Here is a 144,179-nt window from a genome sequence, read left to right as displayed (position 1 = left end):
CTGGCTTTTTAGCTCATACTATATTCCTCCCCATATACAGCTGACTGTCTTATTATAGGTACTCTACTTACTGCTATAACCCTACACAACTTACATGAGTCTAATACCCATTCTCCCAGATCTCACATTGTTGCTCAGTTAACATTTATTACCAATACTACTTTATACAATTTCTTTTCTTACTCATTTTCCTTTCCATGGCCCTATTATTTTCCTTCAAAGTGAACTTAGCAGGCAACAAGAAAATAGAGTAAGAAGAACAAAGTGACAAAGAGAAGACATAACACTTACACAGGAACAACAACTAATTAATCCCCAAGACTAGACAAAGAAGCTAAGAAACTGATTAAACCCATCAAGATAAAATGATGACCAGAGAGCAACATAAAACTACAAACCAAACCAACAATCAGAAAAACATGGCCGAATTCAATGAAAAAACTAAAATCCAGGAAGGGGAGCAAAACATCAGACAAGTAATTAAAGATCTCAAAACATATATTAGAGACCAACTTAATGAAGTAAAGGAAGAGATTAACAATATGAAGAACACTTTGGAGAAAAAATTGCAGACATACGCAAAAAGATAACAGATATGATGGTGATGAACACCACAGTTCAAGAAATCAAAAATACACTCTTAGCAAATAGCAGCAGATTAGAAGAGGCAGAGAAGAGAATTAGCGATGTGGAAGACAGTACATCTGAAATCAAACAGATAGTAGAACTGATAGATAAAAAGATAGAAAAAAATCCAGCTAGGACTTAGGGACCTGAATGGCAATGCAAAATGCACAAAATTACATATTATAGGCATCCAGAAGGAGAAGAGAAGGGAAAGGGGACAGAAAGGGTGTTGCAGGAAATAATGGCTGAAAACTTCCCAAATCTACTGAGAGAGATGGATGTACATGTCCAAGAAGCACAATGCACCCCAAACATCATAAATCCCAAAAGACGCACCCTGAGATGTATACTTGCCAAATTTTCCAATGCTCAAGACAAAGAGAAAATTCTAAAAGCAGCAAGAGAAAAGAAAGCCATTACATACAAGGGAGGCTCCATAAGATTAAGTGCTGATTCCTCATCTGAAACCATGGAGGCAAGAAGGGAGTGGTATGATATAGTCAAGGTACTAAAAAAAAATTTCCAACCAAGAATACTCTACCAAGCTAAACTAGCATTCAAAAATGATGGAGAGTACAAAATATTCACAGATAAACAGAAATTAAAAGAGTATGCTACAAGAACCTTGCACTTAAAGAAATACTAAAGGGAGTTCTGCAGGAAGAAAGGAAAAAACAGGAGAGGCAGAGTTGGAGGTGAGTGTAAGAATAACAAAAAAGACAAAAAGAGAAGGAAAAAAAGAAACAAAATATGACAAACACGAGTCTAAACAAAATATGGCTAACATCAATGATTCCTTGAAAGTAATAAAACTGAATGTCAATGGATTAAACTCACCTGTCAAAAGATTCAGACTGGAAGATTGGTTAAGAAAATGTGACCCATCTATATGCTGTCTACAAGAAACACATCTTAGACCAGGGATTCATGGAGGTTGAAAGTGAATGGCTTGAAAACAATCTTACAAGCAAACAATAACCAAAAAAGGCAGGAGTAGCTATATTAATATCAGACAAAATAGACTTTAAATGTGAAACAATTGTTAGAGACAAAGAAGGATGCAACATATTAGTGAAAGGGATAATCTTTCAAGAAGAATGAACAATCATAAATATTTATGCTCCTAACAAGGGCTCCTCCAAATACATGAGGCAAACACTGGAAAAACTAAGTGAAAGAATAGACACCTCTACAAATATAGTGGGGGACTTAAATACACCACTATCAACTTTGGACAGAACATCTCTAAAGAGAATCAATAAAGAAGCAAAAGCTCTGAACAGTATATTAGAGGAGCTGGACCTAATAGACATATACAGATGATTACAGCCAAATACAACAGGATATACAATTTTCTCAAGTGCACATGGATCATTCTCCAAGGTAGATCATATGCTAGGCCATAAAGAAAGGCTCAATTAATTCAGAAAGATCAAAATCATATAAAATAATATCTCTGACCACAGTAGAGTGAAGCTGGAAATCTGCAAGGGCCAGAGGCCCAAATTTCACAATAACACATGGAAATTAAACAGCACACTCTTAGAAAAAACAGTGGGTCAAGGAGGAAATCTCAAAAGAAATTAATAACTACCTTGAAATTAATGAAAATGATAACACAACATACCAAAACTTATGGGATGCAGCAAAAGCAGTACTGAGAGGGAAATTTATAGCCATAAATTCATATATCAAAAAAGAAGAAAGAGCAAAAATTGAAGAACTAACTGCACATTTGGTGAAATTAGTAAAAAAACAACAACAAAGTAACCCCCCAGGAAGAAGGAAAAAAGAAATAACAAATATAAGAGCAGAACTAAATGAAATAGAAAATAAGAAAGCACTTGAAAAATAAACAAAACCAAGAGCTGGTTCTTTGAGAAGATCAATAAAATTGAAAAACCCTTAGCAAGGTTAACAAAAAAAAAGAATATGCAAATACAAAAATAAGAAATGAGAAAGGCGATATCACCACTGACCCCACAGAAATAAAGACTATCATAAGAGGATACTTGCAAAAACTATATTCCAACAAAAATGACAATTCAGAGGAAATGGACAAATTCCTAGAAACACATAAGCAGCCTTTATTGATGAAAGAAGAAATTGATGATCTCAACAAACTAATCAGAAGTAAAGAGATAGAATCAATCATTAAAAACCTCCCAACTAAGAAGAGCCCAGGGCCAGATGGCTTCACAGGTGAATTCTACAGAACATTCCAGGAAGAACTATACCAATCCTGCTGAAACTCTTCCTAAAAATCGAAACAGAAGGGACATTACTGAACTCATTCTATGATGCCAACATTACTCTAGTACCAAAGCCAAACAAAGACACCAGAAGAAAGGAAAATTACAGAACAATTTCTCTAATGAAACTAGACGCAAAAAACCTCAACAAAATACTTGCTAATTGTGTTCAACAACACATTTAATGAATTATACACCATGACCAAGTGGGATTCATTCCAGGTATGCAAGGACGGTTCAACATAAGAAAATCAATCAATGTAATACACCATATAAACAGATTGAAGGAAAAAAATCACATGATTATATCTATAGATGCAGAAAAAGCACTTGACAAAATACAGTACCATCTTGATTAAAAAAACACTGCAAAAGATTGGAATAAAAGGAAATTTTCTGAACTTGATAAAGAATATATATGAAAAACCCACAGTCAACATCATTTACAATGAAATCCTAAAATCCTTCCCTCTAAGATGAGGAACAAAACAAAGATGCCCATTATCATCTCTTCTATTTAACATTGTCTTAGAAGTACTTGCTATAGCACTGAGGCAAGAACCAGATATAAAAGGCATTCTAATTGGAAATGAAGAAGTCAGAATTTCATTATTTGCAGATGACATGAACCTATACATAGAAAACCCTGAGAGGTCTACAGCAAAGTTTCTAGAATTCATAAATGATTTTAGTAAAGTTGCAGGTTATAAGATCAATGCCCCAAAATCAGTGGCATTTCTCTACACCAATAATGAGCATGCTCAGGAGGAAATCAAGAAACAAATACTATTTACAATAGTCAATAAAAACATCAAATACCTAGGAATAAATTTAACTAAAGATGTAAAAGACTTATACACAGAGAACTACACAACACTGTTCAAGGAAACCAAATAAGACCCTAAATAAATGGAAGAATATTCCCTGTTCATGGATAGGAAGACTAAATATTATTAAGATGTCTATCCTACCAAAACTGATCTACACATTCAATGCAATCCCAATAAAATCAACACAGCATTCTTTAAGAAACTAGAAGAGCTAGTTATGAAATTTATTTGGAAAGGAAAGAGGCCCTGAATAGCCAAAGACATATTGAAAAAGAAAAACGAAATTGGAGGAATCACACTACCTGACTTCAAAACATACTACAAAGCTACAGTAGTGAAAACAGCATGGTATTGGCACAAAGATAGACACACAGACCAATGGAACTGTATAGAGAGTTCTTATATAGATCCTCATATATATACTCATATAATATTTGATGTAGATCCTCATATATATATATTCATAATATTTGATATAGATCCTCATATATATAGGCATATAATATTTGATAAAGCCACCAAACCCTCTCAACTGGGAGAAAATGGCCTACTCAGCAACTGGTGACTGGAGAACTGGATATCCTTATGTAAAAGAATGAAAGAGGATTACCATCTCACACCTTATACAAAAAGCAACTCAAGATGGATCAAAGACCTAAATATAAGAACCAAGACCATAAAGACTTTGGAAAGCAGTGTAGGGAAGCATATACAAGACCTTGCAACAGGAAATGGCTTCATGATCTTCACAACAAAAGCATGAGCAGCAAAAGAACAAATAGAAAAATGGGACTGCCTCAAAATTAAAGCATTCTGCACCTCAAAGGAGTTCATCAAGAAAGTGAAAACAGAGCGTACACAATGGGAGAAAATATTTGGTAACCATATATCGGATAGAAGACTTATAACCTGCATACAAAAAGAACTCCTATATCTTGAAAATAAAAAGATAAACAACCCATTTAAAAAATGGGAAAAAGACTTCAACAGACACTTCTCCTAAGAAGAAATACAGATGGCTAAAAAGCACATGAAAAAATGCTCCAAATCTCTAGGTATCAGGGAAATGCAAATCAAAACTACAGTGAGTTACCATCTTACTCCCATAAGATTGGCAGCTATGAAAAAACAGAAGAATACAAATGCTGGAGAGGATGTGGAGGAATGGGAACACTCATCCACTGCTGGTGGGAATGCAGAAGGATCCAACCATTTTGGAGGACAGTTTGGCGGTTTCTCAAAAAACTAGCCATACATTTACCATATGACCCAGCAATACCACTGCTGGGTACATACCCAGCAGAACTGAAAACAAGGATACAAACCAGTATGTGAACACCAATGTTCATAGCAGCATTGTTCACTATTGCCAAAAGTTGGAATTAACCCAAATGCCCATCAACAGATGAATGGATAAATAAAATGTGGTATATACATACAATGGAATACTACTCAGCTTTAAGAATGAATACACTACAAACACATGTGATAACATGGATGAATTTTTTTTTCAAATTCTACTCAATTTATTCATTTTTTAAAAAGATATTACATTAAAAATTATGAGGTCCCCATTCACCCCCACCGCTCCCACCCCACCACTCCCCCCCCAATAACACTCTCCCCCATCATCATGTCACATCCATTGCGTCTGGTGAGTACATCTCCACGCATCGCTGCACCCCATGTCCCGTGTTCCACACCATAGCCCACACTTTCCCACGTTCCATCCAGTGGGCCCTGGGAGGACATACAATGTCTGGCAATTGTCCCTGGGGCACCACCCAGGACAACTCCAAGTCCCGAGAATGCCTCCACATCTCTTCTCTTCCTCCCCTTCCACGCACCCAGCAGCCACCATGGCCACTTTTCCACATCAATGCCACATTTTCTCGATTATTAACCACAGTAGTTCATGAATAGAATATCATTAAGTCCACTCTAATCCTTACTGTATTCCTCCTTCCTGTGGACCTTGGCTTGGTTGTGTCCATTCCACATCTATGTCAAGAGGGGGTTTAGATTCCACATGGATATTGGATGCAATCCTCCTGCTTTCAGTTGTAGGCACTCTAGGCTCCATTGTGTGGTGGTTGACATTCTTCAACTCCATGTTAGCTGAGTGGAGTAAGCCCAATAATTCAGAGTGTAGGAGCTGACGTCTGTTGAGGTCAGGGCCTGGCTATCATATTGTCAGTCCAGAGATTCAAATCCCCTAGTTATATCTTAAACCCCAGCACCAACTACAATTCCAGTAAAGTAGCATGAAAGGCTTGTGAAAAGAGATCCCATCTGAGTCCAGCTCCATCACGCAGAAACACCAGCAACATGGATGAATCTTGAGAACTTATGTTGAGTGAAGCAACCCATGCATTGAAAGACAAATACTGCATGACCTCAATGATATGAAATAAGTAAACCAAGCTGCCTCAGAGAGCTAGAGACTGGATGATAGGCTTAACGAAAATTGTGGGGCAGAGGAAGTTTTTAAGCTGACATCTACATGGGTGAAATCTATGATAAGCTGGAGGTAAGTATTTGTACAAGGAAGGGATAAAATGGGAGCATAGGGTTACTTTTGCGTGGCACTTTGTGGGATTGAGGGGGGCTAGGGATGGGAGAATGGGTAATATTGCCCAAGAAATTGGGGGGACGGTGGGGCAACATATAAACATAGGAGACTGTCAGGTATTTGGTTGAGAGTATAATGTTGAGAAAACTTTTTAAAAAATATAATAAGGGAGGTTACCTGTTTAGGATGCTTAAAGAAGATAATCTGATGCCGGACAGGCTCCTAGGGAATATGTGAATGCTCATTTTGCCATAGTGGGTTATATCATTGGAGAGAGACCCATATAATGAGAGTGAAGGTATACCCACATCCTGGGGAGAACTGATGCCCTCAAATAGAGGAAATTGTATCTCTCAAGAGGAATAGTAGCTCCCAGGGCATTAGGGCAGTCGAGCATGTCAAGCCCTCAACACTGTTGCAAGTATCTCTGAACATGGACCTTCAAACAATGAAGATTGACTGTCACTGTGGGCTCTAAGGGGAGGGAGAAAGAGGTATTGAATAGATGGAACCAATGTAACTGTGTGAGCAATAGAAGTGTTCCGCAAGAGTACGCAAGGATGGATATAGGACATGTAAAATTACACCAAAAATATATAGGGGCTGATAGGCTAAAATGTAAACCATAATGTAAAACATAAGATAACTAACAACTTAGAAATTTGAGTAGTCTAAAATATAAACCAGAATAGAAACACAAATGTTACCTTGTTTGAAAGCTAATGTCTCAATATCTGTACATCAATTTCAGTAAATATAGAATGAATATGTAAAAAGATTATTGCTGTGGAAGGGAAAAGGTTATGTTGGATATGTGGGAGTACTGGATATGGTACAAATGAATTACTGTGATCTAAAACTTTTGTGAAGATAAGCTTACTAATTAGAAAAAAGAAGAGAAATTGATAGGACTTAGACACTGAGGAAAAGATGGAAGTAGTTGCCTTGCCAATTCACATACAGGGCAACACTTATTGCAATTGCAGTGATGGAAGGCAAAACATCAGAAACAAAGCTTTTGCATATTTAAATTTTTTGATATCCCAATTTGTTTTTACCTTAATTTTTCTAAATTAATATGTATTTTATATCTAACCTTTAAACTCATCACTATATTCCATTTTACTCTTAATGGAACCTGGCAATATATTGGGCTTCACTTTTGAAGCAGTTTTGGATCACAGAGAGGTTCAACAATGGCAGGGGAGGAATACTGGTGTGGGATGTTATTGACAGGGGACACATGGTTGGCAGGGAGTTCTCCAGGGCATATATCCAGGGTACATAAAAATGTTTGGATATTTTCATAGTGGTTACAATTAAAAACAACAACTGAGGGAGTGCTGAGTTCCTAGCCAGGGGAGCTCTATCACAGTCCCTAAAGGAACAGCAACAATCCCCTGAGAGCAATGGCAAAGACCAAAAAGAATGAAAGTCCAACAATGAGCCCTTGATACTAATGACTATGCTTGTGAGCCTGTGCACCTGAAATAAGAACAAGGCCTAGAGATGCAGGGTGCCTGAAAATTACCTTCTGAGAGCCTCCTTGTTGCTCAAATGTGTCCAGTCTCGAAGCCAAACTCATCATGTAAATGCATTGCCTTCCCCTCAGCATGGTACATGACTCCTGGGAATGAGCCTCCCTGGTGCCAAAGGATTACTACCAAGTATCAACTGATGATGTAACTAGAAAATGACCTTGAATTAAAGGGTCAACTCGGACCAGCAGAATATCTCAATCTACATATAATACCAGGAGTTAAAAATGCTTTTTGACCTGAATAAAAGGGGGAAATGGAAAGGACAAATGAGTTTATATGGCTATGAGTCTCCAAAAAGAGCTGGGAGGTTCTCAGAGGGGTTGCCCTTATGCACACCTCAGCAGAGTCCCAGAGACAGACATAGTAGATACAACCCCAGGTATTGGTTCTTCTGAGGGCTACAGAGACCCTCAGGTTTTATGGTCATGGCAGATGGAGTTCAGTGCCATGTCAGTTGGCCCTACTTTGGATTTTGTGTTTCTGTGTGATGGAGGTGGACTCAGGTGTGATCTTTGTCCACAAGCCTCTCCTGTTACTTTTACTGGAACTGTAGTTGGTGCTGGGGTTTAATGTGTACCCAGGGGACCTGAATCTCTGGACTGACTATGTTATAGCCAGGCCCTGAGCCTCAGCAAACTTCAGCTTCTACACTCTTGTTTATTGGACTTACCCTACTCAGCTAACATGGAAGTAAAGAATGTCAACCTCCACACCAGGGAGCCAAGAGTGCCTACCACTGAAACCAGGATGATTGCATCCAGCATCCATGTGGAATCTAAGCCCTCTCTTGATATAGATGTGGAGTGGACACAACCATTCCAAGTCCACAGGATGGAGGAATCGAGTATGGAATAGAGTGGACTTGTTGATATTCTATTCATGAACTACTGTGATTAGTAATCAAAGAAAATGTGTCATTGGTGGAGAGAAAGTAGCCATGGCAGCTGCTAGGGGTAGGGAGTGGGAGGAAGAGATGAGATGTGGGTGCATTTTCAGGACTTGGAGTTGTCCTGGATGGTGCTGCAGGGACAGTTACCGGACATTGTATGTCCTCCCATGGCCTACTGGGTGGAATGTGGGAGAGCGTGGGCTATGATGTGGACCATTGACCATGAGGTGCAGCGGTGCTCAGAGATGTATTCACCAAAACAATGAATGTCTCATGGTGATGGAAGAGATTGTTGTTATTGGGGAAGGAGTGAGATGAGGGGGGTGAGGGGTATATGGGGACCTCATATTTTTTTAATGTAATATTAAAAAAATAAAGACAAAAAAATATTTTTAAAAAAGACGCTTCTGATGAGGCCTTAGACAGAAATGGTGCATGTGTCATTGCAAACAAGAAGAAAAGCAATCCTTGTTTTATAGTGGTAGCAAACTTTGTAAAATTGTGTTTTCATGCTGGAAAGAGGGCAGAATTTGAAAATGATGAGCTTGGGTTTTTAGCTAAGGAAATTTCCAAAATAATGTAGAAAGTGAAGCCTTCCTAATTTTTCTGGCTTATTGTAAAATGGGAGCGGAAATGTATGAGCTGAGAAATAAATTGTTGGGCACAAAGAAACTTAAAGTTGATGGTTTGGAAAGTTCTGTAGCTTCTGTAAAGTGAATCCACAGAAAATAGTGCCCCATGTATGGATTTAGCTGAATTTGAAAACAGCCACCCATTTCCTTGCTCGTCAGGATTGGAAATGCAGTTATCCAGGAAGGGTCTGTGAAAGTCCTGCTATCTTATAATTGAGATCCCTATTTGCTGAATGTAAAACCAAGAAGTTTTTTTTGTGTGTGTCTGGTCTATATGAATGGAAGCACTGTCAGCCTGGACTAAAAGGGACAGAAAATAACAGATTGAAGGAAAAATGACTTCAAAGACCATTCCATAGAAGCTGAGGTCTAGACTGAAGAGGTTTTCTCAGCCCAGAGAGTAAACCCACCTATGAGTGTGCAAAGGTTGAGTATGTCCCAGCTCTTGAAGAGGGCAGGTCTTCCACCTCAATGTTCAGGGAGAGTGTTGTCATCCCAGGCTCTAGAGAAGGTGTGGCACAATCCCCAGAGTTTGAGGAGAGTTTAGACACCATCTCACTCTTCTGAGGGTGCTGAGACTATGTACTAGCAATTAGGGAGAGTCTGCCCATCACCCTAGTGTTCTTAGAGGGTGGGGCATCGTGTGTGGCCAGCACCCCAATGTTTTAAGGGGATTGTGTATTGAAGATTGGAAAGAGTGTGGCTGATCTCAGAGGGTAGAGTCTAGAGTTTCTTGCCACCCAGATGCTTGATGGGAGTGGAACCAAGAGCATGCCTGTTGGGCAAACATTTGGAAAGGGTGGGTTGCTGCTCCCTCAGGTCCGAAGGAGAAAACATCCTTCCATAGATGACTCTCAGAACTTGAAATCTAATGGAGTATGTCCTGAAGTTTTCAGAACTGTTTTGGACCCATGATCCCAGTTTTCCTTCCAGTTTCTCCCTATGGCAATGGGAACAGTTACTCTGTGACTGCCCTGTCTTGTGTATTAGAAGCAGAGAATCTGCTCTAAGTTTTAAAGGTCCACTGTCTGAGGAGAATTGTGCCAAAGGACAGATTACACACCTACAACTAATTTGATGAGACTTGGTTCTTAATATTTTTACTGAACTGTGACTTAGTGAATGTAATTTCCATATGGAAAGAATATGTAATTTTGGGGTCTAGGGAGTGGAATGTGGTAGTCTGGGTCTTTTGTGTGCCCCAGAAAATTAGGTTCTTAATTAAATCTATTCTTCTGTGTGTGTGAACCTATTTAGGTGGTGCCCTATGATTAAATTAGATTCAATTAATGACCATTTGACTAGATTACTTCAGTGAGGCATAGTCCAGGGTGGGTATTTTTATTTTTAAAGATTTATTTATTTATTTCTCTCCCCTCCCCCACCCTCACCCCAATTGTCTGTTCTCCGTGTCTATTTCCTGCGTCTTGTTCCTTTGTCCGCTTCTGTTGTCAGTAGCACGGGAATCTGTGTCTCTTTTTGTTCCATCGTCTTGTTGTGTCAGCTCTCTGTGTGGGTGGCCCAATTCTTAGGCAGGCTGCCCATTTTTTTGCGCTGGGCGGCTCTCCTTATGGGGCGTACTCCTTGCGTGTGGGGCTCCCCTTCGCGGGGCCACCCCTGTGTGCCACGGGATTCCTTTCGTGCATCAGCACTGCACACGGGCCAGCTCCACACGGGTCAAGGAGGCCAGGAGTTTGAACCATGGACCTCCCATGTGGTAGATGGACGCCCTAACCACTGGGCCAAGTCCTTTTACCCCAGGGTGGGTCTTAATCTTCTCACTGGAGTCCTTTATAAATGGGATGAATATACAAAGGAAGAGGGCCACAGAAATAAAGAGAAAACCCCAGAGAATTATGAGAGGGTACTAAAGGCTGGAGTTTGGAAAAGGCAGTGTGCAGAGGCATGGAGAGATGAACTCATAGAAGCTGAAAGAAAAGCCAATGGCAGAGTTACCAGCAGCTGAAAGCAATGGAGCCCAGAGGAGAAGACAAAGACCAGTGTAAGAGTTTGGCATTGTTTATGAATTCCAAAAGTAGATACTGAATTATGTTTGTAAACTGTTCTGTTCTTCTGGGCATATTAGATTGTATTAAATTCAGAGGTTACACTTTACTTGATTAAATTATGATCAGTGTCATATGATAGTTTAATCATGGGTGGGGACTCAGAGAAAATGGCAGGGAGAAGTAGAACACAGGGGAAGAGACAGCTCATTAGATAGGATCCTGCTGCTCTGGGATGAGAGATGAGCCTGATAGCCTACAGCTAATCTTGTAAAGAGATCAGAACAGCTGAGCCCAGAAAGAGATGAGCCTGGGGAAGAGAGACAATACTTACGCTAGCCTACAGCTGAGAAGAGAAGGAGCTGGTACCATGGAGCCTTAGGAGGTAGAGGAAGGCTGAATCCTCACAGAGACTGGCAGTCATTTTGCTCCAACACATAGCAACAGACTTTGGTGAGGGGAGTAACTTACACTTCATGGCCTTGGGACTGTAAGCTTCTAACCCAAATAAATACCCTTTATAAATGCCAACAGATTTCTAGTACTTTGCATCAGCATCCCTTTGGCTGACTAATATAACTGGCAAACACTGCCTTTGCACCATGACCCATGAAAGGAGCCCAGGGTCACCAGCAACCAATTTTAGGGATAGAGTTTTGCCTCATGCATTGATTTGGACATTTTTCTCAGCCTAAGAATTGTAAGATTAGAAGTTAATAAATACCCATTGTAAAAGACAACCCATTTCTGATATATAGCCTTTGCAGCTTTTACCAGCCTAAGACACCAAGAGAAACTGACTGGCTGCAGTAGAAATGGAAATTTTCTCTTCTGACTACAGAAATCATCATTTTTCCTTTCAAATCCTTCAACTGGCTTTAGATGAGTCTTCTTTGATTGTTGAATGAGGTGAGGCAAGCTGAAGTCTGGCTGGCAAGCATAGCCACGCCCAGTGGGGGATATGCGCAGTCCACCACTCAGGTGTAGGGCGGCTGGAACGGGTGAACTGCCCTCAGCCATGGAACGGGCGCACTGCCCTTGGCCCCGCCCAGGCAACCGACACTGGCTTGCTGATAGCCAGCAGGAGCTGCCTACGCTCACATCCCCCCTCACATCCCCCCTCCCGCACTGTCAAGCCGCAGCACAAGCCGCACCATAAAAGGCAAGGAACTAGTCCCTACCAATCACTCCCAGCCCTGTTCCCCTCTCCCGCCGGTGCCACCCCTTTACCAACCTAGAATCTGCCTCTTCCCCCCACCAACTGCTCGCCACCGCCAATCCAATCCCCCTTTGACCACAGCCAATCAGTCCCCTGCTCACTCCCCCATAGCCTTATATAAGCACCTGTACTTCCCTTAATAAATTAGACCTGCCTGTGCTCACCTCATCTCCGTGGTGGTTTCTCCGCCGCGCGCCCTCCACGCCTGTGAGTCCCCGCAGGAGCCTAGGCCTCTCCTGCCCCGTTGTCCACTGGACAGGACGTGCCGACCACAGTTGAAGGCAGCCACCTCAATTGAATGTAGATGTAATTACCGATAGATGCAATCAAGTTACTGATGATTTAAGTCAACAAAATGTCCTCACAGTAACAATCAGGCCACTGCATCCTTTACCAAAGAACTGATCACCAAAATCTGGCCAAGGTGATACGTGAACTTAACCATCACAGGGAATGTCATGTAGCTACAATCCATTTTAGGTTTTCATACACATACCAATCCTACCCATCCTTAAACCACATTTGAGCATTTTTCTCTCTCCTTAAGTTTGTTGAGTCATACTGCCATATGCTCACAGATGCAAGCTGCATGGTGGACACTGATGAAACAATGATGAGTAGCATGAATGTCTCAAGTACCTGCCCATACAACTTTCCTATGCCTTCTACTCTTGTATGGTCTTGCACTGGATATATATTTTTTATCTTAACTGGATTGCTGACAGCCTATCTGATTTCGTGACTTGGCATGTCCAAGCAGAACCCAGCTCATACCAGGAAATTCAGGGCACGTACTTATTTGGAGACCCATTGTCAATAATTCTATTTCACACAGGGCACATTAACACATTATGAGCACATAGGCATATGGCATGGCCTTGCTTAAAAACCTGCTCAGTATTTCTCCTTCTAGGGCTTGCCAAGATTCCACAGTGCATTTTTTCCTGCAAGTAACACCTCCACAGGGATTAAAAACCTAGGGTGTTCCAGACATTATGGCAGGAATGGTGTCTTATGCTTGCATCACAGGCTGAACCTGTAGCAAGAGCATTCCTTGGCTTAGGGCCCTACTGAAAGCTGGCCACCTTCAATATCACCTAGGATATGGGCAAGAGTGATATCTTTAAGTGTGAAATGTTTACAGCAAAAGCCAAAGAGGAAATCTGTGGAAGATGGCAGAGTAGGGAGTTCCAGGACTCAGTACTTCCACCAAAACAGCTCTTAAACAGACAGGAACTGTCTGACATATTACTTTGAAACTCCAGTGCCAGAATGCTGAGTGTTGCTATTCCAAGTTAGCAACCCCTGCTGTGGGCTGCTACTCTAAGTTAGCAACCTACGAGGACCGGGCGGGCTTCCACGGCTCGGCGGTGAGCCCCTAGGCCAACGCGTAGGCCTAGGTTCTCCAGGCGTGGGGGACGCGCGGTAAAAACCACGGAGACAGCCTGTGAGAATGAGCTAGTCTAATTTATTGCGGAAATACACTTGATTATATAAGGTCGGGTCAAGGGAGGGGTAGGAATTGGGGCGGGTAAACTACGGGGCGGTAGTGGATAGGCGGAACTGTGCAGGCAGCTATGAAGTAGGCGGTGATTAAGAAAGGGGGCAGATTATGAGTTGGCTAAGTGGACGGGACTGGCGGGAAGGATAGCAATGGCTGGAAAAGGGAGATAACAAAGGCTAGGAGGAGGGGTGAAGGGAGGCAGCAACAATTGCTCCTTTTGTTTTATAAAAAAAAAGGTGTGAGAGAGTAGAGGGATGGGCTGTGGAGGGTGAGAGAAAAAGAGGGCAGGATTGACTGGTGATGGGCAAATGACATATCATTTGGCCAGAATGTATGCATAGCCCTTAGGGTTGGTGCGTGCCGGTGCTAGACGAAATATCTAACATGATGTTGCGCACGCTTTTTTGGGGTGGATAGCGCTGTGGCTGGCTTAACCGCGAAGAATTCTCAGACGTATAGCAATAAAGGGGGGCGGAGGGTGCACCCAAGCCCTTTACGCCGAGGGAAGCGAACCCGTACCGACGGCTAAAGTCAGAGAGCTTCACAGCAAGCAGCTTCACAGGCGGGATGTACAGTGGGAAGGGGGGTGAGGACGTGGTCGAGATTGAGGAATGGAATCAGAGGTAGCAAGACGTTGGTAATGGATTTGAACAAATGAGGAAAATACACTGTCAGCATGATCTTTGGCAAGGCGGATGATTCGTCGAATGGCCCAAGGACCAATGGTGAGACCTAGGATGATGAGCAGAACTGGGGTTAGTAACGGGAGGAGATAGGGGAGGAGGGGCTGCAGAAAGCCCCAGGAACCAGCAGTTTGGGCTCGTTCAAGTCGGCGTTGGTTGAGACCTTTTTCAAATTCTTTTAAGCTGGAGTCTACTAAACCGGTATGGTTGGCATAGACACAGCATTCTTCTCCCAGAGCTGCACATAGGCCACCTTCTTTGAGGAGGAGGAGGTCAAGGCCTCGGCGGTTTTGCAGGACAACTTCTGAAAGGGAATTGAGGGAGTCTTTAAGATATTTGACTGCATCTTGGAGGTAGATGATATCAGAGTCTACTGCTTGTCTGAGGTTTTGGAGGGTGGAGGCTTGTGTGGCTAGGGCTGCAACACCAGTGGCAGCTCCAGCTGTAGCTAGGAGGGAAGTGACAGTGAATACAACAGTAATAGGTTCGCGTTTGTGGAGGTAAATAGCTTCTTGAGTGTGGTCAAAGGCTTCAAAGAAATGTAGAGGAGTGTGATAGATGACTCGAGGTGTGAGGAGGATGAGAGCACACGTTTCTTTGGTCTTGTTAAGTGTGGCAACAGATAAGCATGGGGTAAGTCCGGTGGAAGAGCAGAGCCATTGGGTGGTGTTTAGGGGAACTAAGTATTTGGCAGAGATGTTTGGGGAGGTATAGTTGGTACAGGCAGTAAGGCTAGGAGTGTGGGAAGAACGGGGGTGAATGCATAAACCTTTGGAAGAGATGTGCGTAAAAGTGAGTGGGACATGAGTAGATTGATTCCAATTGCAGGAAGAGGGGGAATCGTCGGTGGAGGAAGTAAAGAGTGGTGAAGGGATAGCAAGTGGATCATAGAGGGGGAGGCTGGGGGAAAGACACAACCAGCAAGAGCGAGTGAGGTTGGGGTGGGAGGCGTTGAGAGAGGAATAGGAGGCATTTAGGAGTTTGAAGTAGGGACTAGAGGGGATGAGAGGATGTGGTTGTATACCTGAAGCGGGGAGGGAAGTGGGGCTTGTAGAAGGGACGACGGTGGCCGAGGTGGAAGAGATTTTGAGGGGAGTAGATGAGGACGGAAGAAGGTGAACAGTGGGTGAGGGAGGAGGGTTAAGGATGTGGTTGGGACCAATAGCAGAGGGTGGGGTGGAGACAACACGCTTTTGGATTTCAAACAAAGCGCCACGATCATAGTTGCTCATATACAACCGGAGTCCATAGGGGCGAGCGGCCAGCCATGTATCGTCGTTTGGGTTTTTTACTGTCAGCGAAATGAAGTCCCAAAGGGAATTGTTGGCTACTTGGAGAGAGAGATACGGGTCTCTGTTGGGGGCGCCGGACCATCCATGGGCCATGGTCACACATCCCCAAGAGGGACAGTAGAAGTGTGATGGGTCATGACAACCTCGAGCACTAGCAGGACAGATGTAAAAACCAGACACAGGGTTAAATTGAGGGCCAAGGAGACGATTGTTTCGAGAAAGCAGGCATGCTGTATTCCCGCCTCGACAGGATGAGGAATGGTGGAAGCCTACTTTTGCTTTTTTGATGTTACTCACTTGGCATTCGGGACAGAAGGAAATTCCAGCAAGAGGGCAGATGTGCGTGAAAAAGGAGGGAGCGACACTAGTAACATTATAAGCGAGAACACGTTTTTCTGGAAATGTCTGCAGGGTCCAGTTGAATGGCTGATGGGAGGAGGAGCTTTGGGCAGAGGAGGCTAGAGACAACATGAGAATGAGGAGATGGATGAGGTAGGGGAGGGTAGGGGAACAGGAGGCGGGGGTATGAACAGAGCGGGCTCGTCGGAGGAGTTGGAGAACTTGGCGTTCGATGGGGTCATCATCTTCAAGGGAAAGACGGCTTAGGCGGAGGGCAAAGAAACGTTGTCAACGTCGTTCGCGGCGAGAAAGAGCTGGTGTGGTTCCCATGGACGACGGTGTCGGAGAGGTAGACTCGGGTGAATTTACCTGGGGGCGTATAGTGGTCATGGGAGAAGGACGACGAGAGAGGTGAAAGTGCCAATTAAAAGTAGAAAGGCGACAGCGAGGAGGAGGCGTTGACGGAGGTTCCAATCTGTTGGGGCTATAGCTGCGAGGCAAACAGCTGAGAAGATTGTTAAGAAAATGAAAATTACAAGAAAGAAGCAGAGTAAGAGTGGGTGCGAGGGGAGCTTGAGGAGCATCTGCACTGAGAGTTCTTTTCTGATGAACTATAAAGCACGTTTTGGTGAAGGTCAGGCACTTTTCAACGGCGGGTTGCGGAGGTAGCAAAGGCTTTTCTTGTGGAGTATGCAGAGTTGGGTCCTTTGAGAGATCTGTAATGACAAAAGAAGGAGAAGAGAGCCCTCATAGAGGAGGGGCAATCAGCAGAAAGAAACTCAGAGAGAGCACTTATTTAAATATAAGCATTTCAGGGAGGGGCTGGTTGGTGCTGAATTTGAGCGAATGGGGCGACATCTGGGCCTCCGCTGTCAATGTTGTCTCTCACAGAGGGCATAGGGTACTTATCATTAAGGGGAACCTTGGGGTCAGTGGCAGGCCTGATATAGCGCCCAGGAACCCAGAGTGGTTGTGGCTCAGAGTCTGGGAAGATACAAGCAAAACCTCTCCCCTGTGCTAGCAAGGGAGCCGGGTCCTGCCAAAGATTCGTGGCAGGGTCTTTCCAGTGAACAAGAGGGACTTGCGAGGGTTGCCACATGGGTCCCCAATGTTTGTGGGTTGGGGAAAGTCCCTTGTCATCGAAGGTCAGGAGATTGTGATGAATAAGGCAGGCAGTGATGACGTCAGCAGGGGCTTTATGGGGGGAGGAAGCTCTTTCTTTTTGAATGAGTAGCTTGAGCTGTTGGTGAGTGCGCTCAACAATTCCTTGCCCTTGTGGATTGTAGGGGATGCCAAAATGGTGTGTGATGTGGTACATTTGTACGAAGCTGGCAAAGGTGGCACTGCGATAGGCTGGTCCATTGTCGGTTTTGAGATCCCAGGGAATTCCCATGAATAGAATGGCTTGTCGGAGTGCTTTGATGCAATGTTTAGCGCTCTCTCCTGTGAGGGGCACGGCGTAGCACAGGTGCGAGAAAGTATCAACTGCAACATGAAGATACTTAAGGCGTCCAAAGGCGCTAACGTGTGTGACGTCAAGTTGCCAGCGGGAGTTAGGCCGTAGGCCGCGGGGATTAGCTCCGCGAGGCTGCAAGGGTCCAAGAGGCAGCAAAGGTGCACATGTTTGGCAGGAGCGCACAAGATGTTTGCATGTTTCAATGGGGAGGTCTGGGAAGAGCTTTTGAATGGATCGCGCTGAGAAGTGGAATTGAGAGTGTAGGAGCTTAGCTTGGTTGACAAAGTCTCCCAGTCTTGTTTTGTCAGTGAGGTTTTCTTGAATGGCAACTGGGCATACATGGCGGCCGGATGCTAAAGCGTCGGCGAGGGCATTTCCTTGAGCTAGCGGTCCTGGCAGGCCAGAGTGACTTCTGATATGAGCAATGAACCAGGGTTGTTGCCTTTCTTCAAGCAGTCGCTGTACAAAAGCGAGTGCTTGGTCAATAGTTAAGTCACTGGGTAGGAAAGTAGCAAGCGGGAGGCTGCGACACACTTGTAAAGTGTATAAGCTGTCTGTGAAGATGTTAAGAGGCTGGTCCGGGTAGAGATTGAGGACTGCGGCAACAGCTAAAAGTTCACCTGTTTGGACAGAAAAGTCATTAGCAAACACCAATTGTCGTGGCTTAGGTTCTCTTGGCGTATATATGACAGCAGCGAATGCCTTTTTTGAAGCATCGGTGAAAGCAGTGATGGCAAAAGGAATTGGCTTTCTTGCGGGCAGCGGATGGAACGGGTTGGAAAAGGCTAATTGAGATACCCCTTGTAGTAGTGGATGATGCGGATAGTGATTGTCAAAAGAGCCATGAAAGAATTCTATTAGGCCTTGCATTTGGGCATTATTCATGATGAGAGAGGTAACTTCTTTTGCATCAAAGGGCCAAACGATGGTGTGTGGCGGGACGCCGTACATTTGTATGGAGAGAAGTACTAAGTCAGTGGCTAATGTGATCCAAGCCCTTGTAAATGGGCAGATTTTTGGGAGTTTACTTTTTGACGTGTGTAGAAAAAGAAGAGGACCATCTTGCCATAGGAGACCCGTTGGGGTGACTGGTGTTGGCAAAACTAAGGCAAGGATTGGGAGATCGGGAGAGAATCGCTCTAGGCGGCATTGCTGGAGTGCAGCATTTACTTGTTGGATGGCTTCTTTGGCAGCTGGGGTGATGGTGATGGGGCGAACGACTGCAGCGGATGGACTGCACTTAGTCTGCAGGAGCTCGAAAAGGGGTTGCATTTGCGCTGTTGTGATGGGGAGTGCTGATCGAAGCCAATTGATTTGTCCGCAAAGCCGTTGGAGCTCAGTCAGCGTCATGTGATCAGAAACATGGATTTGCGGGCTGGTGGGCCGAATATATTGATGAAAATGAAAGCCTAAGAACTGGAAAGGTGGCTGGGGGTTGACTTTGTCAGGTTGCACTATTAATCCAAGACTTGAGAGGTTTGTCATAACTGCAGAGAGTAGATCATTGAGAAGTGTTTTAGAACTTGCTGCTAAAAGAAGGTCATCCATATAGTGGATGATGTATGTGTGCTCTGGATGGAACTTAGAGCGTAGCGGCTCAATGGCATGATTGACATAGAGCTGACATATAGTTGGACTGTTCCGCATGCCTTGTGGTAGTACTCGCCATTGGAATCGAAGTGCTGCGCCCTGATTGTTGGTGCGTGGGACTGTAAACGCAAATCGTGGACAGTCTTGCGGGTGAAGAGGGATAGAGAAAAAGCAGTCTTTGATATCGATGGTGGCTGCATGAAAATGCTGAGGGACTGCGGTGGGATGCGGGCAACCAGGCTGAGGTGATCCCATTGGCTTAATATGTTTGTTAATTTCTCGAAGGTCATGAAGGAGGCGGAACTTGCTCGTGTTCTTTTTATTGATGACGAAGACTGGCGAATTGTAGGGACTGGTAGACGGCTCAATATGCCCTGCTTGTAGCTGTTCTTCGACGAGGGCAGAGAGAGCTTGCAGTTTATGAGTTGGCAAGGGCCACTGCTCGACCCAGATGGGCTCCTCTGTGTCCCATTCCAGAGGGATAGGGTCAGGTCTTGAGATGGGAGCAGTGGCCCCTATAAGGGGGGGGCGGCGCAGCTATGAAGGCTTCTGTGGTGATTCGAGCTTTTAGCTGGCTGAGTACATCTCTTCCCCACAGGATGGTTTGGACTGAAGAAAGGACGAGTGGACGAATCTGGCCTTCGTGACCTTCTCGGTCGCTCCAATGCAGAGACTGGGAGGTTTTCCAGGAGGTAGCAGCTCCCGTGGCGCCAATGACTTGAGGGCCGGTTTCGAGGGGCCAATGATTGAAGGCGGTGATTTCAAAGGGAATACAAGAGATTTCAGCACCAGAGTCTAAGAGCCCTTTAAGCCATTGTCTGTTTATTTTAAGCTCTAAGGAAGGTTTTTGGTGACGTTTGATAGGCATTGTCCACATTAAGGTTTTGGAGCTCTCTGGAGGGCCTCTTGGGGGAGGGGCTGAGGCCTGCCCCGCTGGAAGTTTAAAGGCTGGGAGATACGTTGCGATGAGCGGCAATCGCGGGCCCAGTGATACCCCTTGCCACAGCGCGGGCATGGTGTGGGGGGGCCTCTTGGTCTGTGCAGTGCTACGGCAGGGCGGGGAGCTGCCTGTTGAGGGCACTCGCAGACAAAATGACCGGGCTGACCGCATCGAAAGCAGGCAGAAGTGGAGGCAGATGACACAGCCATGGCGGAAGCGAAGGCAGCAGTAAGTGCTTTAGTCTGTGGGTCAATATCTCGACAAGCCAATACCCATTCATGTATTGGCTTATCACGGATAGGAAGAATAACGGCCCGGAAGGGTGCAAGGCACCCATCGAGAATGAGTTCTTTTGCTAACACAAACTAAGCATCTTCGTTAGTAATTTTCCGCTGGCATGCTTCTAAAACGCGTGCGACAAATGCTGGAAAGGTTTCTTGCGAGTCTTGAAGCATTTGCGTAAATTTGGTGGACTGCTTGGTAGAAACTAAAGAGAACGATCGCTGGACAAGAGCTTTTACTCGGTGCCAAAACCCTGGATCTATGTTTATATAAGAACGAGGGTCAGCATAGTTGTTAATTCCTGTGTAGGCGTCAGCTGGATCTTGGATACCCGCCTGGACATTTTCTACCACTTGCTTATCAACAGCTACTTGATAGTAAGCATGCCATTCAAGGAACTGGCCTGGCGGAAGGATGGAACGGGCTAGAGAAATCCAGTCATAAGGAAGAGCAAGTTGAACCCCTAACTCTTCTATTAATTGTTGGACATATGGGCTACCTATGCCGTCTTCTTTAACAGCTTTGCGAAGAGTTTTAACTTCTTCGGCTGTGAAGGGAAGCCAAGTCTGAGGGCGTTCCTGCGTGGGCAGCGGGTTGAGCGGGTATAGCTGGGGGGCGGGAGAATGTGCTTCGCTAGAAGCAGGTGGGGAGCTGCTGCCATACGGTGGTGGCGAGGGATGAACGGTAGCGGGAAACAGATGAGAGAATGATGGCTTAGCAGCGTCAAGGCGGCAACAAACTGGCGGCGGGATTTTTTGGGCACTGGACAAGATGGCGGAGCGGCGACGTCACTTTTAGGTGCCTGCCAAGATGGCGATGTAGTTACGTCATTTTTGGGCGCCGGCCAAGATGGCGGCGAAGTCACGTCATTTCCGGGGGCCGGCCAAGATGGCGGCGAAGTCACGTCATTTCCGGGGGCCGGCCAAGATGGCGGCGAAGTCACGTCATTTCCGGGGGCCGGCCAAGATGGCGGCGAAGTCACATCATTTCCGGGGGCCGGCCAAGACGGCGGCGAAGTCACGTCATTTCCGGGGGCCGGCCAAGATGGCGGCGACATTATGTCCGGGGCAGGGCCGGAAGATGACGAGACAGGGAGGGGCGGGTAAAGGTGAGAGGAGGCACCTTTGTTCCCGCCGGCGGGCTCGGACATAGGTGAAGAAGAAGCCGGAAGTGCGCCATTTTGGGCAGAGGTGGAAGAAAAAGGAGAAAGTCCGCTATTTTGAGGAGCTACTGAAGCGGCTTCTGCGGGCCGTGGGGAGTGCGGGCGGGGAGGTTCGCGCTCGAGAGCGGCGGCGAGCTGGTCAGACAGAGAATTTGGGTCGCCAGGATCATCGGGCTCATAGTCATTGGGTTGCTTAACTGATTTGTCTCGGATGGCTTCTGACGGTGCACCAAGGAGACAGGCGCGTATGGCTACTAGAGCAGGCAGCAGGCCGTGCGGAAAAGACCGCTTTTCATGCTCTATGGCGGAGGTGACTCGATCTATGAGTCGAGAGTATGTGTCTGGGCTCCAGAGCTGGCAGGTGGCGAGCCACGGATTAAGAGGGAGTAGCAGGTCCCAATATTTTTGGAGCTGTTTTAGGGAAACACGGACTCCATTGGTATCAAGCAGGGCGGCTAAAAGCCGAACCTGAGGGGTATGGTGTGAGGAGAGAGAGGCGCCCATAGTGGGAGAAGAAAAGACGGCGATGGGGTCCCTACCTGGAGAGCTGAAATGGTCGCCAGTAGACAGCAGCAGCAGCAGCAGAGAGGGGCCGGAGGGCGGTGGAAGGAAAGGATCCCGGGCGAGCCCCCTGCTGAGTGTTGCTATTCCAAGTTAGCAACCCCTGCTGTGGGCTGCTACTCTAAGTTAGCAACCTACGAGGACCGGGCGGGCTTCCACGGCTCGGCGGTGAGCCCCTAGGCCAACGTGTAGGCCTAGGTTCTCCAGGCGTGGGGGACGCGCGGTAAAAACCACGGAGACAGCCTGTGAGAATGAGCTAGTCTAATTTATTGCGGAAATACACTTGATTATATAAGGTCGGGTCAAGGGAGGGGTAGGAATTGGGGCGGGTAAACTACGGGGCGGTAGTGGATAGGCGGAACTGTGCAGGCAGCTATGAAGTAGGCGGTGATTAAGAAAGGGGGCAGATTATGAGTTGGCTAAGTGGACGGGACTGGCAGGAAGGATAGCAACGGCTGGAAAAGGGAGATAACAAAGGCTAGGAGGAGGGGTGAAGGGAGGCAGCAACACCAGAAGAACTCTGTATAACATCCAAGGAGGAACAGGAGGAAGAGGCTGATAAATTATGGTAAAAGATTGTAAATTGCACTCTCCGAATGGTGGCTATGAATGCCCATCCCCCATGTTCACTGCCAGCTGCTGTGGGGTCAATTTCTTTTCTACCTGCTGGTGGCAGAAGGGGAAGTAGCAATCTTCTTACCTGCGAACAAAGGTTGGCATGGCCAATCACTGGTCACAGCTTTTATTAGAGAATTCCAATAGCTGGGTCTCAGCTTTGAGGGCAGCTATTATTCTAAGACGACCCAGACAAATGCAGCAGCAGCCATATATTTAAAATTCCCCTGACAGGAAAGAAGTGGTGGAGTGCTTCTTAGGGTCTCCAGGAGAAAGTTAACTGAAGCACTACACTTCCCGAGCAGGCCAGAAAAGCTCAGCTTTGGAAAGTCATTGGAGAAGCTTTTGGTGACCTTCCAAGTCCCTTCCTCACAGTGTTTTGGAACCAATTTGTGCCCCCTTCAAAAGACCCTTGTCTTGTCTGGATTGGGAAGGACCAACTTGGGAATGAATCTCCTCTGATAATTTGCCCCCCAGGCAAAGGCAGCATGAGAAAATGAAAGGAATGTAAAAAACCATGGAGGTGAACAGGCTGGGAAAAAAGACTTGCCAGCTTCAAATGCCTGGGAGAGGGTGGTCTGTCTCCTGGGAAACAAAGGGGACAATAAAAGTCCTATAAAGAAGGGACCTAAAAAAAAACAAAAACAAAACTAGCAAGCAAAAGCCCAGGAAAAGACAGAGGCCCAGAAAGTCAAGGCAAACCCTGAAAACTGTATTTCCCTTGGCACACCTTCCTAATATGAGGGCTGAAGCTCAAAAATCTCTGTTTCATCCCCAACTGTTTACAAAACCAAGAAACAGACAAGCCATGGAGTAAATCCCAGTATTAACATCTTAGAACATTAAAATGTACACTGTACAAGAAAGAGCACAAGACAAACAAATAAACTGGTATTGATGGCCCATCCATAGGAAGAGGATAAAACTCCAGAAAGCACAAGCAAGGGAGATGAGAATGTGGATATGACAAATAAAGTCTTTTTAAAATGATCTTAAAAATGCTTGATGGGGAAACGGACTCGGCCCAGTGGTTAGGGCATCCGTCTACCACATGGGAGGTCCATGGTTCAAACCCTGGGCCTCCTTGACCCATGTGGAGCTGGCCCATGCGCAGTGCTGATGCCCGCAGGGAGTGCCGTGCCACACATGCGTGTCTCCTGCGTAGGGGAGCCCCACGCGCAAGGAGTGCGCCCAGTAAGGAGAGCCGCCCAGTGGGAAAGAAAGTGCAGCCTGCCCAGGAATGGCGCCGCCCACACTTCCCTTGCTGCTGACAACAACAGAAGCCAACAAAAGAAACAAGATGCAGCAAATAGACACAGAGAACAGACAACCGTGGGAGGGAGGGGGGGGAATTAAAATAAATCTTTTAAAAAATGCTTGATGAGGTGAATAAAGTATAGAGAAAAAAGGAAAGGACATCTAGAAAACAATGAATAAGATGAGAATCAAAATAAAGAGAATTTCTAGAAAAGGAGACAAACAGGACTATTGGAGTTGAAAATCACAATAATTTGAAATGAAAAATCCACAGAAGGCTTTCAAGAGCAGATTGGAGATGAGAGAAGGAAGAATCAGTTAACTTGAAGACAAGACACTTGAATAGAGTAAGGCTTAGGAGCAGAAGACAAAGAAATATAAAAAGCCAAAATAGCCTAAGACAGCTATGGGACACCATCAAGAGCACCAATACATGCATTATGCAAATCCCAGAAGAAGAAGAAGAGAGAAAGTGTCAGAAGGAAAGAATAACAGAGAACTTTTCCAAATTAGTGAAAGACATGAATACACACATCCAAGAAGTTGAAAGAACACAAACAAGATACACATGAAGAAAAATACACATTGCCCATTACTAATTACAGTATAAAATGCAAAATACAAAGGAATGTTCTGAAAGCTGCAAGAGATAATCAATGTGTTACATACAAAGGAGTCTCAAATAGATTGAATGTTGATTTCTCATCAGAAAGAATGGAGGCAAGAAGGCAGTGGATTAAAATAAAAGGCTGAAGAAAAACAAATGTCAGCCCAAAAGTTTACACCTAGTGATAGAATCTTTCAAAAATGATGGAGAGATTAGAACATACCAGATTAAAAAGTGGCTGAGAGAGTTGATAAAAAACTAGACCTGCCCTACAAGCAATGCTAACTGAAATTCTTCAATCTTAGGAAAGGACCCTAGACTGATTCAAAGCAGCATAAAGAAATAAAGACTTACATAAAGGCAGCCACTTGGGTAATTATAAATGCCAGTATTATTGTATTGCATTCTTTGGTATATGACTCCACTTCTTACAAATGATGGATGCTAAACTGAAAATGCATAACGAGTAATGATAAAAACATGTTTTTGGACATACGATTATACAAAATTATAAGTGGTAACAAGTCCAAAAAATGTAGGAGGACAGAGGGGCATAGAAAAAACATATGAGCATGCTATTGAAGTTAAGTTGTTTTTAAACAAAATATGACTGATATATATTTAGGAGATTAAAATTTAACTCCATAGTGACCACAAGGAAAACAAATGAGAAATATATCCAGATAGAAATGAGAAAGCACTCATTAAGGTACAATGGGGGAAAAAAGGAAATATTGATTAGGCTTTAACAGAAGTGAGTGACAAAAAAGGCATAAGACTTACAAAGGAGAATTCTGGGAAGATGGCATCAGAATAGATAGGCAGCATTCAACTCTCTCATAAAAACAATGCAGGAACTTTAAAAAGCTGACTGAGGGACCTGCTTTATGGCTTTGCAGACCAGGAGAGTGCTGTGTACATCTCCAGGGAGGATCAGGGAAAGAGAGAAGCAGCAGAAATGAAAATGGGGAGCTGCTAACCCTTTGAAACTAGGAATGGCACACCCTCCCCCCACCCTCAAGGCAAACAGCCTGGATAAAATCCATGGCTCACTGCAGCCAACTGAAAGGGGAACAGATATCTTCCTAGGAAGAGGGATGGTGTGGTGGAGGGTGGATAGTGGTTTCTCTTCAGTGAATTTGGCTAACAGAGCATGCTTTGAATCTCAGCTCTAGCCAGACCAGAAACACTGGCAAGTGGAGATGAAAGAGTAACCTCTATGGAAAGATTCGCTGACATTTTCCATCAGCTGGCTGGCTGGAAAACTGCAGGAAAAAACTGCTATTAGGCTTCTCTTTTCCCAGAATCTTGGTCACAGATCTGTGCCCCATTAGTGAATCCCATTTTGATAACTTAAGCTGGATAAATTTAAAGACACAGAATAAATTGAATGAAAATTTAAAAAAAAGAGCCATGAAACAAAACCACTAGGCAGAGAGAGAAACTGACCCTCACAGTAAATTCACCAACAAGTTCTGATGCCTAGATATTGATAAAAACTTACTAGAAAGAGAAAGAAATGATCCAGGCTATGGAAGAAAATGAAAATACTGATGAGACACAGGGTTTAAGACAACCAATCAATGGTAATCACATATATCACCTAAATCAATTCTAGGAGTAAAAGGAAAATATGATTAAAAAGATAAATGATATTAAAATGACACTGGGTGAACAAAAGAGATAATTGAAAGCCTGGAAATAAAAGTAATAGAGCTCATGAGAATGAAAGACACAGTGGATAGGATTAAAAATACATTAGATGCATAAAAATTAATTTGAATTGAAGAAGGACAGAATTAGCAAAATGGAGGGCAGAACATCTGAACTGGAAAAGACAGAAGAACAGAAAGAGAAAAGAATGGAAAACATGAAACAGGTCTCAGGGAAGTGAATGACAACATGAAATGCACAAGCACATGCATTATCGGTGTCTCAGAAGGGAAGAAAACTGAAATGGGGCAGAAACAATATTTGAGGAAATAACAACCAAAAGCTTCCCAGCCCTTATGAAAGGCATAAATATCAATATCCATGACAATGCATGCCAAACAGCATAAATCCAAATAGATCTTCTCTGAGACAAGTACTATTCAGAATGACAAATTCCAGAGATAAAGGGAAGATTCTGAAAGCAGTGAGAGGAAAGCAATGCATCATATATAAGAACCTCAATAAGACTAAGTGCTGATCTCTCATCAGAAACCATGGAGGTGAGAAGAAATTGATATGATGTATTTAAGTTCCTGAAAGCAAAACAGCCAGACAAAAATTCTTTATCTGGCAAAGTTGTCCTTCAGAAATGAGGAGGAATTTAAATTCTTCACAGACAAACAAAAACTAAGAGTGTATATTACCAAAAGACCAGATTTACAAGAGATACCAAAGGGAGTGGTACAGCCTGAATGGAAAAAAATGGTGGGAGACTAGGAGAAGACTGTAGAAAGAAAGAACACTAGGAAAGTTAACTCAAAGGGTAACAAAACAGACAATAGTAAGATATGACAACAGAAAGCCAAGGATAAAATGGATGAAGTAAATGATGCCTTTACAGTAATAAAATTGAACATTATAGATTGAATTCCGCAATCAAAAGACATAGATGGATCAAATTGATTAAAAAAATATTTGAGCCATCTCTACACTGTCTATAAGAGACTCACCTCAGATGTAAGGACATAACCAGACTGAAAGGAAAAGATTGGAAAACGATATTCTATGCAAACAATAATTATAAAAATCTGGAGTAGTGAAACTAGTATCAGAATAGATTTTAAATGCAAAATTATTATAAGAGATGAAGAATGTCATTATATATTAATGAAAGGGGAAATTCACCAAAAAGAAATAAATGCAATAAGTATTTATGCATCTACCCTGGGTGTCCCAAGATACATAAGACAAACACTTGCAAAACTGCAGGGAGAAATAGGCATCTCTACAATGAGAGTTGGAGGCTTCCATAGACCACTCTCAGTATTGGCTAGAAGATCTGGACAGAGGATAAATAAAGAAACAGAGAGCTTGAGTAACATATAAATGAACTAGAACTAACAGGCATTTATTGAGCATTACACAAAAACACAGCAGGATATACATTCTTTTCAATTGCTCATGGATCCTTCTCCAAGATAGATTATCTATTGGGTCCAATACAGGTCTCAATAAATTTAAAAAGGAGACTGCAACATATAAAAATCTATGGGAGGAGTCAATGTGGCTCAAGTAGATAGGCACCTGGCTGCCACATGGGAGGTCCTGGGTTCAGTTCCTGGTGCATATCCAGTGAGCAGACAATGAGCTGACACAATGAGCTGATGCAACACGGAAACAGAATGAGCAGGGAATGGATGTGGCTCGAGAGTTTGGGCACCTGCCTCCCACATGCAGGTACCAGGTTTGGTTCCTGGTGCCTCCTAAAGACTAGCAGACACAGTGAGCACACAATGACCAGACACAGCAAGCAGATACATGAGCACACAATGAGCCGAAACAGAGAGCAGACAGTGAGAACAAACAATGAGCAAACAGATGAGGGAGCTATCTTGTGGGGGTGTGATAAATAAATAAATTTAAAAATCTATGGGATCCAGCAGTGACATTGGTGAAAGGGAACTTCATAGTCCTCAATGCTAACATTAAAAAAATAAGAGTTAAAATCAATGATCTATCTGCAAACTTGGAGGAAACAGAAAAACAGCAAACTAATCCCAAACCAAGCCAAAGGAAAGAAAGAATAAAGATCAGAGCAGAAATAAATGAAATTGAGAATAATAAATCAATAGAGAGATTGTATAAATCCAAAATTTGGTTCTTCAGGAATATCAACACAATCAACAAACACTTTGATAAATTGACAAGGGAGAAAAAGAGAGAAGATACAAATGAATAAAATAAGAATGGAGAGGGAGGATATTATCACTGACCCCATAAAAGTAAGTGAGCTCATGAGAGGATACTATGAAAAACTGCACCAAAAAATAAGACAAATTCCAAACACAACAAATACCTACACTGACCTTAGAAAAAATATAGAAGACCTCAACAATCCAATCACCCACAAAGAGATTGAATCACTCATTAAAAACCTCCCAAACATGAAAACCCCAGGACCAGATGGCTTCACAGGTGAATACTACCAATCATTCAAAGATGAACTAATACCAATTTGTTCAATCTCTTCCAAAAGAATAGAAATGGAAGGAATGCCACCAAACTCATTATATGAAGCCAGCATCACACCCTAATACTGAAATCAGATAGATACTACAAAAAAGGAAAATTACAGACCAACATCTTTAAAGAGTTAAGATGCAAAAGTCTTCAACAAAATACTTACAAAACTAATCCAAAGGCACATTGAAAGTAGAAAACACTGTCAAAAATTTGAGGATCTATTTCTGGGCACTCAATTATATTCCATTGGCCAACCTGTATATCTTTATGCTACTGCCATGCTGGTTTTACTTTTTTGTTTGTTTTTTTACCACTGTACATAAGTGATATGTTTTAATTTTTTAATTTTATATTTTTATTGTCCTTTTTTAAAGATACATAGATCACACAAGAAGTTACATTAAAAGTATGAGGTTCCCACATACCCCACTCCCCATGACACCCCGATGCCTCCCACATCAACAACCTCTTCAACACTGTGACAGATTCATTGCATTTGATGAATACATTTCGGAGCACTACTACATAGCATAGATTATAGTTTACATTGTAATTTACACTTTCTCCCAGGCCACTGAGTGTGTTGTGGCAGGATACATAAAGTTCTGCATCTGTCCAAGCAATATCATTCAGGACAACTACCATTCCCCAAAATGCCCCCATATCACACCTCTTCTTCCCTCTCCCTGCCCTTAGAAACTCCTGTTTCTTCCATTGCTAGAGTCACAATAATTCTATAGTAGAATACCAGTAAGTCCACTCTAATCTGTATTTTATTCCTCCATTCTGAGGCCTTTAGGATGTACACTCCAACTCTAAATTGAGAGGGGGCTTAGAGCCCACATGGTTGACAGATGGGATGGGATTCTTCTGCTTGCATTAGTAGACTATCTCAGTTCGCTGGTGTGGTGGTTAACCATCCTTACCTCCCTGTTAGCTGACCCGGGTAAGTCCAGCTAACTTGAGAGAGTAGGTATTGCAATTCTGCTGAGGCTCAGGGTCCAGCTGGCACATGGACAGTCCAGAGATTCAAGTCTCCTGAGCATAAAGCAACCCCAACACCAACCACATGTTCAGTAAAAGTGACAGAAGAGGCATGTGTAGAGAAGTCACATCTGAGTCCAACACCATGAAATGCAGGAACATAAATTCCAAAGTAGGATCCACTGGCAAGACACTGGACTCCAGAGCCATCTGCCATGACCATAGGACCTGGGTGTCTTTATAGCCCTCAGGAGCACCTCTAACTGAGGTTGTACCTATTTTGGCTATCTCTGGGATTCTGCTGAGACATGCATAAGGGCAGCCCCTCTGATGAAGTCTCGACTCCTTTTGAAGTCTCTTAGCCATATAAACTCATTTGTCTTTACCATTTCACCCTTTTATTCAAGGTCTTTTTCTAGTTGCTTCAGCAGCAGGTGCTTGTTAGTAATCCCTTGGTGCCAGGGAGGCTCATCTCTGGGAGTCATGTCCCACATTGGGGGGAAAGTAATGCATTGATGTGTTGAGTTCGACTTAGGGAAAGGCCACTTTTGAGCAATAAGTAGGCTGTTCAATCTGTCTATCTTTAATCCAATGAGGGCAAGCATGCAAAAGTTTGGCTCTCAGAACTGGCCGCCTCCGAGGTCTCAGGCACGAAATACGCCTCCCTTGGTTGGCCCCTCGGGACGAGGTATGCACCTACACCTCCCCGCAGGGGAAACTCATGCAAGCCCCCTCACACCACCTCCGTCTGGGCCAATCTCAGGGCCTCCTACCTCGTAAAGACATGCCTGCTCTCTTCCACCTATCAGCGAGCTATCCAGCTCAGCCCTCTCAAATTTAAGCTCTCCCTAGTAACTACTGACCAGCCTAGTAGACAAGTTCTGCTTCTATGCCCTTATAAGGTAACAACAGCTAATCTAGCCTATCAGAACCCAATCACCCTCCACCAATCCCCTCTCTTCATACTCTATAAAACTGCTTGTACTTCCTCAATAAAGTAGACCTGCGCTATCCACCTCATCTCCGCAGTTGTCCTTCAAGTCACTGTGCGTCCTCTCACGCCTGTGCCTCCCCACCCCGAGCCCCCTGTCTAGAGAAGCGGGGGCTCCTCACCTCATTTGGCGCCCAATGTGGGGCTCCCCGTGGGGCCTGGCTTCAACCGCTCGCCGTCGTCCAGGAGCAAGTAAGGACCCCTCCGGGTGCACCTCCCCTAGCTAGCATGGAGAGCTCACTCTCCTGGCAGCAAAGCCCGCAGGTTCGGGCCCTTGCCGCCCTCTTAGACTGCCACAGATGTAAAGTCTCAGCCCGTCAGCTTCAGACCTTCTGGGACCTCCTTCTTCCCTTTAACCCCTGGCTTACCACCGCCAACCTCTGGGACCCAGACACTTATCGTGTGCTCATAGATCGGGTCACCTCTGCCATGGAGCACGAAAATAAGCGTTTCCCTCCTGGCCTCATTCCTACCCTCATCACCATTCGCTCCTGCCTCCAAGGAGCCACTCCTCCCGCCGCGGCTTACAGCTGCGAGGAGGCCAACCCCACTGACGACAGGGACAACGACTCCGTCTCCCTCGTGTCCCAGCTTAACAATCTCTTAGTGCCCGCGCAGCCACAGGCGCTCTCTCCTAAAGTGAAAAATCTCGAGCCATCGGCACCTCCGCTTAAGCATCAAGATGGCGCATTTCCGCCTTCTTCCCCGTCCAAGCCCAAACATGGCGCACTTCTGCTTTCTTCCCCGCTCGCTGCACCCAAGGACCCAAGCGGCCACCCCCCATCTCCTCTCCCGGGGAAGGCGCCACCTCCCTCCACAGCGGCTACGTCACTCTACCCTGAACTTCCTGCTGCCGCAGCACAGGAAGTCCCCAACTTCCCCCACCCTCCCTGTCCGCAGGGCAGGGCCGCCGCAACTACCCTGTTCGCCCAGGTGGCTAGCACCTGCCTAGGACTAACCAACCCATACCCGCATGCCGGCTCCTCCATGTCTGCCCCTTGGCCGTTCCCCACCAGTCTCGAGTCGCAGCCAAATAATAATTCCCCATCATTTCCCGCTGCGCACTTCCAAATGATGTGTCAGGAGCCTTCACCTCTGCCCGCCCCTAGCGGCTCCGCTCAGCCTTCAGCCGGCTTCCCCCAGCTCTTCCCCCTCAACATCCAACAGACTCCACAGCGCCCCCTCCCTTGGTACCCCCACGAATGCGCAGAGGTCAAACGCCTCAGGGAGGCAGTGAAAGAGGATGGTCTCGGCAGCCCATACGCCAGACAGCTCCTCGATGACATCTCTCTTCACTTAAATCTCCCTTACGATTGGCTCTCTGTTGCCCGCGCCATCCTAACTCCCGGTCAATTTGTCAACTGGTGCGTGCATTTCCAGAACCAAGCCGAACTCCAGGCAGCCACCAACCTGCAGAACGGCATCCCCTTCCCAGCCAAGGCCTTCTTAGGCACCGGGCCTTTTGCCAACCCTGGGGTATACGCCCGGGCGCCTGCCACCTTTTGGGATCAATGCCGTTCGGTTGCCTTGTGAGCCTTTCAAAGCTGCTCGGCTATTAAGACTGATGGTCTCACTAAACTTACCCAAATGAAGGACGAGGACTTCTCAGCCTTCATTTCGCGAGTCCAAGAGGCCTGTGAACGAAAAGTAGAAAATGATCAGGCCTGGCGAGCCCTCGCTAGGGAACTTATCCTAGAAGGGGCAAACTTGGCCTGCAAGCAGGCCATCTTGCCTGTGCGTGATAAAGACATACATGAATGGATATTGGCGTGCAAAGACGTGGATCAAACCACCCAAGTCCTAGCCACCACCCTAGCCACCTCCATAAACCATTCCACCCAGAACCTCGCCGACACCTTGGCCTCATCCCTGGCCGAGGCCCTCTCCCTTACCGAAGGCTGCTTTAAATGTGGGGAAATGGGCCATTTCACCCGCGACTGCCCCCAAGGACCCCGCCCTTCTAACCATCAGCCTCCAGGGCCTCCCACTCCTTGCCCAAGGTGCGGGCATGGCTATCACTGGGCCAGAGACTGCCGGTCACGCACAAATAAGAGCGGCAAGCCTTTAAACTTCCAAGGGGGCGGGCCCCAGCCCCACAACCAAGGTGTCCCCCCCCCCGCATGCAAACCACCAAAGCCATAATGTGGTCCATCCCCATCCACCAAAATAAACCTCTTCTAGCCATAAAAGTTGGAGGAAAAGGTGGAGGGCAATGGTTTCATGGTACCCTTGACTCCGGAGCTGAAGTCTCCTGTTTCCCCATTTGTTATGAACACCTATGGGAAACCATACCGGGTCCTCCCATACAAGGTGCCACTGGGGAAGCACCCTCCCGAAAGACTAGGAAATTAATTCCATGGGAGGACGAAGATGGACACAAGGGCTATTTCAGCCTCTCATTGTGCCAGAACTCCCTACTATTCTATGGGGCCATGATATCCTCGAACAAAGCGGTGCTATCATCTCCACCGAGCACCCTGGGTCTACGGAGCACCCCCAATTCTAAGCGCCATTGCTCGTAATTTACTGCCTCAACCCGTTCCTCTTCAATGGGACACAGAGGAACCTATCTGGGTTGAGCAATGGCCTCTCCCGTCTCATAAATTGGAAGCTTTAAAGTTATTAGTACAAGAGCAGCTACACCTGAAACACATAGAACCCTCTGTTAGCCCATGGAATTCCCCAGTCTTTGTCATACACAAAAAAGACAAACAGGCATACCGATTCCTCCATGACCTACGCGAGATAAATAAGCATATAAAACCAATGGGTTCCCTGCAACCAGGGCTACCTCACCCGTCAGCTATTCCCAAAAAAATACCACATACTTATTATTGACATCAAAGACTGTTTCTTCTCCATACCACTGCATCCTAATGACCGCGAAAAGTTCGCCTTCACGGTTCCACTGCCCAATCATCAAGGGACTAATGCTAGATATCAATGGACCGTGTTACCGCAAGGTATGAGAAACAGTCCAGCAATGTGCCAAAATTATGTCAATCAGGCCATTGAACCTCTTAGATCCTCATATTACGTCATCCACTATATGGATGACATCCTCATTGCTCACAGTGAAGAAGAAATGCTAATCGAAGGGCTAAACCAATTAAAATTAAACCTCCAACAAATAAACTTAACCATCAAAGAAGAAAAGGTACAAAAGGTAGCCCCATTCACATTTCTTGGATACCGAATAACCTCCCATATAAACCCCATATCACCCCAACTCGAGACTCCGGAAGCTCTCACTCTTACCGAGCTGCAACAGCTTTGCGGACATATCAATTGGATTAGAACCTCCATCCCTATCACTACACAAGACCTTGACCCCCTTTTCCAGCTGCTTAAAACACCTGAACACCCTTCCAATATAATTCATAAAAAGATTAAAATCACCCCGGCTGCCAAACAAGCCATAGAAAAGGTGTCCCAGGCTTTGTCGAAAGCAGTTATCAATAGATATAACCCTGAGGAACCAATCTTAGCTCTAGTCCTCAAAACCCTAGGCACCCCAACGGGAGTGTTATGGCAAAATGGGCCTCTTCTTTGGGTGCATTTGTCTAAATCTCGCATTCCAAAGCTCCTGCCACTAATACAGGCCTTTATATCCTTGGCATCAGACGTGTCACTTTGTGTAGGCAAAGGTACAATGTAGAACCTGCATGAATTATATGGCCATTAAATAAAGAACAAACTACCACCCTCTTGCAGGAGAACTATAGCATGCAAGTGCTCAAGGAACAGTATACTGGGGACTTTGACACACATTACCCTTCAAGCAAGTTGTTGCAAGGCCTTACAGGCATAAAGTTAATGGAACAAAACCATGCGTTCCCTTCTGGAGTGCCTATTCCTCATGCCACAGTAGTATTCACTGATGCATCCAAACGTGGATTTGGCTTTGTAGCATATACAACCAACATATGCAAACCCTCATATCAGGCCTATAAGTTAACTAATTCAGTCCAGAGGGGCGAGCTACATGCAATCATAGCAACCCTTCAAACATTTAGTCAGGAACCACTTAACATATTTTCAGACAGCCAGTATGCCTGCCAGGTTTGTAAAACCATAGCGTACTGCACCTTCTTCCCCACAGACTCACTTCTAGATGCAGCCCTGGTTGACCTAAAAAAGGCCCTGGAGCATAGACATCACCCCTGGTATATCAGCCATGTTAGAAGTCATACTTCACTTCCAGGAGCTATAGCAGAAGGAAACCATTTGGTTGACTCTTTAGTCTCGGCACTCCTAATGCAACAATTGACTGTTGATCCCATCAGCCAGGCAAAAAATCTGCACGCGCGCTTTCATTTTTCAGCTGCGTCCTTAAAGCACTTACTCCCTGACGTACCTTTAGACACATGCAAACACCTAGTGCACCTTTGCAAAACCTGCGCACCATTCTTACCATTGGGACCCCTACAACCTCAAGGGGTTAACCCCCGAGGCCTGAAGCCCAACGCACGCTGGCAAATGGATGTCACCCACATCCCAACATTTGCTAGGCTAAAATATGTACATGTCATCATATATACTTATTCTCATTTAACTTATGCGGCAGCCTTGGCCAGTGAAAAGGCTAGGCACTGCATAAAGGCACTGCGACAAGCCATCCTGTTCATGGGAGTGCCTTGGGACCTAAAAGCAGACAATGGCCCTGCCTATACTAGCAGAGAGTTCCAAAATTTTATCAGAACGTACAACATCACACACCATTTTGACATCCCATACAATCCACAAGGTCAAGCCATAGTAGAAAATACGCACCATCGCTTAAAGGTTCTCATTGAAAAAGAGAGGGGTATACAGCCCCAAGCTACACCAGATGAACTATTAACTTCATGCCTAATACACTTAAATTTGATGACATTTGATCTACTCCTCTTCCCCTCGTATATTGGAAGAACCCAGAATCCAACAACTGGCAGGGACCCAGCCCCCTTCTAACCCAAGGACGAGGGTTTTTCTTGTATTTTTCCAGATAACGTCCCACAGCCCATCTGGATCCCTGGAAGGAATGTCTGCCCAGCAAGTGGAGAGACCAAACCGACCCAGTCAGGGTCCATGGAAGCCGTCCCGGAGGGACTGCTGGCGGATGCGAGCTCTCCAACACCAGATACAACACCTCAACATGTTGGATGAAGCTCCAGACATCACCGCCCTGATCCGCCTGTATAGGAGAGCCAGAGCCACCGGCCCAATGAAGCCCCCTAACCTCGTTGCCCTGCTGCTTGCTATGCTCTCGCTTGCCTCTACAGGCCAGGCCATGGAGGTCTGGGCGGCAGTCCGTCATCCTCCTGGATTCCTTTTCCTTTCCCCGCAGAGCCTTGTTTTCCCCCAACTCATCCTAAGCAACTGCTCTCTACAGCTACCATGCAACCCCACCTTCGTACCCACATTGATAACTCTCACTGTTTCTCTTACTCCCCCCCCCCCAGACGCTCTCTTACTTATAGCCTTTGGCAGTGTTGCCAATCCTATAACCAATCCTTTTGGAATTATACCCTCTCTCTGCAGCATGACATAGAAACCTTTAATGACCTCGTTGTCCCTGAATTTACTATTAGCCTCCTCAGTCAGCTACTCAATAAGTTCACCCAATTTTTCAACCCTGTCAATCTCATTTTCTATGGTATCCTTTTCCTAATAGCTGTTATTCTTCTCCTAGTGTTCAGACGTGTCTTTACCTCCCTAACCACGTTAAAGCAGAACCAGTGAGTTCTGGCTATCTCCACCCTAGCCTTAAAAGAAAACAAAGGGGGAATTGAGGGCAAGCATGCAAAAGTTTGGCTCTCAGAACTGGCCGCCTCCGAGGTCTGAGGCACGAAATACGCCTCCCTTGGTTGGCCCCTCGGGACAAGGTATGCACCTACGCCTCCCCGCAGGGGAAACTCATGCAAGCCCCCTCACACCACCTCCGTCTGGGCCACTCTCAGGGCCTCCTACCTCGTAAAGACATGCCTGCTCTCTTCCACCTATCAGCGAGCTATCCAGCTCAGCCCTCTCAAATTTAAGCTCTCCCTAGTAACTACTGACCAGCCTAGTAGATGAGTTCTGCTTCTATGCCCTTATAAGGTAACAACAGCTAATCTAGCCTATCAGAACCCAATCACCCTCCACCAATCCCCTCTCTTCATACTCTATAAAACTGCTTGTACTTCCTCAATAAAGTAGACCTGTGCCATCCGCCTCGTCTCCGCAGTTGTCCTTCGAGTCACTGTGCGTCCTCTCACGCCTGCGCCTCCCCACCCCGAGTCCCCTGTCTAGAGAAGCGGGGGCTCCTCACCTCAATCCAGTAACATGCTATTTTTACCACTGTAGTTCAGTAATATTTTAAAGTTAGAAATTGAGTATCCTCCAACTTTGTTCTTCTTTTTAAAGACATTTTTGGCTATTCAGGGCCCTTACCCTTTCAAACAAATCTGATAGTTTTTCCATTTCTGCCAAAAAGGCTTTTGGGATTGTGGGAAGATGGCATTGGATTAGGCAAACAAGGCTCTGCTCTGTCACAAAAGCAATGGAGAAAAAGCAAAAAGCTGGCCAAGGGACTTGCTTTGGGGGTCAGCAGACCAAGTCAGTGCTTCACAACTCCCAGAAGGGCGAGGGACAGAGAGACAAAGAATCTGAAACAACGAACTGTTTTACTAAACCTCCTGGCTCCAGGGAAGGGCTCCTTTCCCCTCCCCCCAAGATATTAAACAGGGGTAAAACCCCTGGCTCATTGCAGCTGAATGAGAGGGTAGCAGACATCTTCCTCCCTGTTAGCTGTTACAAGGGAAAAGGGAGGGGGATTTGGGGCTTTTTTTTTTTTTCAGTGAATTTGGCCAGGAGAGCCCAGTCTCTGCTCTGGCCAGATTTAAAAAAAAGGAAACAGAGAGATACACCTCCTTAGAAAGATGCATGAATGAGTGCTATTTGTTGGCTGGTCTGGAAATTCCATGGACAAAACCTGTGCTTGGGTCTCTCTGTTCCCAACTTCTAGGGAGTGTTAATTGCCTCTGTGCTTCCTGTCATAGCTCACCAAAAATGGTAACAAAATGCTTTGGTTTCTCAGTTTTAGTTTCCTGTCTATGTTGCATAATGGAATTTAAGAACAGGCTACAGGGTAGGCAAGGGAGAAAAGGGATTATTAAGAAGCAAGTGAAAAAAAAAAAAGATTTCATACTCCAGATACATGTGCAAGCATACTATAGGGTGAGACTCTGAGCTAGGGTTTTCAGAGGCAAAGGAGAGGGGTAAGGGAGAAGAAAAAGAAGTGATGCCAGGGGTCTTGTGAGAAGAGTACTTGAAATTTCTCAGTCCTGTGTTGTCTGAAGCAATCAGATTTGTCCTTGGTTTCAGTGGTAAGAAACTGCAGTTTAGGTATTGTTGTGCAAGTGCAAATGCAAGGCCCACATGGTTTTTATCTCAGCCAACTGTTCAGGATATCAAACCTTTTGTCTCTGAGAAAAGTTACAGATTTCTCCATTCTGCCTGGTTTTTCTTTGAGACATTATCATATTCCTATAAATAAAACTGAGAAGGTTTGGTTAATAGCCTTCAGGGAACTAAGTGCAAAGAATATCCTTCTAAAATTATATTAATAGAAAACCAGTTTAATTAGAATTAGAATTTTCAGGGTTAAGGGAAGAAAATTTTTGTAAGCACATTTTCCAGCTATCAGGGCCACTTCAGCTATATGCCTTGAATCCCATCACCTGGTTTAACCCTCCTCATGATGTACAGAAACAATTTAAATGATGGGTGTAAGAACCTGTTAGAGAAACTATGAGGGAAGGGCAGGATAAAGGAAAATGGAAGAGATGTAGGTTTGATTTAGAGTTCTTTCTACTGAGTCTGAGGATTGGAGATGATAAGCACAAAGGAAAGGCTTCAAGTTGGGCCATGTGGATCCTTCAGTTACTGTGGCATTCCCAAGAAATCCCCCAATTTAGATTTACTTCTTTGGACAATGAAATTGCTAGATGCTATACTTTATTCAAGGGTTTTGGTTATAATTAATACTCTTGGTCTTTCTTAGGTAATAGGGAAGAAAGCACTGACAGGTACAGCTGCAAAAATGCAGTGACAAATTCTAGTCCAATTCCTGTTTCTATAATAAATTTTGAACCAAACAATTCTAATTAAGGAAAAAAAAATTGGAAAAATACTGGCCTATTGATAAACCAGTCATCCCTGCTTGCCTCCAAAAAACTCTTTTGTAAATTACTCACAATATATCTCACTGGATCACTAATAAAATAGTAAATAGAGGAAATAAATATTTCTGTAAACAATCTCCTAAAATAGTTGTCTTCTGAGCTATCAGTATTAAGTACAATATAAAGTACAATCTTATCCTACTTAGACTTATGCTCCCTAAATTTACACACATTTGCTGATAAAACAAGCTAGAATTATATCTGTTAGATATATAAGAAGATGAAAAATGTAAATTTGTATTTAAGAAATTGAGTCATTATTTTTACAAACTTTATTTTGAGAATAATTTTGTTTTGTATGCTGCTTGAAGACAGTTTGAAAACCCTTTTGGTAACTTAATTTGCACAGGTATGCAAAGTAAACAGGATATGTTTTGATAAGGAAAAGGGGTGTAGTTTTGTCCTAAAGTAAAAAAATGAGTTTTCACAGAATGAAAAGCAGAAATATGTAGGACAAAACTTAAAATGAATATAAGAAATTATATAAAGCTCATTAAAATGAATTTTATTTGCTATGGTCAATGCTAAGATATGATAAGTCTATTTATACTATTTTAAGTGTTTTCATATCAAACACTGTATTCATGCAAAACTAGAATTCAACTGTCTTTGGGATTTTTCAGGGGGCCCCTGAGAATCACAAATGATTTGTACACCTTATAAAAAGAAGTGCTAAAAAAGGTTCATTTGATATGTTACCAGAAGCATGAGAAGTGTTCTCAAATTTGAAGGATTTTCTAACCTTCTGTTGGTTGAATTTGTATGGGTAAAGTTGTTATTCATATAGATCTTCAGAGATTATATAGAATTCCTACAGATTTAACAGTGTTTTCATTGCCCATGATATGTAGTGATACTGACCTGCAATTTAGACAACAGTACAGTGATATTGGTCATGATTTTAATTATTATTAGAAAAATATTACATGTCACAAAAATGACCAAAATTCCTTATTAGTTGCAGTGTTTTACTCTGACGATTCTCTGAAAGTGCAAGTGGTCAGCTGCAAGTCTGAGCTTCATTTTCAGCAAAAAGGGACTTTGAATGAAAAGCAAGGTGAATATAGAAATTATGTCTTACCTGTTAATTAATATAATCATGATAAAAATGTAAACATGGGACAGAGTCGGGTGTCTTGACTGATACCTTTTGGACCTCTGCAAATAGACTTTATACAGCTACATACTGCCATAGGATATGAATGTATCCTTGTTTACATGTGTCTGTTTTCTGGATGGACAGAGGTTATCCTTATTACAAGGCTACTGCCCTCAAAGTAGCTAAAAATAACTTAAACTACCCTCTAGAGAATTCCTGTTATTCTTGCAAGCAGTACAGGCTCCCAGTTTACTGAAACTGTTCAGAAAACACTGTGGGATCTCATCCATCAAGCAGGGGCTTCCCAGTCCCTACTGTACTCAATAGTCAGGAAAGAGAATTTAAATGAGTGGTACAATTAGAACTCAGTTAGGTGGGAAGACGGTATCCAACTTACAGGCATGGCTCAATACTCTCACCAAAATAACAGAGAAAGAGCCAATAGCTGACCAAGGGGCCTGCTTTGTGGACCAGCAGACCAGGACAGTGCACCAGAACTCCCTGGAGGGTGAAGGACAGAAAGAAGAACCAGAAACAAAAAATGTGAGTTACCAAGCCCCCACAGCAGCCAGGAAGGGCTCCCCTCCTTCACCCCCAAGATCTTAAGCTGGGGTAAAACCCCTGGCTCACTACCGCTGACTGAAATGGGACCAGACATCTTCCTCCTTGTCAGCTGTTTCAAGGGAGAAAGAAAGGGGAGTCTGGGGGCTTTTCTTCAGTGAATTCGGCCAGCAGAAACCATTTTGAATCTCTACTCTGGAGATTCAACACAGGAACAGAGGAAAGGTGAGACTGAAACACCTGTGGAAAGGTGCCCTAACGAGCACCATCTGCTGGTCAATCTGGAAATTACATGGACAAAACTTTAAGGCTATCTGTTTCCTAATCCCAGGGAGAAAATTTGCACCCCATTAGTGAGTCCCTGGCTTGGTTTGCATAACTTAATCTGGGCAATTTTAAAGACTTAGAATAAATTGAACCAAATATCAAAGAAGAACTGTGGGAAAAAAATAGTCAAGGGTGAGAAACTGACCATCAGAATAAATTCACCAACATATTCACGGGCCTAGACATTTGCAAAAAATTACATTCATACTAAGAAAAAGGAAGAGATGGGCCAGACAAAGGAGCAAACCAAATATCCTGAAGAGATACAGGATTTAAGACAATAAATGATAATCATACAATTCTCCTATATCAATTCAAAAAATTTTAAAGAAAATGAATAAAGAAATAAAGGATATTAAGAAGACACTGGGTGGGAATAGAGAAAAATTTGAAGACCTGCAAAGAAAAGTAACAGACCTTATGGGAATGAAAAACACAATGATTGAGATTAAAAATACATTAGAGACACAAAAAAGCAGATTTGAACTGTTCAAAGACAGAATTAGTGATTTTGAAGACAGAACACCAGACCCGAAAAAGACAGAAAAAGGGAAAATTCATAAATACATGGAGATTAAATAACACACTCTTAAATAATTAGTGGGTCAAAGAAATTGCAAGAGAAATCAGTAAATATCTTGAGATGAATAAAAATGAGAATGCAACATATCAAAACCTATGGACACTGCAAAGGCAGCACTGAGAGGGAAATTTATAGCCCTCAATGCTTACATTAAAGAAGAAGAAAGAAATCAGAGTGTAGGAGCTGAATTCTATTCATGAACTATTGTGGTTAATAATCGAGAAAATGTGGCTTTGGTGTGGAAAAAGTGGCCATGGTGGCTGCTGGGTGTGGGGAATGGGAGGAAGAGATGAGATGTGGAGGCATTTTCGAGACTTGGAGCTGTCCTGAGTGGTGCTGCAGGGACAATTGCCGAACATTGTATGTCCTCCCATGGCCCACTGGATGGAATGTGGGAGAGTGTGGGCTATGGTGTGGACCACAGGCCATGGGGTGCAGCGATGCCCAGAGATGTACTCACCAGATGCAATGGATGTGTCATGATGATGGGGGAGAGTGTTACTGTGGGGGGAGTGGTGGGGTGGGGGCGGTGGGGGTGAATGGGGATCTCATATTTTTTGAATGTAATATTTTTTAAAAAATGAATAAATAAAATAAAATCAATATGTAAAAAAAAAAAAAAAGAAGAAAGAGCTAAAATTGAAGATCTAACTGCACACCTGCAGGAACTAGAAAAAGAACTGCAAACTAATCCCAAACCAAGACAACAGAAAGAAATAGTAAAGATCAGAGCAGACATAAATGAAATAGAGAACAACAGTAACAACAACAACAACAACAAAAAATAGAGAGAATCAGCAAAGCCAAAAGTTGTTTCTTAGAGAAGATCAATAAAATTAACAGCCCTTAGTTAGATTGACAAAGAAAAAAAAGAGAAGACACAATAAATAAAATCAGAAATGAGAGTGGAGACATTACTACTGATGTCACAGAAATAGGAGAGATCATAAGAGGATACTATAAACAACTGTATGCCAAAAATCTGGACAAGGTAGAGGAGATGGGCAAATTCCTAGAAACACATGAACCACCTATACTGACCCTAGGAGAAATAGGACACCTCAAAAAATCAATCAAAAGTGAAGAGATTGAAACAGTCATGAAAACCTCCCAAAGATGAAAAACCCAGGACCAGATGGCTTCACCAATTTTACCAATCACTCAAGGATCATCTCATACCAATCATGCTCGAGCTCTTCCCAAAAATCCAACAGAAAAGAACATTACCAAACTCATTCTATGAAGCCAACAGTACTCTAATATCAAAACCAGGTAAAGATACTATGAAAAAAAAATTACAGACCACTAGTGAATATAGGTAGGAAAATTCTCAACAAAATACTTGCAAACAGAATCCAAAAGCACATTTAAATAATTGTACAGCATGATCAAATGGGTTTTATGCCAGGTATGCAAGGATGGATCAACACAAGAAAATCGATTAGTGTAATAAATCAGATTGATAAATTGAAGAAGAAAAATTATGTGATCCTCTCAATTGATGCAGAAAAAGTATTTGACAAAATAGAGTGCCCTTTCTTGACAAATAAACCTCCAAAAGATAGGAATAGAAGGTAGCTTTCTCAATGTGGGAAGGGCATATACGAAATCCTACAGCTAGCATTGTATTCAATGGTGAAAGATTGAAAGCTTTCCCACCAAGATCAGGAACAAGACAAGGATGCCCACTGTCACCATTGTTATTCAATATTGTGCTAGAGGTTCTAGTGAGAGCACTTAGTTTAGTTAAAGAAATAAAAGGCACCTAAATAGGAAATAAACAAATAAACCTTTCACTGTACACTGATGATATGATCCTATATCTAGAATCGCCTGAAAAATCCACAACAAGGCTACTCGAACTAATAGCAGCAAAGTGGGGGGATACAAAAATCAATAGCATTTCTATGTACTAATAAGTGCAATGTGAGGAAGAAATCAGAAAAAAATTCCATTTATAATAGCAACTAAAACAATAAAAAAATTAGGAATAAACTTAACTAAATACAAAAAGGACCTGTATCAGAAAACTACAAAACATTGCTAAAAGAAACTGAAGAATATTTAAATAAATGGAAGGATATTTCATGTGCATGGACTGGAAGACTAAATATCATAAGATGTCAATTCTACCCAAAATGAGTTATAGACTCAATGCAATTCTTATAAAAATCCCGGCAACCTTTTTTTTTTTAAATAGAAAAACTGATTGCGAAAATTACTAGGAATGGTAAGGGGCCCAAAACAGCCAAAAAGATCTTCGAAAAGAAGAATGAATTGGAGGACTCTCACTTCTGGACTTTAAAGCATATTATTAGCTACAGAGGTAAAAACAGCATGGTACTGGCATAAAGACAGACACATTGACCAATAAAATGGAGTTAATAACTCAGAAGTAGACCCCTGCATCTACTGTCAAGTGACTGTTGACAAGGCTGTCAACATCTCCCAGCTGGGCCAGAACAGTCTATTCAACAAAAGATGCTGGGAGAACTGGATATCCATATCCAAATGAAAGGAAGGGGTCCCCTCTCTCACACCTTATACAAAAAATAACTCAAAATGGATCAAGGACCTAAATATAAAAGTGACAATCATAAAACTCCTAGAAGAAAATGTAGGAAAACATCTTCAAGATCTTGTGATAGGTGGTAATTTCTTAAACCTTACACCCAAAGCACAAGCAACAAAAGAAAAATTAGATAAATAGGACCTACTCAAAATTAAACACCTTTGCACTTCAAAGGACTTTGTCAAAGGGCAGAAAGGCAGCCAACCCAATGGCAGAAAATATTTGGAAATCACATATCCCATAAGGGTTTAATATCAATGATATACAAAGAGATTATACAACTAAACAATAAAAAGACCAACTACCCAATCAAAACATTGGCAAAAGACTTGAAATGACAATTGTCCAAAGAAGAAATACAAATGGCAAAGAAACACATGAAAAGTATTCAATATCCCTAGTGAATGGGGAGATGGAAATCGAAACTACAATGAGATATCATTCCACACCTGTTAGAATGGCTACTGTTAAAAAGTCAGAAAACTGTAAACTTTAAGAGAGTGTGGTGAGATAGGAACACTTATTCACTGTCAGTGGGAATGTAGAATGGTACAGCCACTGTTGAGGACCGTTTGACAGTTCCTAAGGAAGTTGAATATAGACTTGTCATGTGACATGGCAATATCATTACCAGGTATATTCCCAGAAGAACTGAGAGCAGAAACACAGATAGCTGCACACTGATGTTCATATCTGCATTATTTACAATTGCTAAAAGTTGGAAACAACCCAGGTGTTCATTAGCAGATGAATGAATAAACAAATTGTGGTTTATACACGTAATGGAATATTATGTAAAGGAAGAAGAAATGAAGTCATAAAGCATATGACAACATGGATTAAGCAGGAGGACATTCTGTTGTTTGGAGAAAGGCAGGCATGAAAAGACAAATACTGTATGCTATGGCTATTATAAACTAAATATACTGTGGCAACTCATGGAGTTAATAATTGGAATATAGCTGAAAGGTAATCTGTATTGAATAGGTAAAAGGGTTGATTGTAAATCTGTGGAAATGAATAGAAATGCTGCAAGCATATCATAGTGTTTGTGACTAGCAGAGCTATTATGTGGGTATGACAGTGGTTGAAAGGGAAATGCTAAAGTCATGTATATTACTAGAAGGAAGCTAAAAACTATAACATGGGACTGTATAAGATGGTAAAACCTCATGTAAAACACAAATATAGGTGATATTGCATATATAAAACTATTTTTACAAAATATAGATACAAATATACGAGCGAAAAGGAAAATGAATAGCAGGTACGTAGAGCAGGGGAAGCATAGAGAGATTGAAAGGTGATGTGTTTTGTTTGTTGGTTTGTTTCTTGTCTATTATTATTATTACTACTGGAATAATGAAAGTGTTCTAAGAATAACTGAAGTGATGAATGCACAAATATGTGATTACACTGAATACCATTTGTAGTAGTTTGGCATTGTTTATGAATTCCAAAATTGTTACTGGATTATGTTTGTAAACTGGTCTGTTAGAGGTATCACTTTTAATTGATTAAATTATGATTAGGGCTTGATTGGGCCAAGTCAGTAGGATGTTGAGTCCCCACCCACCACAATAAAATTACATAACAGAGCAGAGATATTAGTTGGAGTTGCAATGTTAGAGTTTTGAGCTGTAGCCCAGGAAGTAAGCACACAGAGGAGGAGAGCATCAGAGAGAATCAAGCCCTGGAGAGAGAGACAGAGCTGGTCACCTGATAGTCTACAGCTGGCCTTGTGGAGAGGGGCAAAGCCTAGAGAGCCCCATAGTCTACAGCTGATGAGGAGAAAAGACAAAAGCTGAGCCTGGAGAGGAATGAATCCCAGGGAGAGAGGAACTCAGGAAGCCTGAACCCTGGCAGACTTTGGCAGTCATCTTGCTCCAGTATGTGGCAAAAAATTTTGGTGAGGAAAGTAACTTACACTTTATGACCTGGTAACTGTAAGCTTCTACCCTAAATAAATACCCTTTATAAAAACCAACTGATTTCTGGTATTTTGTATCAGCATCCCTTTGGCAGACTAATATACCACTGATTGTACATTTTGGATTGATTAATGCTTTATTACTATGTAATAATAAAATTGATTTGTTAAGAAAAAATTCAATTAATTTAAAAATCATTCAATATATTAATACCAAGGTCAAAAGCCTTAACTGTAGTCTTATTAAATCTAAAATCCACTGCTTTTGAAAAACATTTGAACTTATAATGGGGAAACCTGTGGGAAAAAACTCATGAACCTTGTCTCATTAAGGAACTAAGCTTTTGAGTCTAGCTCTCTATTTTAAAGCTTGCACAAATAAAATATTTCTGTAATGCTGAAGCAAAGCCAAATTACGATTGATGCCCGGGTGTCATACCCAAATATGTCTTCTCTGAGAGTCAAACTCTGCAAATAAACTCAGTACCTTCCCCCTACATGGAACATGACTCCTAGGGTGAGCCTCCCTGACACTGAGGGATTAATATCCAATATTAATCCACTATGCTTCCAGATAAAGAACTTGATCAAAAGGGGGATATATTAAAAGAAATAAAACAAAATGAGTTTTATGGCTAAAAGATTTTAACTGGAGTTGCAAGGATATTCTCAAGATTACTCTTACACAAGTGTATGCCACTTATTACAAACTACCACAGTGTGCAAAACCTTAAGCACAATGCTCCTTGAAAAACCTAGGCATATCTGGATACCATATGTAGCTACATGGCTACATAGAATCAACACCTCCTCAGTACGTTTTATCTGGGAATCTAAGAAAAGCTATTTCACCAAGGTGACATCGTTATATTCACTTTAAGTCCCCGAATCATCATCCATCTCCTTCTTTGATTTAATCCTATAATTTTCAATTTACTTATTGAGTTTGTTTCTCAGAGACTTTGAGCCTCCTGGTTGTTCCTATGCCAGGTGGACCCTGACCCTGGGGTACCAGTCCCTCCAAGAATGATGACCAGGAAATTGTGACTATTTTCAATTACAAGCAAAACAATGCCATTTTCTGCCCCATCATATCTATATCCTTCCAAAGCCTGAAGCAGCCAGACTAGCCATTGCTCCTAATCCCTTAGAATTGAGGAATAACAAAAATAATAGGAAATTGTAACTACTGAAAACAGTGGTTATAATTGTAATTGTAAGTATTTTAGCTTTTCTTTTACTTCTTATTGTAGGTGTTATCTTATGTTAACTGAATGACTTACAACGCCGCTGTAGTAAGTTCTCCTTGTCCCTCATCTAAAGCCCTCTCCATTTTTTTAGATTTGTGTCAGGCTAGAAGTTAAGTGTGACAGCATGGAAAATCAAGACCATGATGCATGAGAAAAGATGTGTTACTCATAGGTGCCATGAGAGTACAAGAGGAAGCTTGGTAGGCTTCAGTGGCTCAACTAAGCACATGAGCAGAGTCAGAAAGACCCATGGGCTGGTAAATTTATTGTTGTCCAGTGGTGAAGGTCACTAGACTTCATGCAGGTATCCAAGATTAGTTAGTTCAAAGCAAGACACAATCAAAATGGAAAGGGACTGGATTCCCAGAGCAGTGGGGAATGTTAACTTATCATCTTGAGCCACCTGTGTGTTTTGGGTTGGGCTGTGTATGTTGTCTGTCATGTGGGTAGTGGGTTTGAGCTCTGGGGAACCTGGGCCTTGGAATTGGAAAACTCTTTAAAATTAAAGGTCAGTGTAGAGGCAAGTGGATTAGCCAAAGTAAGATGGATTCTGAGGCAGCACAAAATAATTTTGATTATATGATGATCACCCTACTTATTTGCTTCATACCGTCAAAGGGTCCTTGTTGCCATATGGATAGTGAATGAACCAATGCCAAAATACTGTTCTTAGACTATCTCTTAGCATCACTTCTGATATCAACCCTCTTAGGTCAGCTTCCTTCTGATGCAAACCTAGAGAAAAAGGTTTGATTTCAAGCAGTTCATTTAAAAGGTGCTTCCAGGAAGCTCTGGTAAAGAAATGGAGAAATAAAAAGTAAACGGAAACAAAGCAACACAATGTTTATTAATGAGAATGTAATTGCTCTGAGTACCTGGAGCTCATTCATGCTGAAGATCTCTGAGAAACGGTGTGGAACATGCATTAGAATTGTCCAATATGAGGAGAGAGGAACCAGAATACTTATTCATGAATAGCTAGCTATCTTTCAGTTGTTGAAGGTTACTCCTGGTGGCATTAAAATCCTAGAACTTGCCAGCCTGCCTCTCAAGCACAATGAGGACTCTTATGTAGCTATAATGAAGACCTCATACCAAGAGCTAGAGTAAGATGCTCATGTTCTGGAAACGTGAGGGAGAAGAGTCTAGGAATGGGGCAAGGGTTTACTGATTTGGATATCACCATTACAATATATAAAATTTCCTTATGTACTTGAATCACTTTCTAATTTCCTACACTATTCCATTCATTGTCTCTCTGACTAATCATATTCTACAATGTTTAAATCACAAATGCTTTACTTAGACTATACCTTTTTTTTTGTAAATGAAAATTTTTATTGTCTTTTTTAAAAAAGATACATAGATCACACAAAATGTTACATTAAAAAATATAAGAGGTCCCCATATACCTCACTCACCAACCCCCTACTCCTCCCACATCAACAACTTCTTTCATCAGTGTGGCACATTTATTGCATTTGATGTATGCATTTTGGAGCACTGCTACCCTGCATGGATTATAGTTTACATTGTAGTTTACACTGTCCGCCAGTCCATTCAATGGGTTATGGCAGGATATATAATGTCCTGCATCTGTCCCTGCAGTATCATTCAGGACAACTCCAAGTCCCCCAATGCACCCATATTGTACCTCTTCTTTCCTCTCCCTACCCTCAGCAACTCCTGTGGCCCCTGTCTCCACATCAATGATATAATTTCTTCCATTGCTAGAGTCACAATAGTTCTATAGTAAAATATCAGTAAGTCCACTCTAATCCATATTTTATCCCTCCATCCTGATGACCCTGGGATGGCAATGTCCACTCCACTCTAAATCTAGAGGGGGCTTAGATCCCACATGGCTGATGGATGGGATTGTCCTGCTTGCAGTTGTAGACTCGCTCAGTTCCCTAATGTGGTGATTGACCATCCTCACCTCACTGTTACCTGACCTGGGTAATTCCAGTGAACTTGAGAGAGTAGGTGTTGCAACTCTGCTGAGGCTCAGGGTTCAGCTGGCACATGGACAGTCCAGAGATTCAAGTCTCCTGAGCATACAGCAACCCCAATGCTAACCACATGTTCAGTAAAAGTGACAGAAGAGGCATGTGTAGAGAAGTCACATCTGAGTCCAACTCCATCACACTCAGGAGCACAAATTCCAAAGTAGAGCCTACTGGCAAGACACTGGACTTTAGAGCCATCTGCCATGACCGTAGGACCTGGGTGTCTTGGTGATCCTCAGGAGCATCACTGCCTGGGGTTGTAGCTACTCTGGCTGTCTCTGAGATCCTGCTGAGACATGCATAAGTGCAACCCCTTTTATGACCTCCCAACTAATTTTGAAGTCTCTTAGCCATATAAACTCATTTGTCTTTACCATTTCCCTCTTTTATTCAAAGTCTTTATCTAAGTTGCATCACCAGCTGGTGCTTGGTAGTAATCCCTCAGTGCCAGGGAGCCTCATCCCTGGGAATCATGTCCCACACTGCGGGAATGTAATGCATTTATATGCTGAGCTTGGCTTAGAGAGTGGCCACATTTGAGTAACATGGAGGCTCCCAGGAGGTAACTCTTAGTCACCCCGCAGCTCTTGGCCTAGTTGAAATTTGAAGCACACAGGCTCATAAGCATAGTAATTTCATAGTATGAAAGGCCCATCATTGGACCATCCTTCTTCACTGGCCTTTGCCCTTGCACTTGGGGGATTGTTGCTGTTCCATTAGGGAATGTGACCGAGCTCCTTCAGATGGGAACTCAGCACTCCCTCAGTTGTCATGTATAACTCTACCTATTATGACAATATCCAAGGAATATCCAAACATATTTATATACCCTGTATACATTCCCTGGAGAACTCCCTCCCACCCATGCATCCCCCATCAACGACACCCCACACCAGTGTCTCTCCCCTGCCATAGTTGAACCCCTCTGTGATCCAAAACTTCTTCAAAAATGAAGCCTAATATATTGCCAAATTCAATTAGTAGGAAAATTATATAGTAATGATAGGTTTAAAGATTAGAAATAGACTACATACTAATTTAGAAAAACTAAAATAAAGTAAAAGTGAATTGAGGTTTTAAAAATGAAAAATATCATAAAACTTTGTTTTTGACATTTTGCCTGTTATCACTGTAATAGGTGCTGTCTGTAGGTACAGTGGCAAGGCAATTTCTTCCATTCCTTTCTCAGTGTCCACATCTTTTAAAAAAATTTTTTTTACTATGTCTTCAAAAAAGTTTTAGATCACAGTAAAGTCACATATACAATATAGGGGACTCCCATGTACCCAACATCAAACCCTTTTCCACCTTCCCTAGCAATGGTCTTTTTACATGTGGAGTTTTATTTGCTACAGCTGATGTATAGATATTGAAACATAGCTACTAACCATGGTTCCTTTATGGTTTACATTATGGTTTATATTTTGACTGGACAATTTTCTAAATTTTTGGTTACATTATGGTTTACATTTTAGACTATACACTTTTATAGGATTTGGGTGAAATTTAACATGGCCTGTATCCATCATTGCACAATCTTGTGGAACACTTCCATTGACTCCCAGTTAACCCCTCTTCCATCTATTCTATTCCTCTCTCCCCTTCCCCTTTGCACCCACAATGACAACCAAGCTTCACTACTTGAAGGACAAGAGAGCCCTGTCTGATATTAAGATATGGTCTACAGGGCCCTCCTCACCCTTTTACTCATCTTTTTCAGGATATTTGTAGCTGTTTTATGTTAATTTTCTATATACACTTTACAATGAAATTGTCTATCACTAAAAAAAACCATGATTTTTCTATTGGGATTGTGTTAAATTAATATATTATCTTTCAAAAAACTGGCTCATTTATGAATTTAAATCAAGCTGTCCTTAAATGATAGATATTTGTCTGTTTGAACATCAAGTTCTGTTTTCACAAGAGTGTTTAAATTTCAATACATATACATTAGAAAAATTCCTATTAAAATATTCTTAATAGTTTGTATTTGGTGTTGCTGTTATTAATGGAATTTTCTTTCCCATTAAATTTCCTAAATAGTAATGGTTCATATTTATGGAAACCATATTTTAGGTTAATTTCCTCATGCTAAAAATAACTGAATTATAAAATATTTATGGTCCTTTTTAATCTTTGATGTACTTGAGGTTCCACGTATACTATGAAATTGCCAATAAAGAAATTTTCATTTCTAATTTCCTAGTTCTCATGCTTCTGTTTTAACTTTTTTGATTACTTTTGAAAGTAAACTGCTACATTATGTTGGAAATAATGAGCATCCAAATCCTTTTCCTTTCTTTATGTGATGACTTCTATTGCTTCCATATTTATTAAGACACTAGCTGTAGGGATGAGAAAATATTTTACTTATCTAATTAAGGAAGCATTAAACAATTGCAATTATACCAAGGAATTTCAGTTTTAAATCAGGAGTGGATAGTGAATCTTGTCGAACATATTCCCAGTGAATCATATATTTTTTTCTTAGATATTTTAATATATATTGTCATATTATTAAGCAACATAATATCTCACTGTCTTTGCATACTCAGACTAATACTATTTGTTCATTCTGCATTATATTTAAGCAATTCATTTCACATTATTCACACTTTATATGGGATTTTGCACTGGTTTTCATCAATTGGATAAGGTGTCATATTAAGAAAATATCATCTGTATAAGTAAAATAATATACTTAATGTTTGTCTTATAAAATTAATTTGGGTATAAACTACAAAAAATAAAACACACAGATGTAAATGTATATTTCTGTTGTTTTTTACATATTAATACTTGTATTAGTCCACCAAAGGAGTGGTGATGCAAAGTACTGGAAACTGGTTGGCTTTTATAAAGGGTATTTACTTAGGGTAGAAGTTTACAGGCACAAGGCCCTAAAGAGTCCACATCAAGTTTACTTCCTTAGAAATTATGTTTCCATGTATTGAAGCAAGATGGTGGGTGATGTCTGCGAGGGTTCAGCTTTCTTTCTTCCTCTTAAGGCTCCATGGTCCCAGGTTCTTCTGATCTCAGCTGTAGACTGGCATAAGGCTTATCTCTCTCCCTGGGGCTCATTTCTTTCTGAGCTCAGTTGCTCTGTACTCCTCATAAAGTCACCTGTAGACTTTCAGGCTCATTTCTCTCCCCTGGGCCTCAGGATCCTCTGTGCATCTTCTATGTGTATCTACTTCTGTGTGAGAGCCCCAGGAGCTGGGACTCCAATGATGTATTTGAAGGAAAGCCGTAATCTTAACTTGATCAGGCATTTCAGCTGAGTGGCATGGCACTCCTTGCGCGCAGAGGGTCACTTGGCTATGTCACCTGTATCCAATCTATGGGCAGGAGATTGGGCCTCTCTTCCTCCCTACCACCTCTCTCCCTCCTGTACCAACACCTCCATTTTCAGTCAGTGTCTTCCAGCAACAACACCATTTACACTGTTGTCTCAGACACACCATCTTACCTCTCTTGCTGAGCTGTTAGCCTTAGCATGATTGCAGTGATACTTGCTCAAACACTGTGCATCCATTCCCACCTGTCCATTCAGGTTGACACTAGTGAACCATTTGGTACCTGGTTTTAACTGGCACCCTGTTTCCATGATGGAGTCATATCTCACTGACTTTTCTTTACTTGAGGACACATTTTTCCCCCAGGGGGAAATAAATTCTTTGGACTGCTTCAGTCTCTGCCATCCTCTATGACTGCTTCCATGCATCCTCAGGAGCATCCTCAGGAGACAGGAAAGAAGATGGGAGCAGTTTTTTCTTTTTTTTAAATTTAATTTAATTATTATTTTTTAAAGTTAATAGATCACACAAAACATTACCTTAAGAAACATAAGAGGTTCCGATATACCCCACTCTCCATCCCCCATCCTTTTTAATTGTATTTTTTGAAGATACATAGATCACAGAAATGTTACATTAAAAAATATGAGGTTTCCATATACCCCACCCACCCCCACCCATTCCTCCCACATCAGCAAACTCTTTCATCATTGTGGCACATTCATTGCATTTGGTGAATACATTTTGGAGCCTGCTGTACCACATGAATAAGAGTTTACATTGTAGTTTACACTCTCCCCCAGTACATTCAGTGGGTTATGGCAGGATATATAATGTTCAGCATCTGTCCCTGCAATATCATTAGGACAACTTCAAATCCCAAAAATACCCCCACATCACATTTCTTCTTCCCTCTCCCTGCCCTCAGCAACTACCGTGGCGACTTTCTCCACATCAATGCTACAATTTCTTCCATTACTAGTCACAATAGTTCTATACTAAAATACCAGTAAGTCCAGTCTAATCCATATTTTATTCGTCCATCCTGTGGACCCTGCAATGGTGATGTCCACTCCACTCTATATTGAAAGGGAACTTAGATCCCACATGGATGATGGATGCAATTCTCCTGCTTGAAGTTGTAGGGAATCTCACTTCCCTGGTGTGTGGTTGACCATATTCACCTCCCTGTTAGCTGACCTGGGTAAGTCCAATGAACCAGAGAGAAGGAGTTGCATGACTCTTCTGTCTCTTTTACTGAACTTGTGGTGGTGCTAGGGTTGGAGTATACTCAGGAGACTTGAATTTCTGGAAGCAGTTTTGTTCACAGGTCTACGATTCTGTTTTTCTCCAAGTACATTATGACCCTTTCATCCCTTTTTTGAACTGGTAAGGAGAAGAAATGACAGGCATGTCCTCTACCATCACCACCCCATTCCCTGACCCCACTGTGAACATCATGAGCTTTAATTATTAGTCTTAGAAGGAGGGGCCCTGGGTATAGTCTGGTGCGGAAGCAAAGGAGAGGATGTGATCCCTTCAATTGTGTCTTCCTATCTGTCCCTTTTCTAGGGAGATGGAATTGTTGGAAAAAGAGTTTTCAGCAAATTAGGGCTGGGCAGCTAGTTGAGTACATATGGGTACTTTGTTTCCATCAGTACTTAATTTTTTCTTGTCCATATTGTCACTTGTATCCCCACATTGTTTCAGTCCCTTGGACTCAGAACCACTGCACAGGCTCCTCCCTGCTCTCCCTCAAAGACCTTCCACCTTCCTCTTGTGGCCCCCTTGGTTTCGTTCCCCACAGCCCAACAAGGTTTCTCACTCCAAATAACTAGTTTTCTTCTGACTTGTGGGATTCTCCTGCCATGGACAGCAGAACCATTGCCCAGAACCCAGCCCAATCCCATCCCGGCTTCATCTCAGCTCAAGCAAAGAAAATGGCTTTGCTTTTCCCCTTTGTAGGAGGGAGCTCAGGGGTCACCTCCTCTGATTCAGAAACACACTTCTACCTCTTTAATGTCAACTCCTACAAATGCAGCAAGGAGATTCTAGACAAATTTCTCAACAGGCGACTCATGCAGGCTTCTCCACTAGGGTTTCAGTAAAAACTGCCAGGGAACTCCCAGTTTTGCCACCTCCCTTCCTTTAACAAATCACTTTGACTTATGTCAGGAAATGAGAAGGTCCAAAACTCAGGCTTCTTCTCCAGGCTGGGCTAGCATTCCTTGTTAGACGTTAAAGCCTAAAAATTTAGTTCTTCTGGCCCCTTATTGGAAGGAATAGAACGAATAAGCATGTTTTGATTTAGGCAAGTAGCTTGGTGTATCTTTTAAAAAAGATGTACACATGTCTAGCAAGTTTAGGGTCAGACAAGGTGATTTGCTTCTAAAAATTAACTTCAATGAGTCTCGGGGGCTACTACATTTATTTTTATTTTTAAAAATAATCTACCTTGGATGCAGCCACCTCCTGAATGCTGTGCATGTTATTGGGACTCGTATTATAGGAAATAGTATGAGAATCCAAACAAGGATTCCTTGCTGCCATTTTCCTTATTGTGGCTTATTCTTCACTAGACCCAGCCACCCTTCTCCCACTCCCTGCACCCTCTTTGTACCCTTTGTTCACAGTCAAATGGGCCTCTGACCACAGACTATATAAGGTCCCAGGCTGCTGTTAGAATAGTCCGTATTTCTGGATCTCCAAGAAGCCTCCCTCTTCCCCAAAGAGAAGGAGGTTCTGATGCTTCTCAGTGTGGCTCCTGATTCAGATTTTTTAAAAAGTAAAAATAGTTAGAATAGCTCTTTGCTATTCCATCCTTGAATTCTCTGCTCCCAATACTAATGTTGATAAAGTCAAAAGACAAACAAAGCAAATATTTAAAGCTTTGTAACTGAGGCATTTGTTTCATCCCTTCTACCTCTGTCTGGCTTTTCTCCTTCCCTTCCTTTCTCCTAACTACCCCCCTTCTATCATGCCTCTCCCTTCATTTTCCCTTAATGTCCTCACTATCCACTAGCAATGGTCCTCCCACTGTGAACTTAGTTAATTCAGAGGAATATCAGCCTTCACCTTCATCTGGACCATGGCTAAACCCAGCCATTTCTTAAACCTCCCTTCCAAACTTAAACTAAGAAAAGCAAAAACAAAAACAAAAACAAAAACTAAAACTCTTTTTGGCCTTGGTTTTCAAAGGATAAGAATAGCTTTACCTTATGCTCAGTACCCAATCCTACTTTCAAACCCTTACTAAGGCCATGAGAGCATAAAGGCAGCTCCCCAGGACAGAAGCAATGGAACATGGTGAATACCAAACAAGGATCAGATAAAAGGGGTGACAACCCCTTTCTCCCAACATCCCCAGCCTCTGTCAGTCATAAGCTGCCCTAAAGGGGCAGGCATGCCTCCCACCATGCACAGTAACTGGTCAAGGGCAGGTACAGTCCTTTGAGATCAGGCTCAGAGATTCTCTGCACCATCTTCAAGGGGTGAGAGGCAGCGAAAGGAACACCAATAAATTTTTTCTCTTCAACCTTCTACAAATGTCATTTTGTTAACGGATATCCAGGAAACAGTGTGATAACTTTTTGGCAAAGTTGAAATTCTTCAGCTTCTCAGAACTTTCTCTAGTAGCCCTTTAAATCACACCCTCCTTTACAATAACTGCTTTCTTCACCCCTTCTCCTCCTTGTGGGAACTGTCTGTAAGTGAGAATTTTTTTACACTTTATTTTAGAGAACTTATTTTTCTAAAAAATTTTTATTTTAAAAGAAACTTTAGATCGTATAAATGCTACATAAAAAATATAGGGTATTCTCATCTACCTCACTCCCTCCCTTTACCATATTTTCCCACATTAACATCTTTCATTGCTGTGGTACATTTGTTACAATTGATGAACACATATTGAAGCATTGTACTAGCCAAAGACTATAGTTTACATTATAATTTACACCTTGCCTTATATAATTTTACAGATTTTGACAAAATGTAAAATAGACTACCAGTCATTGCAATGTCATGCAGGACAATTCCAATGTTACCCAAATGCCCCCATATTGCACCTGTTCTTCTCTCTCCTTCCCCTCAGAACTTGTGGTGACCACTGCCTTTATATCAGTATGCAGGTTCTTCCATTTCTAGAATAATCATAAATCTACTTTAGCCCATGGTTGCTTTCCACCTTTATTGTTGTTCATTCCTCAGTCTTGAGGATTTGGGGATCATGATACCACCCTGTCTCCAAATGATAGAGGGTTTAGATCCTATGTGGCAAATGGATGGAACTGTATTGTTTGCAGTTGCAGGCACTCTTTGCTTCTTTGGATGAATATTGTCCATCATCACCATTTTGCTAGTCCTCCTGGGTGAGTCCAATGGACTGGCTGAGATTCAGGGCTCAATGAACATATGAACAGACCCAAGAGTTTAGTTTCTGAGACATATATTTAACAAATATCATGCTAATTGTAGGTTCAAATAAAAGGGACAGAAGAGCCATGTGTAGGGAAATTGTAAATGAGTCTCACTCTTTTACATTGGGGATCATATATTTGAAAGTAAGGCTCACTGACAGTAAGGTGCTAAATGATTGTATGCCCTGCCTATAGTGGCTAGATGTCTCTATAGCCCTAAGGAGCTCTGTTATTTGAGGCAATGTTTACTATGGCAGTCAATGAGATTCTGCTATGACATGCATAAGCATAATCTCTGAAATTACCTCCCGACTCACCCTGAAGATCTCTTAGCCATAAAACTCATTTTTATTTAATATTTTCCCTTTTTGGTCAAGATCTTTTTCCAGATTCATCACTAGTTGATGCTGGGTAATAATCCCTCAGTGTCAAGGGAGGCTAATCCCTGGGAGTCATGTCCCACACCTGAGACAAGGTTTATATGCTGAGTTTGACTTAGAGAGGGGCCACATTTGAGCAAAAGGAGGCTTTCAAGAAGTAACTCTTAGACAATATATAATACTAGGCTAAGTTTCAATTTCTTTAGAAAAGGTTCATAAGTACAACTGTTAATATCAAGGGTCTGGTGTAACGGTCAGCCCTCCTTTGTTAGGCATTGCCCATGTATTCAGGAGATTCTTGCTTGCCCATTTGGATAGTTTGTCTTTTTATTGTTGAGTTGTATAATCTCTACAAATGCCATTTTTTACATGGAAATCCAGTAAGCAGGTGTGATTACCTTTTAGCTCATAGATATTGTCTGAAGTTGAAATTCTCCAGCTGCCTCGAACTTTCTCTAGCAGCCTTTTAAATCCACTCCCTCTCTTTTGGTAGCTGTTTTCTTTAACCCTTCTCTACCTCACCTCTTTCTAGAAGCTGTTTTTAAGCATGATTTTTAAAAAAAGTTTATTGTACAGGATCAATAATTTACTTTTTAATAATATATTCATGTAATAAATGTTGCCTTAAGCATGTGTTGGCTAGAAAAATCCATATTCCTCTGAGACCTCACCTTTAGCCTCTCCTGGAGCTCTGAACCTGCAGTGGAAGGTATTGGCTGTGACCTTTACCACTGGAGCATAAGGAGGATCTCTGGCATGGAAATGGGTGCTCAGGTCCCATCAAAAGCAGGATCCATTCAATGTGATCATCTAGTGTCTCTATGGAAGGGGTGGGAAAAGCACTCCTGACCCCACCTCTTCAGGTGTCAGCTGACTTCCTTAGCTGATTTTCTCTGTACACACATCTCCACCTCTTAGTATCTGGCACTGAAACTCCGGAAACACCACTCCTCCTTAAGCCTCTTATGCACCCACTCTTTCAAAATGCCAGATTATTTAAAGAGAGAAAAATATGAAGCAAAAACCCAGCACTTTGTAAACACAGTGAATAACCTCTTGGAGTATATTTCTCTTTACATAAAACAAGGTTTATAAGTGTAAAATGCTAGTGTCACTAGAAAATACATAGAGCATATCTTGTTAAAGTAGATTTTTCAATGTTTTATGGAATCACATTTCAGGAAAAGGTTTTATAATGAAGCTTTTATTAAAAATTTCTGAATGATGCCAAAAAAATTTCCTGGTGCCACTTTGTAACCACCTCCTCCATGCCCTCATTCAGGAAACTGCTGACCTACTGTTGGCCACAATACATTAGCTTTGCCTTTTCTAGAATTTCACATGAATGGATTATACAGAATTTTACCATTTTATGTCTGAACTATTTCACTTGGCATAAAATTTTTGAGGTTCATCCGTGTTGTTGCACACATCCAGAGCTTATTCACATTTTCACAGTTTTCTGAAAATCTTTATTGTCTTCTTGAGATCTCAATAAGGGGAAGGGACATCTTCCATTAGTCATCTTTAGTAAGCTCAGAAACAGACAAGAAATTATTCAGATTCTGACAAGATTACCAAATAAGGCAGTGAGGTGATCAAATAAGCCCAGTCCCCCCTCATACCTGTTTTGTACCTAGAGGTCCATATTATTGGTCAATCATAAAACCTAGAGGATACCCATTCTTGTTGTTTCCTGTTTTTTTCTTGAGCGATTGATTATCTTTGAGGTAAAGGCTTAGAATAGAGAACATTCGTCCTCAATATTTCCATACTTTCCCTTGGTCTCTCTCCTTCCTTACATTATACCTTGCCTTATATAACTTTTTATGTGTTTGACTTGACAGGTATTTGTGTATTTATATATTGTTTGTTTATTTAATATTTATGAGGTATGTTGTTCTACAAAATTTAATCACATGTAAAGATTTGTTTAACCATTGCCACAATGCTATGTAACTGTTACATGACCACACACAAAAAATATGTTTTCTCACAACCTCCTTCAACATAATGCCTGGTAAACTCTGTTCTGTTCTCCACTATAATTTCATCACCCAGAGAATGTTAAATAAAGGGAATTGCACACTATGTAAACTTTTGTGTTAGGTCTTTTTTCATTCACTATGTCCATGAAATCCAACCAATCAAGCAATAGTTTGTTGCTCTGTGCAGCTGAGTATTATCGATATACTAGTCTTTGTTTATTTACTTACCCATTGAAAGACATTTGAATCGTTTCTAGTTTTGAGCTAATGCAAACTAACCTGAAATGAACATTTGCATATAGGTTTTTGTGTGAGTGTACCAAAGGTATTTTAAATGTTAGAAGGTCCAATTTATCAACTTTTTCTTGTAAAAACCATGCCTTTGTGCCATGTCTCAGAACTCTAAATCTAACTCTGTCACACAAAGATTTCTCTTCTATATTTACGTCTAAATGTTTTATAATTTTACGTTAACATTTAGATCTATGAAACATTTTGAGTTAATTTTTTTACCATGTATGAAGTTTGCACTGAGTTTCTTTCCTTGAGCCTATGAATGTACTGTTATGCCAACATCATGTGCTGAAAAGTCTATGTCTCCCCTTCCTTCATAGGTTTGTGTTTCCAATTTTGTAAAATTCAGTCATATCTTCTTGTGTGGATTCATTTCACTAATATCACAGAGTCCTAATTACTGAAGCTTAACAGCAAGTCTTAAAGTAAGGTAGTGTGATTTATTCAACTTATTCTTCTTCAAAAATTTTTTGACTATTCTAGTTACTTTGACCTTCTGCATCAATTTAGGATGAGATTGTCTATATCTTCCAAGAAGCATCCTGGGGTTTGATAGAAATCGCATTAAACCTCTAGATCAATTTGAGGAGAATTATCATTTTTACCATATTAGGTATTCCAATTCAGGAACACAGTATATCTGGCTGCTCAAAGCAATATCATGCAATGGTTTCAGCCTAAACAATGGGAATTTATTTGCTTGGAGTTTTCAGACTGGGAAAACGCCCAAGTCAAGGCATCATCGAGGCAATACCTTCTTTCTGTAGACTGGCGACCACCAATCCTTGCCTCTTTTGCCATATAGCCAGGGATCTAGAGACATCTACTATTCTCTCCCTTCTTTTCTGGGATTCATTGCTTTCAGTTCCATGCTTCCATAGCTTCTTCTCTCTGTGTATTCATTCCATTTATAAAGGACTCCAGTAAGAGGATTGTGTCCCTTCCTGAATGAGGGCGGTCACACCTAAACTGAAGTAAACTCATCAAAGATCCTACTTACAATGGGTCCAACCCACAGGAATAGATTAACTTTAAGAACATGTCTTTCAGGGGTACATAAACCTCCAAACCATCATGGATAAAATATTATTTGTTTTATAGAGTGTTCGTGTCAGTGCTGCTGTTCTTGAAAGTTATACAAAGAACCATACAAGAATAATTACCAAACTAATCATAATTTTTGTTCATGGTAAAGGTATTGAAATGGAAAGCTCCTATTCTTTATAATGCAATTGATTCAATACGTTCATTACAGTACAATTCATTACAATACAATTGATTTGTTATTTAATTGTAAAATATTATTAACATTTTCATTATGGTGAAAAATTCAAATTTCTGGGTATGCATCCCAGGCTTAAGCATTTTTTTTTTAAAGATTTATTTATTTTTTTAATTCCCCCCCCAACCCGGTTGTCTGTTCTCTGTGTCTATTTGCTGCATCTTGTTTCTTTGTCTGCTTCTGTTGTCGTCAGCGGCAGGGGAAGTGTGGGCAGCGCCATTCCTCGGCAGGCTGCTCCCTCCTTCGCGCTGGGCGGCTCTCCTTACAGGCGCACTCCTTGCGCATGGGGCTCCCCTATGCGCGGACACCCCTGTGTGGCAGGGCACTCCTTGCGCGCACCAGCACTGCGCATGGGCCAGCCCCACACGGGCCAAGGAGGCCCGGGGTTTGAACCGCGGACCTCCATGTGGTAGACGGACGCCCTAACCACTGGGCCAAGTCCATTTCCCTAGGCTTAAGCAGTTTTTAAAAGCGTCCTAGGTGATTCTAATGCCCTAAAAGGGTTGAAAGTCACTCCCTGACCCAGTCAATAAATTTATTCATTAAGAGTGACAGTTATTTAAAAGTGTTATTCTGATATTTGAATTGGTTCAGAAACTCAGTTTGATATTCATTCCTCAGGATCTCTGAAACTCCTTAAGGATTTGTTGGTTGCCTTGTTCATGCTTGCCATACCACCATTTCTCTCACTTCTTATACCTCCTCTTTTCTACATGTCATTATTGATCATGCAAGCACAGAAAGCAGCTTCTCACTCCCCACTGTGAGTCCTCATCAAAATTGGAAAAGATTGAATGACCAACTGACTGCCTAGATAAATTCGTAAGGAAATCCACTATACTTAGATGTTACATTATCCAGATCTTAAATAGCATCTTTTTCCTCCAATGGTACAAGATAGGGAAAATTGTATTCCCTCCCTGTTTTCACTGATGGTTCCAAGCATTAGTAAGGAAAAAAGATCACTTTTAGTATATGTAAGGATTATTCAGCTAACATGGGTATTTTGATTAAAATCTTTTAATTTTGTATATTTTAGGAAAGCATGTAAAGAATACTCAGACATAACTTATATGAACCATAATCTTCTGATTAAGAAGTTTTCTGTGTTTTGTTTTGTTTTGTTTTGCAGTAGGGGGCAGAGATGGTGTTCAAGGGGAAGGGGCATTGGAATAAGAGAAGAGGTCTAAGTTCCTAACTTCTGACTTTAAATGAACTCTATTTTCTTGCCATAGCATTTAACCTGCAGATTTCCTTCCTTTACCCATTCCTTGCCAAAACATAGGTCTTATGCCTCTCTCCCCTCCTCCATGTTGAACTAAATTGTTCTCTTGTTTTTATCTATCACAAGATTCCCATAAAAAGGTATTCTTCCTTACATAGTTGACATTATTTCCTTCTCATTTTGGAAATATGGCTTAGATCCAATGCTGTTCATTAAACTTTCGAAATTTAATAACACATCTATTTGATCATCTTCCATTTATAGCTTTAGTGGATGGACAGATATTTCGCCTCCCTAGTGGCCTTTCTCCACCCAAAGATACACTGGGTCTTATAAGAGCTATGGGTCATTTACAAGAAGTTCCACATGAGGGCCCAGTGTGTGATTTGTGATGGTCAGATGCAGATGATTATGATGGGTGAGGTATTTATCCATGTGGGGCTGACTCCACATTAAGACAAGACATTTCTGAAATGTTAATCCATCTCAATGGACTCACACAAGTTTCTCATGCTCACCAACTTGTAGTAGAGGAACACAATTAGTGTCATGATCAGACTGTGATTCCTATAATGAGATCACCCAATTATTGTTAACGTTGTAGGAACTAGGCTGCTATCATGGAATTAGATGACACCATAAAATATTCCCTCCTTCAGTTTGACCCAAGTGCCATATCATGGAGAGCTTCATGTTACTTGGTGCACCCCAAACTAAATTGTTCCTAAGAAAACCTGTCTTTATATGTAGAAGCATACCTGTTTTTATATGTAAAAGTACACCTGACTTTTAAATAGACATACAAACAAAAAGTAGTCATCTATGAGTTTCTGTAAAACTTTGGGACCTAACTTGGCCTTAAGCCATGCCATGGACCAGAATGTGCCATACAAACATTCGGCATTTAGCACAGTTTGATTCTGAAATTTAGTACTACACTCTGTTCTAGATCAGTCAGTCCTGACTGTATTTGTAGTAACATTTTTCACTAGATTATTAACAAAAATGTTAACTAAGGCCTTTCTTTCCTTTTGCACTTATTTGAAAATTTTAGTAAGAGTGTTTAGCTGGCATAGGTTAATAGAGTTAGAATTTTATTTTTAAAGAAAATTCACACAAACTAACTTTCACTTAATCCATTACCACCTTTTATTTTACTGAAATGTGTAAGTAATTAAAGAAAGATTCTTCTTGAGAATATGTCATCAAAACATTTAAAGAGATTCCCTTCAATTAAAATAAATTACTGTTGAAAGATGGTATAGGCATTGGTAGGCAGAGGTCAACTCTCTCACAAAAAAAATGGAGTTAGAGTAAAAAGCTGCCTGAGGGAGCTTATCTGGGAGCCACAGACCAAAAGCGTGCTGCATATCCTCCAGGAGGGTGAGTGATAGACTAAGAAGCCAAAAGGAAAACCATGGGGTTACTAGCACCTGCAGCTTGGAACAGCACTCATCACTCACCCTCAAGACAAACAGCCTAGATAAAATCTGTGGCTCACTACAGTCAACTGAAAAGGGAATAGACCTCTTCCTCCCAGGGAAGAGGGAGGGTATGGAAGAGGACAGAGAGTTTTTTTTCTTTAGTGAGCTTGGCCAGGAAAGTCTGCTTTGAATCTTGGCTCTGGTCAGACCTTTGAACCACAGGCAAATGGAGGTTGAAAGAGACACCTCCATGGAAAGATTTGCCTATGGGTGCCATCTGTAGATTGGCTGGGAAATTACAAGTAAACAACCACTTTTTGGATTCTCTCATCCCAGAACCCTTGGATAGGATCTGCACCCCATTAGTGAGTGTCTGGCCTTATTTTGATAACTTAAGTGGGGAAATTTTAAAGACTTAGAATAAGTTGAACCAACACTCAAAGAAGTATGCCTCAGGTACACCCTTTCCCACAAATCCTCCCCATGTGGGACATGTTTCTATGGAATATGAATGCATTCATTTTGTCACAAGGTGTTATCTCAGTGAGTGGAGACCCGCACTATAAACAAGAAAATATTGAACTAACACCCTGGGAAGTCCTGCTACATTCTCAAATAGAGGAACAAGAATCTCTCAAGTACATAGGCAGTGCCTAATTAGAAAACAGACCAATATGTTAAGCCGTCAATATTAATGCATGTAACTATGAACCTTATTCTTGTAAAATCGAAACTTAGTCTAACAATAACTATGGCCTAAGAAAACCTCCTTGTTGCTCAAATTTGGCCTCTCTCTCTCTGTCAAACTCAACAAATAAGTGTACTACCTTTCCTCCAACATGGAACATGACTCCTAGAGATGAACCTCCCATGCACCATGGTATTAACAGCAAGCACCAACGAGCAATGCATTTGAAAAAAGACTTTGACCAAAAGGAGAAACATCAAATATGAAAAAGTTTTTAAGGCTAAGAGATTTCAAAATGAGTAGGGAGGTCATTCCAGAAGTTAAATTTATGTATGTCCCAGGAAGATCTCACTAACTGCCACTGGAACAAAGCTTCAAATTAAGGGTGCCCTGAGGGCTCTAGAGACATCTGGACACTGTAGGCAAGGCACAAAAACCCTTGAAATACATGATACTGGTGGGTTTTACCTTGGAATATATAATAATCTACATAGCAGTTTGGCATTACTCATAACTTTCAAAAATAGGTATTGATTATGTTTATGAACTAGTCTTTTTCCTACGGGCATATTAGATTATATTGGATTCAGAAGTTTTACTTGACTAAATAGTGATTAAGGACTTGGGCCATGTTGGTAGCACGCTGAGTCCCCACCACCTCAGTGGGCAGGCACTAGCACTGCACAGAAGGGAGTTTTGAGTTTTGAGCTGGAACCTGGTAAGTAAGTATACAGAGGAGCTGAAAAACTGAACCCAGAGAGAATCGAGCCCTGGGGAGAGAGACAGAGCTGGTCACCTGATAGTGTACAGCTGGCCTTGTAGAGAGAGCTGGGCAGCTGAACCCAGAGAAAAACAAACGCAGGGAAGAGAGGAACCCAGGAAGCCTAAAACCTTGTAGACTTCAGCAGCCATCTTGCTCCAACACATGGCAACAGACATTGATGAGGGAAGTAACTTATATTCTATGGCCTGGTAAATGTAAGCTCCTACCCCACATAAACATAAAAACCAACAGATTTCTGGTATTTTGCACCAGCACTCTCTGGTACAGAATTTGGTGCCAGAGAGTGGGGTAGTGCTTTTGCAATTACAAAATGCTGGAATGGTTTTATAAATGGATAAGGGGTACTTTTTTGGAGGAATTGTGAAATGCTTGAAGGAAAAGGCCTAGATTGCTGTTGAAAGCAGTAAGAATGTTAAAGAGACTTTTTTATGATGGCTTACAAGTAAATGATTAACCTATTATTGGAAACTGAAGGAAAGGCCATATGTGTTTTAAAGTTGCAGAGAACTTTGCAAGATTAACTCCCAGTTTTTTATGGAAGGCAGAATTTGGATCCTTGCTTCTTGCCTGTTAAACCAACAAGCTTTTTGAGAGAGCTATATAACAGCTTGGACTGAAAACAAAACAAAACAAAACAAAACAAAACAAAACAAAACAAAAACATTAATGGGAGAGGTGGAAGGAGAAATAGCTTTAAGAGGAAAACCATGATGAGACCTGGAATTAAGACATCCGTTTGGGCCAAGAGAGGAACCCCATGCATGTGTACAGTGAGGGTAAGTTTGCCCCAACAATTGAAGAGGTAGTTCTTCTCAGCCAAAATTTAGGGAGAGTTTTGTCATCCCAGGGTACAGAGAAGGTGCAACACATTCCTCTAGGATTAGTTAAGGTTACCACCCCATAGGTCTGAGAGGGATGGGTCTGTTCCCCATGGATTAGGGCAGGCCAGAGGGTGAACTCATTGCTCTGAGCCTATTTGCCACTGTACTAGTGGGGGTTAAGACTCTAACCCAAAGATTGGGTAAATGTGGCAATCACCCCAACACTCTTGGAGGGTGAGATCTGGAGCTTGGTCACTACTCACATACTTGATGAGGGTGGAACCAAGAAAATGGCTATTAGGCAAGCCTGTGGAAAGAATGGATTCCTATAAGGCCCCAGGAAGAAGAAATCATTATCTTAAGAGTGACAGACTTTGACATCTGATGAAGTATATCCTGCAGGTTTATTGAACTGTAGAGGACCCATGCCTCCTGTTTCCCTCACAGTTTCTCCTTATGATAATGAAAATGTTTATCCTTTGTCCATTTGTGTATTAGAAACAGATAAGTGGTTTTGTAAGTTTCAGAGGTCTACAGCAGACAGGACTTTGATCCAGGACAAACTGCATTTCTTTAAACTAATTATGATATGATTTTGTACTCAGTATTGTTACTAATTTAAGGATTTTGAATATTTTTTTTCAACTTTTACTCAATTTATTCATTTTTTAAAAAGATATTACATTAAAAATATATATGAGGTCCCCATTCGCCCCCACCACCCCCACCCCACCACTCCCCTCACAGTAACACTCTCCCCCATCATCATGTCACATCCATTGCATCTGGTGAGTACATCTCCGGGCATCCCTGCACCCCATATCCCGTGTTCCACACCATAGCCCACACTTTCTCACGTTCCATCCAGTGGGCCATGGGAGGACATACAACATCTGGCAATTGTCCCTGGGGCACCACCCAGGACAACTCCAAGTCCGGAGAATGCCTCTACATCTCTTCTCTTCCTCCCCTTCCCCGCACCCAGCAGCCACCATGGCCACTTTTTCCACATCAATGCTACATTTTCTCGATTATTAACCACAATAGTTCATGAATAGAATATCATTAAGTCCACTCTGATCCTTACTGTATTCCTCCTTCCTGTGGACCTTGGCTTGGTTGTGTCCATTCCACATCTATGTCAAGAGGGGGTTTAGATTCCACATGGATATTGGATGCAATCCTCCTGCTTTCAGTTGTAGGCACTCTAGGCTCCATGGTGTGGTGGTTGACATTCTTCAACTCCATGTTAGCTTAGTGGGGTAAGTCCAGTAAATCAGAGTGTAGGAGCTGTAGTCTGTTGAGGTCAGGGCCTGGCTATCATATTGTCAGTCCAATGATTCAAATCCCCAAGATATAACTTAAGCCCCAGCACCAACTACAATTCCAGTAAAGTAGCATGAAAGGCTTGTGAAAAGAGATCCCATGTGAGTCCAGCTCCATCACGCAGAAACACCAGCTCCAAAGAAGGGCCAACTGACATGGCCGTGAACTCCATCTGCCATGACCATAGAACCTGTGGGTCTCTTTAGCCCTCAAAAGGACCAATACCTGGGGTTGTATCTACTTTATCTGTCTCTGAGACACTGCTCAGGTGTGCATAAGGGCAATCCTTCTGTCAAACTCCAGACTCTTTTAGAGACTCATAGCCATATAAACTCATTTGTCCTTTCCATTTCTCCCTTAATTTAGGTCAAACAGCATTTCTAACTCCTGTTATTATATGTAGACAGGGATATTCTGCTGGTCCATGTTGAACCTTTAATTCAAGGTCATTTTCTAGTTGCATCATCAGCTGGTACTTGGTAGTGATCCCTCGGTGCCAGGGAGGCTCATCCCCGGGTGTCATGTCCCACGCTGGGGGGAAGGCATTGCATTTACATGCTGAGTTTGGCTTCAAGACTGGCCACATTTGAGTAACACGGAGGCTGTCAGGAGGGAACTCCTAGGCACAGTGCTGCTCTAGGCCTTGTTCTTATATCAAACGTATAGGCTCACAAGCATAGTCATTAATATCAGGCGCTCACTGTTGGACCCTCATTCCTTCCTGATCCTTACCGTTGCACCTGGGGGACTGCCGCTGCTTCCCTAGGGACCACGACAGAGCCCCCCCTGGCCAGTAACCCAGTACCCCCCCAGCTGTTGTTTTTAATTGTTTCCACTATGAGTATATCCAAACATTTACATGCCCCCTGGACATATGCCCTGTATAACTCCCTGTCAACCATATATCGCCTGTCCATAATATCCCATACCTGTATTCCTCTGCTGCCATTGTTGAACCACTCTGTGGTCCAAAACTTCCTGAAAAGTGAAGCCCAATATAATGTCAGGTTCCCTTAATAGTAAAATGGAATATAGCGATGAGTTTAAAGGTTAGATATAGAATATATATTGATTTGGAAAAATTCTACATCCTATCTTTTTCTTTTCTTTTTTCCTAATTATTGAGCTTCTCTTCACAGGAGCCCTAGATCACAGTAATTCATATATACAATGTACAGTACTCCCACACATCCACCATAAAACCTTTTCCCTTCCACAGCGATAATCTTTTAACTTATTCATATCATATATACTGAAACTTATGCACAGACTCCGAGACAATAGCTTTCAAACAAGGTGACATCTGTGCTTACATTGTAGTCCATACTTTAGGATATAGAGTTTTCTAAATTTTTTAGTTATCCTATGTTTTACATTATGGTTTACATTATTAGTCTGTCATCCCCTATATGTTGTTGGTGTAATATTACATGTTTTATATTCATCCTTGTGTGCTCTCGTGAAACTCCTCTCTTGCCCCCACATTTACCTTGGTTCCATTCAACATCCATTTTCCCCTCCCCTTGGGGCCCACAGCGACAGCCAATCTCCATTTCCCAAGGAGCCACATCCAGAGATACTTGCAACAGTGTTCAGGGCCTGACTTGCTCAACTGCCCTAATGCCCTGGGAGCCACCCTTTCTCTCAAGAGATACAGTTCCCTCTATTTGATGGCATTAGTCCTCCCCAGGATGTGGGTCCACCCCCACTCTCACTACTTCGGTCTCTACCCTGGCAAAATGAGCATTCAGACATTCCCCAGGAGTCCGTCCCACATCAGACCATCCCCTCCAAGCATTCTAAACAAGTAACCCTCCTAATTATATTTTGACATGGTTTCCTCAGCATTTTACTCTCAATGAACACCTGACACTCTCCTATGTTCGTATGTTGCCCCTCCCTCCCCCCAATTTTTTGGGCAATATTACCCCTCTGCCCATCCCCAGGCCCCTCAAACCTGCAAAGCCCCACCCAAAGGCAACCCCTTGCCCCCATTTTATCTCTTCCTTGTGCTCATACTTACCGCCAGCTCATCATAGATTCCACCCCTGCAGATGTCAGCTCACATCCTTCCTCCACCCCCCGATTTCCTGTAAGCCTATCTTCCAGTTACTACCTCTCTGAGGCAGCTTGCTTATTTCATATCATTGAGGTCATGTAGTGTTTGTCCTTCAATGCTTGGGTTGCTTCACTCAACATAAGGTTCTCAAGATTCATCCATGTTATCACATGTGTTTGTAGTGTATTTGTTCTTACAGCCGAGTAGTATTCCATTGTATGTATATACCACATTTTATTGATTCACTCATCTGTTGATGGGCATTTGGGTTGATTCCAACTTTTGGCGATAGTGAACAATGCTGCTATGAACATTGGTGTACATATATCAGTTTGTGTCCTTGTTTTCAGTTCTGCGGGGTATATACCCAGCAGAGGTATTGCTGGGTCATATGGCAAATCTATGGTTAGTTTTTTGAGAAACCACCAAACTGTCCTCCAGAATGGTTGGATCCATCTGCATTTACATCAGCAGTGGATGAGTGTTCCCATTTCTTCACATCCTCTCCAGCATTTGTAGTATTCTGTTTTTTTCATAGCTGCCAATCTTATGGGAGTAAGATGGTATCTCATTGTAGTTTTGATTTGCATTTCCCTGAGAGCTAGAGATTTGGAGCATTTTTTCATGTGCTTTTTAGCCATTTGTATTTCTTCTTTGGAGAAGTGTCTGTTTAAATCTTTTTCTCTTTTTTTAATGGGTTGTTTATCTTTTTATTTTCAAGATATAGGAATTCTTTATATATGCAAGTTATAAGTCTCTTATCAGATATATGGTTGCCAAATATTTTCTCCCATTGTGTGGGTTCCCTTTTTACTTTCTTGACAAACTCCTTTGAGGTGCAGAAGGCTTTAATTTTGAGGAAGTCCCATTTATCTATTTGTTCTTTTGTTGCTTGTGCTTTTGGTGTGTATTTCATGAAGCCATTTGCTATTACAAGGTCTTGTATATGCTTCCCTACACTTCTTTCCAAGGTCTTTATGGTCTTGGCTCTTATATTTAGGTCTTTGATCCATCTTGAGTTGATCGTTGTGTAAGGTGTGAGATGGTAATCCTCTTTCATTCTTCTACATATGGCTATCCAGTTCTCCAGGCACCATTTGTTGAATAGGCCATTCTCTCCCAGTTGAGAGGGTTTGGTGGCTTTATCGAATATTATATGGCTATATATATCAAGTTCTATATCAGAACTTTCAATTCGATTCCATTGGTCTGTGTGTCTCTCCTTATGCCAATACCATGCTGTTTTCATTACTGTAGCTTTGTAGTATGTTTTGAAGTCTGGTAGTGTGATTCCTCCAATTTTGTTTTTCTTTTTCAATATGTCTTTGGCTGTTCAGGGCCTCTTTCCTTTCCAAATACATTTCATAGTTAGTTTTTCTAGTTCCTTAAAGAAGGCTGTGTTGATTTGTATTGGGATTGCATTGAATGTGTAGATCAGTTTTGGTAGGATAGACATCTTAATAATATTTAGTCTTCCTATCCATGAACAGGCAATATTCTTCCCTTTATTTAGGTCTTCTTTGATTTCCTTGAACAGCCTTGTATAGTTCTCAGTATATAAGTTTTTTACATCTTTAGTTAAATTTATTCCTAAATATTTGATTTTTTTATTTACTATTGTGAATGGTATTTGTTTCTTGATTTCCTCCTGATCTTGCTCATTATTGGTGTACAGAAATGCTACTGATTTTTGCGCATTGATCTTATAACCTGCGACTTTACTGAACTCATTTCTCAATTCTAGATGTTTTGTTGTAGAACTCTCGGGGTTTTCTATGTATAGGATGATGTCATCTACAAATAATGAAATTCTGACTACTTGCTTTCCAATTTGAATGCCTTTTATATCTGGTTCTTGCCTCAGTGCTCGAGCAAGTACTTCTAAGACAATGTTAAATAGAAGGGGAGACAGTGGGCATCCTTGTCTTGTTCCTGATTTTAGAGGGAAGGATTTTAGGATTTCTCCATTGTAAACAATGTTGGCTGTAGGTTTTTCATTTATACTTTTTTATCATGTTCAAAAAATTTCCTTGTATTCTGATTTTTTGGAGAGTTTTTCTCAAGAAATGGTGCTGTATTTTATCAAATGCTTTTTCTGCATCTATAGATATAATCATGTGATTTTTTTCCTTCAATCTGTTTATATGGTGTATTACATTGATTGATTTTCTTATGTTGAATTATCCTTGCATACCTAGAATGAATCCCACTTGATCGTGATGTATAATTCATTTAATGTGTTGTTGAATATGATTAGCAAGTATTTTGTTAAGTATTTTTGCGTCTAGGTTCATTAGAGAAATTGGTCTGTAATTTTCCTTTCTTGTGGTGTCTTTGTTTGGCTTTGATGCTAGGGTAATGTTGGCATCGTAGAAAGAGTTAGGCAATGTTCCTTCCATTTCGATTTTTTGGAATAGTTTCAGCAGGATTGGTGTTAGTTCTTTCCAGAATGTTTTGCAGAATTCACCTGTGAAGCTGTCTGGCCCTTGGCTCTTCTTAGTTGGGAGGTTTTTAATGACTGATTCTATCTCTTTACGCGTGATTGGTTTGTTGAGATCATCAATTTCTTCTTTCGTCAATATGGGCTGCTTACGTGTTTCTAGGAATTTCTCCATTTCCTCTGAATTGTCATTTTTGTTGGAATATAGTTTTTCAAAGTATCCTCTTATGATAGTCTTTATTTCTGTGGTGTCAGTGGTGATATCTCCTTTCTCATTTCTTATTTTGTGTATTTGCATCTTCTCTCTTTTTTTCTTTGTTAGTCTCGCTAAAGGTTTGTCAATTTTATTGATCTTCTCAAAAAACCAGCTCTTGGTCTTGTTTATCTTTTCAAGTGCTTTCTTCTTTTCTATTTCATTTAGTTCTGTTCTTATCTTTGTTATTTCCTTCCTTCTTCTTCCTGTTGGATTACTTTGTTGTTTTTTTTTTCTAATTCCTCCAAATGTGCAGTTATTTCTTCAATTTTTTCTCTTTCTTCTTTTTTGATGTATGAATTTATGGCTATAAATTTCCCTCTCATTACTGCTTTGCTGCATCCCATAAATTTTGGTATGTTGTGTTATCATTATCATTTGTTTCAAGGTAGTCATTGATTTCTTTTGAGATTTTCTCTTTGACACCCTGGTTTTTGAAGAGTGTGCTGTTTAATTTCCATATCTTGGTGTGAAATCTGGGCCTCTGGCCCTTGCAGATTTCCAGCTTCACTCCACTGTGGTCAGAGATATTATTTTGTATGATTTCAATCTTTCTGAATTCATTAAGCCTTTCTTTGTGGCCTAGCATATGGTCTATCTTGGAGAATGATCCATATGCCCTTGAGAAAAATGTATATCCTGCTGTGTTTGGGTGTAATGATCTGTGTATGTCTATTAGATCCAGCTCCTCTAATATACTGTTCAAATATTTTGTTTCTTTAGTGATTCTCTTTTGAGATGTTCTGTCCAGAGTTGATAGTGGTGTATTAAAATCCCCCACTATAATTGAAGATTCATCTATTCTTTCACTTAATTTTTCCAGCATTTGCCTCACATATTTAGAGGCGCCCTTGTTAGGAGCATAAATATTTATGATTGTTCGATCTTCTTGACAGAATGTCCCTTTCACTAATATGTAGTATCCTTCTTTGTCTCTCACAATTGTTTCACATTTAAAGTCTATTTTGTCTGATATTAATATAGCTACTCCCGCCTTTTTTTGGTTATTGTTTGCTTGTATGATGGTTTTCCAACCATTCCCTTTCAGCCTCCTTGAGTCTCTGGGTCTAAGATGTGTCTCTTGTAGACAGCATATAGATGGGTCATATTTCCTTATCCAATGTCCCAGTCTGAATCTTTTGATAGGTGAGTTTAATCTGTTGACATTCAGTGTTATTACTTTCAAGGAATTATTTATGTTAGCCATATTTTGATTGGACTTTTGTTTGTCATATTTTGTTTGTTTGTTTTTTCTTCTCTTTTTGTCTTTTTTGTTGCTCTTACACTCTCCTCCAACTCTGTCTGTCCTGTTTTTTACTTTCTTCCTGCAGAACTCCCTTTAGAATTTCTTGAAGGGGATGTTTCTTGCTGACATACACTTTCAATTTCTGTTTATCTGTGAATATTTTGAAGTGTCCATCATTTTTGAACGCTAGTTAAGCTGGATAGAGTATTCTTGGTTGGAAATTTTTTTCTTTTAGTCCCTTGACTATATCATTCCACTGTCTTCTTGCCTCCATGGTTTGAGATGAGGAATCAGCAGTTAATCTTATGGAGCTTCCCTTGTATGTGATAGTTTTCTTTTCTCTTGCTGCTTTTAGAATTTTCTCTTTGTCTTGAGCACTGGATAATTTGACAAGTATATGTCTTGGGGTGGGCCTGTTGGGGTTTATGATGATTGGGGTGCACTGTGCTTCTTGGATATGTACATCTGTCTCTTTCAGTAGATTTGGGAATTTTTCAGCCATTATTTCCTGCAACACTCCTTCTGATCCTTTTCCCTTCTCTTCTCCTTGTGGGATGCCTATAATATGTATGTTTGAGCGTTTTGCATTGTCCTTCAGGTCCCTACATCCTAGCTGGATTTTTTTCTATCTTTTAATCGACCAATTCAACTATCTGTTTGATTTCTGATGTACTGTCTTCCACATCACTAATTCTCTGCTTTGCCTCTTCTAGTCTGTTGATATTTGCTGCAAGTGTATTTTTGATTTCTTGAACTGTGGTGTTCATTCCCATCATATCTGTTATCTTTTTGTGTATGTCTGCAATTTCCCCTCCAAGTGTTGTCTTCATGTTTTTAACCTCTTCCTTTACTTCATTGAATTTGTTGGTGATAAATGTTCTGAAATCTTTAATTACTTGTGCTAAGTTCTGCTCCCCTTCCTGATTTTTAGTTTGTTCATTGGATTCAGCCATGTTTTCCTGATTACTGGTTTGGTTTGTAGATTTTTGTTGCTGTCTGGTCATCTTTTTATCTTGACGGGTTTAATCAGTTCCTGAGCTTCTTTGTCTAGTCTTGGGGATTAATTAGCTGTTGTTTTTGCATAAGTGTTATATCTTCTCTTTGTCACTTTGTTCTTCTTATTCTAATTTCTTATTGCTGGTTGAGTTCACTTTAAAGGAAAGTATTAGGGCCATTGAAAGTGAATTGTGTAAGCAAGGAAAAAGTGTAAAGTAGTATTGGTGATAAATGTTAACAGAGCAACAATATGAGATCCGGGAGGATGGATATTAGATTCTTGTAAGCTGTGTAGAGTTATAGCAGTAGGTAGAGCACCTATATGAGGTAGTCGACTGAATATGGGAGGAATATGGTACGAATTAAAAAGCTATTGTTTTCGTGTGAGAGGGAAAGGGAAAAGAGAGGCAATAGTTTCAAGAGTGGATAAAAGACAGAAAACAAAACAAAGGTTTTAGAAATTAAGAGTTAGACAATTTGGGGATCAAAGAAAGTGAGGTGGGATATAGGAAAGATAGTAGATAATGGGGGATATCAAGATGTGGGGGAAAGGGGATAGTGTAGGTAGCCAAAATCAATTCACACAGAAATGAGGCAATGGAGGATGAGGAAACCCAGCAAATGTGAGGTGTTCCCTGCAGCACCTATTGTATAATTAAGATAAAATAAAATAAGAAGAAAATGAGGGACAAGAGAGAGAAGAAAGAAAAAAAAGAGAATAAAGGAAGGAAGAAAAAGGGGGTGGGTAAAGGGAGGGGAACTAGTAGGGAAAGAAAGAAACATATAGAACAACCACAACAGCAACAACAACAACAACAAAAAAAAACCCTAAATAACTGAAAAAAACACACACACAAAAAAAACAAGAAAACAAAAACAAAACAAAATACTTTGGGGGATACGTTGGGAGAAAAGACTAGGAGATAATGCAATGTTAGCAATCAGGACATTAAAAAAATAAAAAATAAAATGAAATAAAAATAAAAACAAAACAAAAGGAAAAAGAAAAAACACAAACGTTGAGGGCTAGGACATTCAAGGACCTCAGATGGACCTCAGGGCGTGATGGAGCCAGGGATGGAAAGTCTGATATATTGAAGACTCAAGAGGTGTGAGTCTCCGGGATGTGGGCCACCAGGGTTTAGGAGACTCAGACCTGGCAACCTCAAACCTGGTTAAAGGGAGCCTGGGAGCACCACAGTGCAACACAGCCTTCAGGGATCCCCACAGCTGGGTGCCAGCCCTATGGGTGAGGTCACATCAGCAAACTCTATCTTATGTGTCTGAACCCCACAATTCACTCACTCACTGTGGTCTATTCTGTGGATGTATCATGAATTCGGCTTCAGGACACCTCCCACCCTGTAAGCCCCTGGAACGGCCACCTGGGGGCGCCTCTACACAGCAGCCAATTTAGTGACGCAGATCAGTAGCTAGGCCCGGGGGTGGGGCCCCAGCCGGAAACACCAATAACAGAGTCCAAAACCGAAATTCCCACGCTTCACAAAATATTCCCCTAATCAGCTTCCAGGCGTCTCCCACCCTGCCAGACCCTGTAACAGCCTCCTGATGATGTCTCTTTATTGCTAGCAATTTAAGTCCCCTGCAGATTGGCAGCCGGGCTTGGGGGGGCGGAGCTCTAGGCGGAAGCGCTATTATTTGTGACCGCAATCAAAAATTCCCCACTTCACAATAAAACTCCCGTTTGTCTCCCCAAATTGGTCTGCAAAGGCCTCCTGTCCTGTTAACCCCCCAATAGCCCGCTCAGGGCTTATGAATTCCCCAGTACTGCAGAGCCTCCAGAAATCGCCACCGCAACGCTGGTCCCGCGGCTCCACCCACCCCAGGAGGGAGCATCGGGTACGCAGCTCCCACCTCCATGTAATAGAGTCTCAATTATATCTTATAGATGAATTTTCTCTGTTACCTTCCCAACCAATTCGATGTCCAGACACCTCCTGCCCTGCAAAAATTCCAAAACAGCCTGGTCCCAAAGAACCTCCAATGGTGCCCAGCCACTTCTTTGCAGGAGAGATTATCAGGTAAGCTCACTCAGCCACCATCTTGCCCCACCCCCCTTTTGAATATTGTAATGTCTTTTTGGAATTCAGAGGGTGGAGTGTACCAGTTTGGCATTATTTGTAAATTCAAAAAATATATATTGGATTATGTTTGTGAACTGGTCTTTTCCTTCGGGCACACTAGATTATATTGGATTGAGAAATTTTACTTCTACTTCATTAAATAATAATTAAGGCAACTTCAGTAGGATGTTGAGTTCCCATCCCCTTGGTTGGGAATTTGGAGTTTTGTGCTGGAAACTGGGAAGTAAGCACACAGAGGACAGAGCAGCTGAGCCCAGAGAAAATGGAGCCCTGGGGAAAAATATAGAGCCAGTCACCTGATAGTGTACAGTTGGCCTTGTGGAGAGAGTAGGGCAGTTGACCCAAAAAGAAATAAACCCAGGGAAGAGAGGAACCCAGGTAGCTTGAACTCTTGGCAGATGTTGATAGCTATCTTTCTTCAACACATGACAACAGATTTTGGTGAGAGAAGTAACTAATTCTTTATGGCTTGGGAACTGTAAGCTTCTACTCCAAATAAATACCCTTTATAAAAGCCAACAGATTTCTGTAATTTTGTATCAGCACCCCTTTGGTTGACTAATACAATCTATGTTCCCAATGTAATCAAGTTGAACTCCTCTATAATTTCCCTATACATGATTCTTCTACCCTTTTACTTGAGCCTATAATTAGCAGTAAACACATTAAATATATCTCAGAAACATAAATCTTCAGTCTGTTCATATGTTGGTTGCACCCCAAATCTCAGATGAGTTGTGACCAATACCTACTGTCCAGTTCATCAGACTTACCTAGGAAAGCTAACAAAATGATGACAATGGACAATGCCCATCCCAAATTACAGAGCAAGCAAAACATTCCTTCTATATGCCCCATAAGATATCTAAACCTTTCCTAATCTGAGGCAGAGCAGGCATCACCTTCCCAAAATCCTCAAGGTTGAGGAATGAAGAAACATACATGTGTGTGTGGGATGCAACCATGGAAAAGTAGACTTATTAATATTGTAGTAATGGAAGAACATGTAACATTGATATAAAGACAAGTCATTACCAGAGGTTCTGAGGGGAGTGGGAGGGAATAATATATGTAACATAGGGCATTGGAATTAAATGTAAAATAAAATGGAAACTATAGAACTTGGTTAGTAACAATGCTTCAATATTTATTCATCAATTGTAACAAATATATCATAAAATAGTGAGGTGTTATTAACATGGGAAGAAGTAGGAGGGAGAGAAGTGGGGGTGTATGGTAATCCATTATACTTTTGATACAACTTTTTAATAATCTAAATCCTCTTTGAAAAGAAAATTTCTTATATTAAAAAATTCAAAAAACAGTTGTGAAACAAAACCACTGGGCAAGAGAGAAATTGACTATTGGAATAAATTCACCAACATATTCAGATGTCTAGTCATAAGTAAAATTTCCAAGCCATACTAAGAAACAGGAAAAGACCACCCAACCAAAGGAACAAACCAAAAATCCTGATGAGGCACAGGATTTAAGACAACTAATCAATGATAATCACACAAATCTCCTAAATCAGTTCAAAGACTTGAAAGAAAATATGATTAAAGAGATAAAGAAAATTAAGAAGACATTGGGTGAGCATGAGTAAAGAACTTATGGGAATGAAAGATACAATGGATGAGATTAAAAATATATTAAAGGCACATAACAGCAGATTTAAATTGTTGGAGCACAGAATTAGTGATATGGAGGACAGATAACAGAATGAGAAAAAAATGGAAAACATGGAGCAAAGTCTCAGGGAAATGAATGAGAATGCAAAAAACACAAACATATATGTTATTTGTGTTCCAGAAGGAGAAGGGAATGAAAAGGAGCAGAGAATATTTGAGGAAATAATGACCTAAAAGTTGCCAACTTTTATGAAAGACATAAATATCAACATCCAAGAAGGAAACCACACCCTAAATAGAATAAATCCAAATAGACCTGCCCCAAGACAAGATAGGTTTCTGCCTACAAAATGCGGCCAAAAGAAACCAAAGAACACCTAAATAAATGGAAGGACATTTCATATTCATGGATTGGAAGATTAATTATCATTAAAATTTCAATTCAACCCAAACTTATTTACTGATTAATGCAATATCAAAAAAAAAAAAAATCCCAACAACCTTTTTGAAGAAATAGAAAAGCCAAATATCAAATTTATTTGGAAAGGTACGGGGTCCCAAATACCCAAAAATGTCTTAAAAATCAAGAACAAAATTGGAGGACTTTCCATTTCTGACTTTAAAGCATGTTATGTAGCTACCGTGGTAAAAACAGCATGGCACTGGCGTAAAGATATACAGACTGACCAATGGAACTGAATTGAGAATTCAGAAATACCCTTCACATCTATGGTCAAGTGATTTTTGACAAGGCTGTTAAGATTACCCAGCTGGACTAGAACAGTCTATTGAACAAATAGTGTCTGGAGAACTGGATATTCATATCCAAAAGAAAGAAAGGGGACTCCTATCTCACACCTTATATGAAAATGAACTGAAAATAGATGAAGGACCTAAATATGAAAGCTCCAACCATAAGGTTTCTAGAAGAAAACATAGAGCAACATCTTCAAGATCTTGAGTTAGGCAGTGGTTTCTTAGACCTTACACTCAAAGCATGAGCAATGAAAGAAGAAATAGATAAATGAGACCTCTTCAAAATGAAACACTTTTATTCAAAAGACATTGTCATGAAAGTATGTACAATGGGAGAAAATATTTGAAAACATATCCAATAATGGTTTGGTATCTGTGTTATATAAAGAGATCATACAACTCAACTGTAGAAAGACAAGCAACCCCATTAAAAAATGGCCAAAAGACTTGAACAGACATTTTCCCAAAGGTAAAATACAAATGGCCAAAAATAATGTGAAAAAAATGTGCAACATCACTATTAGTGAAGTGCAAATCAAATCTACAATGCGATATCATTTCACACCTTATAGAATGACCTTTATTAAAAAAACAACAGAAAACTACAAGAGTTGGAGAGAATATGGAGAAAAAGGCACACTCCTTCACTATTGGTGGGAATGTAGAATGGTGCAACCTTTGTGGAAGACAGTTCAGCAGTACCTCTAGAAGCTGAATATAGAACTGCTGTATAATCCAGCATTCCTGTTAGTAGAAATATATTCAGAACTAAATCAAGGATGTGAACTTAACATTTGCATACCGATGTTTGTACCACATTATTCACAATTGCTAAAATGTAGAAAGAGCCCAAGCATCCATCAATAGAAGAATGGATAAACAAAGTATGGTGTTCAGCTCTAAGAAGAAAGGAAATCGAGATGCAAATGACAATATGGATGGATCTTGAGGACATTGTGTTCAGTGAAATAAGCCAGACACAATAGGACAAATATTGTATGGTTCACTAATGCGAATAAAATACAGTGTGTATATTTATGGAGGTAAACTCTAGAGTATACCAAAGAATTTAAGTGTCTAGAGCATAGGTTACTAGGAGATAGAATATGGGTTGAGAATGGGAGCTGATGCTTAACGTATGTAGAATTTTTGATAAGATTTCTTTTAAAAGTGTGGAAATGAATAGAGTTGATGGTAACACATTATAGTGAATTTAACACTGCTCACATATTATTGTGATTTTGGCTGAAAGGAGTAGTCTGTAGACATCAATATCAATTGAAAGGAAGCTAGGTAATAATCTAGGGACTGCATAACAATCATCTCAGTGGGGGATGATGACTGTGGTTAATAATGTAGACATAAGAATATTCTTCTTTTACAAAATGTTAACGATATGGTGATACAGGGAAATATACAGCTAATACAACTTATGGATGATAGTTAACAGTAATATTGTGATGTATTTGCCACAATCACAAAGAAGATTTATCAGTTCTAAGGGACAACAATGGGGACTGGTAAAAGGAGTATGGGATTTTCCTTTTGGAGTAATGAAAACATTCTAAAATAGACTGAGGTGATTACAGCACAACTCTGTGATGAAAATGAGAGCCACTGAGTACATACTTTGAATGGATTGTATAAAGCATAGGACTGGGAAGCCTGTGGTAGAAGACGGACTATAGTTAGTAGAACAAATATGAGAATGGTCTTTCGTTAATGATAACAAATATTTAATACTAATATAGGGTATTAATAATTGGGTGGGTTGTGGAAAAAATATACTTATAATTAATAATATTTTGATGATGCTCTTTCATAGTTTGCAACAAATATTTCACAACAATGCAAGGTGTTGTTGGTGGGATTTTCTGTGGGAGAACTATATGATGATATTCAAATTTGTTTTGTAAGTTTACAACTTTTACTATACAATTATTGTGTATGTATGTTCATATATGTATGATATACTTAAAATTTTTAATGAAAAAATAAATTACTCTTTTATATTGATCTGCATTATTCTGCATATTTGTCAGGAGAGTGCTTGCATCCTATTTGGTGCACTGAGGAAATAAATTTTTCATTTTAAACAAACAAAAAACTTTCTACAATGCCACAGTAATAAAAAATAATAGTGTGGTACTGGCATAAAGCTAGACATATAAATCAATGGAATTGAATTGAGAAGTCAGAAAAAAACAAACATACATAGCCAACTGATTTTTTAAATTAAAGGATAGGCTTATTTAGGCAGTATTAGAAGAAATTTCATAAATCAAGAGAACCTCTCAAGAATTTTAATAAGGCCAAAACAAATTTGGCAATCTAAATGTTTGTTAGTGATGTGACTTTTCTATGTAATGTTAGTGAAAAATGACATTTATTTTAAAATGAAGTTTGTTTTTCCTTAGGAACATGGGCAGCTTTCTCTAGCCTGAAGAGTTTTTAAAAAATGTATCTTTTATTTATTTTAAAAGACACATAGATCACACAAAATGTTACATTAAAAAATATAGGAGATTCCCATATGCCCCATTCCCCACACTTGCCACTTTTCCCACATCAACAACTTCTTTCATTAGTGTGGTGCATTCATTGCATTTGATGAAAACATTTTGGAGCACTGCTACACAGCATGGATTATAGTTTACACTGTCTCCCAGTTCATTCAGTGAGTTATGGTGGGATATATAATGTCCTGCATCTGTCCCTGCAATATCATTCAGGACCACTCCAAGTCCCCAAAAATGCTCCCATATCACACCTCTTCTTCCCTCTCCCTGACTTCAGCAACTCCTGTGGCCACTGTCTTCACATCAATGATAAAAAAATTATTGACATCAATGACACAAGTTACTAAATAAACACAAGGTAATAACTACAATAACAATAAATCTGCTTTGGTCAGTGGTTATATTCCCCCCTCCCCATTTTTGTTCATTCCACAATTTTGAGGAGTTTGGTTTGGGATGATGTATGTTCTGACTGCTTCAGGCTGAGATGGGATGTAGGTATGGGGCAGAGGAATGGAATTGTTCTGCTTGCAGTTGAAGATACTCCTTGTTTTTGGAATGGAACTGGTTCATCCGTATCATTTTGTTAGTTGCCCAGAGTGGGTCTGAGGAACTGGAGAGTAGAAGCTGACCACATATCTGCTGAGTTTTAGGGCTCAACCAGCATATGACTTTCTGAGACCTATACTTAACAGGTAAATTGAAAATTATAGGTTGAGATCAAAGGAGTAGAAGAATTATGATTAGGGAATTTAAAAATGAGTATAACTATGTTATATTGGGGAAATGGATTACCTATATTCTCAGATAGGGTCCTTGAGGGTGTTGATTTCATGATACTGTGTGTTTTTCCTATGGTGACTGGACTTACTCAGGGAGTATTTTTATTTGAGGCTTTGTACACTGTGTCAGTTTGTGAAGTCTGGCTGAGTGTTGCATAAGCATAATCTCTGGGATGACCTCCTGACTCATTCTAATATCTCTTAGCCATAAAAACTCTATTTTATGTTGTATTTTCCCCTTTTGATCAAGGTCTTTCTCCAAATGCTTTGGTGATTAATGCATGGTAATAATTTCTTGGTGCCAGGGAGACGGATCCCTGGGAATCATGTCCTGCATTGAGGGGAAGGTAGTAAGTTTATTTGCAGAGTTTGGCTTAGAGAGGGGCCACATTTAAGTAAATGAGGGTTTTCAGAAGGCAACTCCTAGGCATTAATTATACCTAGTCTTACTTTCATTATTGCAGGAATAAGATTTGTAAGTTCAATCGTTAAGATCAAGGGCTTGGCTTACTGGCCTGTTTTCTTTCCTTAGACAAGGGTTATATAATGCAGAGCTTTTTGCCATAATATTTGAGAAAGTAGCTAGACTTCCCCAGGAGGAAAATTTAAATTTTGTTAGCTACTGTGCAGGGGATCTGTACAGAAAACATACCTGTGGCAACCAAGATACCTTTATATCCCATAAATATATCTAGCTATAGAACTTTCAAAATATTTTAAAAAACTCTGTCAGGACACCCAAACATATTTTGAATATCCAGAGGCCAGTAAAACACTGCACAGCTTCCAGGATAGAGCAGGAGGAAAAGACTTTTAAATTTCAGTAAAGAACAGTAAACTGTTCTCTCTGCATGATGGTTACCAGTGCCCATCCCTCATTCTTGCAGCAGGCTGTCATAGGGTAAAGCCCTTGGCTACCTTGATGGTAACAGAAAGAGTCATAAATATCCTCTTACCCAAGAAAATGTGGGCACAGCTCATAAATGATACAGCTTTTATAAACAACTTAGGATCACTGGGGGCCCAGCACAAGGACAGTTATTATTTTAACCTACCCCTACAGAGGCTGCAGGAGAGGAGACTTAAGATGCTATGCATCTTCAGTTATGTGGGGAACAGTTGGAGGGTTGATTTTCTGGGTAGTGAAGACAGAATAGTTTTGGGGAGCTATGATTTAAGCTCTTGATGCCCTTCCTGATGCCCAAGACTGGACGCTTTGAAGCTGATCTGTGCCCCCTTTGTAGTTCCCTGGCTCTGTTTTGGTTGAAAAGACAGACTTGGAATAGTCCTATCCAGTGTGCCTTTGCTGCCATAATTTGCCATCCAAGCAAAAGCACCTCAAAACAACAAAAGGAGTGTAAGAAACTACAGAAGCAGATAATCTGTGGCAAAGGTTTGCTGGCTTCAAACACACAGAAAAGGGATATCTGTCCTCTGGGAAACAGAGGGGACAACAAAACTCTTGTGAACAGTGGAACTCCAAGCCACTAACAAACAAATGCCCAGAACAAGGCACAGGCTCAGAAAGACAGGGAAAACCATGAGCATCTGTTTACAAAATCAAGAAACAAATATTTCAGGAAATAATTCCCAGAGTTAACATCTTAAAATATTAATATGTACAGTGTGCAAAAATGATTGTCCATCCAAAGGAAGATGATAAAAATTGAGAAACACCAATGAAGAAGACCAGAATGTGGATGTTCTGAACAAAGCCTTTTTAAAAATGATCTTAATAATGCTCAAGAAGATCAGGGAAAGAAGAAAAGGATATCAGGAAAAAAATGATTGAGTAATATAAGAATCTCAGTAAAGAGATATTTTTAAAAAGGAAGTAACCAGAACTACTGGAGTTGAATACCACAAAAACTAAAATGAAAAAATCTCAGAAGGGTTTCAATAGCAGAATGGAGCTGGCAGAAGAAAGAATCAATGAACTTGAAGACAATCCAATTAAAAAGTCTGGCTGAGAGGCAGAAAGGAAAAAGAATTATAAAAAAGCAAAAATAGCCTGCTGGGACACAATCAAGTGTACTAATATACACATTATGGGAATCCCAAGTGAAGAAGGAGAGAGAATGTGTAAGTAATATTCACAGAAATAGTGAAAAACAACTTCCCAGACTTAGCAAAAGATGTTAATATGCACATTAAGAAGCCCAGAGACCATTAAACAAGATAAACATAAACACACCCCAACATATACCGATGACACTATTGAACAAGAAGGACAAGGAGAGACTTCTGAAAGCTACAAGAGAAAGACAACATTTTATGTATACAAGGGAGTCTCAGTTAGATTAGGTGATGAATTCTCACCAGAAACCATGGAGGCAACAAAGTAATGGGTTGAAATACTTAAAGTGGTGAAAAAACAACAACTGCCAACCAAAAATTTTATATCTACCAAGACATTTTTTTCAAAAATGAGAGAGAGATTAAGATACTTACAGATAAACAAAAGCTGAGGGAGATCATCACCACAAGGCCTGCCCTACAAGAAATGCTAAAGTGAGTTCCTCAGACTGGAAGGAAAGCATACTAGACAATCAGACAGGGTTGAATAAAGAAATAAAAACCTGTGGTAAAGATAACCATTTTGGTAATTATAAATGCCGATATATTTATTCTTTGGTATGTAACTCCACTTCTTACTTCCTACACATGCTAAAATGCAAATGCATAAAAGTAATGATAAGTCTGTGGTTTTAGACATATGATATACAATAATATAAGTAACAACAAGTACAAAAAGTTGGGAGACAGAGAAGTATCAGAAAGTACGTTTGTATGTTATTGATGTTAAATTGGTATCAAACCAAATATGATTTTAAAAAATATTTAGGATGTTAAATTTTAACCCAATGGTAACCACAATGAAAACAGATGAAAGATATATCCAGATAGAAAAGAGAAGGCATTAAAATGGTACAACACAAAAATCAAACAGGTATAAAAGCAGGGATTAAATGAAGAATTGAGGAGGGGAAAAGGTATAAAACTTACAAAGGCTAGTTAGCAAAATGGGAAAAGAAAGTCCAGTACTATCAGTACTGACTTTAAATGTAATGGATTTAATGCTCCAGTCAAAAACAGAGATTAGCAGAATGGATAAAAAAGCATGACCCAGTTATATGCTGTCTGTGAGAGACACAACTTAAATTTAAGGATACAAAGTAGGTTGAAATGAAAGAATGGTAAAAATACATCATGTAAGTCATATCCAAAGGAGAGCAGAGGTCCCTATACTAATATTAAATAAATTAGATTTTAAGTTACAAGGGGCAAGGATGGTCATTATATACTGATAAAGGGGACAATTCAAAAAGAAGATGTAGCAATTTTAAATAAACATACACCATACAGCATAGCCCCCAAATATATGAAGCAAATACTGACAGATTTAGAGGGAGAAATGGATGGTTCCACAATAATAGTAGGGGACTTGAATTCACCACTTTCAATAATATATAGAACATCTGGTCAGAATACCAACAAAAAAATACAAGACTTGAACAATACTCTAAACCAACAAGACCTAACAGACATAAATAGGCCGCTTTATCCAAAAATATAGAATACACATTGTTTTTAGTGAGATAGATCATTTTCCAACTAGATCATATGTTAGGTTACAAAACAAGTCTCAATAAATACTGAAATCATACAATGTATATTCTTCAACCACAATGGAATGAAGCTAGAAATCAATAATGGGGGAGAAAAGGAAAATTCACAAATAAGTGGAAATTACTATGAAACAACCAATGGGTTAAACAGGAAATCATAAACAATGTTAGGAAATTTCTTCAGGCAAAAGAAAATGATAGTACAACATAAAAAACTTATGAATGCAGTGAAGGCAATGCTGAGAGGGAAATTTATAGTTCTAGATATTTCCATTAAAAAGAAGAAAGATTTCAAATCAGAAATATAACCTCAATTCTTGGAGAACTAGGAAAAGAAGAGCAAACTAAACCCAAAGTGAGCAGAGGAAGGGCGTAATAAAGATTAGAGCAGAGATAAATGAAATAGAAAAGCAATGGAAAGACTCCTCAAAACCAAAAGCTTATTCCTCATAAAGGTTAATAAAATTGACAAATCTTTAGCTAGACTGACAAAGAAAAAAAGAGAGGATAAAATAATGAAAACCAGAAGTGATAAAGGGGACATTATTACCAACCCTGATGAAATACAAAGGACTACAACAGGATACTATGAACAACTGTATGTCAATTAATTCAATAACCTAGAGAAATGCACAAATTCTTAGAAGCACACAAACTACCTACTTTGACTCAAGGAGAATTAGAAGATTTTAACAAACCAGTTAAAAGAGAAACAGGCTGGCTGGTGAAGTGGTGGGTGGCCATACCAGATCCACAAGGCCTCGATAGAGAAGCCATGGTTATTCAGTCGGACAGGAGATGACTTAAGGGGAGGAGAAGTTGGGCTGCCACATGAGAGTGGGCAGACACCAGTTTCAGAAAATAAACACTTTCCAACAAGCTGAACCCCACACCAGCTCTAGGGGAGCCTTTGTTATGGGAGATTGTTTAACCATCCCTTGCTCCAGCACTTTCTATAACTCCCCAGTGCCTTCCAGAAAGAGCTCAGTCCAGCATCAAGGCTCTGCTCAATAGCCCTGCCCATGTCCTTTCTGCTTCCCTCCTAATTTTGCTACTTATGGCCTTCACATATGCCTTTCCTGTTATCCGGAATGCCTATCCTGCCACCCACCTTGTAAACTCCTTTATATTCTTCAAGGATCCAGTAACTATGTCCTTTTTTGGGGAAAACCTTGCCCTTTCCCCAAAGTGTTCCCATTTATTCTGTGAGCCTGAGAAACTCAATTCATCTATGAACAGTATATTTTGGGGCTCTAAAAGAGTTAATTTACATTAACTGCCAGGGGAGGAAAAAGCCCAGAGGTAAGTAACATCTACTGAAGTGGGAAAGAATGAAAGCTTTTTCTGTAAGATTATGAACAGGACAAGGATGCCCACTGTCACCACTATTATTCAACATTGTGTTAGACTTTGTTGCCAGAGCAATTAGGCAAGAAATAGAAATAAAAGGTACCCAAAGAAGAAGGGAAGGATAAAACTTTCCTTATTTGTACATATGGGACATGTATATAGGTCATGATCCCATATACAGGAAGTCCAATAATATCCACAAAAAAGCTCTTAGATCTAATAAGTCCCTTGTAATTAAAAATCTAATAAATGAATTCATCAAAGTTGCAGAGTATAAGATAAAACCCCCAAATCAGTTGTGTTTATATATACAAGCAATGAACAATCGGAAGAGGAAATGAAGAAAAACTTTCGTTCACTACAGCAACAAAAAGAATCAAATATGTAGGAATAAACCTAACCAAGGATGTAAAGGACATATACTTAGAAAATGAAAAAAACATTGCCTAAAAATCAAAGAAGACATAAATAAAAGGAAGGATATTCCATGTTCATGGCTTGGAAAACTAAATGTCATTAAGATCTCAAATCTACCCAAGTCATTTTATAGATTCAAAGCACTTCCAATCAAAATTGCCACATACAGAATACAGGGAACTCCTGTATACCCAACAACCTTCTCTTTTCCCTCTTCCCATATTAATACTTTTTTATGTGTGGATGGTACCTTTGTTACAACTGATATACAAATAGTGAAACATAGCTACTAACCATAATCAATGGTTTACATTATGGTTGGCATTTTAGACCATACACTTTTATAAATTCTGATGATATTTAACATGGCCTGTGTCCATCATTGCAAGATTATGTAGAACACTTCCATTGCCTACTAAATACCCCCTGTTCCATCTATTCTATTCCTCCCTCCACCTCCCCTTGGGGCCCATGGCAACTCTCAGGCTTCACTCCTTGGATGACAAGATTCATAGTTACAACAACTCTGAGGTCTTGACACACTGATTTGTCCTCCCCTATTAGGAACTGCCCAATGCTTTCAAGAGACTCCTGTCCCTCTGTTTGTGGACATATTGGTCCTCCCCAGGATGGGAATCCAACTCCTTCCCACTCATTATGTGGGTTTCCAGCCACTGGTACAACACATTATGACAAAATGATCACTTGCACACTTCCTAGAAGCTTGCTCCAGGTATGCCCTGTCCTGAATGCAACATCCCCCCATCCAACACCTAAACCAGTAACCCTTCCTTGACATTGCCATAAGAGCATTCCCAACTTGTTCCTTTCAACCACATACCCATCAATCCCCAGTGTTCACCTGGTCCCTCTCCCAAACCTCACCCCAGTTCCATGGACCTTCCAACCCAATCTCGCCAATCAACCCATCTGTTCAGACTTATTGTGATTCTAGCAATGGAAGAAATTACAACAATGATGTGGGGCAGTGTCCACTGGAGGTTCTGAGGTTAGGGAGAGGAAAAAACAGGGGAAATATGGGGGCTATTTCAGGTCTTGGGAATCATCCTGGATGACATTGCAATGACAGATAAAGGCCATTTTATATCTTCCCATAACATGCAGAATTGTGTGGGAGTGTAAACTACAATGTGAACTATGGTCCATGTTCAGTGGCAATGCCCCAGGATGCATTTATCAATTGCAATGACTGTGCCACACTAATGAAGGATGTTGTTTATGTGGGAAGGAGTGGGAGATGTGGGGAGTGGGGCATATGGGAATCCCTATATTTTTTGTGTAACACTTATGTAATCTAAGTATCTTTTTAAAAATAAAAAATTACTATAAAAAATTCCCACAAATTTCTTTGCAGAAATGTAAAAGCCAATCCTCACATTTGTATGGAAAGGTAAGGGGCCCTGAACAGTTAATGCTATCTTGAGTAAAAAGAATGAAGTTGGGAGACTCACACTTTCTGACCTCAAAACTTATTACAAACCAACAGTAGTCAAAACAGTAATCAAAACATTGTCTTGGGACAATGACAGACATATAGACCAATGGAAAATAATTGAGAGCTCAGAAGCCAACCTTCGTGTTTATTTTTAATGATTTTCGACAAGGTGGCAAAGATCACTCAATTGGGAAAGAATAGACTCTTCCCAATTGGTGGGAAAACTGGATTTCCTTTCACAAAAAAAAGAGGACCTCTACCTCATGCCATATACAAAAATCAGCTCAAAATGGATCAAAGACCATAACATAAGAGCTAGAACTATAAAACTCCTCAAATAAAACATAAGGAAGCATCTTCAGGACTTTGTGTCAGGAAATGGTTTCTCAGACCTTACACGGAAAACAAGCAACAAAAGAAAAAATAGATAAGTTTTGACATCATAAAAATTTTACACTTCTGTGCATCAAAGGACTTTATCATGAACATAAAGTGATAACATACACAATGGAAGAAAATATTTGGAAACTATATACCTGATAAAAGGTTAATATCTGGAATATATAAAGAAATCCGTAAACTGAACAAGAGAAAGACAAACAACCCGATTTAAAAATGGGCAGAAGACTTGAACAGACATCTCTCCAAAGAAGATAACCAAATGACCAGAAAGGACATGAGAAAATAATCCCTATCATTAGCCATTAGGGAAATGAAAATCAAAACCATGAGATAATATTGCATACCTATTAGAATGACTGCTATTTAAAAAATGAAAAATAACAAGTGTTGGAGAAGATGTTGAGAAATAAGAAAACTCATTAATTGCTGGTGGAAATGAATAATGGTGCAGCTGCTGTGGAAGACTTTTTAATTCAGAAAAGAAGTGTAGAAATACCATATGACTTTCAATCCCATTTTCTAGGTGTATGACAAAAAGAATTGAAAGTAGGGACTCAAACAGAACATTGTATACCAATGGTCAAAGCAGCATTACTCACAATTGCCAAAAGATGGAAGTAACTCAATATCCATCAACTGATGAATGGATAAATAAAATGTGATGTATACATATAATGGAATATTATTCAGCCAAAAAAATAATGAAGTCCTGATACATGTGGCAATGTGAATGAACCTTGAAGACATCATGTTGAGTGAAATAAGCCAGATACAAAGGGACAAATATTGTATGATTTCACTGACTTGAAATAATTGGAGAAAGCAAACTCATAGAGTCAGAATCTAGAATATAGGTTACCAAGGGAAATAGTGGGGATAGGTAATGGGAAGTTGTTGAACTGTACAGCATCCTATTTGGAATATTGGAAATGTTTTGGCAATGGATGGTGATGACGGTAGCACAGCATTGTCAATGCAATTAGCAGCATTGATATATCTATCTGAATATGACTAAAAAGGGAAATGTGAGAATGTACATATGGTAACAGAATATAAAATAGCAAAAAAATCCATAAAAGTACACTACACAAATGGTGAATCCTAAGTTAAACCCTGGACTTTAATAGTACAATTAGGCGAGTTTGGGGAGTGGGTGTGCGACAGAGGGCACACGCTGAGGCTGCTCTGGCTGCTGCCTCTGCTGGTCTCAAAAACAGTTTTTTGAGCATTAGAAATTCTTCAGGACCCAGGCTGTTTCGGGATTTTGCAGGTCAGGAGGTGTCTGGACATCATTTTCGTGGGAAGGTAATAGAGAAAATTCATGTTAAAGATAAAATTGAGGCTCGCTTACACGGAGGTGGGGGCTGTGCGGGGGAAGCTCCCTCCTGGGGTGGGCAGAGCTGTGGCACTGGCACCATGGCAGTGATTCCTGGAGGCTTTGCCGTACTGGGGAATTCATAAGCCCTGAGCAGGCTATTGGGGGGCTAACAGGGCAGCAGGCCTTCGCAGACCGATTTGGGGAGATAGACGGGAGTTTTATTGCGAGGCGGGGAATTTTTGATTGCGGACACAAACAATAGTGCTTCTGGCTACAGCCCTGCCCCCAAGGCTGGATGCCGATCTGCAGCAGCCTTAAATCGCTGGCAGCAAAGAGACCTCACCCGGAGGCTATTTCGGGGGACGGCAGGGTGGGAGGCGGCTGGAAGCCGATTAGGGGAATTTTTTGCGAGGCAAGGGATTTTTTATTTCAGACACTGATACAACGCTTCCAGCTAGAGCCCCGCCCCCTAAGCCTAACTGTGGATCTACAGCATCCTTAAATTGGCTGCAATATAGAGGAGCCACCAACTGGCTGTTTCAGGGGCCTGCAGGGCGGGAGGTGTCCTGAAGTCGAATTGGTGATACAGCCACACAAGAGAACCTAGTGAAAGGGGGAATTGCGGGTTTCGGAAACATAGATCAGAGTTTGTGGACGTGACCGCTCCCATAGGGCTGGCACCCAGCTGCGGGGATCCCTGAAGGCTGTGTTGCACTGTGGAGCTCCCAGGCTCCCTGTTAACCGGATTTGAGGTTGCCAGGTCTGTGTCCCTTAAACCCTGGTGGCCCACACCCCAGAAACTCACACCTTTTGAGTCTGCAATATCACAGACTTTCCATCCCTGAATCCACCACGACCTGAGGCCCATCTGAGGTCCTTGATTGTTTTAGCCCTCAATGTTTGCATTTCTTTTTTTTATTTTTATTTTTTATTTTTTATTATCCTGGTTGCTAATATTGCATTATTTCCTAGTCTTTTCTCCCATTGTATCCCCCAAGGTCTTTTTCTTTTTTCATTTATTTAGGGTTTTTTTTGTTGTTGCTGCTGTTGGTGTTCTATACCACCTTTTCTTTTCCTTACTTGTTCCCCTCCCGTTTCCTTACCTACCCCCCCTTTTTCTTTCTTTCTTCTCTCCCTTTTTTTCTTTTTTTCTCTCTTTTCTCTTCTCCCTCATTTTCTTCTTATGTTATTTTATCTTAATTATACAATAGGTGCTGCAGGGAACACCTCACATTTGCTGGGATTCCTCATCCTCCATTGCCTCATTTCTGTGTGAATTGATTTTGGCTACCTACACTATCCCCTTTCCCCCACATCTTGATATCCTCCATCATCTACTGTCTCTCCTATATTCCACCTCCCTTTCTTTGATCCCCAAATCGTCTAACTCTTAATTTCTAATACCTTTGTTTTGTTTTATTTTATCCACTCTTGAAACTATTGCCTCTTTTCTCTTTCCCTCTCTCACAAAAACACTAGCCTATTAATTCATACCATATGCCTCCCATATTCAGTCGACTACCTCATTATAGGTACTCTACTTGCTGCTATAGCCCTTCAAAACTTACATGAATCTAATATCCATCCTCCCAGATCTCATATTGTTGCTCTGTTAACATTTATCACCAATACTACTTTACACATTTTCCTTTCTTACACAATTGCCTTTCTCTGGCCGTAATACTTTCCTTCAAAGTGAACTCAGCCAGCAATAAGAAATTAGAATAAGAAGAACAAAGTGACAAAGAGAAGATATAATACTTACACAAAAACAACAGCTAATTAATCCCCAAGACTAGACAAAGAAGCTAAGGAACTGATTAAACCCATCAAGATAAAATGATGACCAGATAGCAGCAAAAATCTACAAACCAAACCAGTAATCAGGAAAACATGGCTGAATCCAATGAACAAACTAAAAACCAGGAAGGGGAGCAGAAATTCGCACAAGTAATTAAAGATCTCAGAACATATATCACAGACAAATTTAATGAAGTAAAGGAAGAGGTTAACAATATGAAGACAACACTTGGGGGGGAAGTTGCAGACATACGCAAAAAGATAACAGATATGATGAGAATGAACACCACAGTTCAAGAAATCAAAAACACACTCACAGCAAATAACAGCAGATTAGAAGAGGTAGAGCAGAGAATTAATGATGTGGAAGACAGTACATTGGAAATCAAATAGATAGTAGAATTGATCGATAAAAAGATAAAAAAAATCGAGCTAGGACTTAGGGGCCTGAATGACAATGCAAAATGCACAAACATACGTATTATAGGCATCCCAGAAGGAGAAGAGAAGGGAAAGGGATCAGAAGAAGTGTTGCAGGAAATAATGGCTGAAAACTTCCCAAATCTACTGAAAGAGACAGATGTACATATCTAAGAAGTGCAACATACCACAAATATCATAAACCCCAACAGGCCCACCCCAAGACATATACTTGTCAAATTATCCAATGCTCAAGACAAAGAGAAAATTCTGAAAGCAGCAAGAGAAAAGAAAACCATCACATATAAGGGAAGCTCCATAAGATTAAGTGCTGATTTCTCACCTGAAACCATGGAGGCAAGAAGGCAGTGGTATGATATAGTCAAGGTACTAAAAGAAAAAAATTTCCAACCAAGAATACTCTATCCAGCTTAACTAGCGTTCAAAAATGATAGAGAGTTCAAAATATTTACAGATAAACAGAAATTGAAAGAGTATGCCAACAAGAAACCTCCCCTTCAAGAAATTCTAAAGGGAGTTCTGCAGGAATAAAGGAAAAAACAGGACAGACAGAGTTGGAGGAGAGTGTAAGAGCAACAAAAAAGACAAAAAGAGAAGAAAAAACAAACAAACAAACAAAATATGACAAACACAAGTCCAATCAAAATATGGCTAACATAAATAATTCCTTGAAAGTAATAACACTGAATGTTAAGGGATTAAACTCACCTATCAAAAGATTCAGACTGGGAGATTGGATAAGGAGATATGACCCATCTATCTGCTGTCTACAAGAGACACATCTTAGACCCAGAGATTCATGGAGGTTGAAATGGTTGGAAAATAATCTTACAAGCAAACAATAACGAAAAAAAGGCAGGAGTAGCTATATTAATATCAGACAAAATAGACTTTAAATGCGAAACAATTATGAGAGACAAAGAAGGATACTACATATTAGTGAAAGGGACAATCTTTCAAGAAGAACGAACAATCATAAATATTTATGCTCCTAACAAGGGCACCTCTAAATACGTGAGGCAAACACTGGAAAAACTAAGTGAAAGAATAGATGCATCTACAATTATAGTGGGGGATTTTATTTTATTTATTTATTTATTTTTATTATTCATATTTTAAAAATATTACATTAAAAAAAATGAGGTCTCATTCAACCCCACCACCCCCACCCCACCACTCCCCCACAGCAACACTCTCTCCCATCATCATGACAAATCCATTGCATTTGGTAAGTCCATCTCTGGGCATCGCTGCACCTCATGGTCAACAGTCCACATCATAGCCCATACTCTCCCACGTTCCATCCAGTGGGCCCTGGGGGGATCTACAATGTCCCATAATTGTCCCTGAAGCACCACCCAGGACAACTCCAAGTCCCAAAAATGCCTCCACATCTCATCTCTTCCTCCCATTCCCTGCACCCAGCAGCCACCATGGCCAATTTTCCCACACCAATGCCACATTTTCTCTGGGAACCTAGGATTGGTTGTGTCCATTGCACATCTATGTCAAGAGGGGGCTTAGATTCCACATGGATACTGGATGCAATCCTCCTACTTTCAGTTTTAAGCACTCTAGGCTCCATGGTGTGGTGGTTGACATTCTTCAACTCCATGTTAGCTGAGTGGGGTAAGTCCAATAAATTATAGTGGGGGATTTTAATACACCACTATCAACTCTGGACAGAACATCTCAAAAGAGAATCACTAAAGAAACAAAATATTTGAACAGTATATTAGAGGAGCTGGATCTAATAGACATACACAGATCATTACACCCAAACACAGCAGGATATACATTTTTCTCAAGGGCATATGGATCATTCTCCAAGATAGACCATATGCTAGGCCACAAAGAAAGGCTTAATGAATTCAGAAAGATTGAAATCATACAAAATAATATCTCTGACCACAGTGGAGTGAAGCTGGAAATCTGCAAGGGCCAGAGGCCCAGATTTCACACCAAGATATGGAAATTAAACAGCACACTCTTCAAAAACCAGGGTGTCAAAGAGAAAATCTCAAAAGAAATCAATGACTACCTTGAAACAAATGATAATGATAACACAACATACCAAAATTTATGGGATGCAGCAAAGCAGTAATGAGAGGGAAATTTATAGCCATAAATTCATACATCAAAAAAGAAGAAAGAGAAAAAATTGAAGAAATAACTGCACATTTGGAGGAATTAGAAAAGAAAAACAACAAAGTAATCCAACAGGAAGAAGAAGGAAGGAAATAACAAAGATAAGAACAGAACTAAATGAAATAGAAAAGAAGAAAGCACTTGAAAAGATAAACAAGACCAAGAGCTGGTTTTTTGAGAAGATCAATAAAATTGACAAACCTTTAGCGAGACTAACAAAGAAAAAAAGAGAGAAGATGCAAATACACAAAATAAGAAATGAGAAAGGAGATATCACCACTGACACCACAGAAATAAAGACTATCATAAGAGGATACTTTGAAAAACTATATTCCAACAACAATGACAATTCAGGAGAAATGGACGAATTCCTAGAAACACATAAACAGCCTATATTGATGAAAGAAGAAATTGATGATCTCAACAAACCAATCACGCGTAAAGAGATAGAATCAGTCATTAAAAACCTCCCAACTTGGGAAACGGACTTTGGCCCAGTGGTTAGGGCGTCCATCTACCATATGGGAGGTCCGCGGTTCAAACCCCGGGCCTCCTTGACCTGTGTGGAGCTGGCCATGCGCAGCGCTGACGCGCGCAAGGAGTGCCGTGCCACGCAACGGCGTCCCCCGCGTAGGGGAGCCCCACGCGCAAGGAGTGCGCCCATGAGGAGAGCCGCCCAGCATGAAAAGAAAGAGCAGCCTGCCCAGGAATGGCACCGCCCACACTTCCCATGCCACTGACGACAACAGAAGCGGACAAAGAAACAAGACGCAGCAAATAGACACCAAGAACAGACAACCAGGGGAGGGGGGAATTAAATAAATAAATAAATCTTTAAAAAAAAAAACAAAAACAAAAAACTCCCAACTAAGAAGAGCCCAGGGCCAGACAGCTTCACAGGTGAATTCTACAAAACATTCCAGAGAGAACTAACACCAATCCTGCTGAAACTCTTCCAAAAAATTGAAACAGAAGAAACATTGCCTAAATCATTCTATGATGCCAATATTACCCTAGTACCAAAACCAAACAAAGACCCCACAAGAAAGGAAAATTACAGACCAATTTCTCTAATGAACCTAGATGCAAAATTACTGAACAAAATACTTGCTAATCGTATTCAACAACACATTAAACGAATTATACACCACGACCAAGTGGGATTCATTCCAGGTATGCAAGGATGGTTCAACATAAGAAAATCAATCAATGTAATAAACCATATAAACAGATTAAAGGGGAAAAAATCACGTGATTATATCTATAGATGCAGAAAAAGCATTTGACAAAATACAGCACCCTTTCTTGATAAAAACACTCCAAAAGATCGGAATACAAGGAAATTTTTTGAACATGATAAAGAGTATATATGAAAAATCCACAGCCAACATTGTTTACAATGGAGAAATCCTAAAATCCTTCCCCCTAAAGTCAGGAACAAGACAAGGATGCCCACTCTCTCCCCTTCTATTTAATATTGTCTTAGAAGTACTTGCTCGAGCACTGAGGCAAGAACCAGATATAAAAGGCATTCAAATTGGAAAGGAAGAAGTCAAAATTTCATTATTTGCAGATGACATGATCCTATACATAAAAACCCTGAGAGGTCTATAACAAAGGTTCTAGTACTCATAAATGAGTTTAGTAAAGTCGTAGGTTATAAGATCAATGCGCAAAAATCAGTAGCATTTCTGTACACCAAGAATGAGCAAGATTAGGAGGAAATCAAGAAACAAATACCATTCACAATAGTAAATTAAAAAATCAAATATTTAGGAATAAATTTAACTAAAGATGTAAAAAACTTATACACCAAGAACTATACAAGACTGTTCAAGGAAATCAAAGAAGACCTAAATAAATGGAAGAATATTCCCTGTTCATGGATGGGAACACTAAATATTATTAAGATGTCTATCCTACCAAAACTGATCTACACATTCAATGCAATCCCAATACAAATCAACACAGCCTTCTTTAAGGAACTAGAAAAGCTAACTATGAAATTTATTTGGAAAGGAAAAAAGCCCCGAATAGCCAAAGACATATTGAAAAAGAAAAACAAAATTGGAGGAATCAATATACCTGACTTCAAAACATTCTACAAAGCTACAGTAGTGAAACAGCATGGTATTGGCATAAGGAGAGGCACACAGACCAATGGAATCGAATTGAAAGTTCTGATATAGAACCTCATATATATAGCCATATAACATTCGATAAAGCCATCAAACCCTCTCAACTGGGAGAGAATGGCCTATTCAACAAATGGTGCCTGGAGAACTGGATAGCCATATGTAGAAGAATGAAAGAGGATTACCATCTCACACCTTATACAAAGATCAACTCAAGATGGATCAAAGACCTAAATATAAGAGCCAAGACCATAAAGACCTTGGAAAGAAGTGTAGGGAAGCATCTACAAGACCTTGTAATAGGAAATGGCTTCATGAACATCATACCAAAAGCACGAGCAGCAAAAGAACAAAAAGATAAATGGGACTTCCTCAAAATTAAAGCCTCTGCACCTCAGAGGAGTTTGTCAAGAAAGTAAAAAGGGAACCCACACAATGGGAGAAAATATTTGGCAACCATATATCTGATAAGAGATTTATAACTTGCATATATAAAGAACTCCTATATCTTGAAAATAAAAAGTGAAACAACCCATTTAAAAAATGGGAAAAAGATTTAAACAGACACTTCTCCAAAGAAGAAATACAAATGGCTAAAAAGCACATGAAAAAATGCTCCAAATCATTAGCTATCAGGGAAATGCAAATCAAAACAACAATGAGATACCATCTTACTCCCATAAGATTGGCAACTATGAAAAAAAACAGGAGAATACAAATGCTGGAGAGGATGTGAAAAAATGGGAACACTCATCCACTGCTGGTGGAAATGCAGAAGGATCCAACCATTCTAGAGGACAGTTTGGCGATTTCTCAAAAAACTAAACATAGATTTGTCATATGACCCAGCAATTCCACTACTGGGTATATACCCCGCAGAACTGAAAACAAGGACACAAACCAGTATATGCACACCAATGTTCATAGCTGCATTGTTCACTATTGGCAAAAGTTGGAATCCACCCAAATGCCCATCAACAGATGAGTGGATCAATAAAATGTGGTATATACATACAATGGAATGCTACTCGGCTTTAAGAAGAAATACACTACAAACACATGTGATAACATGGATGAATCTTGAGAACCTTATGTTGAGTGATGCAACCCAGGCATTGAAGGACAAATACTACATGACCTCAATGATATGAAATAAGCAAGGTGCCTCAGAGAACTAGAGACTGGAAGATAGGCTTACAGGAAATCAGGGGGTAAAGGAAGAATATAAGCTGACATCTACATGGGTGAAATCTATGACAAGCTGGAGGTAGGTATGTGTACAAGGAAGGGATAAAATGGGGCATAGGGTTATCTTTTGGTGGGCTTCGGGGGTTTGAGGAGGGCTAGGAATGGGCGGATGGGTAATATTTGCCCACAAAATTGGGGGGAGGGTTGGGCAACACACGAACATAGGAAATTGTCAAGTGTTGGTTGAGAGTATAATGCTGAGAAAACCTTTTCAAAATATAATTAGGAAAGTTACCTATTTAACATACTCAAAGGGGATAACCTGATGCAGGACAGACTCCTAGGGAATATGTGAATGCTCATTTTGTCAGAGTGGGTTATACCATTGGGTGGAGACCCATGTAATGAGAATGAAGGTAGACCCACAACCTGGGGAGGACTAATGCCATCAAATAGAGGAAACTGTATCTCTCAAGAGAAATGGTGGCTCCCAGGGCATTAGGGCAGTTGAGCAGGTCAGGCCCTCAGCACTGTTGTAAGCATTGCTGAATGTGGCTCCTCAGGAAATGAAGATAGACTGTCACTGTGGGCCCCAAGGGGAGGGGGAAATACATATTGAATAGATGGAACCAAAGTAAATGCGAGGGCAAAAGAAGTGTTTCACAAGAGTACACAAGGATGGATATAAAACATGTAATATTACACCAAAAACTTATAGGGGACAACAAACTAATAATGTAATCCATAATGTAAAACATAGGATAACTAAAAAATTTAGAAAACTGTATAGCCTAGTGTATAAACCACAATGTAAACACAAATGTTACCTTGTTTGAAAGCTATTGTCTCAATAGCTGTACATCAGTTTCAGTAAATATGATATGAATAAGTTAAAAGATTATCTCTGTGGAAGGGAAAAGGTTTTATAATGGATATGTGGGACTACTGTATATTGTATATATGAATTACTGTGATCTAAGGCTCTTGTGAAGAGAAGCTCAATAATTAGGGAAAAAAGAAAAGAAAAAGATAGGATGAAGAATTTTTCCAAATCAATATATATTTTATATCTAACCTTTAAACTCATCGCTATATTCCATTTTACTATTAAGGGCACCTGACATTATATTGGGCTTCACTGTTCAGGAAGTTTAGGATCACAGAGGGGTTCAACAATGGCAGCAAAGGAATACTGGTATGGGATGTTATTGGCAGGGGACATATGGTTGACAGGAAGTTATACAGGGCACGTGTCTAGGGTGCAAGGAAATGTTTGGATTTACTCATAGTGGAAACAATTAAAAACAACAGCTGGGGGGGTACTGGGTTCCTGGCCAGGGGTGGGCTCTCTGTTGCGGTCCCTGGGAGAACAGCAGCAGTCCCCCAAGTGCGGCGGCAAGGACCAGGAAGGAGTGAGGGTCCAGCAGTGACCCCCTGCTGCTAGTCACTATGCTTGTGAGCCTATACACCTGAAATGAGAACAAGGCCTAGAGCAGCACTGTGCCTAGGAGTTCCCTCCTGACAGCTTCTGTGTTAATCAAATGTGGCCAGTCTCAAAGCCAAACTCAGCATGTAAATGCACTGCCTTCCCCCCAGCGTGGAACATGACACCCAGGGATGAGCCTCCCTGGTGCCGAGGGATCACTACGAAGTACCAGCTGATGACGTAACTAGAAGATGACCTTGAATTAAAGGTTCAACGTGGACCAGCAGAATATCCCTGTCTACATAAAACAACAGGAGTTAAAAATGCTGTTTGACCTAAATTAAGAGAGAAATGGAAAGTACAAATGAGTTTATATGGCTATGAGTCTCTAAAAAAGAGTCTGGAGGTTGTCAGAATGATTGCCCTTGTGCACACCTGAGCAGAGTCCCTGAGACAGATAAAGTAGATACAACCCCAGATATTGGTTCACTTGAGGGCTAAAGAGGCCCACCACAGATTCTACGGTCATGGCAGATGGAGTTCACTGCCAAGTCGGTTGGCCCTTCTTTGGAGCTGGTGTTTCTGCGTGATGGAACTGGACTCAGATATGATCTCTTTTCACAAGCCTTTCATGCTACTTTACTGGAATTGTATTTGGTGCTGGGGTTTAAGATATATCTAGGGGATTTGAATCTCTGGCCTGACAATGGGATAGCCAGGCCCTGAGCCTCAACAGACTTCAGCTCCTACACTCTGATTTATTGGACTTACCCCACTCAGCTAACATGGAGTTGAAGAATGTCAACCACCACACCATGGAGCCTAGAGTGCTTACAACTGAAAGCAGGAGAATTGCATCCAGTATCCATGTGGAATCTAAGCCCCCTTTTGACACAGATGTAGAATGGACACAACCAAGCCAAGGTCCACAGGAAGGAGGACTACAGTAAGGATTAGAGTGGACTTAATTATATTCTATTAATGAACTATTGTGGTTAATAATCGAGAAAATGTGGCATTGGTGTGGAAAAAGTGGCCATGGTGGCTGCTGGGTGTGGGGAATGAGAGGAAGAGATGAGATGTGGAGGCATTTTCGGGACTTGGAGTTGTCCTGAGTGGTGCTGCAGGGACAATTGCTGGACATTGTATGTCCTCCCATGGCCCACTGGATGGAACGTGGGAGAGTGTGGGCTGTGGTGTGGACCATAGGCCATGGGGTGCAGTGATGCCCAGAGAAGTAGTCACCAGATGCAATGGATGTGGCATGATGATGGGGGAGAGTGTTACTGTGGGGGGAGTGGTGGGGGGGGAGTGGTGGGGGTGAATGGGGACCTCATATTTTTTTAATGTAATATTTTTTAAAAAAATGAATAAATTGAGTAGAATTTGAAAATAAAATAATATTACAATTATAAAAATGTGCTATCATCAATTGTAACAAATGTCCTACACCAATGCAAGTTGTTGTTGGTGGGCTGGTGTTTGAGAATCCTGTATTTTATGAGTGATTGTTCTGTAAATCCACAACTTCTCTAATAAAGAAAAAAAAAACAAAAAATTACTAAACAGTAATAAAAATGAAAAAACATGATACATTCAACAATATGAATTTATAACACATATTTTTCTGATCAAAGAAATACAGGCACTATACAAAAATTATATACAGTATGGTTCCATGCATATGAATACCTAAAACAGAAACAGATGGAAGGAAGGAAGGAAGGGAGAGAGGGAGGAAGAAAGGGAGGAAGGGAGGAGACAGGTGGATGGAAGTGGATGGAGTAGTGCAAGGAAGGATGGAGGAAGGAGATGGAGAAAGAGAAAGAAAAAGAGGGAAAGAGAGAAAGAAAGAAAAAATCAGTGTAGTGATTAAGTAGAGTTAGAGATGGGTTGGGAATTTAATGATTGGGAACACAATGCTACCTTTTGGGATCAGGGAAATGTTCTACAGCAAAACTGTCCAATAGAGCTTTCTGGTATGATGGAAATGTTTTGACTATGCTGTCTAATCCAAGACATAGAACTGGACTATCCAGTGCAATAGATATAGACACGTGATGCTTGAATCTTTGAAATGTGGCTAATCTGATTGAGGAACTGAATTTTAAATTTATTTAAATTTTATTTTATTTTATTTACTTACTTTTTTAAAAAGATTTATTTTATTTATTTCTCTCCCCTTCCCTCCCCCCCAGTTGTCTGTTCTCTGTGTCTGTTTGCTGCGTGTTCTTCTTTGTCTGCTTCTGTTGTTGTCAGCGGCACGGAAATCTGTGTTTCTTTTTGTTGTATCATCTTGTTGTGTCAGCTCTTCGTGTGTGGGGAACCATTCCTGGGCAGGCTGAACTTTTTTTCACACTGGGCGGTTCTCCCTATGGGCCGCACTCCCTGCGCCTGGGGCTCTCTTACGCGTGGGACACCCCTGCATGGCAGGGTATTCCCTGAGCGCATCAGCACTGCACATGGGCCAGCTCTACACGGGTCAAAGAGGCCCAGGGTTTGAACTGCGGACCTCCCATGTGGTAGACGGGTGCCCCATCTATTGGGCCAAGTCTGCTTCCCTAATTAAATTTTAAAAGCTGTATGTAGTTGTGGCTACTTCATTGGACCGCATAGATGTATATCTCTACTGTGGTGTTTATTACACAGAGATATACATTTTTTTACAACTCATCGAAGTGTATACTTGTATGTATTTTAAAACTTAATAAACAAGAATAATAAAACATTAAAACATTTAGCTAAATGTAATATGTGCACCCTATTTGCACAGATTCAAACAAGCCAGTTCTTTAAAACAAATATGAGAAAATAATTGTATTTGAACACTAGTTAGTAGATGTTAACAATTTATTGTCAATTTTATTCAAGTCTGATACTAATATTATTATGCTTTTAAAAAGTTTCCTTATCTTTTGAAAATTCACACTTGAATATTTGCAGATGGAACATGGAAGTTATGCCCAGGGGCTTGCTTGAAAATTACGTGGTGTGGAATGATGGTTGAAGACATAGATAAATAGCATTGACCATGTATTGATAATTGAGGAGCATAAAATGCAGGTTTTATGTTCTGCTTCATTTGTATATGAATGAGACTTTTCATAGTAAAATTAAATCTAAACTAGAATGTTTGTTCCACTTAGAAGTCCCTAAAAAGAAGTTTTCTGATTTTATAATGGAGAAGATCTTCTAGATTGCACGTACCTCAATCACACACTATATTTTCAGACCAAGACTTATACACACTACCAATAAAATACACTAAGTACCATGAAAATAGTGAGCCTCTTCTGATGAACAAACAGATAAAATACTGCTATCAAAACAATCTTACTGAAAACTTCTAGTTAACATCACTACCTAATGAGTCTGCACCCTACCCCCCATATGTGAATACTATTTTGGGGGGCAGGAATGAAATTGGAGCTATTATAAGACCTCTAGGACAGATACATTGTGTATTTTATTCTAACCTAAACTGGCCCGTAACATTACACCACACCTGTAATTGAGCAAAACATAGGTGGGAAAATAGCAAAAAACTGCAATAAGACAGATGGTGGTGGGCAGCCCGCTAAGAAAGCAACCAATGATCCCTATCTCCTAATATTCACACACCCTTATAATCATTTCCCCTTGTGTGGGTCAGACATAGTGACCTGTTTCTAACTAATAGAATATAGCAAAAGTGGTGGGCTGTCACTTCCTGAGATTCGATTATAAAAGACTGACTTTCATCTTCTTCACAACTCTCTGGCTCCTGACAGGTACTTGTTTTGATGAAGTAAGTTAATGAGGCTCATGTAGCAAGGAACTGAGTATAGGCTCTGGCCAACCACTTATAAGGAACTGAGGCCCCCAGTCCAACAGCCTTGAGGAAGTGAAGCTGGATCTTTGAGATGACCATATCTGCCCCACTGCCCTGCTCCAGCTTCAACCTTGTGTGAAGCCTTGTGAGAGACCCTGACAGCAAAGAACCCAGGTAAACTGTATCCAGGTTCCGAACACACAAAAACCAGAAGAGAATAAACATGTGTGGTTTTATACAAATAATTTTGGAGTAATTCATTATCCAGCAAAGAAAACTGGCAAATCTGAATTCTTCACATAGCATAGCCTGGAAAGTTGCTAAACAAATTCTGTATAACATTAAATAAGTGAAAACTTCAAGTAAAATTACTTTTATATGTGAATAATTTTTTTCTTATTTGCTACATATCTCCAAATCAAAACCCAAATTATTGTTTTTAATAAATTATAAAACTTCAGTTTGCATCTATTTCTGTTATCTGGACTGTTATAAACAATACCTCCTTCCAAACTTTAATCTCTTCCTTTCTACAGATGTTTTAGTCTATTAAAAATATATCACTTCTTCACTGTGTTTCTGGTCCTTAATTAAAATAGACTACCACTATTTCAAAATGATTATTCCTAATTAAAGCTCTATCCCTTTTCCAGGGTTAGTTTTACCCTTATTCATAAGAAAATTAGGTGACTTACTCTATTCCCTCCCTTTCCATTCAACCAGGTGGATTCACTGATTTTCCATCTCCCTCATTAAGGCTTTTTAAAGGTGAATAAATGTTCTATCAAACTACCTCTCAATCATCTATCTACCTATCATGTAACGATTTATTACCTATTATCTAAAATTTAACATGTATATAGCTACCATGTATCTATCTATCTATCTATCTATCTATCTATCTATCTATCTATCTATCTATCTATCTTGCTCCAATTTGATTCTGACCAGGATGCATAAATTCTGGAACCAAATATATAGCTGTCATTTATTGTCATGAAGTCCACTCAAAGATATTATGACCTCTATGTCCAGAAAGCTATTACTTTCTTTCAAGGGTGATTTTATTTATATTAGTCACTATAATTAACACAAACTTCTACAATTAACATCATTAAATCTAACCTCAGTGTCTTCATAAATTACAAGTTTATTGATTTTAAAATCCAGTATAGATGATCCTGAATTTGCAGATTCACTGGATGGCTCTCATTAAAGCAGAAATTCAGGGAAACCTGGATTTTTTGAATAGTGTGACTATCATTTTGTAGGTCCTCAGGAATATATGTTTTCAGTGCATAGAGTGTAATAAAGAAATTATGGATTACATAGGAACTTTAAAGTCTAGACCAAGACATCATGTACATCATTTACACCCATATTCTGTGGGTTAGAACATATTGATATCATACTATCTAGATCAGGGGTTCTTAACCTTTTCTTCCATGGACACTTTGCTGGACAGGTGAAAACCATGAACCCCTTCTCAGAATGTATCGGCAGATAGTTTTATGACACTCAACATTGGCATGTCTTTAAATTAAATTTTAGGATTATTCAAAATTAATTCAAGCTCACATACCCCCTGAAATCTTTTCATGGACCCCTGGTTAATAACCCTTGATCCAGGTACAAGGGGTGGTAGAATGATAAATGAAACTCAGCTGGGATGCCAGAGTAGAGAAAATCAAATCACTGGATCCTGGTAAAAGTTTAATTCTCTACACATAAAGTTTTTTTTCTTTTTTCTTTTTCTTTTTTTTTGAGTTACCAGGGTAGGGGATTGAAAGCAGGACCTTGTATGTGGGAAGCCAGTGCTCAACCACTGAGCTACATTGGGACCCCTAAGTTGGTTTTTCATTTTTTAAATTTTTACACATCTTTAAAAATTAAAGTTAATTGACCACAAAAAATGTTATATTAAAAAAAACGTAAGAGGTCCCCATATAACCCACTCCTCACCTCCCCACCCCCATCATTTTTGTAAATTGTATTTTTTTGAAGATACATAAATCACAATAAATGTTACATTATAAAACATAAGAGGTTCCTGTATACCGCTCCCCCGCCCCCCACACACACACCAACAACCTCCCACATCATCGTGGCACACTCAGTGCACTCGGCAAACACATTTTGGAGCACTGCTGCATCACATGGATAATAGTTTACCCTGTATTTTACACTCTCTCCCAGTACATTCAGTGGGTTGTGGCAGGATATATAGAGTCCAGCATCTGACCCTGCAATATCATTTAGGACAACTCCAAGTCCCAAAAATGCCCCCACATCACATCTCTTCTACCCTCTCCCTGCCCTCAGCAGCTACTGTGGCTACGTTCTTCACACCAATGCTACAATTTCTTCTATTACTAGTCACAATAGTTTTATAGTAGACTATCAGTACGTCCGCTCTAATCCACACTTTATTCCTCCATTCTGTGGACCCTGGTATGGTGATGTCCACTCCACCTCTAGATCAAGAGGGGTCTTAGATTCCACATGGATGATGGATGCAATTCTTCTGCTTATAATGGTAGGCACTCTTGGTTCCACAGTGTGGTGGTTGACAATCTTCACCTCCTTGTTAGCTGACCTGGGTAAGTCCATTGAACCAGAGAGTAGGAGTTACATCTCTGCTGAGGCTCAGGGCCCAGCTATCACATGGGCAGTCCAGAGATTCAAGTCCCCTGAGTATGGACCATCCCTAGCACCAACCACAGGTTCAGTAAAAGTGACAGAAGAGGCATGTGTAGGAAGGTCACATCTGAGTCCAGCTCCATTACTCTCAAGAGCACAAATTCCAAAGTAGGGCCCTCTGACATGGCACAGAACTCCAAATCCATCTAAAATGACCATATACCCTGTGGGTCTCCATAGCCTTCAGGAGAACCAGTACCTAGGGTTGGATCTACTTTGACTTTTTCTGGGGTTCTGCTGAGGTGTGCATAAGTGTGACCCCTCTGATGACCTCCTGACTCTTTTTGAAAGACTCTTAGTCATACAAACTCAAGATAAGCCATATAAACTTGTCTTCACCATTTTCCTCTTTTATTCAAGGTCGAAAAGCATGTAAGTGCTGCATATTTCCTCAAGATATTCTGCAGTATATTCAAATAATCTCATCAATTGTAGTTGCAATATGTTGTGTTTCTATGTCTATTCTCAGGGCATAAATAGGAGAGATAATTGTGGAAAATATTTAAAGTATTCCTGACCTTCAAAGGTAATGTTAAATTAATCAGATAGGAATTATTTAGGTTGTTTCAGTCTTATTTTACATAAAGGTACAGAAAACTAGATTAATGAGGGAGAAGTCAATTCAAAACTTTTTCATTCCATGATCTCACAAAATAACACACATAAGTTATGAAAAGCCTCGATTTGTTCCAAAACTACTGTTTAGCCAGACATAGTTCTGTTTCATTACTGGTCATGGGAGATGATGAGAACTACAGCTATTGTCAAATTCTAATACATCTTCTCTCTATTTTTTATATAGCCAAACTTCAAGTTGTATGATCTCTTTATAAAAACCAATTTTGTTTGACGTGTTTTATAGCTTGCTCCTTCTGTCACAGTAGTAGAATATCTTTCTACTCTGAACATGATATTGCTTATAGACTAATTACCCATTTCTGGGTTATGATAGTCTTCAGAATATTACTGAGTTTTTTGTTTTTGTTTTTTGTTTTAAAGGTACCAGGGATTGAACCCTGATCTAGGTGGTACAATATCAATACGTTCTAACCCACAGAATATGGGTGTAAATGAACATGATGTCTTGGCCTAGCCTTTAAAGTCCAGGCTCTCAACCACTTGAGCTGCATCTGTGCTCCATTCCTGAGTTTTTAAAACCATGATTAGTTTAATAAACTTTATATAGTTGCTCCATTAGCAACTACCTTGAATCAGTGTCCAGCTGTCTCCACATTCCACTCCCATAGCAAGGAATTTAACTCTTACCAACACCATTTCTCCTTCTAAAGTACCTTCATTATGGTCACTTAAGCAGGAGATAATGTAATACAGGAAACCGTTGTTGACCGGTGAGTCACAAAAGGAAAATCAGATAAAAGGAGATTTGTGAAAGGGAAGTATGAACACAATATTACCTGAAACTAACTCATTTCTAGGTTCTCTTTGTGCCCAGGGACAGTCATCTTCAGAACATTCAGATTCCTATGAATTTATGCAACTTTTTACCCAGTGGTTTTCCTGGCTATATTATTTATAAACAGAGCCTGAAATGCTCCAAGCAGCCTAATTTTCTTCCAATCATTATCTTTCATGTGCCATTTCACTCTCAAAGATTTCAATAAGCACTTTGTCACATACAATATTAGCTGATTCAGACTATACTTTCCACTCATCTGTTTATATTTGCTATTCATTCTTTCTTTGTTACAATTTTTTATTATAGATGTAGGGTCACAGAAAAATCATGCAGAAAATGCAGTTTTCTTATTATCTCCCTATTATTAACATTATCTATTAAAGTGTTTTGTTGGTTACAATTTATGAAAGAATATTATTATAATCATACTATTAACTATAGTCCATGGTTTACATTAGGGATTTCTGTTTGTGATGTACAGGATAAGACTTTCTTAAAAATGTTTATTTGGGTAACATGTATACAACCTAAAATTTCCCATTTTAACCACATTCAAAAATATAATTCAGTGGCATTAATTACATTCATAATGTTGTGCTACCATCCTCACTGTATTAGTCACTAAAGGGATGATAATGCAAAGTACCAGAAATCTGTTGGCTTTTGTAAAGGGTATTTATTTGGGGTATAAGCCCACAGTTACTAGGCCATAAAGCATAAGTTATTTCCCTCACCAAAATCTGTTGCCATGTGTTAAAGTAAGATGACTGCCAACATCTGCAAGGGTTCAGGTTTCCTGGGTTCCTCTCTCCCTAGGGCTTATTTTTCTCTGGGTTCAGCTACTCTGCTTTCTCCACAAGGCCAAATCTAGTCTCTCAGGTGAATGACTCGTCTCTATTCCCTGGGCCTCTGTTGTGTCTAATGGAGCCCTCTCTCCTTCCTCACATATCTTCTTCTCTGGGTGTTTTCTTCCCAGGGCTTCAGCTCAAAACTCCCACTAACTCTTGTGCCTTGTCAGTTTCACTGTGAGTCCCGACCCACCAAGGGGGTGGGGACACAATGTCCCACTGATATGACACAATCAAAGCCCTAATCATAATTTAATCAAGTAAAAGTGAAACTGCCAACCAGTTTACAAATATTATCCAATATCTATTTTTGGAATTCATAAATAAGACCAAACTGCTATACTCTACCCTCTGAATTCCAAAAAGACATTACAATATATTTTTTAAAAAACCTTTAATCAGTATAATACTAAATACAGAATCATATCGCAATCCGTTTAAAGGACTACAGTTTGTCTTGAGGCAAAATCCTGCCTGGCCGTAGACTTCTGAAACTTACAAAATCATTTATCTGCTTCCAATACCCAAATGGACAGACAAAGGATAAACATTTGCATTACCATAAAGAAATATTGAGTGGGAAACATGAGTTATGGGCTCCCTGCAATTCTGTAAACATGCAGGGCATACTTCATTCCATGTCAAAGTCTGAGAATCATTCTTAAGACGATGGGTTCTTCTTCCTGAGGTCTTATGGGAACCCACCCTTTCCATAGGCTTGCCGTAATCCTTGGGGAATGTGCTCCACCCTCTCTGTACCCTGGGCTGGCAAAACTTTCCCTGAACATCGGGTGGGAACATCCACCCTCTTCAAGTGCTGGGGCAAATTCACCCTCTCTGTACATATGGGTGGGGTTCTTCTCTTGGCCTGAGGAGATATTTTAATTTCAGTCTCAGTTTTCATAGTCTTTCTCTTAAAGCTGTTTCTTCTTCAATCTCTCCCTTCCATGTCCTTTTTATTCCAAGCTGACAATAATTTTGTTCATACAGCTCTCTCAAAAAGTTTGTTGGTTTAGCATGCAAGAAGCAGGGTCCAAGCCATCAGAGAGTAAGGCTTTCCACAAGTCTTTCTGAGATCATTGCATTTTTGGTCCTGGTTTAAGTTCTGACTTTAGTTACGTTCTCAAATGGGACACTATCATCTGGGAGCTTGCTTTCTAGAGGCTTGGAATTTCCAGAATCTGTTTCTGTTTTCTTTGTGGCCAACAATTCCGTCCTCAGTTTATCTCTCTCATCTAGCATTTTGCTATAAGATGCAAGGAGAAGCCAAGCCATATTTTCTGAATTTACTTTGGAAAGTTTATCAGCTAAATGCCCAAGCTCACTATTTTCAAATTCTGCCATAAAACACCAGGAGTTTTATGCTCCTTAGTGTGACAGCATTGGACTCATTTGTGGTTTCCGTACACATGACTCTTCTGACCTTCTATTTGAACCTATACTTACGATTAGAGTTAATAGGTGTACATCCAAGACATTTACATCTTTGGGCAGTCCATGTACCATGTACCAGCTGGGCCCTGGATCTCACTGGAATTGCAACACTTGCTCTCCAGTTCGTTGTACTCACTCAGGTCAACTAATAAGGAGTATGATGGTGGACAACAACCATCCCAAGAAACTGAGAGAGTCTATAATTGCAAGCAAGAGCAAGATCCATCTGCCCAATGGGACAAAAGCTCCCTTTCAATTAGAGGTGGAGTGGGCATCACCATCCCAGAATCCTCAGAATTGGGAAATGAACTGTGGAGTAAAGTAAACTTACTGGTATTCTACTATAGACTCATTGTGATCCTAGCAATGGAAGAACTTATATCATTGATGAGAAGGCAGGGGCCACTGGAGGTTCTGGGGCAGGGAAATGGAAAAACAGGTGTAATACGGGGCCATTTTTGGGACTTGGAACTTGTCCTGAATGACACTGCAATGACAGACACAGACCATTATATATTTTGCCATAACCTACAAAATTGTGCAGGAGAGAGTATAAACTACAAAGTAAACTATAATCCATGCTTAGTGGCAATGCTCCCAAATGTGTTCATCAACTGTAACAAATGTACCATACTAATGAAGGATGTTGTTAATGTGGGAAAATGTGGGAGGTGTAGGGAGTGGGGTATATGGGAATCCCCTATATTTTTTATGTAACATTTATGCCATCTAAATGTCTTTAAAAAAATAAAAAAATATATTAAAAAACAAAACAAAACAAAACACTAGGAGTTATTTTTACCAAGTTCTCTGCAACTTTAAAACACAATTGCCTGTCCTCCAGTTTCCAATAATAGCTTCATCACTTACTTCTAAGGCCTTATAGCAAGTTTCTTTAGCACACTCTAGGCCTTTTCTTTTTTTTTTTTTTTTAAAGATTTATTTTTATTTATTTAATTCCCCTCCCCTCCCCCGGTTGTCTGTTTTCTGTATCTTTTTGCTGCGTCTTGTTTCTTTGTCCGCTTCTGTAGTCGTCAGCGGCACGGGAAGTGTGGGCAGCGCGATTCCTTGGCAGGCTGCTCCCTCCTTCGCACTGGGCGGCTCTCCTTATGGGTGCACTCCTGGCGCGTGGGGCTCCCCTACGCGGGGGACACCCCTGCGTGGCAGGGCACTCCTTGCACGCATCAGCACTGCGCATGGGCCAGCTCCACACGGGTCAAGGAAGCCCGGGGTTTGAACCGCGGACCTCCCATGTGGTAGACGGACGCCCTAACCACTGGGCCAAGTCCGTTTCCCTCTAGGTCTTTTCTATCAAACATCTCACAATTATTTCCTTCTAAGGCCTTATCAAAAATAACTTCAGGCTCCATATTACTACCAACAGTCTCTAGGCCTTTTCCATCAAGCATCTCACAATTCCTCAAAAACACACCCCTTACCCATTTATAAACCCGTTCCCGTATTTTGTTAATAACAAAAGCACCACCCTATTCTTCGGTACCAAATTCTGTATTAGTCAGCCAAAGGGGTGCTAATGCAAAATATCAGAAATCTGTTGACTTTTTAAAAGGGTATTTATTTGGTGTAGAAGCCCAGTGTTACCAGGCCATAAGGCCTAAGTTACTTCCCTCACCAAGTCTGTTGCCATGTTTTGGAGCAAAAGTTCAGATTTCCTGGGTTCCTCTCTTCCCAGGGCTCATTTCTTTCCAGACTCAACTGCTCTGCTCTCTCCACAAGGCCAGTTGTAGACTGTCAGGCAAACAGCTTGTCTCTCTTCCTGGGGCCTCTGCTATGTTTACTGGAGCTTTCTCTCCTTCCTCACGTATCTGTTTCCCTGTGTGTTTTCTTCCTGGGGCTTCAGCTCAAAACTCCCACTAACTCTTGTGCCTTGTCATTTTCTCTGTGAGTACCTGCCCACCAAGAGGGTGGGGACTCAGTGTCCTACTGATGTGGCCCAATCAAAGCCCTATTCATAATTTAATCAAGGAAAAGAAACCTCTGACAGACCAGTTTACAAGCATAATGAAATTTTTATTTTTGACATTCATAAACAATATAAAACTGCTGCTCTCACCATCCATTACCAAAGATTTCTTGCTACCCTAAATAGAAACTCTGTACAATTTAAGTATTTACTTCTCATTCCCTACTCCAGCCTGGCCGCTGGTACACTACATTACAGTTTTTCACTCCATGAATTTGCTTATAGTTGTCATTTCATAGCAATAAGGTCATACAACATTTGTCCATTTGTTTCTGCCTTATTTCATGCAACATGGTGCCTTTAAGTTAAATCCGTCTTTTTGTATGTGTCAGAATTTTTATTATTTAACACACACCTAATATTTAAAGTAGGTAATTCTGTAATTATTATCATTATAATGACTTTTATTCCTTTTTCTGTCTTTTCTAAATTGTTGTTTTAAGATACTAATTTTCCTTTATGGACAATTTCATTTCAGGCTGATGTCAAGTCATCCTTACGACTTTTTCAAATATTCCTGCCTATAATGAAGTTTTAAAAATTCTCCAGTATTGACACAATACAATTCAGCACAAAAATACATTTTACTCATTTCAAAATATTAATGAATGTGTTTCTCTTACCAACTGGAAGATAAGAATGGAAAGGAGGTAAAACAAGTGAGATAAGTTGCACTCAGTTAACTTCATTTTATGGAGTTAAGTCGACTGATGTGCAGTAATTATGTTAAAATTATTTTTGATAATGTAAGGTATATGGTTTCTGAAATAAATTAGTAATTGCTACTTGTATATTGGGTCAAAAAGAAGCTGAAATCACATCCTTTTTTAAAGATTACCTGTTTGGATATCGAATTAGTATGTAATAAAATACACAGATTTTAAGAGTGAAACTCTTTTAACCACCACCCAATCAAGATACGGATGTTTTCCATCACCTCAGAAGTTTCTCCTAGCCTCCCTATCCCATGTTCAGTAACTAGTGATTTCTACACATTAGTTTTTATTTTTCTAGAACTTCATATGCATTAAATCATGTCTCACTTTTTGTCTGACTTCTTTCTATCAAAATAATATCTATAAAATTCATCCATGTTCTTGCATGCTTCAAAATTTCATTCATCTTATTTGTGGAAATAAATGAAGAACACACAAAAGAGACAAACAGAGGGTATTTATCAGAGTTTGATATAGCAAAGGAGTCAGCCACTATCATTTGTTTTTGGCAAAAACTTCAAAACCATGCAGAAAAGTGGGGAAGTTTTATAGTGGAAAAAAAAAAGGAAAGCTTCTGGTATGCCCTAATTGGAGGCTGATGGAAAGGGGAAGCAGGAAGCAGGCTAACTGGAAACACAGGGCAGCCTAAGTGATTGGTTAGGGAATCATATTTGATCTTCTCCAATTTGTCCCAAGTTGAAAGCAGGGGATAGATTCTCCAGGGTGCCATTTGTACACAGAATGTTTGAACAAATAGCAAAAACTGGCAGAACCATATTCCTTAAAGCTCTGGAAAATCATTAAAGTGTTGTACTAACTGGATGAGTGCTGAATCAAGAAAGTACAGCTTTTAAAACAATGAGAAGCTTGAGAAGCCTTTGCGGACCCCTCTCCAAGCCCTTCCCCAGTGTAGTGTGGAGCCGCCTATGTGCCCATTGTTGGTCCCTGCCCCTGTTCCAGAGGTAGCAGAGCAACCCCTATGTGCATACTAGGGTTCCTGTATGTTGGTGCGAGTCCATCTGATTGAGCCTGACAGACTGACCAGGAAACAATTCTAAGGCTCACCCTCCCAGATCTTGCCCTGTAAGCAGAAGCAGCCTGCAGACAGCTAGAGCACTGTAAGAATTAACTCCAATGGGCTTGGAGCAAAAGATTACCTGCTTCGAGTCACATAATAGAGCAACCAAGATGGGAAAAGATGCCATTTCACAGGGAGGAGAGGGAGTATTTAAATTCCTTCAAATGGGGGAATTCCTATGGACATGAGTGAGCACAGGCCCAAGACAAGATGCAGCTCAGAAGAGATGGAGAGGATACTGTATTTCACATTAAGCTCAGGGTGATCTTCTTGAAACAGGGCTAAACTGTAAAGGAGAACACCAGCCAACACAGAGCCAGTTTGCAATGACTGTCAAAGGCATTTAATGCATTGGTTCTTTGTTTTGTTAGCTACTGAAACTCAAAGAAATCCCTGTCATATCACTAGCTGGAAACAAATTAAGGAACAGACAGCTCAGGGATGAAATCCTGGAGCGGACACCTTAAATTATTAAAGTGTATGGTGTGCTGTAAAAGATTGCAAGACAAACAAAGAAACAGGAAATTTTGGCCTATGAAAAGGAACAATATAAAAATCCAGAAAACATCAACAAAGAAGACTGGAGTTGGATATACCAGACAAAGCCCTGAACGGTTTTTTTTTTTAAAGTGAGGCTCAATAGGCAGACCAGCTCCAAAGGGCCTGCAAGCTTCTTGGAAATCTCCCCAAAGCTGAGCTTTCTCCATCTGCAAATGCAGTCCTTCAGTTAACTAACCCCCACAGCTCTGAAGAAGCACTGCATGTTTAAATGTCCACTACTTTTGCCCATGTCAGGGGAGGGTTGATATTCTGCCTATTGAATCAAAAACCCTGACCCACGGATCTGAATTTGCTAAACAAAAGCATTGACCAGTGATTGGCTGTTCTTGGGAAAGAGGATTTTTAAGTCCCTTTCTGTTACCAGCAGCTAGCCAGGATCTGGACCCCAAGGCAACCTGCAGCTGGAGTGAGATATGGGAGCTGGTAGCTGCCCAACACAGAGAGAGCAATTTGCAGGTCTTTACCGTAGTTTACCAGCCTCTCTCTTTCTGCTCTTCCCTAGAATCTGTACAGTGTTCTTTTGGCCTCTGGAGTTTCAATGTGGCTCGTTCAGAAAGTTCCTGTCTGTTTTAATAGTTGTTTTGGTTTAAGAACTGAGTCCTGGGAGTACCTACTCCACCATCTTCCACAAAATTTCTCTTGTTTTTTTTTTCTTTAAGATTTATTTATTTATTCCCCCCACTCCCCACCCCTTCCCATTGTTTGCACTTGCTATCTGCTCTCTTTGTCTGTTCATTTTGAGATCTCTGTGTCTGCTTATCTTTTTTAGGAGGCACTGGGAACCAAACCCAGACTCTCCCATGTGGAAGGGAGGCACCAAATTTCTGAAACCACATCCACTCCCTCTCTTGGCTTTTGATGTAAGTATGGCACACCTACAGATACTGCTCTTGCCCTAAACTGGGTGATATATTAACATGACCAGATTTCATTGGGGCCCAAGCCAAGAAATGATAGTGCTATAGGTTCAGCCTGTGGTGCAAGCCTAAGCCACCATACACGCCATAAAGACAGGCACACTCTAGGTTTTTATCCTTGTGGAGGTATCGCTTACAGGAAAAAGAAGCACTGCAGAATCTGTGGCAATCTCTAGAAGGAGAAATACTGAGGAGGCATTTTGGGGTTTTGAAGGAAGGCTATGCCACCAGCTTATGTGCTCCTGATGTGTTACAGGACCCTGGGTGAAATGGAATTATTGACAGTGGGAATCAAAATAAGTATGTGCCCTGAATTTCCTGGTATGACCTGGGTTCTGATAGACATGCTAATTCACAAAAATCAGATGGGCTGGCAACAATTCACAGTAAGATAAAAAAGACATATCCACTGTAAAACCATACAAGAGTAAAAAGTATGTGAAAGTTGTATGAGTGGGTACTTGAGACTATTATGCCACTCAGCACGGTTTCACCAGTGCCTGCCACCCAGCTTGTGTCTGTGGTCACATGGGGGTATTGTTCAACCAGGTGAAGGAAGGATACAATACTCAAATTTACATGAAAATGGATGGTGGCTACATGACAGTTAAGTTCCCTGTGACAGTTAAGTTCATGTGTCATCTTGATCAAGTTTTGGGATCCAGTTGTTTGGTCATAAAATCACTACCCTGGTTGTAGTGAATAAGGGGTCATTTTCTGGACTTAAATCATCATTAGGTTGGTTACATGTAGGCTGATTATATCTACAATAATTGTGGAGATTGTCTTTAACAAGAGAAAAGCTCATCTAATCAGCTGAATGCTTTTAAAGGAGAAGTGATGATTTCAGGAGTCAGAAGAGAGAATTTTCATCTCTACTTCAGCCAGCCAGCTTTTCCTGGGAAATTCAAAGACAATCCCATCAGAGTTCCCATGTTCTGGCCTGCTCTATGGAATTTGCATTTCCCTAACAGGCAAATGAGATAATTCTAGTAAAAATATAATAATATTTACAAATATCTCCTGCTGTAACTGAAAACCCTGAATAATATAGACCCACACATGCAAGACTTATAAAAAAATTGTAGAAAGGGAAAAATCTTCTTAGTGGGCAGAACTGTCACCAGTGCACTGGTAATCTACTCTGTATGACAACCCCCAGATATTGGTTCCTTTGAGGGCTAAAGAGACCCATGGGAGTTATGGTCATGGCCGATGGGGTTAACTACCAGGGCAGATGGCCCCTCTTTGGAAATGGTGTTTATGTGTGATGAATCTGGACTCAGATGGGATCTCCCTTCATAAGACTTTCATGCTAATGTGCTGGAGGTGCAGTTAATGTTGGGGTTTAAGATATATTTAGGGGATTTGAATCTCTGGACTGACAATGTGATAGCCAGATCCTGAGCCTCAACAGACTCCAGCACCTACAATCTGATTTATTGGACTTACCACACTCAGCTAAGATGGAGGTGAAGAAGGACAACCACCACACCATGGAGCCTAGAGTGATTACAACTGAAAATGGGAGGATTGCATCCAGCATCCAGGTGGAATCTGACCCTCCTCTTGACATAGAGGTGCAATGGACACAACCAATCCAATGTCCACATAGAAGAAGTGGCATTGGATTGGGAAAAGTGGACATAATGGACAAAGGGTATGGGGAAAGGCAGGAAGAGATGAGAGGTGGAGGCGTCTTCGGGACATGGAGCTGCCCTGGATGGTGCTTCAGAGGTAATCACCGGACATTGTAAATCCTCACAGGGCCCACTTGATGGAATAGAGGAGAGTATGGGCCATGATGTGAACCAATGTATATGAGGTGCAGAGGTGCCCAAAGATGTACTTACCAAATCCAATGGATGTGTCATGATGATGGGAACGAGTGTTGCTGGGGGGGGGGGGGGGGAGAGGTGGGGTGGGGGGGTGGGGTTGAATGGGACCTCACATATATATTTTTAATGTAATATTATTACAAAGTCAATAAAAAATAAAAAAATTAAAAAAAAAATCTACTCTGTATGAAAGGTTTATTGATCTAAGGTGCACTTCCAATGAAATATCCAATGAAATAACCACTTCACAAGGCCAATGATTTCACCAGCTGCTTAAGGGCCTCAAAGAAAACAAGGCTGAAATCTTAGGGAAAATATGGTCTATAGTCGGGGGTTTGTGACCACATATTAATGCCGTCAGTAAGTATGAAAATTTTTATTTCACTGGTTCATGTCCATAAAGATGCATCCAACCTGGAGGAGGATTCATACAACCAGGATGACAAAATGACATGGTCAGCCAATGCTAGCCAGTCTTCATCACTGACAACTCTGGAACTGGTAAAATGGACATATAAACAGAATGGTTATAATGCCGAGGTAAAGGCTGCACATTTGCTTGATAGCATGGACTCCAACTTTCTAAGGCTACTCTGCAAACTGCTGCCTTTAAATGTCCCACCTCTCGGCCAGAAGGGTCAATGCTGACCCATGAATAAGACAATATTTCTAAAGGACACAAACCAGCTACTTGTTGGACAATTCAATACATTGGGCCTTTTACATCCTGGAAGGGCCAGAAGATCATCCTCTCAAGAATAGATGCCTATTCTGGATATGAGTTTGCCTTTCCTGCCTCAGCTTGCAGAGTTTCAACCAGCACCACTACTGGGGGCTTATGAAATACCTGATCTTCAAACATGTAATCCCCTCAAGTTAACATCTGACTGGAGAACTTACTTCTCAGTTAATGAGGTACAGGAATGGACCTGTGAGCATGTAACCCATTGTTTTTCCTCACATATCACAACTTCCAAAAGCAGCTGTCTGCACAAAGGTGCTGGAATGGCCTAATGAAGGCACAACCAAATTCCAGCTTGAAGGCAAAACTATCAAAAAATGGCGTGCCATCCATTAGGATGTAGTATATGTGCTAGACAGAGAATCCTCTATGGTGCTGTATACCTACCAGGAAGATGAGTAGAGACAGGGGTGGCTCCAATTGTCATCACTGTCATTACAGCAACTGTTGATTTTTTGCTTTCCTTGCCTGCAATTCTGTGCTCTCTGGAATGGTGGATTTTGAGTTTCATAAGAAATATAAGCTATGGCTCTCATCAGGGAAACTTGGGTTTCTTTTACCCAAGGACTAGCCATTGATGCTGATAATTGATGCTAAACAACAATGTGAACTACAGCTGCTGCACCTCATTAGAGGCAGGGAGGATGATATGTGGAATCTAAATGAAGCAGCTTGTAACTCTTGTGCAAGAGACATATACAGCTATCCTGACCTCAGAAGGTTTCAAACCCCTCAGGAAGGAAGGTAATACTGCTGTTAAAAAACGTGATAAAGGATCCCCTAGTTTCCCTTTCCATCCTTTCTCTTTATTTTTTACTATTAATATATACTTCCCCTGCCCCATGACTATCCAACAAAACAGAAAGCCTGCAAAAAAAATTTGGAAATTGTATTCAATTAGTTATTGGAATTCCAAACAAGGAGAAAGGTAATGGGAATAAATTCCACACATGAGTTTTATTTAAAATTGAAAACCTCAGTCTAAACTAAAATTGCAAGGACACAGATACTTTCTCTCTTATAAAAACCCTGACCCTGCTTCAGTTGTGATGTCACCTGGTCTTCAGTTGCTACATGATATGAATCAAATGAATCAAATCTTTAAAATATCTTTGAGTTACTTAAATCATTTTTTGGTACACTTTAGTGCTTGACTTCAACAGGTTTGGACAAATGTACAAAACTGGTGGGTTTCTGGTCAAGCATAGAATATATCAAAAACCCTTGTTTCCTTGGTTTGCACCACCTCCTGTGCTTTGATTTTTGTAGTAACATGTAGGTTGCAGGCTTTGATTATTTTTTCCTTAAACTATTCTCTTGAAATAATTTCATATTTATAGAACAGCTAGAAAAAGAATGCAATAGTCTTTCAGAGAACATCAGTATAAGCCCTTCAGGACACCCAGATCAACCAATTGCAACATTTTGCTGTGTTTGATAAGTTATTCTATCTATCCATCTATCTTTATAGCCAGCCAGCCATCAATCCATCTTTTACCTCTATGTTTGCCTGGCTGCCTGCTTGTCTGTCTATTTGCCATCCACTTATTTATGTATTTTATAAACATTTGAGAAGAGGGTATATGCATCATGCTCCATTTCCTAAGAACAAGGGTGTTCACTTATGTGACAAGTACAGTTATCATGTTCAAGAACTTTTACATTGTTATGAAACTTATAGTCTCTATTCCAATTTTGTCACACCCCAACAATGTCATTTTGAACCAATGCTCCTTGGTTTTATTCTTTTTTTAGGTTGAGCTTTGGTCAGACTGAAATCAATATTTTGTTTTTGTTGTTCACAGTTCTTAGGATGAATGCAGAGATTTAGGTGATTTTCCTAAGGCAGTGTAAGACCCTACTCTTTTCTTCTATATCAGTCTTGTGTAACTATGGGAAACTCCTAATATACTCAAGACCTTGTCCAAATCTGCTTTAGAAATTTCATCTGGAAAAAGGGTGTGACTATTATTTTGTCTCTATGTAGCATGGTTTCAAGAAATATAATCTTGTATTAGAGTTGCCCTTTGGGGCTCTGGGGGCATGGCAAACTTGTGCATTTATGAAGCACCTGAAAAGAAAAGGAAAATAAATTAGCTAATAAAATGAATACCTTATTTCAAAGATACAAAGAATTTAAGAAGAAATAAAACAATTGCAACCGACTCAAACCTTTTGAAGCCTCTTTCAAACAACTTCAACTTTCTTCCTCTTCCAAAGCCCTTTTTCCTTCTGTCTACCTGTGTTTCTGCCTCTTATAACCACACTTCTTTCTCCCCTCCCTCCTTTCCTGGTCTCTACCTATTTTCTTTTTTGCTCCCTTGCATCTCCTCCTCCCCTATCCGGGTCCTGCTTACCATACAACCTGGAACTTCACCCCTCTGGATTTTTCACAAACCTAGAAATAGGAAAAAGACTTTTAAGTGTTTACAATGAAGATTCCTTTTTGACTAGGAATAATCCATCCCTGCTGACAAGGGTGTGATGAATCTGTCTCAAACATTTGGCACTGATTAGAAACTACTTTTAAGGATGTTCAGAGTTAGGCCTTAAACCGATACCTCCACTGTTTTTGTGCATGGTCTAAAATCTGAAATATCAGATGTCATTCAGAAGCAAAGAATAGGTGGAAGAGCACAGCCATCCCCAAAGATACAACACTTAGTTCCACATTTTGACAAAAGATGATAAACAAAACCACATGCATTCACACTTATGATTCTACAGGTTAAACAGCTCAGGGAAAGCAGAAGTTCCTTCACAAATATAAAACAGATCAATAAGAATACAAGCAGAAGATGGCATCTGAGTGAGTGCACCTCATAATCTCTCCTGCAAAGAAGCGGCTGAATAGGGTTGGAGTCCTGCTGGACTGGGCTGTTTTGGATGCTTGCAGGGCAGGAGGTGTCTGAATGTCGATTTAGTGGGATGGTGACAGAGGAGATTCTTGCAAGAGGTAGAATTTTGGGTCTCTTTCACGGATATCAGGGTTGTGAGTGGGAGACATCCCCCTGGGGCTGGCGGCCTGGTGGCAGCGATTACTGAAGGCTTTGCTGTGCTGGGGAGTTCCCAAGCCCTGAGCGGGCTGTTTCAGGGGCTTGCTGGGCAGGAAGTGTCTGGATGTCGATTTGGTGAGACAGTGACAGAAGAGATTCTTGCAAGAGGTGGAAATTTCGGTTTCTGACACGGAGGTCAGAAGTTCTAGGTGGAACCCCTCCCCCTAGTGCTGGCTGCCCATCCGTGATGGTCCCTGAAATCTTTGTAGTACAGCAGAGCCCCCAGCAGGCTGTTTCGGGAGCTTGCAGGGCAGGAGGTATCTGGATGTCAATTTGATAAGAGAGTGACAGAAAAGTCTCTTTTGAGAGGTTGAATTTTGGTTTTCTGACATGGAGGTCAGAGGGTGCAGGCAGGACCCCTCTGCCTAGGGCTGGTGCCCAGCTGCGGGGATCCCTGAAGGCTGTGTTGTGCTGCAGTGCTCCCAGGCCCCCTGATAACTGAATGCGTGGTTCCTTGGTCTGAGTCCCCTAAACCCTGGTGGCTCATGCTCCAGAGACTCACACACCTTGAGTATGCAGTGTCATAGATTTCCCATCCCTGAATCTACTGTGACCTGAGGTCCATCTGAGGTCCATGATTACCCTAGCCCTCAGCATTTGTGTTTTTTTTTCTTTTTTCTTTTTTTTTCTTATCTTGTTTGCTAATATTGCTTTGTCTCCTGGGCTTTTCTCCCATTTTATGCCCCAAGGTCCTTCTTCATTTTTTAGTTTTTTTTCTCCTTTTTTTTTCTGCTTGTTTCCTCCCCTTTTCTTTGCCGACCCCCTTTTTCTCTTCTCTATTTTTTTGTTTTCTCTCTTTTTCTTCTTATTTTATTTTATTTATATAATAGGTGCTGCAGGGAGCACTTCACACTTGCTGTGTTTCCTCATCCTCCATTTCCTCGTTTCTGTGTGAATAGGTTTGGGCAACCTACACTATCCCCTTTCCCCCACATGTTGCCATCATCCATTATGTACTGTTTCTCTTACATTCCACCTCACTTTCTTTGACCCCCAAATTGTCTGACTTTAAATTTCTAATACCTTTGTTTTGTTTTCTATCTTTTATCCACTCTTGATATTATTGTCTTTCTTTTCTCTTTCCCTCTGTCATGAAAACACTAGCTTTTTAATTCATACTATATTCCTCCCCATATTCAGTTGACTGTCTCATTATAGGTACTCTACTTACTGCTATAACCCTACACAACTTACATGAGTCTAATACCCATTCTCTCAGATCTCACATTGTTGCTCTGTTAATATTTATTACCAATAATACTTTATACATTTTATTTTCTTACACATTTTCCTTTCCCTGGCCCTAATATTTTCCTTAAAAGTGAGCTTCGCAGACAACAGAAAATAGAGTAAGAAGAACAAAGTGACAAAGAGAAGACATAACACTTACACAGGAACAACAACTAATTAATCCCCAAGACTAGACAAAGAAGCTAAGGAACTGATTAAATATGTCAAGATAAAATGATGACCAGACAGCAACAAAAAACTACAAACCAATCCAATAATCAGGAAAACATGGCTGAATCCAATGAACAAACTAAAAATCAGGAAGGGGAACAGGATATCGGACAAGTAATTAAAGATCTCAAAATATATATTAGAGACCAACTTAATGAAGTAAAGAAGAGATTAACAATATGAAGAAAACACTTGGAGAGGAAATTGTAGACATATGCAAAAAGATAACAGATATAATGGTGATGAACACCACAGTTTAAGAAATCAAAAATACAGTCTCAGCAAATAGCAGCAGATTAGAAGAGGCAGAGGAGAGAATTAGTGATGTGGAAGACAGTACATCTGAAATCAAACAGATAGTAGAACTGATCGATAAAAAGAAAAAATCCAACTAGGACTTAGGGACCTGAATGACAATGCAAAATGCACAAACATATGTATTATAGGCATCCCAGAAGGAGAAGAGAAGGGAAAGGAGACAGAAGGAGTGTTGAAGGAAATAATGGCTGAAAACTTCCCAAATCTAATGAGGGAGATGGATGTACATGTCCAGGAAGCACAATGCACCATAAACACCATAAATCCCAACAGGCCCACCCCAAGACATATACTTGTCAAATTATCCAATGCTCAAGACAAAGAGAAAATTCTAAAAGCAACAAGAGAAAAGAAAACCATCACATACAAGGGAGGCTCCATAAGATTAAGTGCTGATTTCTCATCTGAAACCATGGAGGCAAGAAGGCAGTGTTATGATATAGTCAAGGTACTAAAAGAAAAAAATTCCAACCAAGAATACTCTACCCAGCTAAACTAGCATTCAAAAATTATGGAGAGTTCAAAATATTCACAGATAAACAGAAATTAAAAGAGTATGCCACAAGAACCTTGCACTTAAAGAAATACTAAAGGGAGTTCTGCAGGAAGAAAGGAAAAAACAGGAGAGGCAGAGCTGGAGGAGAGTGTAAGAGCAACAAAAAGGACAAAAAGAGAAGGAAACAAACAAAATATGACAAACACAAGTCAAAAAAAATATGGCTAACAGAAATAATTGCTTGAAAGTAATAACACTGAATGTCAACAGATTAAACTCACCTGTCAAAAGATTCAGACTGGGAGATTGGATAAGGAAATATGACCCATCTATATGCTGTCTACAAGAATCACATCTTAGACCCAGGGATTCTTGGAGGTTGAAAGTTAATGGCTGGAAAACAATCTTACAAGCAAACAATAGCCAAAAAAAAGGCAGGAGTAGCTATATTAATATCAGACAAAATAGACTTTAAATGTGAAACAATTGTGAGAGACAAAGAAGGATACTACATATAAGTGAAAGGGACAATCTTTCAAGAAGAATGAACAATCATAAATATTTAAGGTCCTAACAAAGGCTCTCCCAATATGTGAGGCAAACACTGGAAAAACTAAGTGAAAGAATAGATGCCTCTACAATTATAGTGGGAGACTTTAATACACCACTATCAACTTTGGAAGGAACTTCTCAAAAGAGAATCAATAAAGAAACAAAAACTTTGAACAGTATATTAGAGGAACTGGATCTAATAGACATATACAGATCATTACACCAGAATAAAGCAGGATATACATTTTTCTCAAGTGCACATGGATCATTCTCCAAGATAGACCATATGTTAGGTCACAAAGAAAGGCTCAATGAATTCAGAAAGATAGAAATCATACAAAATAATATCACTGACCACAGTGGAGTGAAGCTGGAAATCTGCAAGGACCAGAGGCCTAGATTTCATGCCAAGATATGGAAATTAAACAGCACACTCTTAGAAAAACAGTGGGTCAAAGAGGAAATCTCAAAAGAAATTAATAACCCCCTTGAAACTAATGAAAATGATAACACAACATATCAAAACTTATGGGATGCAGTAAAAGCAGTACTGAGAGGGAAATTTATAGCCATAAATTCATACATCAAAAAAGAAGAAAGAGCAAAATTGAAGAACTAACTGCACATTTGGAGGAATTAGTGAAAAAACAACCAAGTAACCCCACAGGAAGAAGGAAGAAAAAAAGAACAAAGATAAGAGCAGAACTAAATGAAATAGAAAATAAGAAGGCATTTGAAAAGATAAACAAGATCAAGAGCTGGTTCTTTGAGAAGATCAATAAATTTGACAAGCCTTTAGCTGGACTAACAAAAAAATAAATAAAAGAGAGAGAAGATGCAAATAAACAAAATAAGAAAAGAGAAAGGAGATATCACAACTGACCCCGCAGAAATAAAGAATATCCTAAGAGGATACTTTGAAAAACTATATTCCAACAAAAATGACTATTCATAGGAAGTGGACAAATTCCTAGAAACACAAAGCAACCTTTATTGATGAAGGAAGAAATTGATGATCTCAACAAACCAATCACAAATAAAGAGATAGAATCAGTCATTAAAAACCTCCCAACTAAGAAGAGCCCAGGGCCAGATGGTTTCACAGGTGAATTCTACAAAACATTCCAGAAAGAACTAAAACCAATCCTGCTTAAACTCTTCCTAAAAATTGAAACAGAAGGGACATTACTTAACTTATTCGGTGATGCCAACATTTCTGTAGTACCAAATCCAAATAAAAACACTGCAAAAAAGGAAAATTACAGACCAATTTCTCTAATGAACCTAGACACAAAAATCCTTAACAAAATACTTTCTAACCATATTCAACAATACGTTAAATGAATTATACACCATGACCAAGTGGGATTCATTCCAGGTATGCAAGGATGGTTCAATATAAGAAAATCAATCACTGTAATATATTATATAAACAGATTGAAGGAAAAAAATCACATGATTATATCTATAGATGCCGAAAAAGTATTTGACAAAATACAGCACCCTTTCTTGATAAAAACACTGCAAAAGATTGGATTACAAGGAAATTTTTTGGACATGATAAAGAGTATATATGAAAAACCCACAGCCAACATCATTCACAATGGTGAAATCCTAAAATCCTTCCCTCTAAGATCAGGATCAAGACAAGGGTGCCCACACTCACCTCTTCTATTTAACATTGTCTTAGAAGCAATGAGCACTGCTCAGCACTGAGGCAAGAACCAGATAAAAAGGCATTCAAATTGGAAAGGAAGAAGTCAAAATTTCATTATTTGCAGATTTCATGATCCTATACATAGAAAACCCTGAGAAGTCTACAACAAAGCTTCTAAAATTCATAAATAAGTTTAGCAAAGTCACAGGTTATAAGATCAATGAGCAAAAATCAGAAGCATTTTTGTACACCAATAATGAGCAAGCTCAGGGTGAAATCAAGAAACAAATACCATTTACGATAGTCAGTAAAAACTCAAATACCTAAGAATAAATTTAACTAAAGATGTAAAAAACTTATACACAGAGAACTACACAACAATGTTCAAGGAAACCCAAGAAGACTTAAATAAATGGAAGAATATTCCCTGTTCATGGATAGGAAGACTAAATATTATTCAGATGTCTATCCTTCCAAAACTGATCTACACATTCAATGCAATCCCAATGAAAATCAACACAGTATTCTTTAAGGAAATAGAAAAACTAGATATGACATTTCTTTGGAAAGGAAAGAGGCCCCAAATAGGCAATGTCATATTGAAAAAGAAAAACGAAATTGGAAGAATCACACTACCTGACTTCAAAGCATACTACAAAGCTACAGTAGTGACAAGAGCATGGTATTGGCACAAGGAGAAACACACAGACAAATGGAACCGAATTGAGAGTTCTGATATAAATCCTCATATATATAGTCATATAATAGTCAATAAAGCCACCAAAACCCCTCAACTGGGAGAGAATGGCCTCTTCAACAAAAGGTGCCTAGAGAACTGGATATCCATATGTAAAAGAATGAAAGAGGATTACCATCTCATATCTTATACAAAAATCATCTCAAGATGGATCAAAGACCTAAATATAAGAGCCAAGGGGGGGTAGAGGAAGGATGTAAGTTGACACCTACATCGGTGAAATCTATGATAAGCTGGAGGTAAGTATTTGTACAAGGAAGGGATAAAATGGGAGCATAGTGTTACCTTTGGATGGGGCTTTGTGGGCTTGAGGGGGGCTAGGGATGGGAGAATGGGTAATATTGCCTAAGAAGTTGGGGGGAATGTGGGGCAACATACGGACATAGTAGATTGTCAGGTGTTTGGTTGAGAGTATAATGAAGAGAAAACTTTTTCAAAAATATAATAAGGAAGGTTACCTGTTTAAGATGCTTAAAGGGGATAATCTGATGCAGGACAGGCTCTAGGGAATATGTGAATGCTCATTTTGCCAAAATGCGTTATATCATTGAATAGAGACTCACGTAATGAGAGTGAAGGTATACCCACATCCTAGGAAGGACTGATGCCCTCAAATAGAGGGAATTGTATTTCTCAAGAGAAATGGTGGCTCCCAGTGCATTAGGGCAGTTGAGCATGTCAAGCCCTCAACACTGTTGCGAATATCTCTGAACATGGTCCTTCAAGCATTGAAGATTGACTGTCACTGTGGGCCCTAAGGGGAGGGGGAAAGAGGTATTGAATAGATGGAACCAATGTAACTGTGTGGGCAATAGAAGTGTTCCGCAAGAGTACACAAGGATGGATATAATACAGGTAAAATTACACCAAAAATATATAGGGGCTGATAGGCTAAAATGTAAACCATAATGTAAAACATAAGATAACAAAAATTTAGAAAAACTTATAGTCTATAATATAAACCACAATGTAAACACAAATGTTACCTTGTTTGAATGCTATTGTCTCAATATCTGTACAACAGTTTCAGTAAATATATATGAATATGTAAAAAGATTATTGCTGTGGAAGGGAAAATGTTTTATGTTGGATATGTGGGAGTACTGTATACTGTATATATGAACTACTGTGATCTAAAACTCTTGTGAAGATAAGCTTAATAATTAGAAAAAAGAAAGAAAAAGATAGGACGTAGAAACTGTGGAAAAGATGGAAGTAGTTGCCTTACCAATTTGCATACAGGGCAACACTTATTGCAGTGATGGAAGGCAAAACATCAAAAACAAAGCTTTTGCATTTTTCAATTTTTTGATACCCCAATTTATTTTTAACTTAATTTTTCCAAATTAATATGTATTCTATATCTATCCTTTAAACTCATTGCTATATTCCATTTTACCTTTAATGGAACCTGGCAATATATTGGGCTTCACTTTTCAGGAAGTTTTGGATCACAGACAGGTTCAACAATGACAGCAGAGGAATACTGGTGTGGGATGTTATTGACAGGGGTTGGCAGGGTGTTCTCCAGGGCATATATCCAGGGTACATAATAATGTTTGGATATTTTCATAGTGGATACAATTAAAAACAACAACTGAGGGAGTGCTGAGTTCCTAGCCAGGGGAGCTCTATCACAGTCCCTAAAGGAACAGCAACAATCCCCCAAGTGCAACGGCAAAGACCAAAAAAGAAGGAAGCCCCAATAATCAGCCCTTGATACTCATAACTGTGCTTTGAGCCTCTGCACCTGAAATAAGAACAAGGCCTAGAGTTTTAGAGTGCCTAAGAGTTCCCTCCTGAGAGCCTCCATGTTGCTCAAATGTGGCCAGTCTCAAAGCCAAACTCAGCATGTAAATGCATTGCCTTCCCCCCAGCATGGTACATGACTCCTGGGGATGAGCCTCCCTGGCACCAAGGGATTACTACCATGTACCAGCTGATGATGTAACTAGAAAATGACCTTGAATTAAAGGGTCAACTCAGACCAGCAGAATGTCTCAATCTACATATAATACCAGAAGTTAAAAATGCTTTTTGATGTGAATCAAAGGGGAAATGGAAAGGACAAATGAGTTTATATGGCTATGAGTCTCCAAAAAGAGCCTGGAGGTTATCAGAGGGGTGGCCCTTATGCACACCTCAACAGAGTCCCAGAGACAGATAAAGTACATATAAACCCGGGTACTGGTTCTTCTGAGGGCTACAGAAACCCACAGGTTCTATGATCGTGGCAGATGGAGTTCAGTGCCATGTCAGTTGGCCCTACTTTGGAGTTTGTGTTTCTGTGTGATGGAGCTGGACTCAGATGTGATCTTTGTTCACAAGTGTCTCCTGTTACTTTTACTGGAACTGTAGTTGGTGCTGGGGTTTAATATATACCCAGGGGACCTGAATCTCTGGACTGACTATGTGATAGCCAGGCCCTGAGCTTCAACAGACTTCAGCTCCTACACTCTGGTTTATTGGACTTACCCCACTCAGCTACCATGGAGTTGAAGAAGGTCAACCACCACACCATGGAGCCAAGAGTGCCTACAACTGAAAGCAGGAGTATTGCATCCAGCATCCATGTGGAATCTAAGTCACCTCTTGTTACAGACGTGGAGTGGACACAAACATTCCAAGGACCACAGGGTGGAGGAATAGAGTATGGTTTAGAGTGGACTTACTGATAATCTATTCATGAACTTTTGTGATTAGTAATTGAGGAAAATGTGGCATTGGTGTGGAGAAAGTGGCCATGTTGGCTGCTGGGGGTAGGGAATTGGAGGAAGAGATGAGATGTGGGGGCATTTTTGGGACTTGCAGTTGTGCTGGGTGATGCTTTAGGGACAATTACCGGACATTGTATGTCCTCCCATGACCCACTGGGTGGAACGTTGTAGAGTGTGGACTATAATGTGGACCATTGACCATGAGGTGCAGTGGTGCTCTGAGATGTATTCACTAAAGCAATGAATGTCTCATGATGATGGAGGAGATTGTTGTTATGGGGGGCGGAGTGGGGTGAGTGGGGTGGGGGTTATATGGGGACCTCATATTTTTTTAATGTAATATTAAAAAAGTAAAGAAAGACAAAAAAAAAAGAATACATGCAGATATTAAATTTAAAAATAAGAAAGAAAGAAAAGGCTGTATGGTCCACCATTATTGTTCTCTGACCAAAAGGATTCCCAAAACCAAAAAAAATGATTCCCTCCCCAAGGAATGTATACTCCAGTTTCCACAATACCTTTGGATAACCAAGAAGTAATAACCATGCTAGTAAATATTCATCTAATCCCATTTTAGTAGAAATGGGGCCAAGTGCAAACGCAGCAACCATGGTTCAACAAAGAAACAGTAACAATAAACAATGCTCAGAATCATCCTGGATGAAGATCTGGGTTACTGCATTGGAAAAGCCAGTTAGACCAGAACTGCTGGCCAAGAGAGCTATATGTAAGATGGACAAATTACAATGCTGCCAAATGGCAATGCTATTGATTCTTCTTCTACCCTTGGTTGGTACTCCCAGTCTAACTGCACTTTCCTGAAAGACATTTCATGTGAGGCCTGAAGCTTTTAAACAGCATGTATCTAACTCTTAGGGGCAGGTCAGACCATGTGCTAGTCCACTATTTCTGATGTGATCATTTCCTATTTCTTTTACTTGATTTTTTGTCTCTGTAGATCTCTCAAACAGCCAGCTGAACTCTTTAATTATTGAGAAGCCTGTGCACAAAGAATTCCCAAGATTTTTAGTGTGAGAGGCTATGACTCAAACAGAGGCATTAAAAAGTGGTATATCAGTGATCAATGGATCCTTATGTGATGATAGTTCAGTAAAGGTAAAAGGTCAAAGAATTATACTTGGAATACCCAAGCTTTAGTACAACCCAAGAATAATAATGTCAATAATGGAAATGAGAGCATCTAGCATGTGCTAAATATCTAAAGTAGTCCTGGCCTTCTTTAGGTGCTTTCTTTTGATCATCATTTACCCTGAAAAAGTGTATTTCTTTTCTAAATATAAAACATGGACCTTGCTGAAGATCACATAGTTAGCAGGTGGGAGAATCTCTGTTGTTTTCACATTCATATTAACAAAAGCTGTTGATCTTCCTACTGTATCACCACCGACTGTTATTTTCATGTGCATTTGTTAGACAGTAAATTAAACAACTATCAAAAATACTAGTACATAATCAGTTGAGCTGAAAAAAAGTCCATAAAACTCTTGAAATAACTGCATAAATTATTTGATTTACCAAATGAACATTTATAGAAATGAGGATCCAAATATTAAAAAAGTACAGGTCTTCTTTTTACTGAATCCAAGAGTTATTGCTATCACCTATAAGAGGATACAGAATTTGACTAGATGTGGAAAGTCAATCATATTAAACATATAAAACACTTTTAAATTGCCAAGACATTTTATTTCATGATGACCATCTCAGAACAGCTAAAGGATTACGTACTTGACAGGGTAACTATTGATCAGCTAACCATTAAGTGCCAAAGTTATGACATCTTTTCTGTGTTCTCTTGATTGGACTGAGTGGCAGCTCTTTCTTTGTCAATTTTTGTATATACTGACCTACTTTTGAAAGGCCACCAATGAACAATGCAAACAGAAAAATGATTAAACAAGTCAATATCATAAGCAGTACCTTGTGTAGGGTAAAGACTAGACTGGCTCAAATACCACATTCTTTGTCAGACGGAGGGCCACTATCTACACTGCCTCCTGATCCTGTCTGCTCACACTGTGGTGGTCTCCAACCATGCTGACAGTGGCAGTTTTTATTGTTGTGTATCCTTCTGAAACTGCATTTCTTCACATCACAGCCAAAACCCAATTCTTGATAATTAGTACAATTCTGTTGTAAACAGTATCTTGGGGTCACATGTTGAACCATCCACTACAACATCCATGTATGGCATTTCAGACCCAAAGTATGCTTCATATCCAAAGCATTTTTCTTCTTTAATTCCTGGTACTATTATGTGACAAAATGTAGTGCTCACCTCCAGCAGGAATATGGTCAATACTACTACAGTGCAGCATTCCAGAAAAATAAATCTTCATCTTCACATTTAACAGGTTTTCCTCCCCCTTGTACCTACCTTACCCCACAGGTTCCAAGATGGTCACCTGTTATATTGCATGTACTATAGTATGCAGGTGAAGCATCTCTTACTTCGTAGCCAAAGAGGGATTAACACTGCATTTCATGATCACTGCTGTTTCCTCTCACATGAATGGCTGATGGTGAGCATGGGGTTCCATCCTGGATGTAAAAGTCTTCTGGGCACTCATGAGTTTTTCCACTACAGTATTCTGGTATATTTGCAGAGTGTATCTGTGCAATTTCTTCCAGAAGGAGCAAATCTACAACTCCTGCAGCAAACTTCTATAACACAAACACTGCCAAGGGTGAGGGCACAATTAATTGAACAGCACTTACCTTTAGCACTCTTATAGGAGCCACAGACACAGTCTTCTTGCTCATTTATAAGTTTGTCTCCACAATGAAGAGCAACATAAGGAAAATCAGTGTATGGAGCATTCTGTGAACTCAAACAAAGATCCCACCTAGCAACCCTATTATGCAGTTTATCTTAAGAACAATTATTCGTCATATCTAGAAGACCAGGGAAAAGAGCCATGACACAGTTGCTTCTTTGAAAACAGTAACAACCTGGTTCATCATGATTAGCACCCATATTATGACCTGGTGCATGTGCTACAATAGTTGCAACTAGAAATACATGATACCTTGCTACAAATACAAATAACACTCCCCAGTTGGGATTGCATACTGCATCGTGGTTAGCACCATACATGTCACCTCTGATATTATGTCCTGTGAGAAGAACTATGGTACCATGCTCAATCGTTTTATATACTTGCCTATCTTTCCATAAACCAGAGCTACTTAAAATTCTATCTTCACTGTTTCCTTTAGTTATTTCATATAAATCACGTTGATCTCATGGGAACATAATACATATACTGTTATCTAGATGAACCTAGTGTAAATGGTATGAAGTATGTTGTTTATGAGCACTACTTTCTCTATCATATTTGTCTTCTTAGTGTTTTTGTTATATAATGAGTTAGAAACTGTATAGCAAAGTTTCAGTATTTCCTGTGTGGTCACCACAGAGAAACAGGGGCTGCTCTAGGAGTTTCAGCAAGTTTTGTTTTCTCGAATGCTTGATTTATTTCTTCCCCGTCATTCTTACACCTTTCTCCTTGTCCTGATGTTCTTTCTGACATAAGCAGAGATATCACATGGTCAAATTTGAAAGAAGCCTCCAGGGGTTTGATATCATAAGTAAAGTCATCCACCTGCAGCATGCCACGCAGACCCCATGGCAGGTGTCCATTGTGGCCATGGCCCCAGGAACACCCTCCAGGAAGCTGTAGTAGTAGCAAACTCGGGGGACAAAGGGGTAGTCTTCCTGCATGGCACTTTGATCATTATTGGTAATAATTGGAAAATGTCTGGGCAGCAGCCCCTTTTTTACCTTCATACGAACAATGTGTCTTCAGCCATGGAAGCGCATGCTGTAGGAGAGCTGGCCTGGCATCTCAGCTCCACCCACCCTGTGAGGCATCTTCCTGGGGATCACAGCTTCAGAGGAAGTGAATAGCCATGCAAGTGGGTCATCATTGCAGCAGACAGAAGACAAGAGTGCCCAGAATATATGGAGCAAGAGAGCACCTCTCAGGAGGGTCTGGGCCCAGGCAGGCTCTTGAATGTGGGGGCCTGAGACAAGAGTGTTAGAGAAAAGGGGGTGCTCACTGGGACACAGAGACTAATTGCAGGCAGAAAGTTTATTGTGAAGCTCTCCCAATGGAGGGGGTCTGAAGAATAGGCTTTAGCCCATCCCTGGAAAGGGGGGATTTGAATTTATACATTACATTCCTAGCAAGGAAATGATAGTCAGTAGGAGGTGGTGGACGGCTTGAGTAAAGTGCATGGGCCAATAGGGAGCTCTAGAAGTGAAAATTTTCCCTTGTATAGCTAGAGGGTAGTGGGTTAGGGGGTTACATTGTCTTGGAATGTTGGAAGAGCGGGTGGTGCTTTGATCCAGAGGAAGTGAAAGTCTCTATTTCACTTTACTCCCTTTTCCACATGGTTTCTTTCTTTTTCATTTTTTTAATTTTTTACTTTTACTTTTTAAATTTTTTAATCTTTAATTTTTATTATTCAAGTTAATAGATCACAAAGAATGTTACATTAAAAAACAAAAGCATAAGAGGTTCCCATATATCCCACTCCCTACCCCCATCACATCATTTTTGTAAATTGTATTTTTTTGAAGATATATACATCACACAAAAAATGTTACACTAAAAAATATAACAGGTTCCTGTATAACCCCCACACTCCCACCCCACTCCTCCCACACCAACAACCTCCCTCATCATTGGCAGCACACTCATTGCACTCGGTGAACACATTTTGGGGCACTGCTGCACTACACAGATAAAAGTTTACCCTGTAGTTCACACTCTCCCCCAGTACATTCAGTGGGTTATGGCAGGATATATAAAGTCCAGCATCTGACCCTGCAATATCATTAAGGACAACTCAAAGTCCCAAAAATGCCCCCATATCATATCTCTTCTACCCTCTCCCTGCTCTCAGCAGCTACTGTGGCCACTTTCTCTACCTCAATGTTAAAATTTCTTCTATTACTCATCACAATAGTTTTATAGTAGAACATTGGTAAGTCCACTCTAGTCCATATTTTACTGTTTTATTCTGTGGACCCTGGAATGATGATGTCCTCTCCACCTCTAGATCAAGAGGGGGCTTAGATTCCACATGAATGATGTATGCAATTCCTCTGCTTACAGTTGTAGGCACTCTTGATTCCCTGGTCTCATGGTTGACCATCTTCACCTCCCTGTTAGCTGACCTGGGTAAGAGCAACGAACCAGAGAGTTGGAGTAGCCACTCTGCTGAGACTCAGGACCCAGCTGGCACATGGACAGTCCAGAGATTCAAGTCTCCTAGGTATGGACCATGCCTAGCACCAACCACAAGTTCAGTAAAAGTGACAGAAGAGGCATGTGTAGAAAAGTCACATCTGAGCCCAGCTCCATCACTCTCAGGAGCACAAATTCCAAAGTAGGGCCCTCTGACATGGCACAGAGCTCCAAATCCATCTGCCATGATTATGTATCCTGTGGATCTCCATAGTATTCAGGAGAACCAGCACCTAGGGTTGTATCTACTTTGGCTTTTTCTAGGATCCTGCTGAGATTGTGCATAAGCATGACCCCTCTGATGACCTCCTGACTCTTTTTGGAAGACTCTTAGTCATATCAACTCATTTGTCTTTGCCATTTCCCCCTTTTATTCAAGGTCAAAGAGCAGTTTTTAGCACTTGATCCAACATGTAGGCTGAGATATTCTGCTGCTCTGAGTTGACCCTTTTATCCAAGGTCTCTTTCTAGTTGCTTCTCCAGTTAGTGATTGGTACTAATCCCTTGGCACCAAGGACGCTCATCCCCAGGAGTCATGTCCCACATTGGGGGGAAGGTAATGCATTTACATACTGAGTTTGGCTTAGGGAGTGGCCACATTTGAGCAACATGAAGGCTCTCAGGAGGTAACTCTTAGGCACCCTACAGCTCTAGGCCTAGTTAATATTTCAGGCACACAGGCTCCTAAGCATAGTCATCAGTATCAGAGCTTCTTATTGGATCATCCTTCCTTGTTGATCTTTGCTATTGCACTTGGGGGATTATTGCTGTTCCATTGGGGAATGTGACAGAATTCCCCTGGGTGGCAACTCAGCACTCCCGCAGTTGACGTTTGTAACTGTAACTACTATAAAAATACCCGACATATATCTTAACATATTTATGTTCCCTATATACATGCTCTGGAGAACCCCCCCCCCCAACCATGTGCCCCCCATCAATAACATTCCACACCAGAGTTCCTCCCCTGCCATTGTTGAACCTCTCTGTGGTCCAAAACTTCTTCAACAATGAATTCTAATATATTGCCAAATTAATAATTACTAGGAAATTGAAATATAGTGATGGGTTTAAAGTTTAGAAATAGAACACATAGTAATTTAGAAACACTAAAATAAAGTAAAAATAAATTGTGTATTAATAAAATGAAAAATATTATAAAGCTTTGTTTCTAACATTTTGCCTTTCATCACCGTAATAGGTGTTGCCCTGTATGTACAGTGGCAAGGTACTATCATTTCTTCCTCATGTCTACATCCTTTTTTTTTTTCTAATTTTTAATTTTGTCTTCAAAAAAGTTTTAGATCACAGTACTTCACATGCACAATATAGAGGACTCTCAGATATCCAACATCAAACCCTTCTCCCCTTTCCCCAGCAATGATCTCTTTACATGTTCATGTTATATTTGCTGCAGCTGATGTACAAATTTTGAAACATAGCTATCAAACATGGTTCCATTTTGCTTTACATTGCTGTTTATATTTTAGACTATACACATTTTAAAATTTTTAGTTTCCTTATGTTTTACATTATAGTTTACATTTTAGTTTATAGACTTTTTTTTTTTTAAAGATTTATTTATTTATTTAATTTCCCCCCCTCCCCTGGTTGTCTGTTCTTGGTGTCTATTTGCTGCGTCTTGTTTCTTTTGTCCGCTTCTGTTGTCGTCAGCGGCACAGGAAGTGTGGGCGGCGCCATTCCTGGGCAGGCTGCACTTTCTTTTCACGCTGGGTGGCTTTCCTCACGGGCGCACTCCTTGCGCGTGGGGCTCCCGCACGCGGGGGACACCCTTGCGTGGCACGGCACTCCTTGCACGCATCAGCACTGTGCATGGCCAGCTCCACACGGGTCAAGGAGGCCCGGGGTTTGAACCGCGGACCTCCCATATGGTAGACAGATGCCCTAACCACTGGGCCAAAGTCCGTTTCCCAGTTTATAGACTTTTATACACTTTCAATGTAAGTTGGCATGTCAATCATTGCATGATCTTGTGGACCACTTCCATTGCCCCCCAGTTGCCCTGCTTCCCATCCATGCTATATCTCTCTCCTGCTCCCCTCAGGGCACACTGTGACCCTCAATCTTCACTACTTGAGGAACCAGATTTACAGGTTCTGCAACAATGCTGAGGGTTTGACACACTAGACTGCCCTAACTAATTGGGAGCCAGCATCCTCTCAAGAGACACATTTCCCTCTCTTTGGAAACATCAGGTCTCCCCAGGATGTGGGTACACCTTCACACTCATTGTATGGGTCTCCACCCAATGATATTACACACTCTGACAAAATGAGCACTCACATACTCTCTTGAAGCTTGCCCCTGTACCAGATGCGCCCCCCCTTAAGCACCTTAAACACGTGATCCTTTCTTATTAAATTTTCTAAAGAGTTCTCAGCAGTATAGTTTCAACCACATACCTGACATTCCTCCATATTCAATGGTTCCCCCGAGCCCTTCCCACAATTCCTTGGGTCATCTGACCCATCCTCCCAACCCTAGCCCCCCCTCAAGCCCACAAAGCCCCACCCAAAGGTATCCCTATGTCCCCATCTTATCCTTTCCCTATACAAATACTTAGGTCCAGCTTATCATAGACTTCACCCATGTAGGCATCGGCTCTCAACCTTCCTTTCCCCCACAAATTCCTTTAAGCCTATCTTCCAGTCTTTAGCTCTCTGAGACAGCTCTGTTTGCTTGTTTCATATCAAAGAGGTCATGTAACTTTTGTCCTTCAATGCCTGGCTTGCTTCATTCAACATAAGGTCCTCAAGATTCATCCATGCTATCACATCCACATGGTTTCTTTGTTCAACCTTTGGGGAAGTGCCATGCTTTCAGACAAGTAGGATTGGGAGGTTGAGGGGCTTGTCTTTCCTCAGTGCATGCCAGGGGGAAATGATTCACATCTTGTTAATTATTGCAAACCTAGTGAGGGGGAACCTCTAACACAGAGAAAACACCATCAAGAGGGGGGCAAGCTAGGCAAAGTGAGGCTAGTCTCACCTGACTGTGGGCAGGGAAGGGGGAAGTTATTATATAACAATGGAGGGGCCATTAGGGGAAGCTTAGTGAGCACCTCAAAGAACTGTACTTTTTCTCCTGTCCCCTGTAGCTTTAGAGTATCAGTCTATAGAGTCCCATAGTAGTCATAGTTGGTCTTTGGAGAGTCAAAGGACTCCCTCAACCAAAAGGAAAGAATGTGAAATTGGAATGATAAATGATTTTACTAACCATCTTGATTTGCTCAAGCTTCCATTTTATCCAGGGAGTTATAAAGAAGTAACTGAGGTTAACAGAAACAAGCTGATATTCTAATAACACTTTGCAGTGGTAATAACTCTCCCCTCTCTCCCTCATCCACCACCTCCCGAGCCTGCAATGAAGAACAGTAATGAAGAGTTCAAGCTGACACCAGCAAGGCCTGCTTATCTTCACCAGATAACCACAACCTTAAATAAACATCTTTTTTTTGGGTCCTCATATACCCCCCACTCCCCTCTCCCCACTCCTCCCCCCATAACAACAATCATGATCATGAGACATTCATTGCATTTGGTACATAAACATCTTGCTTGCTGATAACGAACTGGACCTAAAGGACATCCTGCTCAAACAGCACCATAGCCTTGTAAAGCAGGGAAAATATGTACCAAATGCAATGAATATGCCACAATGGTGAAAGAGGTTGTTGATATGGAGAAATGGGAAGTGGGGGAGTGGGGTATATGGGAACCTCTTATATTTTTTAATGTAACATTTTGTGTGATCTATGTATCTTTTTAAAAAAAAAGAAAACAAAGTGGTGCTGATGAAAAATTTAAAAATTAAAAAAAGGCAAGAGGGATTTTGGGATAAGTCCACAACTGTTAGTGAAATCCTTCCCTTTGTTTGAAAACTGATAGACCCATGAAACCTGGACAGGAAGTCTTGTCCTAAAAGACAGGGATCAGAGTGGGAAGAGAGGAGAAAAGGAATGAGTTCCAGTAAGTCCTCCAAGTACAAATGGGAACAGCTAGAGAAGGGGACAGAGAAAGGACAGTTGGCAATCCCCACTACATTATAAAGCTCCATACTCCGGAAGGCTCTCGGGGCAATAAAGTGGGGCTTAGGACAGACAGAGTAGCCCTGAAGTCAATGAAGATGGAAAGGGGGCTACTGCAAACGGTCACTGGGATGAGTCAGAGGAGTGGCTGAGATGGTAGTAACCACATAGAAGTAAATTTCCCTGGAGCACCCAAATGCTGAGAAAGCAGGGTTGAATGGAGGGAGAGTCTGACTGATTTCTGGTGCAGGAGGATTTTTAAAAATTTCTCTTGGTGATATTTATGGGGACATTCAGTTTTCCAGTGCCAAGGAAATTTGCAGTAATGACAGGCTCCTGCTCTAGGGGCAGGAGGGAGGCAAACCTGAGGGTGATTAAGAGGAGCTGGGTAATGGGCGCCCCTGCTGAGACTAGAGTTGACCTAATTGCAGCCGAGGGACTTTAGCTTTTTTCTCTGTTTTTTCTAACAGAAGAAGTCCTGAAATCAGGCAATGGGTAGAAGGAGGGCTTGAGTATCAAGAGTTTGCCAGTCAGCACCATTGTGCATGACCAGCGTAGAGCTCAGGAAGAAGGCCTTCTAAGAACATGGAGTGATAATTAATGAGAGCTTTCAGATGGCTATGATTGAGTTTCAAGTTTGCATCACAAGCTTCAGTGAATTGCATGTACTATTCATAGACAGATTTCCCATTCTTTTGCTTTATGACGTGGACCTTTGAGAGGTCAACAGGTTGAGGGAAGGCTTTGGGGATGGAGTCTAATAAAATTTTTGTGATACACTGAGCTAAGTCCCAATGCTCCTCAGGGGTCCATTGCTATTTAAGGTAGGATTGAATGTCAGATATGCCTCAATAGTGAACCAATGGAGAACATGTCCTTGGCCTACAGTGAGTTGGGCAAATCCAAAGAGGTCTGGGATGCCTGGCTTATATGTGATACAAAGAACTTTCAGATTGCCGGTGAAAACCAGCTGTGTCTTCACACGGTTTGAGAAGGCTCTTAGAGAAACTGACCAGCTCACTTTGAGTCCATGGAGCATATGTATAATGGGACACTTCTTTAAATTTATTTTCTTCATCCCAAACAGTGTGGGGTTTGATTTTAAAAGAAAATTGAGGAACAGGGTTGGGGCAAGGAGGGTCAACTTTGGGGACTGAAATGGGGGTGGGGGTGGAGGATGATCAAGGTTAGGCAAGGGGAAGGGGTTAAGAGGTTTAGAAGTCTTTGGCATGGAATCCAAGCCACAGATTTTACTCTCAGCCTTTTCACAGAGGTCTCGAGTTTCTGCTTTAAAACTTCTATAATGTCGTGGGTTTCTGTTTTAAAGTCTTATACAAGATCAGGAGTCTCAGTTTTAAGGTCTTTCTTTTTCTCCTTAATAGATTCTAATTTGGCCTTTGAACTCGCATTCTCTGACTTCTAAAAGCCATTTATTAAATGCATCCCATTCAGGGAATTTAGTGGAACCGTTTGATGAGCAGAAATTTTCCCTAAGATTATTCAGTTTGGAACGATCAAACATCCCCACTGAAGCCGGATAAATTTGGGATCATCAGAGCTTAATTTTGTCCTTTTAGTTAGAAAAGAACAAGAACTGGGCCCAAAATTAGAAACCATAAAATGAGCAACCATCCTTTGCAGAGGCCCTTCTGGACAACTGGCTGCCTGACTGTTTCCCATAGCAACAGTTGAGAAACAGTAAAGAAACAGAAACAGAAGAGAATTCTCTTACCCAATAGCTAAAAGCAGAGGGCCCTAGCAGACCTTAGCTCATCAAAAGGATTTTGACCTCACCTGCAACGTGGCAGGAGTTCAAAGATCCAAAAGGGGCTAGCCAAGTGAACCAGGGAACAAATGAAGAGAGGATGGAACTCAAAAGGATTCCTGCAGGTACTGTGCTTATCTCTGAGGCATTGGAGGCATCATTCCAGTGTCCATCTTCAGATCCCACTTCTGTCCATCAAGTACTATTGTCCTGAAAAGAAACAACAGACTTTAAAAAGGGGGTTTAGAAAAGTTTATTGAGGTAAAGTTGCATTAATGCAGGAGCAGCACCAAAAGAGTTTTCTGTTCAAGAGGCTGAGTTGGGGGAGCAGCTTACATGGCTACTTGAGACAAAGGAAAGGTTCTTGGCAGGGATGGGGAGGCATAAGGGGGACATGGTACATGTTTTTTCTGCTTTACAAGGCTATGGGGCTGTTCGAGCACAGAGTCCTTGAGGCCCAGTTCATTAATCAGCAAGCAAGATGTTTATGGAAGGTGTGGCTCTCTGGTGAAGATTAGCAGGCCCTGCTGGTGTCTGCTTGAACTCTTTGTTACTGTTCTTCCTTGCAGGCCAGGGAGGTGTGCTTATCACCATCATGAGAGATTATTGGTATGTCAGCTTGCTTCAGTTAAACTCCTGTAGCTGGATTTTCTCTAGGATCTCGGCTATGTAACAAAAAAGAATTTAAGAACATGCCAGTTGAGTTAGGCCGGTAGTTTATTAAGAAAATGAGAGAAGAGAAAGAAAATAACAGATTAAGGGTCTCAGGCATACTTGCAGGCTGGTCCCGGCAAAGAGAGGAAAAAGGCAAAAAGGGCAAAGAAGGGTCCCTTTAGCTTCCAAGCTTTAATTATTTCATCCCTTTGCTAATATTGGGGAAGGAATCCCAGTTGCATGCTCTTTTGATTTGATTATCCCACCAGTCAATTCCCCTGGGGAAGAAGTTCAATGACAAATTCCCTTGATAATAGCTGGGGCTGTCCTTGGTCCCAGATGATCTTATTCCAGAAGGGGAATTCTCAAGAGGTTCTTCCAGGGAGGGTTCCATGGCCGTGGTTTTTTTGCCAGGTTCAATATTGGTCTCTTTATTCCCGAAACTAGCCTGCCTCACTCCATTTCTTCTTTATAACACTTTGGATGAAATGGAAGCTCAAGCAAATCAAATGGTCAGTAAAATCATTTATCATTCCAACTTCACAATCCAATGGAATAATTCTCAGTAATATGAGCGATTGAATATACAAATGGACAATAACCAGGAAATTCTTAACAAAATTAGCAAGAACCAGACCAGGAAAATCTGGCCTGCTACCTGCAACAACTGGACTAGGAAGTTGTCCATTATGTAAGCACATTTCCCAGAAAGTTAAGCTGCAATTCCTATAGTCAAACTGAAATAGCCATAACTAGATCAATAACTGACAGCTTCCTTATTTTTTTAATCGAAGTTTTAGACTTTTAGAAAACTCATGCAGAAAATATAGAGTTGCCATATATCACCCTGAACAGTTTTCCCTATTACTAACAATTTGAATTAGTGTGGTAATTTTGTTATGATTAATAGAAGAATATTATTATAATTACACTGTTAACTATAGACCATAACTTACATTAATAGCCATTGCTTATACTGTATACACCTATGCATCTTTTTTACTTTATTAAAGTAACAGATTCAACCTACATTTTCTCCTTTTTTTCACCACATTCATATATATAATTCAATGGTACTAAATACACTCATAATTTAGTGCTCCCATCACCACCATCCATAACCAAAATCTTCCATCAGTCTGAACAGTTCTGTACAAATTAAGTGTTAACTCCTTATTTTCTCCTCTCTTCTGCAACCCTGCTTACCCGTATTCTAGTTTCTGACTCTATGAATTTGATTAATATAATTATTTCATATCAGTGAGATGACACATTATTTGTTCTTTTGCATGTGGCTTATTTCACTCAACATGATGCCTTCGAGCTTCATCCATGGTGTTTTTTGTTTGTTTTTCTTTTTTTTAAGATACATAGATCATATAAAATGTTACCTTAAAAAAATATAGGAGATTCCCATTTGCCCCACTCTCCACACCCCCCACTTTTCTCACATCAACTTCTTTCATTAGTGTGGTACATTCATTGCATTTGGTGAATACATTTTGGAGCACTGCTACACATCATGGATTATAGTTACATTGTAGGTTACACTCTTTTCCAGTCCATTCAGTGGGTTTTTTGGAATATATAATGTCCTCTATCTGTCCCTGCAATATCATTCAGGACAATTCCAAGTCCTGAAAATGTCCCCATATTATGCCTCTTTTTCCCTCCCCCTTCCTTCAGCAACTCCAGTGGCCACTGTATCCACATCAATGATATAAATTCTTTCCTTGCTAGAGTCACAATAATTCTATAGTAGCATACCAGTAAATCCACTCTAGTCCATATTTTATTCCCCAATTCTGAACCTCCTAACTGAGAGGGGGCTTTGATTCCACATGGCTGATGGATGGGATTCTCCTGCTTGCAGTTGCAATTCTCTTGTTGCCTTGGCATGGTTGTTGACCACCCTCATCGCCTTGTTAGCTGACCTGGGTAAGTCCAACAAACTGTAGAGTAGGTGTTGCAGCTCTACTGAGGCTCAGGGCCCAACTAGCAAATGGACAGCCCAGAGATTCAAGTCTCCTGGACATATACCAACCCCAGCACCAACCATAAGTAAAATAAAAGGGACAGAAAAGGTGTGTGCAGAGAAGTTACATCTGAGTCCAACCCCATCACACTCAGGAGCACAAATTCCACAGTAGGACTCACTGGCAAGGCACTGAACGCTGGAGCCATGTGCCATGACCATAGGATGTGGGTGTCTCCACAGACCTCAGGAGAACCACTACCTGGGGTAGTATCTACTTTGGTTGTCTCTGAGATCCTGCTGAGACATGCATAAGTGTGACCCCTCTGATGACCTCCCAACTCATTTTGAAGTCTCTTAACCATTTATATTCACTTGTCTACCATTTCCCCCTTTTATTCAAGGTCTTTTTCTAGTTGCATCACCAGCTAGGGCTTGATAGTGATCTTTCAGGGCCAGGGAAGCTCATTCCTGGGAGTCATGTCCCATGCTGGGAGGAAGGTAATGCATTTATATGCTGAGCTTGGCCGGCCACATTTGAGCAACTCGGAGGCTCTCAGGAAATAACTCTTAGGCACCTTGCAACACTAGGCCAAGTTGAAATTTCAAGAGCAAAAGTCTTATAAGCATAGTTGTCAGTATCAAGGGCCCATCATTGCACCATCCTTCTTCACTGGTCATTGCCCCTGCACTAGGGGGATTGTTGCTGTTCCATTGGGGAATGTGGCAGAACTCCCCAATATCAGAGCCCAGCATTCCCTCAGTTGTGTGAATCTCTACCCACTGTGTCAATAACCAACAAACATCCAAACATATCTATATACCCAGTCACAATCCCTCCCCTATATCCTCCATCAATGACATCCCACACCACTATATTCTCTAAGTGATTTTACTGTGACCTAAAACTTCTTTGAAGACATAATGAAAAAAAAAAAAAAAGATAAGACACTGAGGAAGAAAAGGAAGAAATTGCCACGGTACATACAGGACAACACCTATTATAGTGATGAAAAGGAAAACATCAAAACTTTTTAAAAAATATTTTTCATTTTTTTAAAACCCCAATTTTTTAAACTTTATTTTAGTTTTTCTAAATTATTATGTATTTTATTTCTTATGTTTAAACCTATCATTAGTATCTCATTTCCCTATTAGTTGAATTTGGCAAAATTATAAGCTTCATTGTTGAAGAAGTTTTGGATCCCAGAGAGGCTTAGCTATGTATGGCAGGGGAGGACAATGTTGTTGAATGTATCAAATTCCAGGCAGCCACCTGTGGAGTAGCTTGCAGGGCATGGGGCCCTGCTGCAGAGCTGAGGCCACTGTGAGGCTCCACCCTGGGACTCTTGAGGGAAGCGCAACACCGAGGAATCCGACAACCAGAGGAGCCTGGGAACAGCAGCCGCAGCTCTCCTTCCCCCAGCCCA

This window comes from Dasypus novemcinctus, chromosome 3, assembly GCF_030445035.2.
Source record: "Dasypus novemcinctus isolate mDasNov1 chromosome 3, mDasNov1.1.hap2, whole genome shotgun sequence".
Classification (NCBI taxonomy): Eukaryota; Metazoa; Chordata; class Mammalia; order Cingulata; family Dasypodidae; genus Dasypus; species Dasypus novemcinctus.
The sequence above is the reverse complement of the archived record's forward strand: the minus strand, read 5'-3'. Positions refer to the sequence as shown.